Source organism: Physella acuta, unplaced genomic scaffold, assembly GCF_028476545.2.
Source record: "Physella acuta isolate Inbredline_101_S28 unplaced genomic scaffold, ASM2847654v3 ptg001487l, whole genome shotgun sequence".
Lineage (NCBI taxonomy): Eukaryota > Metazoa > Mollusca > Gastropoda > Physidae > Physella > Physella acuta.
The window spans coordinates 342,060-474,181 of NW_026733002.1; the positions used below are offsets into that span (position 1 = coordinate 342,060).

The following is a 132,122-nucleotide window of genomic DNA, read 5'->3' on the forward strand; positions in this document are numbered from 1 at the left end:
ATAATTTATTTTCTACTTTTTAGTGCATTATTACATAAAAGCTTGTTATTAAAACGTTTTTTATGATTTTTTTTTTCAGTACTTTACATGTTTTATTTACAATAGAGTTACATGACTAAAAACCATTGCGCGCCCACTGAACATCACGTTCAGTAGGCGCGCAATGGTTTTTGAACGCAGCCATTGAACGTGATGGCGCAGCTATTGAAGGTGATGACGCGTGTGGTGTGGTTGGCTAGACATGCCTACTAATTCGGTCCAAATTTTTATTAATTCATAAAAAATTAATTAGGCATCCAGTTAAGTCAAATTTAGTTTCAGATTGCATTGTCTTCATGTCTTGGCCCACGTGTCAAATGTGAATCGTATCGGTCAAGTAGAAGTTTCCGAATTTTCACTCCTGCGTTTCGATCTATACTATTCTAGACTGACGACAGACTGGCGACGACAGAGGAAGTGAGTTAAATAAAAGCTTGTAAAAATAGCATCAAGCTCATTTCGGGCCTTTAGTCATCCAGTTTCAAATGTTTTTATTATATTTTATCCCCGCTGAAAAATGTGATTTTCTTCACTAGCAAGTCTAAGGACGGGAGTTAGACGTGTGGAATGGTTTCTCGTGTTCGTAACATTTTTTAATTATTTATAGTGTAAATTTCGAATAAATTCATTTTCATTGTAAGTCTTATTTAAATAATAACTAAAAGAAGCAATGACTTTTTAATTAGCTCAGTACAAAATTATTTAAATGAGCTTTACGGACACATGTAATTATTTAAGGAAGGGTAATATGTCATGAAGTAGTGCGAACGTTTGCCGAACTTTCACGCTACAGTTCACGTAGTTTGCCTCTTCTGACATTGAGTGGTAGTGTAGAGCTATCACTGCTGTAGTAGATCTGTTGCTGCTTTTTACAAATCCTTACCAAAATGTAAGTAAACAAAATAATATCTTTGGTCAGATTTTTGGGCCCCCTAAACTAGCTGCCCCCTCTCCCCGCCCGCATTGCTGGGTCTGGTGGTATGGTAGTTACCCTATAATCCCAGAGTAGGTCGCTCATTTACCCCCCCCCCCCCCATTACCCTAGCTCTAGCCCCCCCCCCCCCCCCCATATTACAGCTATGAACCAAGACAGAAGATGTCAATGTTTGGCCCAGTGTACCACATCAGCACGGTATCGACCCCCCCCAGAAAATAAATAAATAAACCACTCCATTTAGAGCGAGAAGTTCATTTCCGTCTGGAGGTAGCGAGTAGAAAATGGAATGTTTATTTCAGGGGACTGTGAGTTAATCAAAGGCAAGCTGTCCCGCAGTGGTGCTGGGCGTCCGCTGATTGCTGCTTGAGATTGTCGAGTGCCTCGTTACTTTCCTCTTGTCTTCTCAACTCGTCTAGCTCACCCAGCTCATGCGAGTATCAAGGACATCATGCAAACGCTGTGACCTTCACAATACTGACCTTCACAACACTGTATGTCAGTCAGTCTGCCAGTCAGTCAGTCTGTCTGTCCGTCTGTCTGTCTGTCTGTCTGTCTGTCTGTCTGTCTGTCTGTCTGTCTGTCTGTCTTTCTGTCTGTCTGTCTGTCTGTCTGTCTGTCTGTCTGTCTGTCTGTCTGTCTGACTCTCTCTCTCTCTCTCTCTCTATATATATATATATATATATATATATATAAAGCAATGTCTGTGTGTGTGTGTGTGTATCTGTCTTTTATGCGTTAATACACCTTTTTCTTTATATACAGTATATAAAAATAAATGTCGATTGCGGTTTAACAACGTTCATCCGATCGCCATCAAACTTTGGGGAGCTGATAAGAACACTTTAGGTATGGTTTCTGTAGAAAAATCTTTTTTTTTTTAAAATTTCACAAGGGCGGTGCCTGGAGGATGCAATTCTTCTCTATATACGATATATTAAAAATTAAAAGAATGAAGGTCGGATGAATACTCTGGAGAAGGTTTCTGTGGGGCGGGGGGGGGGGGGGGTATTTTATTTCGCACGAGCGGCAGCCAGCAGGATGCGTTTGGTGCCCTGGTCTTTCCCGTGAGCGCTATGGCGACTACGTTCGTTCTAAACAGTGTGATAGACAATAGTTAAGATGGGGCGTTATAGTCGCTCACTTAATAGAATCAGATGTGTCCACCTGAGTCCTGGTAGACTGAAATTTGGCTGCGAACGAAAATTTCAGTTTCTGCCCCATAAGGCTCATATGGGCCGCTGAGGGCTCTGGAATACATTTTTTTAATAATCAGAAAAATTAACCACGGTTAGATTATTAACTGGGATGTTTCTATTTTTCCGTAAAAAAATCCAAACAGTTTTATCACTTTTCAAATTATGCCATTAGCATCTATTTTTAGACGATCCAATCAGAAATTGGGATCGAGCTTCTAATAATACACCATTAGTAACGCTAACAAATTGCATCAGCCACACTGATGTTTATAACACGTCAAACAATTTTTTTTCTACGTGTTGAAAAAAAAACCTGTTGATTTGTGTAACTTTAGCGAATGACGTAATCTGCATCATTGTTCGACACAATTTATCCGAGTGCAATAAAACTTGATGAATTCTCCCGAGAAGGGTGTCAGGATGCTAAGTGGCGCCTACGTTAGTTATAAGTAACCAGGGGCCTTTCGCTGCGCCTCTGCGATAGTGTAATCGGGGGCCTCCCGAGAGCGCCCCTCTACGTCCTTGATACATGGGCGGTCACCGAAATGTGTTCTACCACAATATTTCGGTGAGTGATTAATGTACACTCAAGGTTTTCATGCGGTAGTGTAGGTAAACCCGTGTCCCGATATTTATGATCCAAGCGCAGGCATTGTTTACATTTACATAACTCAGTTTTAGAAAACAAGGTCACGCGTCTAAGAATATATGATTGGTAATGCATTGATGAAACCCTTCTAATACATTTCGTCAGACTTTCTTCTATTCCCGCGGCAAAGCGCGGGTACGAGTACGCTTGTATATATATATATATATATATATATATATATATATATATATATATATATATATATATATATATATATATATATATATATATATATACATATATATATATATATATATATATATATAGAGAGAGAGAGAGAGATACATATTTATTTATTTATATTTATTTATTTATTTTCTACTGCAACAGACTGCTGTCACCTTTAGCAACTTTTAGCCTGTATTTTCTGGCCGAGCCTCGTTTCGAGTAATTTCATTACGGCGTTCACGCACGCGGCGACTTCCGGTCTGACAACTACCAGCCATTGGCTACACAAGTCACGTGCCCGATCGAAAAGTCGAAAAATTAAATCTAAACGCCAGGACAGAAAATCCTCCCCATAATTCCCGTTTCAAACAGCCAGACCTGACACGATGGCTTTTTTTTTATCAAACCATGAGGGGACGTCTTGGTCAGGTTTTTGTCGGTGTTGTGGCCAAGCTTTTATAGATGTTGTGGCTAAGTTTTGTCGGTGTTGTGGCCAAGTTTTGTCGGTGTTGTGGCCAAGTTTTTATAGATGTTGTGGCCAAGTTTTGTCGGTGTTGTGGCCAAGTTTTGTCGGTGTTGTGGCCAAGTTTTTATAGGTGTTGTGGCCAAGTTTTGTCGGTGTTGTGGCCAAGCTTTTATAGATGTTGTGGCCAAGTTTTGTCGGTGTTGTGGCCAAGTTTTGTCAGTGTTGTGGCCAAGTTTTTATAGGTATTGTGGCCAAGTTTTTATAGGTGTTGTGGCCAAGTTTTTATAGGTGTTGTGGCCAAGTTTTTATAGGTGTTGTGGCCAAGTTTTGTCGGTGTTGTGGCCAAGTTTTTATAGGTGTTGTGGCCACGTTTTGTCGGTGTTGTGGCCAAGCTTTTATAGGTGTTGTGGCCAAGTTTTGTCGGTGTTGTGGCCAAGCTTTTATAGATGTTGTGGCCAAGTTTTGTCGGTGTTGTGGCCAAGTTTCCTCGGTGATGCGGCCAAGTTTTATAGGTGTTGTGGCCAAGTTTTTATAGGTGTTGTGGCCAAGTTTTTATAGGTGTTGTCGCCAAGTTTTTGTCGGTGTTGTGACAAGGTTTTATAGGTGTTGTGGCCAAGTTTTTGTCGGTGTTGTGGCCATGTTTTTGTCGGTGTTGTGCCCAAGTTTTTATGGGTGTTGTGGCCAAGTTTTGTCAATGTGGTGGTCACGTTTTTATGAATATATTTAAACAGTTTGTGTGGATGTTTTTATCGGTTAGGTATATACACCTCTATCTTGTCATATTAGACTGGGTCATAAAAACTTGCGTCTTAAGCTGGTGACATTGAGGCGAGACAAATTGACAATGTAAACTTCAGAAAGGGAATGGTTCATTTTGTATGGTGTCTCATGATGTTTTCCAATATTGACTTATGTTGGATGATGTTGGATGATGTTGTATGATGTTGTCTGATGTTGTCTGATGTTGTTTGGAGTTTCCGACGACCGACAACACCAGTGTGTCTAGTCAAGCAAATGTATTTGGGCCAACCAAATAATTTCATGATGAAAAACTCGGACGAGCGAGGAAAAAATGAGTTATCACCCTTACGCGGAAAATTTGAGCGGTCGAACGTTCAAGCGGAACTTGGTGTGAAATTGGCACGTGCGCCCAACGAGGGGCATACATTGTAGCTTTAGCTAGGGGCATATATTGTAGTTTTAGCTAGGGGAATACATTGTAGCTTTAGCTAGGTGCATACACTCACACACATACACACACTTATACACTCAAAAACATACACTCACACAGTCAGTGCCCAATGTTGAGTGGAAAAACAAAATATCTCTGAATGACGTCATGGTTAAATATAAACAATCTTGATGACGTGTCACCCAATTTTGCCGTGGTGTGACAACTCCCTTGACCACCGGAGCTATGACGGCTGGAACAGTTCCTGACTGGTCCAAAGGTGAAGGTCTTTTGGGAAAGGGGTTAGAAAAAAGGTGCATCACCCTCCCCTAGGGGATAGAAAAAAGGTGCATCACCCTCCCCTAGGGGATAGAAAAAAGGTGCATCACCCCCCCTAGGGGTTATAGAAAAGGTGCATCACCCTCCCCAAGGGTTAGAGAAAAGGTGCATCACCCTCCCCTAGGGGTTAGACAAAAGGTGCATCACCCTCCCCAAGGGTTAGAGAAAAGGTGCATCACCCTCCCCAAGGGTTAGAGAAAAGGTGCATCACCCTCCCCTAGGGTTAGAGAAAAGGTGCATCACCCTCCCCAAGGGTTAGAGAAAAGGTGCATCACCCTCCCCAAGGGTTAGAGAAAAGGTGCATCACCCTCCCCTAGGGTTAGAGAAAAGGTGCATCACCCTCCCCTAGGGTTAGACAAAAGGTGCATCACCCTCCCCAAGGGTTAGACAAAAGGTGCATCACCCTCCCCTAGGGTTAGAGAAAAGGTGCATCACCCTCCCCAAGGGTTAGACAAAAGGTGCATCACCCCCCCCAAGGGTTAGAGAAAAGGTGCATCACCCTCCCCTAGGGTTAGAGAAAAGGTGCATCACCCCCCCCCCAAGGGGTTAGACAAAAGGTGCATCACCCTCCCCAAGGGGTTAGAGAAAAGGTGCACCACCCTCCCCAAGGGTTAGAGAAAAGGTGCATCACCCTCCCCTAGGGTTAGAGAAAAGGTGCACCACCCTCCCCAAGGGTTAGAGAAAAGGTGCATCACCCTCCCCAAGGGTTAGAGAAAAGGTGCATCACCCTCCCCTAGGGGTTAGAAGAAAGGTGCATCACCCTCCCCAAGGGTTAGAGAAAAGGTGCATCACCCTCCCCCCCAAGGGGTTAGACAAAAGGTGCACCACCCTCCCCTAGGGTTAGAAAAAAGGTGCATCACCCTCCCCAAGGGTTAGAGAAAAGGTGCATCACCCTCCCCCCCAAGGGGTTAGACAAAAGGTGCACCACCCTCCCCTAGGGTTAGAGAAAAGGTGCATCACCCCCCCCCCCTAGGGGTTAGAGAAAAGGTGCATCACCCTCCCCAAGGGTTAGAGAAAAGGTGCATCACCCCCCCCTAGGGGTTAGAGAAAAGGTGCATCACCCTCCCCAAGGGTTAGAAAAAAGGTGCATCACCCTCCCCTAGGGGTTAGAGAAAAGGTGCATCACCCCCCCCAAGGGTTAGAGAAAAGGTGCATCACCCTCCCCTAGGGTTAGACAAAAGGTGCATCACCCTCCCCAAGGGTTAGAGAAAAGGTGCATCACCCTCCCCCCCAAGGGGTTAGACAAAAGGTGCACCACCCTCCCCTAGGGTTAGAAAAAAGGTGCATCACCCTCCCCAAGGGTTAGAGAAAAGGTGCATCACCCTCCCCCCCAAGGGGTTAGACAAAAGGTGCACCACCCTCCCCTAGGGTTAGAAAAAAGGTGCATCACCCTCCCCAAGGGTTAGAGAAAAGGTGCATCACCCTCCCCAAGGGTTAGAGAAAAGGTGCATCACCCTCCCCAAGGGTTAGACAAAAGGTGCATCACCCCCCCCCCCCCCCCAAGGGTTAGACAAAAGGTGCATCACCCTCCCCAAGGGTTAGAGAAAAGGTGCATCACCCTACCCCCCAAGGGGTTAGACAAAAGGTGCATCACCCTCCCCAAGGGGTTAGACAAAAGGTGCATCACCCTCCCCAAGGGTTAGACAAAAGGTGCATCACCCTCCCCAAGGGTTAGAGAAAAGGTGCATCACCCTCCCCAAGGGTTAGAGAAAAGGTGCATCACCCTCCCCCCCAAGGGGTTAGACAAAAGGTGCATCACCCTCCCCAAGGGTTAGAGAAAAGGTGCATCACCCTCCCCAAGGGTTAGAGAAAAGGTGCACCACCCTCCCCAAGGGTTAGAGAAAAGGTGCATCACCCTCCCCAAGGGTTAGACAAAAGGTGCATCACCCCCCCAAGGGTTAGACAAAAGGTGCATCACCCTCCCCAAGGGTTAGAGAAAAGGTGCATCACCCTCCCCCCCCAAGGGGTTAGACAAAAGGTGCATCACCCTCCCCAAGGGTTAGAAAAAAGGTGCATCACCCTCCCCTAGGGGTTAGAGAAAAGGTGCATCACCCTCCCCAAGGGTTAGACAAAAGGTGCATCACCCTCCCCCCCAAGGGGTTAGACAAAAGGTGCATCACCCTCCCCTAGGGGTTAGAGAAAAGGTGCATCACCCTCCCCAAGGGTTAGACAAAAGGTGCATCACCCTCCCCCCAAGGGGTTAGACAAAATGTGCATCACCCTCCCCAAGGGTTAGAAAAAAGGTGCATCACCCTCCCCAAGGGGTTAGAAAAAAGGTGCATCACCCTCCCCAAGGGTTAGAGAAAAGGTGCATCACCCTCCCCAAGGGTTAGACAAAAGGTGCACCACCCTCCCCAAGGGTTAGAGAAAAGGTGCATCACCCTCCCCCCCAAGGGGTTAGACAAAAGGTGCACCACCCTCCCCAAGGGTTAGAGAAAAGGTGCATCACCCTCCCCAAAGGTTAGAGAAAAGGTGCACCACCCTCCCCCCCAAGGGGTTAGACAAAAGGTGCACCACCCTCCCCAAGGGTTAGAGAAAAGATGCATCCCCCTCCCCCCAAGGGTTAGAGAAAAGGTGCATCACCCTCCCCCCCAAGGGGTTAGACAAAAGGTGCATCACACCCCCCCCTCCAAAGGTTAGAAAAAAGGTGCATCACCCTCCCCCCCAAGGGTTAGACAAAAGGTGCACCACCCTCCCCAAGGGTTAGAGAAAAGGTGCATCACCCTCCCCTAGGGGTTAGAGAAAAGGTGCATCACCCTCCCCAAGGGTTAGACAAAAGGTGCATCACCCTCCCCCCCAAGGGGTTAGACAAAATGTGCATCACCCTCCCCAAGGGTTAGAAAAAAGGTGCATCACCCTCCCCCCCAAGGGGTTAGACAAAAGGTGCACCACCCTCCCCAAGGGGTTAGACAAAAGGTGCATCACCCTCCCCAAGGGTTAGAGAAAAGGTGCATCACCCTCCCCAAGGGTTAGAGAAAAGGTGCATCACCCTCCCCCCCAAGGGGTTAGACAAAAGGTGCATCACCCTCCCCAAGAGTTAGAGAAAAGGTGCATCACCCTCCCCAAGGGTTAGAGAAAAGGTGCATCACCCCCCCCTAGGGGTTAGACAAAAGGTGCATCACCCTCCCCAAGGGTTAGAGAAAAGGTGCATCACCCTCCCCAAGGGTTAGAGAAAAGGTGCATCACCCTCCCCTAGGGTTAGAGAAAAGGTGCATCACCCTCCCCTAGGGTTAGAGAAAAGGTGCATCACCCCCCCCTAGGGGTTAGACAAAAGGTGCATCACCCTCCCCAAGGGTTAGAGAAAAGGTGCATCACCCTCCCCAAGGGTTAGAGAAAAGGTGCATCACCCCCCCCTAGGGTTAGAGAAAAGGTGCATCACCCTCCCCAAGGGTTAGAGAAAAGGTGCATCACCCTCCCCAAGGGTTAGACAAAAGGTGCATCACCCTCCCCAAGGGTTAGACAAAAGGTGCATCACCCTCCCCTAGGGTTAGAGAAAAGGTGCATCACCCTCCCCTAGGGTTAGACAAAAGGTGCATCACCCTCCCCAAGGGTTAGACAAAAGGTGCATCACCCTCCCCAAGGGTTAGAGAAAAGGTGCATCACCCTCCCCTAGGGTTAGACAAAAGGTGCATCACCCTCCCCCCCCAAAGGGTTAGACAAAAGGTGCATCACCCCCCCCCCCTCCAAAGGTTAGAAAAAAGGTGCATCACCCTCCCCCCCAAGGGGTTAGACAAAAGGTGCACCACCCTCCCCCCCAAGGGGTTAGACAAAAGGTGCATCACCCTCCCCAAGGGTTAGAGAAAAGGTGCATCACCCTCCCCCCCAAGGGGTTAGACAAAAGGTGCATCACCCCCCCCCCCCCTTCCAAAGGTTAGACAAAAGGTGCACCACCCTCCCCAAAGGTTAGACAAAAGGTGCATCACCCCCCCCCTCCAAAGGTTAGACAAAAGGTGCACCACCCTCCCCAAAGGTTAGACAAAAGGTGCATCACCCTCCCCAAAGGTTAGACAAAAGGTGCACCACCCTCCCCAAAGGTTAGACAAAAGGTGCATCACCCTCCCCAAAGGTTAGACAAAAGGTGCACCACCCTCCCCAAAGGTTAGACAAAAGGTGCATCACCCTCCCCAAAGGTTAGACAAAAGGTGCATCACCCTCCCCTAGGGGTTAGACAAAAGGTGCATCACCCTCCCCTAGGGTTAGAGAAAAGGTGCATCACCCTCCCCTAGGGTTAGAGAAAAGGTGCATCACCCTCCCCTAGGGGTTAGACAAAAGGTGCATCACCCTCCCCAAGGGTTAGACAAAAGGTGCATCACCCTCCCCAAGGGTTAGACAAAAGGTGCATCACCCTCCCCAAGGGGTTAGAGAAAAGGTGCATCACCCTCCCCCCCAAGGGGTTAGACAAAAGGTGCATCACCCTCCCCCCCAAGGGGTTAGACAAAAGGTGCATCACCCTCACCCCCAAGGGGTTAGACAAAAGGTGCATCACCCTCCCCCCCCAAGGGGTTAGACAAAAGGTGCATCACCCTCCCCCCCTAGGGGTTAGACAAAAGGTGCACCACCCTCCCCAAGGGGTTAGAGAAAAGGTGCATCACCCTCCCCTAGGGTTAGACAAAAGGTGCACCACCCTCCCCAAGGGTTAGAAAAAAGGTGCATCACCCTCCCCAAGGGTTAGAGAAAAGGTGCATCACCCTCCCCCCCAAGGGGTTAGACAAAATGTGCATCACCCTCCCCAAGGGTTAGAAAAAAGGTGCATCACCCTCCCCAAGGGTTAGAGAAAAGGTGCACCACCCTCCCCAAGGGTTAGACAAAAAGTGGACCACCCTCCCCAAGGGGTTAGAGAAAAGGTGCATCACCCTCCCCCCCAAGGGGTTAGACAAAAGGTGCATCACCCTCCCCAAGGGGTTAGACAAAATGTGCATCACCCTCCCCAAGGGTTAGAAAAAAGGTGCATCACCCTCCCCAAGGGTTAGAGAAAAGGTGCACCACCCTCCCCAAGGGTTAGACAAAATGTGCATCACCCTCCCCAAGGGTTAGAAAAAAGGTGCATCACCCTCCCCAAGGGTTAGAGAAAAGGTGCACCACCCTCCCCAAGGGTTAGACAAAAGGTGCATCACCCTCCCCTAGGGGTTAGAGAAAAGGTGCATCACCCTCCCCAAGGGTTAGAGAAAAGGTGCACCACCCTCCCCAAGGGTTAGACAAAAGGTGCATCACCCTCCCCTAGGGGTTAGAGAAAAGGTGCACCACCCTCCCCAAGGGTTAGACAAAATGTGCATCACCCTCCCCAAGGGTTAGAAAAAAGGTGCATCACCCTCCCCAAGGGTTAGAGAAAAGGTGCACCACCCTCCCCAAGGGTTAGACAAAAGGTGCATCACCCTCCCCTAGGGGTTAGAGAAAAGGTGCATCACCCTCCCCAAGGGTTAGAGAAAAGGTGCACCACCCTCCCCAAGGGTTAGACAAAAGGTGCATCACCCTCCCCTAGGGGTTAGAGAAAAGGTGCACCACCCTCCCCAAGGGTTAGACAAAAGGTGCATCACCCTCCCCTAGGGGTTAGAGAAAAGGTGCATCACCCTCCCCTAGGGGTTAGAGAAAAAGTGCATCACCCTCCCCAAGGGTTAGAGAAAAGGTGCATCACCCTCCCCAAGGGTTAGAGAAAAGGTGCATCACCCTCCCCAAGGGTTAGAGAAAAGGTGCATCACCCCCCCCCCCCAAGGGTTAGACAAAAGGTGCATCACCCCCCCCCCAAGGGGTTAGACAAAAGGTGCATCACCCTCCCCAAGGGGTTAGACAAAAGGTGCATCACCCTCCCCAAGGGTTAGACAAAAGGTGCATCACCCTCCCCAAGGGTTAGAGAAAAGGTGCATCACCCTCCCCAAGGGTTAGACAAAAGGTGCATCACCCTCCCCCCCAAGGGGTTAGACAAAAGGTGCACCACCCTCCCCAAGGGGTTAGACAAAAGGTGCATCACCCTCCCCAAGGGTTAGAGAAAAGGTGCATCACCCTCCCCTAGGGTTAGAGAAAAGGTGCATCACCCTCCCCTAGGGTTAGAGAAAAGGTGCATCACCCTCCCCTAGGGTTAGAGAAAAGGTGCATCACCCTCCCCTAGGGTTAGAGAAAAGGTGCATCACCCTCCCCTAGGGTTAGAGAAAAGGTGCATCACCCTCCCCAAGGGTTAGACAAAAGGTGCATCACCCTCCCCAAGGGTTAGAGAAAAGGTGCATCACCCTCCCCTAGGGTTAGAGAAAAGGTGCATCACCCTCCCCTAGGGTTAGAGAAAAGGTGCATCACCCTCCCCTAGGGTTAGAGAAAAGGTGCATCACCCTCCCCTAGGGTTAGAGAAAAGGTGCATCACCCTCCCCTAGGGTTAGAGAAAAGGTGCATCACCCTCCCCAAGGGTTAGACAAAAGGTGCATCACCCTCCCCAAGGGTTAGACAAAAGGTGCATCACCCTCCCCTAGGGTTAGAGAAAAGGTGCATCACCCTCCCTTAGGGTTAGACAAAAGGTGCATCACCCTCCCCAAGGGTTAGACAAAAGGTGCATCACCCTCCCCAAGGGTTAGAGAAAAGGTGCATCACCCCCCCAAGGGTTAGACAAAAGGTGCATCACCCCCCCCAAGGGGTTAGACAAAAGGTGCATCACCCTCCCCAAGGGTTAGACAAAAGGTGCATCACCCTCCCCAAGGGTTAGAGAAAAGGTGCATCACCCTCCCCAAGGGTTAGACAAAAGGTGCATCACCCTCCCCCCCAAGGGGTTAGACAAAAGGTGCACCACCCTCCCCAAGGGGTTAGACAAAAGGTGCATCACCCTCCCCAAGGGTTAGAGAAAAGGTGCATCACCCTCCCCCCCAAGGGGTTAGACAAAATGTGCATCACCCTCCCCAAGGGTTAGAAAAAAGGTGCATCACCCTCCCCAAGGGTTAGAAAAAAGGTGCATCACCCTCCCCTAGGGTTAGAGAAAAGGTGCATCACCCTCCCCTAGGGTTAGAGAAAAGGTGCATCACCCTCCCCTAGGGTTAGAGAAAAGGTGCATCACCCTCCCCAAGGGTTAGACAAAAGGTGCATCACCCTCCCCTAGGGTTAGAGAAAAGGTGCATCACCCTCCCCAAGGGTTAGAGAAAAGGTGCATCACCCTCCCCAAGGGTTAGACAAAAGGTGCATCACCCTCCCCAAGGGTTAGACAAAAGGTGCATCACCCTCCCCTAGGGTTAGAGAAAAGGTGCATCACCCTCCCCTAGGGTTAGACAAAAGGTGCATCACCCTCCCCAAGGGTTAGACAAAAGGTGCATCACCCTCCCCAAGGGTTAGACAAAAGGTGGCGATGAAGTCTATTATTTTTCTTTTATTTCTTTGTAATCCGCTGTCCACTCGCGCGCACATACAAAATGTTAGATTTAGATTAATGACCCCATAGAGTCTACAAGAGATTAATGACCCCCATATTGTCTATAAAAGATTATTGACCCCATATAGTCTATAAAAGATCAATGACCCCCATATTGTCTACAAGAGATCAATGACCCCCCCCATAAAGTATACAAAAGATTAATGACCCCCATATTGTGTATAAAAGATCAATGACCCCATATTGTCTACAAAAGATTAATGACCCCCATATTGTCTATAAAAGATCAATGACCCCATATAGTCTACAAAAGATTAATGACCCCCATATAGTCTATAAAAGATTAATGACCCCATATAGTCTACAAAAGATTAATGACCCCCATATAGTCTATAAAAGATTAATGACCCCATATAGTCTATAAAAGATTAATGACCCCCATATAGTCTATAAAAGATCAATGACCCCCAATATTGTCTATAAAAGATTAATGACCCCATATAGTCTATAAAAGATTAATGACCCCCATATAGTCTATAAAAGATCAATGACCCCCATATTGTCTACAAGAGATCAATGACCCCCCCCATAAAGTATACAAAAGATTAATGACCCCCATATAGTCTATAAAAGATCAATGACCCCCATATAGTCTATAAAAGATCAATGACCCCCATATTGTCTACAAAAGATCAATGACCCCCACCCTGTCGCCTGCAGTAAAGACCCCCCTCATGATTGCGATGAGTTTCCATCAGGCCGACATTATCAAACAGTTTTCCACTCCGTTAGACATATGGTGGCCGACAGGACTGGCATAATCAGAGGCAGGTATCGATATTAGTTCAATAGTATCGATATTAGTTCAATAGTATCGATATTAGTTGAATAGTATCGATATTAGTTCAATAGTATCGATATTAGTTCAATAGTATCGATATTAGTTGAATAGTATCGATATTAGTTCAATAGTATCGATATTAGTTCAATAGTATCGATATTAGTTCAATAGTATCGATATTAGTTGAATAGTATCGATATTAGTTCAATAGTATCGATATTAGTTCAATAGTATCGATATTAGTTCAATAAGAGGTATCGATCTCATCCCGACAGAGACTAAAAAGACAAAATACCGTCAAGGAGATTCTAGCTATCCTACCCAAAAGGACATTCTTGCAGTGTCCTAAGAATAAGGACTTTTTTGTCATAAAGGACATATTAGTGACCAGCAGTATCAACAGCAAGTGACCAGTCAACAGGAAGTGACTAGTCAACAGGAAGTGACCAGTCAACAGGAAGTGACCAGTCAACAGGAAGTGACCAGTCAACAGGAAGTGACCAGTCAACAGGAAGTGACCAGTCAACAGGAAGTGACCAGTCAACAGGAAGTGACCAGCCAACAGGAAGTGACCAGTCAACAGGAAGTGACCAGTCAACAGTAATTGACCAGCCAACAGGAAGTGACCAGTCAACAGGAAGTGACCAGTCAACAGGAAGTGACCAGTCAACAGGAAGTGACCAGTCAACAGGAAGTGACCAGTCAACAGGAAGTGACCAGCCAACAGGAAGTGACCAGTCAACAGGAAGTGACCAGTCAACAGTAATTGACCAGCCAACAGGAAGTGACCAGTCAACAGGAAGTGACCAGCCAACAGGAAGTGACCAGTCAACAGGAAGTGACCAGTCAACAGGAAGTGACCAGTCAACAGGAAGTGACCAGTCAACAGGAAGTGACAAGTCAACAGGAAGTGACCAGCCAACAGGAAGTGACCAGTCAACAGGAAGTGACCAGTCAACAGGAAGTGACCAGTTAACAGGAATTGACCAGCAGTGTCAACAGGAAGTGACCAGTCAACAGGAAGTGACCAGTCAACAGGAAGTGACCAGTCAACAGGAAGTGACCAGTCAACAGGAAGTGACCAGTCAACAGGAAGTGACCAGTCAACAGGAAGTGACCAGTCAACAGGAAGTGACCAGTCAACAGGAAGTGACCAGTCAACAGGAAGTGACCAGTCAACAGGAAATGACCAGTCAACAGGAAGTGACCAGTCAACAGGAAGTGACCAGTCAACAGGAAGTGACCAGTCAACAGGAAGTGACCAGTCAACAGGGAGTGACCAGTTAACAGGAATTGACCAGCAGTGTCAACAGGAAGTGACCAGTCAACAGGAAGTGACCAGTCAACAGGAAGTGACCAGCGGTGTCAACAAGGAAATGACCAGTCAACAGGAAGTGACAAGTCAACAGGAAATGACCAGTCAACAGGAAGTGACCAGTCAACAGGAAGTGACCAGTCAACAGGAAGTGACCAGTCAACAGGAAGTGACCAGTCAACATGAAGTGACCAGTCAACAGGATGTGACCAGTCAACAGGAAGTGACCAGCCAACAGGAAGTGACCAGCGGTGTCAACAGAAATTGACAAGTCAACAGGAAGTGACCAGTCAACAGGAAGTGACCAGTCAACAGGAAGTGACCAGCGGTGTCAACAAGGAAATGACCAGTCAACAGGAAGTGACCAGTCAACAGGAAGTGACCAGTCAACAGGAAGTGACCAGTCAACAGGAAGTGACCAGTCAACAGGAAGTGACTAGCGGTGAACCTACAAGCAATTTGGGCGAGAAATCAAACATGAAAGCGAGAATGCCTGGTCTAAAAATACCTAATGGCCGATTAACGAGACCATACAACGTCAGCACAGGCCATTACAAAAATTTAGTCAAACCATCTTGGCCAATAGTTTGACTGGCCAACGTTACATGACACTGCTCTCTGATATCAGTGTTAAGGGTTATAAAAAAGACGAACTAATTTTTTTGGACAGAAATTGCGTTTCGCCATTTGCAGCTCGCCCTTCCGTGCCTCGTGTCGTGAGCGGCCACAGTCGCGCGTGTGTCCGCCGGCCACTCACTCGATGCACGCGCTCTCACGTGCTGGGATAATTCACGATACAACTTGTGAGTAGGATCTACCTCGTTTTAGGGTAGGTTTAGTAATAGGTTTGTTGATAGGTTTATTGATAGGTTTAGTGATAGGTTTAATTATAGGTTAAAGGTTAGGTTTAGTGATAGGTTTAGTGATAGGTTTAGTGATAGGTGTATTGATAGGTTTAGACTTCGGTTTAGTGATAGATTTAGTGATATGTTTAGTGATATGTGTATTGATAGGTTAAGAGTTAGGCTTAGTGATAGGTTTAGTGATAGGTTTAGTGATAGGTTTAGTGATAGCTAAGATCTGATTCTAATTAACCTCTTGTGTCAGTGTTAGGTTGTAAGGTTCAGGCCAATGCAAATACACACTGGATTTCTTTTGGACCATTCAATCAATTTATTGAAATCATAAATTAAAATATTAAGGGAAAATATTTTTATTTTAACTATATATACAAACAGACACACACACACACACACACACACACACACACATATATATATATATATATATATATATATATATATATATATATATATATATATATATATATATATATATATATATATATATATATATATATATGGTAATAATAATTTTCGATGGTGATAAAAAGTTAGCGTACTGGCTGTTTGAGAGAAATTAAAACTTTTGTAACAAGAAAATAAGACTTAAAGTTTACGTAAGAAATCAAATAAGATGTAGAGATAGCAGAGAAATCAAATAAGATGTAAAGATAGCAGAGGATTGGCCCTGCTGAGGTCATTAAAGAAGAGTAATGAGACATGGCAATGTGATGACGTTACAGGATTAAATTTTTTAAAGATTTAGTTAGGGACTTATTTCTGCTACAGCGTGTGTGTACTGAGTTGTTTTATCCAGCGGTAAATTCCACAAGTTACATCATCAGATGGCCCTCATGAGATAACAGTTTGAGCTGAGATATTTAACAAGGGATTAGTAAATCAGTAGTTGATTTGTGAACATTATTTTATTCACAAAAATTGCCTTCACGTGCGCTATCATTTAATGGATTAGAAAATGGATGAAAGAAACCAGAGGATTTGATGAGTCTGCCGGCTACCAGATTCTAGTGCTTGGAGTGGAACTGTTTATTTCTGAAGCTGACGCTCTAAGCTGCACCACCTATTTGATGCACGGCTCTACTGCTTCAACACGAGGCAAGGGTTTCTTTCATTCATTGACTGACTGAAATGTTTTCAGTTACAGTTCTTGATAAGGACAAGTGGGACAACTTTTCGCCAACAAAAACAAATGGTTTTATAATTAGCATCAAGGCGTGTTCCGTTATGTAACTGTAAGCATCAAGGTGTGTTCCGTTATGTAACTGTAAGCATCAGGGTGTGATCATTCGACACAGCAGGATTTAGTGCTGGACCGTCCCACACACGTCCCACACACGTCCCACACACGTCCCACACACGTCCCACACACGTCCCACACACGTCCCACACACGTCCCACACACAGCCCACACACAGCCCACACACGTCCCACACACCATGTCAAGCGGCTAAAAATAAAGATGTGTTCTGTCAGCCCAGCACGTGCCAACGAGTGAGCAAATCAATCGATCGCAGTCTAAGTGCTCACCTGTGCCAGACTAAGCAGGTGAGTTCATTTTTACCTGTCTCTGTCTCTGTCTCACAACATTTTTACCTGTCTCTGTCTCTGTCACACAACATTTTTACCTGTCTCTGTCTCACAACATTTTTACCTGTCTCTGTCTCACAACATTTTTACCTGTCTCTGTCACACAACATTTTTACCTGTCTCTGTCTCTTTCACACAACATTTTTACCTGTCTCTGTCACACATTTTTACCTGTCTCTGTCTCTGTCTCACAACATTTTTACCTGTCTCTGTCTCTGTCACACAACATTTTTACCTGTCTCTGTCACACCACATTTTTACCTGTCTCTGTCACACAACATTTTTACCTGTCTCTGTCACACAACATTTTTAACTGTCTCTGTCTCTGTCTCACAACATTTTTACCTGTCTCTGTCTTTGTCGCACATTTTTACCTGTCTCTGTCTCACAACATTTTTACCTGTCTCTGTCACACATTTTTACCTGTCTATGTCTCTTTCACACAAAATTTTTACCTGTCTCTGTCACACAACATATTTACCTGTCTCTGTCACACATTTTTACCTGTCTCTGTCTCTGTCACACAACATTTTTACCTGTCTCTGTCTCTGTCACACAACATTTTTACCTGTCTCTGTCTCACAACATTTTTACCTGTCTCTGTCTCACAACATTTTTACCTGTCTCTGTCACACAACATTTTTACCTGTCTCTGTCTCTTTCACACAACATTTTTACCTGTCTCTGTCACACATTTTTACCTGTCTCTGTCTCTGTCTCACAACATTTTTACCTGTCTCTGTCTCTGTCACGCAACATTTTTACCTGTCTCTGTCACACCACATTTTTACCTGTCTCTGTCACACAACATTTTTACCTGTCTCTGTCACACAACATTTTTAACTGTCTCTGTCTCTGTCTCACAACATTTTTACCTGTCTCTGTCTTTGTCGCACATTTTTACCTGTCTCTGTCTCACAACATTTTTACCTGTCTCTGTCACACATTTTTACCTGTCTATGTCTCTTTCACACAAAATTTTTACCTGTCTCTGTCACACAACATTTTTAACTGTCTCTGTCTCTGTCTCACAACATTTTTACCTGTCTCTGTCTTTGTCGCACATTTTTACCTGTCTCTGTCTCACAACATTTTTACCTGTCTCTGTCACACATTTTTACCTGTCTATGTCTCTTTCACACAAAATTTTTACCTGTCTCTGTCACACAACATATTTACCTGTCTCTGTCACACATTTTTACCTGTCTCTGTCTCTGTCACACAACATTTTTACCTGTCTCTGTCTCTGTCTCACAACATTTTTACCTGTCTCTGTCTTTCTCACACAACATTTTTACCTGTTTCTGTCTCTGTCACACTCTGGTGAGTCGGGGCATTCGTACCAGTAACCCTCGCCACCTCTCACTGCCCCCCTCCCACCTCACACTGCCCCAACTCCCACCTCTCACTGCCCCACCCCCCCTCTCACTGCCCCACCCCCCACCTCTCACTGCCCCCTACCTCTCACTGCCCCACCCCAACCTCTTACTGCCCCACCCCTACCTCTCACTTCCCCCCACTGCCCCACCCTCCACCTCTCACTGCCCCAACCCCCCCTCTCACTGCCCCACCCCCCACCTCTCACTGCCTCCTACCTCTCACTGCCCCACCCCAACCTCTTACTGCCCCACCCCTACCTCTCACTTCCCCCCACTGCCCCACCCTCCACCTCTCACTGCCCCACCCCCACCTCTCACTGCCCCACCCCAACCTCTTACTGGCCCACCCCCACCTCTCACTCCCCCACCTCTCACTGCCCCACCCCCCACCTATCACTGCCCCACCCCCCACCTCTCACTTCCCCCTACTGCCCCACCCCCCACCTACCACTGCCCCACCCCCCACCTCTCACTGCCCCACCCCCACCTCTCACTGCCCCACCCCAACCTCTTACTGGCCCACCCCCACCTCTCACTCCCCCACCTCTCACTGCCCCACCCCCCACCTATCACTGCCCCACCCCCCACCTCTCACTTCCCCCCACTGCCCCACCCCCCACCTACCACTGCCCCACCCCCCACCTATCACTGCCCCACCCCCCACCTCTCACTTCCCCCCACTGCCCCACCCCCCACCTATCACTGCCCCACCCCCCACCTCTCACTGCCCCACCCCCCTCTTCTCACTGCCCCACCCCCTCCTCTCACTCCCCCACCTCTCACTGCCCCACCCCCACCTCTCACTGCCCCACCTCCCACCTCTCACTGCCCCACCCCCCACCTCTCACTGCCCCACCCCCACCTCTCACTGCCCCACCCCCCACCTCTCACTGCCCCACCCCCACCTCCCAATGCCCCACCCCCCCCCCCACCCCACCTCTCACTGCCCCACCCTCCACCTCTCACTGCCCCACCCCCCACCTCTCACTGCCCCACCCCCCACCTCTCACTGCCCCACCCCCCACCTCTCACTGCCCCACCCCCCACCTCTCACTGCCCCCCACCTTTCACTGCCCCACCCCACCGTGGGTCCCAGCAGTCGACATCACCTTTTCCAATCGAGCGATCCAAGCTAGCAGTTCACAGAGCCGTCCCTGGAGCAAAGCCCTCTTATATTGGAGTAATGTCCCTTTGTCATAATATGCCCTTTGTAACATCATCATTTACATAGAGCGAGCGAGTTCGCGAGCGAGTTCGCGAGAGAGAGAGAGAGAGAGAGAGAGAGAGAGAGAGAGAGAGAGAGAGAGAGAGAGAGAGAGAGAGAGAGAGATGGATAGACATAAGTCTATTTTGAGTAGGCCTATCTGGAAATATGAACAGACTGTATTCAGAAGATAACAGACAGTAGACAGCAGACAACAGACAGTATTCAGAAGACAACAGACAGTAGACAACAGACAGTAGACAACAGACAGCAGACAACAGACAGTAGACAGCAGACAACATGTTGTATTGATTAGTGTGAGTCGTCTGCGTGTTGCTGACCTTGACACACATGACCTGACACGGTTGGGGGAGGTGGGGTGGGGGCGGCTGGTAGTCTTAGATTACTAACGTTGTATTGATAAATGACGTCATCGATTGTTTGGCGCAGAGAAAAAGAAAAAGATTGAATCTCACAGTAGCTATTTCTATGAATGAATTCTATTGGTCGAATCTATTTCATTTGATATAATCTATTTGTGTGATCTATTTCATTGATTTCATCTATTGAGGTGATCTATTTCATTGATTTCATCTATTGATTTGATCTATTTCATTGATTTCATCTATTAATGTGATCTATTTCATTGATTTCATCTATTGATGTGATCTATTTCACAACCAACCAGCCTTGACCCAGTGACCTAATATTTCACGCGCTGCTTTGAGAAAAAAAAATGTGTGATGACATCACTTCCGGTCATTAGTTTTTGTGGTGTCCAAGACTAGAGTATGCTGTAACACGTGTAGCGTTGCTCACATGTTTGTCAAGCTTGTCTGTCAAGTTTGTCTGTCAAGTTTGTCTGTCAAGTTTGTCTGTCAAGTTTGTCTGTCAAGTTTGTCTGTCAAGTTTGTCTGTCAAGTTTGTCTGTCAAGTTTGTCTGTCAAGTTTGTCTGTCAAGTTTGTCTGTCAAGTTTGTCTGTCAAGTTTGTCTGTCAAGTTTGTCTGTCAAGTTTGTCAAGTTTGTCTGTCAAGTTTGTCTGTCAAGTTTGTCAAGTTTATCTGTCAAGTTTGTCTGTCAAGTTTGTCTGTCAAGTTTGTCTGTCAAGTTTGTCTGTCAAGTTTGTCTGTCAAGTTTGTCTGTCACGTTTGTCTATTTTTTTCTGTCAAGTTTGTCTGTCAAGTTCGTTTGTCAAGTTTGTCTATTTTGTCTGTCAAATTTGTTCGTCAAGCGTGGCTGAGACCTTATTAGGTGTCAAAAGATGTACCATAGAGCCGTCCAATGAAATCACTCCAGACTTCACGTGACACACAAGTTGACTGACCAGACGTTGACTGACCACACGTTGACTGACAAGTTGACTGACAACAAGTTGACTGACCACACGTTGACTGACAAGTTGACTGACCACAAGTTGACTGACCACACGTTGACTGACCACACGTTGACTGACCACACGTTGACTGACCACACGTTGACTGACCACACGTTGACTGACCACACGTTGACTGACAAGTTGACTGACCAGACGTTGACTTACCACACGTTGACTGACAAGTTGACTGACCACAAGTTGACTGACCACACGTTTACTGACAAGTTGACTGACCACACGTTGACTGACCACACGTTGACTGACAAGTTGACTGACCACACGTTAACTAACCACACGTTGACTGACCACACGTTGAATGACAAGTTGACTGACCACACGTTGACTTACCACACGTTGACTGACCACACGTTGACTGACAAGTTGACTGATCACACGTTGACTGACAAGTTGACTGACCATAAGTTGACTGACCACACGTTGACTGACAAGTTGACTGACCACAAGTTGACTGACCACACGTTGACTGACCACACGTTGACTGACAAGTTGACTGACCACACGTTGACTGACCACACGTTGACTGACCACACGTTGACAGACAACAAGTTGACTGACCACACGTTGACTGACCACACGTTGACTGACCACACGTTGACAGACAACAAGTTGACTGACCACACGTTGACTGACCACACGTTGACTGACCACACGTTGACAGACAACAAGTTGACTGACCACACGTTGACTGACCACACGTTGACAGACAACAAGTTGACTGACCACACGTTGACTGACCACACGTTGACTGACAAGTTGACTGACCACAAGTTGACTGACCACACGTTGACTGACCACACGTTAACTGACAAGTTGACTGACCACACGTTGACTGACCACACGTTTACTGATAAGTGGACTGACCATACGTTGACTGACCACACGTTGACTGACCGCACGTTGACTGACAAGTTGACTGACCACACGTTGACTTACAATTAGACTGACCACACGTTGACTGACCACAAAATGACTGACCACATATTGACTGATCACACGTTGACTGACAAGTTGACTGACCACACGTTGCTTGACCAAAAGTTGACTGACCACAAGTTGACTTACCACACGTTGACTGACCACACGTTGACTAACCACATCTTGAATGTGCAGTAGTCAAAGATGACTGACAAAAGGGTTGCTATTAAAATGGCACCATGGTTGTTGTATCGTACTGCCCCCCTCCCCCCAGCCAGTTGCTAACAAGCTGGTTGTTGTATCATACTGCCCCCCTCCCCCCAGCCAGTTGCTAACAAACTGGTTGTCACTCGTCTGGCGGGCTAACAAATGGTTGCTATGGCAACCACAACAATGAATACGGTTTCTAGAATCAATAACAAGTATTAGGGTCATCTGCATTCCGACAACAATCACACAAGAATCACACAATCAATCACACAATCAATCACACAATCAATCACAAAATCAATCACACAAGAACCACACAATCAATCACACTACAATCATACAACAATTGCCTAATCAATCACTCAACAATCACACAATTAATCACACAATCAATCACACACAAAAACACATAAAAACACTAAACAAAACACAAAAACACACATAACAATCGCACAGCAATAACGAAGCAATCTCACAAACTGACATGTTACTACACTGACAACAACTGCCACTGACAACTGCCAGTGACAACAACTACCACTGACAACAACTGCCACTGACAACAACTACCACTGACAACAACTACCACTGACAACAACTAATACTGACAACAACTGCCAGTGACAACAACTGCCACTGACAACATCTGCAACTTTTTTTGGGACTGCTCGTGTAATTATAATGAGACAATAGCTAGTCAAATAATTTAAATTTTATTGTGAGGTGTGGGTTTGTATTTGGTGAGGTGATGGGTGGATGTTGTGAGGTGAGGGGTGGATGTTGTGAGGTGAGGGGTGGATGTTATGAGGTAAAGGGGTGGATGTTGTGGGGTGAGGGTTGGATGTTGTGAGGTGAGGGGTGGATGTTGTGGGGTGAGGGTTGGATGTTGTGAGGTGAGGGGTGGATGTTGTGCGGTGAGCGGTGGATGTTGTGAGGTGAGGGGTGGATGTTGTGAGGTAAGGGGTGGATGTTGTGGGGTGAGGGTTGGATGTTGTGAGGTGAGGGGTGGATGTTGTGGGGTGAGGGTTGGATGTTGTGAGGTGAGGGGTGGATGTTGTGAGGTGAGGGGTGGGGTGGATGTTGGGAGGTGATAGGTGGGGTGGATGTTGTGAGGTGAGGGGTGGATGTTGTGAGGTGGGGGTGGATGTTGTGAGGTGGGGGTGGATGTTGTGAGGTGAGGAGTGGATGTTGTGAGGTGAGGGGTGGATGTTGTGAGGTGGGGGTGGATGTTATGAGGTGAGGGGTGGATGTTGTGAGGTGAGGGGTGGATGTTGTGAGGTGGGGGTGGATGTTGTGAGGTGAGGGGTGGATGTTGTGAGGTGAGGTGGATGTTGTGAGGTGTGGGGTGGATGTTGTGAGGTGAGGGGTGGATGTTGTGAGGTGGGGGTGGATGTTGTGAGGTGAGGGGTGGATGTTGTGAGGTAAGGGGTGGATGTTGTGAGGTGAGGGGTGGATGTTGTGAGGTGAGGGGTGGATGTTGTGAGGTGAGGGGTTGGGTGGATGTTGTGAACGGTGGATGTTGTGAGCGGTGGATGTTGTGAGGTGTGGGGTGGGGTGGATGTTGGGAGGTTAGGGGTGGATGTTGTGAGGTGAGGAGTGCATGTTGTGAGGTGAGGGGTGGATGTTGTGAGGTGGGGGTGGATGTTGTGAGGTGAGGGGTGGATGTGAGGTGAGGGGTGGATGTTGTGAGGTGAGGAGTGGATGTTGTGAGGTGAGGAGTGGATGTTGTGAGTTGAGGGGTGGATGTTGTGAGGTGAAGGGTGGATGTTGTGATTTTGCGACTTCTAAACTGTTATTGATTAAAAATATTAATTAGTAAACAGCACGTGTTTACTAATTAATATTTGTAATCAATAACAGTTTAGAAGTCGCTCCTAATTGTCCTCCATGTTTACTTCTATTTTTCGGTTTGCGGACAAGCTGGGGTATTATATCGTTCACTAAATTGAATCAGGCGCGTCGCCAGCGACCCAGCAGGGTTCTATTTGGCATCCTGATCTATCAATTGAGCGATATGGTGCATACGTTCGTTTTAATGAGTGCGATTGGCTGTGAATAAAAAGGGATACTATAGTTGTTCACTAAATCAAATCCAGAGCTTCCTTTGACATCCCAGGTCTTCCCGTGCGCGATACGATCGGCTTACTGAGTGCAACAGGCTAAGGATAATATGGGGTATTTTGTCGTTTACTAATCTGTATCAGGCGGTTCCGCCCGCGCCCCGGCAGGGTAAGATTTGGCACCACGGGCTATAATGTGAGCAAAATAGGCCAGCGTTTATGCTTGCATTTAAATTTGTGTTTATGTTCTTCATTATAGTTTGCATTTAGGTTTGCATTGTATTTGTGTTTATATTTGCGTTTGAGTTTGTGTTTGCATTTTTGTTTGGATTGTGTTTTTGTTTATGTTTGAGTTTGGTTTGCTTTTGCGTTTGTGTTTGCTTTTTCGTTGCGTTAGAGTTTGCGTTTATGTTTGTGTTTACATTTCTGTTTGTTTCCTTTGTTTGTTTCCTTTCGTGTTTGCGTTTGTGTTTGCGTTTATGTTTGAATTTTTGTTTTTATTTTTGTTTGCTTTTGCTTTTGTGTTTGCGTTTGTGTTTGCAAATGTGGTTTTGTTTGGGTTTCTGTTTTAGTTTGCATTAGTGCTTGTGTTTGCGTTTGTATTTGTGTAAAGTTTGCTCTCGTTTTCGTTGTCGTGTTTGTGTTGTTGTTTTTTTTTTGGTTGGTTTTGGTTAGTGTTAAGTTTAAAGTTAGAGTTGGGTTTAGGGTTGTATTTAAAGATAGGTTTTCCACAATGGCCAGTGCAGGGCCTGGCCGGGACGGCTAGTATATATATATATATATATATATATATATATATATATATATATATATATATATATATATATATATATATATATATATATATATATATATATATATATATATATATATATATATATATATATATATATATATATATATATATATATATATATGAAAGTTAAACGGCCTTAACTCTGTCGGGCCTGTGAGCCGGTCCATTTGCTACCGACCCATGACGTGACATGAGAAACAGATCGGCCATTACTCCACGGGCTTGAGATTCTCAACCCTGCTCCTTTGTAAACAACACCCTCCCCCCCCCTCAATCACCGCGTCCTGCCCCCACCCCAATCACGGCGTCCTGCTATCGAAATGTCGGTAAAATTGGGCGACAAAATGTCTTCGCGTCTACTGTCGTCAATCTATGGGTTTCAAAGATCAGTTGAAAAGTTTCTAATTCATACGGCTGTCATCAGATGTCATCTCTAATGATTGTGGTGGTTCTCTGTCATCAGATGCCATCTCTAATGATTGTGGTGGTTCTCTGTCATTAGATGTCATATGTCATCTAATCTTCTGCCATTATACTTACACTGTCATTAAATTGTCTGTCATAAGCTGACAACTGTTATATGTCATCTGTGATTCCTCTGTAAGCAGATGTCAACTGTCATGTCATTTGTTCCCCTGACAGGGCAGCAGACGTCAAGATGGAACTGGTCCAAGAGGAGGACGAGGAACCTGAAGTTAAACCAAACCGGAAGCGGGTCAACTTTAGGAAAGAGATGCTGCGCTATCAGAGCCTGAGGTCAGTCTGTTTGTCTGTTGGTCAGTCTGTTTGTTGTCTGTTTGTCTGTTGGTCAGTCTGTTTGTTGTCTGTCTGTCTGTCTGTCTGTTGGTCAGTCTCTCGGTCTATCGTAGTGTCGGTCAGTCTATTGATCAGTCTCACGAGTTAAAGTTAATGAACGTACGATAATTTAATGACTCGTGACACACCCCGATTGCAGACGGTTTTTAAACTTGCATGAACCCTCACCACATGAACCCTCACCACATGAACCCTCACCACATGAACCCTCTCCACATGAACCCTCACCACATGAACCCTCACCACATGAACCCTCACCACATGAACCCTCACCACATGAACCTCACCACATGAACCCTCACCACATGAACCTCACCACATGAACCCTCACCACATGAACCCTCTCCACATGAACCCTCACCACATGAACCCTCACCACATGAACCCTCACCACATGAACCCTCACCACATGAACCCTCACCACATGAACCCTCACCACATGAACCCTCACCACACGGCACAAACATCAGCCGTACTTCATCGTGGGCGTGGAGATGTGGCGTCGTGTGGGGCGCCCGGTGTAAGGGCGCCCAGTGTAGGGGCGTCCAGTTTATGGGTGCCCAGTTTAGGGGTGCCCAATTTAGGGGTGCCCAGTTTAGGGGTGTATAATGGTGTCTAGTATAGTGCTACATGGGGGGGGGTGAGGCTTTGTAGATAAAATGCACCCCTTCACACAATACCCAGACGACGCCCCCCCCCCTCACCCAACACACACTCCCCACACACTAAACATCCCAAGCCGTAGACGAAAAATACAAAGAAAATACAGGACTTGAGTGGTATCCACGTTACATGCACGTTGTTGTTTGATTGGTTATTGGTTGAGGGTAGTGAGTGGTTTATTTGTTTGTAGCTTTCTGTGTGGTGGTTCACTCATTGGAATAGCGTCTGTTAGTTTAAAGTTTGCACCCCCACCCACCACAGAAACCTACATACAAACCCTACACGTTTATTTTTATGAAGCTTATACCCCCACCCCACATGAACCTCCACACATGACCCTCCCATACTTACCCCCACATCAACCCACACACATGACCTCCCACACTTACCCCCACATCAACCCACACACATGACCCTCTCACACTTACCCCCACATCAACCCACACACATGACCCTCTCACACTTACCCCCACATCAACCCTCCCACATGACCCTCCCACACTTTTCCCCACATCAACCCACACACATGTGTAACGTTTACCTATCTATCAGCCAGATAGATGGTGAACGTCCCCGGATTCTTTTTTCGGGGTTATATGCAAATGACTTAAAGCCTAAATGAATGAACACTAACTCAACAACACACTAGGTCTCGATCTCGATGTCTAGGGAAAACTAGTGATACTATTGAAGTTAACACTCATCCAATCTGCATACAACCTTTAATAAGCGAACACAGTTGTGGCAGAACTCTAGGTTAAACTAGATAAAATATTTAATTTATAAAATGACAAAACCCAACTTACAAATCGTAAGAAAAAACACTATCACAGATTTCAACACTGTATAAAAATAGCCGCAGGTCACACAACACTACTATAGCTTCAATAATCACTTGGCGACAAGTAATTTTATACTAGAAGACTAAATCAACTTAAGAAAGCATAGCACACACAGGACTTAAGTTCTCTCACGTTCAAATGGTCAGAATCTATTGCCGGACAATATGGACGGCTTGGTCGTAATGGACCGTTTGTTCAAGGTAGACTGCCACGTGTGGCGAGTGTGCGGTGCAGTTAAAGACTTCTGCAACAGGGGAAGTTATCCTCAACTCATGTAGCCATTGGTTGGGATGGTCATCTGATCAGAATCAATCAATCAGATCTTAATGGAAAATGTCTGGGTCCTAGACACCTTAATAAGACAGTGGAAAAACCCCAGGTAGTTGCACCATCATTCCATATAAGGTATTATACAATGTCAAAATAAAACATTACCCGACCTAAGTAGGTCACACATGACCCTCCCACACTTTTCCCCACATGAACCCCCACACATGAACCCCCACACATGACTCTCCCCCCACAGAAACCCCCACACATGAACCCCCACACATGACTCTCCCCCCACAGAAACCCCCACACATGAACCCCCACACATAAACCCCCACACATGACTCTCCCCCCACAGAAACCACATCAACGAGTCCCAGTTTCTGGCCGCTGAGGAGGACGATCTAGAGGACAAGGACACAAACATCTGGAGAAATTTCGTCTCACAGTGCTCGGCGACTTTCTTGGCTGTCTTTGCTGTCATTCCGTCCAGGTATGTGCTGTCATTCCGTCCAGGTATGTGCTGTCATTCCGTCCAGGTATGTGCTGTCATTCCGTCCAGGTATGTCCTGTCATTCCGTCCAGGTATGTGCTGTCATTCCGTCCAGGTATGTCCTGTCATTTCTCAAGGGTTGGTGCGACTTTAGACCTGATGATTAAAACAGGAAACACTTTTTGTTTAGGTTGGGTCGCATTAAATGTCCTCTAAAGAGCTTGAAAATGTCCTCTGAAGAGCTTGAAAATGTCCTCTGAAGAGCTTGAAAATGTCCTCTGAAGAGCTTGAAAATGTCCTCTGAAGAACTTGAAAATGTCCTCTGAAGAGCTTGAAAATGTCCTCTAAAAAGCTTGAAAATGTCCTCTGAAGAACTTGAAAATGTCCTCTGAAGAGCTTGAAAATGTCCTCTGAAGAACTTGAAAATGTCCTCTAAAGAGCTTGAAAATGTCCTCTGAAGAACTTGAAAATGTCCTCTGAAGAACTTGAAAATGTCCTCTGAAGGGCTTGAAAATGTCCTCTGCTTCAGATAGAAAAACAGCCTGATTTAATTGCCCATAAATATTTTCTGAATTTGATTGCTTTAATCCCGTTCATCTTTTTTATTTCTGATGGAGGCATCCATTTTTCTTAATAACATCACATTAGAATCAATTTTTTAAAACATTGGAATAGATTTTTTTAAACATTGGAATCGATTTAAAAAAAATTGGAATCGATTTTGCGGGTGACAGACTAGCCCGGAAGACATTTCTCGGATTAAAAACTGTCTAAAACATATTGGAGGAATTTTTCTAGACCTATCAGAAATATATTTTAAATTACTTTAACCAGTCTAAAATACGTTCATGAAATTATTTAAACTAGTCTAAATAATTCCCGTGAAATTTAGACTAGTCTTAAACTATTTCCATGAAATTGTTTGACCTTCAAATTGTCGAGAAAAAGTGCGGGAAGATTCAGACCAGAAGGTATTCGTGTTTTATTGAAATGCTATTGGGCGACATTTGACTGTCACGTGTCTGCTGTAGCTCCTCCTCTAATGTTTGACCTTTGACCCCCAGGAACCTCCAGACCAGCATCCACGCCCCGCGCCAACTGGGCAAGATCTCGCTCGTCTGCATGTACGTCTGCTACATCGTCGGCTGTCTCTTCACGGCCTTCATCCTCCGCAAGGTTAAGGCCAAGACCCTCCTCCTTGCCTCGCTGTTCTTCCACATCCTCTACTCCGTGTCCAACGTCATCCCGTCTGCCTACACCCTCCTCCCCTCCTCCTGCCTGGTCGGCCTGTGCCAGCCCGCCTTTTGGGCCGTGCAGGACATGCTCCTGCTCAACTACGGCCTCAAGTACTCAGCCAGCACGCGCATGACGCCGCAGAAGTCCCTGCGCCTCTTCCAGACGGTGACCATCATCACGATCCACTCGGCTCAGATCCTGGGCAACCTGCTGAGTTCAGGGCTCATCTCGGTCTCCCAGTTCCACTGCAGCGAGGACTGGATGATGCTCAACACCAGCCGGCTGCCGGACAGCCACCCGGACCGGTTCATGCGGGCCGACAAATGGACGTACACCCTCCCCTTCATCCCCATTCAGGCGCGACGCTCCACCGAGGCGTCCCCGCCCGTCAACTTCTACCAGCTGCTCACCCTCATCTACCTGTGCATGAGCGTGGTTGCCATGGGAGCCGTGCTCATCTTCTTTGAGAGCCCGGACACCGTGCTCCAGCGTCGCGTGCTGTCGTGGAGGGAGCGGGTCAAGGAGATCGGGCAGTGCTGCACCGACCCTCGCTGGCTGCTGGCATGGTTCTCTGCCGCTTATGTCGGCTTCGCGCAGGGCGTCATTATGTGCGACATTACCAAGGTAAGAGCATGTCCCCTGTGTCCTTCCCGTGTCCTACCCGTGTCCTACCCGTGTCCTACCAGTGTCCTACCTTTGCCCTTACACACAAGGTTAAAAAAATGTATGTGACGTCACATAGGAGCCACTGTACTGTCACCAAAATAAAATCCCGGCCCGGCCCCCTCCATCACTTCCACCCCTTCCACCACTTCCACCCACTCCACTCCATCCACCTTTCACTAACAAAAGATAATCTTCAGAAGCTTTACCCCCCCCCCCGCCCTGCACACAACATCCAACCTGCTCAGATCATCCCCACCTTCCCCACCATCCCCCACCCCTCCAGATAAGAAATCAACCAATCACAGCGCTGTCTTGGTTCAAACCACGTGACCTATCACAAGTTCTCACATCTACATCACGGTCGCCATGGCAACGAGTCTTCAAATTACTTAAAAATCGAGCTGTAATTAGAAAGGCTTTTAATGTAGGTCAAGGTCGTCAGATAGTGGTACTGGGTCTGTCATTATGTATGACAGTCTGTCATTATGTATGACAGTCTGTCATTATGTATGACAGTCTGTCATGAGTTGCGCCAGGCATTAACTAGTTCGTGTATTTCCTGACGAAGTTTATGTACTCGAATTTGGGACATCACTGATACAGTAGTATAGACACACACACATTGTCAGCCCCCCCCCCTCCCTATGCACACATAAACACTCAACCCCTCCCCCCTCCCCCACACATTCAAACACCCCTCCCCCCTCCCCCACACATTCAAACACCCCTCCCCCCTCCCCCACACATTCAAACACCCCTCCCCCTCCCCCACACATTCAAACACCCCTCCCCCCTCCCCCCCCCACACCCACATTCAAACACCCCCTCCCCCCCACACACACTCACACACATTCAAACACCCCTCCCCCTCCCCCACACATTCAAACACCCCTCCCCCCCCTCCCCCACACATTCAAACACCCCTCCCCCCCCTCCCCCCCACACACACACATTCAAACACCCCTCCCCCCCACACCCACACACATTCAAACACCCCTCCCCCCTCCCCCACACATTCAAACACCCCTCCCCCCTCCCCCACACATTCAAACACCCCTCCCCCCCACACACACATTCAAACACCCCTCCCCCCCACACACATTCAAACACCCCTCCCCCCACACACACACAGTCAACCTGTCACGGACTGTGTCATAGATTAATGACGTAAAAATTTGCACTAACCCCCCCCCCCCCGCCAACTGCTCTCTAAATGTCAGTCATGACATTGACATCACGTGCCAGTGTCCCACTTATCTCTGTCCCAGTGTCACCCAGACCCCCCCTCACCCCCCCCCCCCCACACACACATGTATAGGCAAGTGTTGTCTGTCCTGTGCTAGATAATTCCAGCAAAACTTCCCATTAAAAATTCCTGATTACCTTCAATGTCGTAGATTTTTTTCTTGGACAGCGCATGCGTGCTGGAGCGGACATGTCACGTGTCGTTCACCCCCACTTGTAGCTAGCCGCCATGTTAGCTAGCGTGAGTGCTGCTAGCGATGGCATACTTTAATAAACGCCTCACTCGTCAGCCAAAAACTCCCAGCGGCCCCTCGTTCATTAGATCCCCACAAAAACTCCCAGCGACCCCTCGTTCATTAGATCCCCACAAAAACTCCCAGCGACCCCTCGTTCATTAGATCCCCACAAAAACTCCCAGCGACCCCTCGTTCATTAGATCCCCACAAAAACTCCCAGCGACCCCTCGTTCATTAGATCCCCACAAAAACTCCCAGCGACCCCTCGTTCATTAGATCCCCACAAAAACTCCCAGCGACCCCTCGTTCATTAGATCCCCACAAAAACTCCCAGCGACCCCTCGTTCATTAGATCCCCACCAATTTCTCCTGCCCAGATATATGCCCTTGCCGCTGTCCTAGGTCGTCGGATAAAGATCGGTTGTTGTAGCCACGATATTTTGTGCCGTCGGTTCATGTTGTAGCCACGACATTTTGTGCCGTCGGTTCATGTTGTAGCCACGACATTTTGTGCCGTCGGTTGTTGTAGCCACGACATTTTGTGCCGTAAGTTCATGTTGTAACCACGACATTTTGTGCCATCGGTTCATGTTGTAGCCACGACATTTTGTGCCGTCGGTTGTTGTAGCCACGACAATTTGTGTCGTCGGTTGTTGTAGCCACGACATTTTGTGCCGTCGGTTGTTGTAGCCACGACATTTTGTGCCGTCGGTTGTTGTAGCCACGACAATTTGTGCCGTCGGTTGCTGTAGCCACGACATTTTGTGCCGTCGGTTGTTGTAGCCACGACATTTTGTGCCGTCGGTTCATGATGTAGCCACGACAATTTGTGCCGTCGGTTGTTGTAGCCAAGACAATTTGTGCCGTCGGTTGTTGTAGCCACGACATTTTGTGCCGTCGGTTGTTGTAGCCACGACATTTTGTGCCGTCGGTTGTTGTAGCCACGACATTTTGTGCCGTCGGTTCATGCCGAAATGACCAGTTTAGGGACATGTAGTGAACGATGTGGATCGGGGGGGGGGGGGGAGGATATATACGAGGAGCAGGGACGATAACTCAAGAAGAAAATATTTGAATACAGTCTCGTTCTCTAGTACACTCCTGACCTCTAGAGCTGACCTCTAGAGCTGACCTCTAGAGCTGACCTCTGGAGACCTTTGTCAAAGCAAGAATATTAAGTTAAAAAACAGACTAGGCCAGTTGTCTTAACAGACTAAATAATCCACCGGTCCAGTTAACAGACTGTACGATCCACCGGGCCAGTTAACAGACTGTACGATCCACCGGGCCAGTCAACAGACTAAATAATCCACCGGGCCAGTTAACAGACTGTACGATCCACCGGGCCAGTCAACAGACTAAATAATCCACCGGTCCAGTTAACAGACTGTACGATCCACCGGGCCAGTTAACAGACTGTACGATCCACCGGGCCAGTTAACAGACTGTACGATCCACCGGGCCAGTTAACAGACTAAATAATCCACCGGGCCAGTTAACAGACTGTACGATCCACCGGGCCAGTTAACAGACTGTACGATCCACCGGGCCAGTTAACAGACTAAATAATCCACCGGGCCAGTTAACAGACTGTACGATCCACCGGGCCAGTCAACAGACTAAATAATCCACCGGTCCAGTTAACAGACTGTACGATCCACCGGGCCAGTTAACAGACTAAATAATCCACCGGGCCAGTTAACAGACTGTACGATCCACCGGGCCAGTTAACAGACTGTACGATCCACCGGGCCAGTTAACAGACTGTACGATCCACCGGGCCAGTTAACAGACTAAATAATCCACCGGGCCAGTTAACAGACTGTACGATCCACCGGGCCAGTTAACAGACTAAATAATCCACCGGGCCAGTTAACAGACTAAATAATCCACCGGGCCAGTTAACGGACTGTACGATCCACCGGGCCGGCTAACTGACTGTACGATCCACCGGGCCAGTTAACAGACTGTACGATCCACCGGGCCAGTTAACAGACTGTACGATCCACCGGGCCAGTTAACAGACTAAATAATCCACCGGGCCAGTTAACAGACTGTACGATCCACCGGGCCAGTTAACAGACTAAATAATCCACCGGGCCAGTTAACAGACTGTACGATCCACCGGGCCAGTTAACAGACTGTACGATCCACCGGGCCAGTTAACAGACTGTACGATCCACCGGGCCAGTTAACAGACTGTAGGATCCACCGGGCCAGTTAACGAGCCAGACGGTGGAGCCAGCCATCAGGGGCGGCTATCAGACTAATGATGTCTAACTAGAGTGAGCTCCCCCGGGCCCCTACCAGGGCTGGGACATCCGATCGTTCCTCATCCGGCGTGGAGACCTCTCCTTGGGTGGCTTGATGGATGCTGTGGGGGTAGCTAGGTGGGGGGTGTTGGCTAATTGGGATGTGGGGTAAGGGTAATTTTTTTCTGGGTCCCAGAGTCTCAAGGTCACGTGGTTCTAGGTTCCCAAGGTCACAGGATCCTAGTGACTATATCCAGCAAGTCAAGTTTTATCCCAAATCTTTAAGACCTGACCACTAGCCACACAAGTGTCACGTGACCACTAGCCACACAAGTGTCACGTGACCACTAGCCACACAAGTTGTCACGTGACAACTAGCCACACATGTCTCACGTGACCACTAGCCACACAAGTGTCACGTGACATCACTACCATACTCTCTTTGCAATCTTTCCCGCCAGCTAATGGAGGGAGGGGAGGTAGATGGGAGGGGGAGATGGGAGGGGGAGAGGGGAGAGGAAAGTTTCATTTAGCGACACGGTTAGGGCACTCTGATGGCTGCGTCAACAGCAAGCAGGAAATTATCGTCCGTGGCTTGTTCTAATCGTGTTGACGGTTACCACGTGACTTCACGTCTGCTTTATAACTCGTCCTCTAGACCAGTGTCCTCTGGACGCTTGTCCTCTAGAATCTGTCCTCTAAACCCCTGTCCTCTAGACCCCTGTCCCCTAGACCCCTGTCCTCTAGACCCCTGTCCTCTAAACCCCTGTTCTCTAGACCCCTGTCCTCTAGACCCCTGTTCTCTAGACCCCTGTTCTCTAAACCCCTGTTCTCTAGACCCCTGTTCTCTAGACCCCTGTTCTCTAAACCCCTGTTCTCTAGACCCCTGTTCTCTAAACCCCTGTTCTCTAGACCCCTGTTCTCTAGACCCCTGTTCTCTAAACCCCTGTTCTCTAGACCCCTGTTCTCTAAACCCCTGTTCTCTAGACCCCTGTTCTCTAGACCCCTGTTCTCTAAACCCCTGTTCTCTAGACCCCTGTTCTCTAAACCCCTGTTCTCTAGACCTCTGTCCTCTAGACCCATGTCCCCTAGACCCATGTCCCCTAGACCCCTGTCCCCTAGACCCCTGTTCTCTAGACCCCTGTCCTCTAGAACCCTGTCCCCTAGAACCCTGTCCCCTAGACCCCTGTCCCCTAGACCCATGTCCCCTAGACCCATGTCCCCTAGACCCAGTCATGTCAACCCCAAGTGATCTGCTTCCTAATGTTCATGTGCATTCAACAATTTGCCCGACATTCTAACGCCCACACCCACCCTACTCTCCACCTATTTAATTTAGATTCTACCCCCCCCCCCTAAAACACCATAATTATTTCCCCCTAGAAATATCATGCTTGTGTTCGCCTGCTGAGATGTGCAAGAATTCGGTTGTCAACAACTCCTTATTGTTGGACACAGATATTTTCAGATATTTTCACAGACATTTTCACAGATATTTCCACAGATATTTTCTTCAACATTTGAACAGATATTTTTACAGACCATCACCTAAATACATTACCTATAGCTCCTATAACTGCCCCACACGCCACTACCCCACACAACTACGGACTAACCCTACAGTTAAAACACCACCTTTCCCCCTCTCCCCACACTGGTACCCCCCCCCCCCACCGCCTTGCCTGATCGGTCACGTCCTTCCATTTGATTGGCTCCGAACCCGGAAGTCTGTCCTTTACAACATCTAAGATGGTCGGATAAAAATAAACCCGTCGTCTGCCCACTAACGTCTGACGTCAGTTGAAATCAAACTTTGACGTCACGTCACATCACATCTGTCCACGTGATCTGGACGTGCAGGACGTCACAGGACGTCACAGGACGTCACAGGACGTCACATAAGTTCACCAGCATGACCTATCGATTTAATACTCACGTCATTATCCTGGGATGATCATGAGAGATTAGCCCCACCACTGGTCCGCCCCTAGAAGATTAGCCCCACCCCAGGCCCGTCCCTAGAAGTTTAGCCCCACCCCAGGCCCGTCCCTGGGAGATTAGTCCCACCCCAGGCCCGTCCATGGGAGATTAGCCCCACCCCAGGCCCGTCCCTGGGAGATTAGCCCCACCCCAGGCCCGTCCCTGGGAGATTAGCCCCACCCCAGGCCCGTCCCTAAAAGATTAGCCCCACCCCAGGCCCGTCCCTGGGAGATTAGCCCCACCCTTTGCCCATGGAGCGCATTAAAGCCGGGACGAAGAAAGCAAACAGAAAACTCATTTGTATCCGAATCTCCACCCCAGCCCCCCACCCCCACCCCCTACACACACACTTTTCTTGCATGGATTTTTTGGTTTGAAATATCTTTTCAATGAACTAGACCTGACTTTGTAATGTTGGTTGTGACACATTTTGTTGTGACAGAAAACAGACAACAGACAACAGACAACAGACATCAGACAACAGATAACAGACAACAGACAACAGACATCAGACATCAGATAACAGTCAACAGACAACAGACAACAGACATCACACATCAGATAACAGACAACAGACAACAGACATCAGACATCAGATAACAGACAGCAGACAAATGACAACAGACATCATACATCAGATAACAGACAACAGACATCATACATCAGATAACAGACAGCAGACAACAGACATCAGATAACAGACAACAGACAACAGACATCATACATCAGATAACAGACAGCAGACAACAGACAACAGACATCAGATAACAGACAACAGACAACAGACATCAGACATCAGATATCAGACATCATATATCACACATAAGACATCACACATCAGACATCACACATCAGACAAAAGACAACAGACATCAGACATCAGACAACAGACATCAGATAACAGAAAACAGACAACAGACATCACACATCAGATAACAGACAACAGACAACAGACATCAGACATAAGACATCACACATCACACATCACACACCAGACAACAGACATCAGATAACAGACAACAGACAACAGACAACAGACATCAGACATCAGATAACAGACAACAGACAACAGACATCAGACATAAGACATCACACATCAGACAACAGACAACAGACATCAGACAACAGACAACAGACAACAGACATCAGACATAAGACATCAGACAACGGACAACCGACATCAGACATCAGATATCAGATAACAGACAACAAACAACAAACAGACAACAGAAAACAGACATCAGACATCAGACAACAACTGGATGGTTCATGACTTATCTGTTCCATTGCTGTTGCGATTGGGTTGTTTAAGGAGTTGGGGAGGAGGGGGGATGGGGTCTGTCAATTCCAATACTGTGGAAACAGATTCATCTGGTAACGATTTTTGAAAGCTGGCTAGTCCAAGCAGCTGGCTGGAGGATGAGCTGACCACTTGATATGGCTGGAGTAGAGCTGACCACTTGATGTGGCTGGAGTAGAGCTGACCACTTGATGTGGCTGGAGTAGAGCTGACCACTTGATGTGGCTGGAGTAGAGCTGACCACTTGATGTGGCTGGAATGGCCTGCCTAGAGCTAACCACTTGATGTGGCTGGAGTAGAGCTGACCACTTGATGTGGCTGGAGTAGAGCTGACCACTTGATGTGGCTGGAATGGCCTGCCTAGAGCTAACCACTTGATGTGGCTGGAGTAGAGCTGACCACTTGATGTGGCTGGAGTAGAGCTGACCACTTGATGTGGCTGGAATGGCCTGCCTAGAGCTAACCACTTGATGTGGCTGGAGTAGAGCTGACCACTTGATGTGGCTGGAGGATGAGCTGACCACTTGATGTGGCTGGAGGATGAGCTGACCACTTGATGTGGCTGTAGTGGCTTGCCTAGAGCTGACCACTTGATGTGGCTGGAGTAGAGCTGACCACTTGGTGTGGCTGGAGTAGAGCTGACCACTTGATGTGGCTGGAGTAGAGCTGACCACTTGATGTGGCTGGAGTAGAGCTGACCACTTGATGTGGCTGGAGTAGAGCTGACCACTTGATGTGGCTGGAGTAGAGCTGACCACGATGTGGCTGGAGGATGAGCTGACCACTTGATGTGGCTGGAGGATGAGCTGACCACTTGATGTGGCTGTAGTGGCTTGCCTAGAGCTGACCACTTGATGTGGCTGGAGTAGAGCTGACCACTTGGTGTGGCTGGAGTAGAGCTGACCACTTGATGTGGCTGGAGTAGAGCTGACCACTTGATGTGGCTGGAGTAGAGCTGACCACTTGATGTGGCTGGAGTAGAGCTGACCACTTGATGTGGCTGGAGTAGAGCTGACCACGATGTGGCTGGAGTAGAGCTGACCACTTGATGTGGCTGGAGTAGAGCTGACCACTTGATGTGGCTGGAGTGGCTTGCCTAGAGCTGACCACTTGATGTGGCTGGAGGATGAGCTGACCACTTGATGTGGCTGGAGGATGAGCTGACCACTTGATGTGGCTGGAGTAGAGCTGACCACTTGATGTGGCTGGAGTAGAGCTGACCACTTGATGTGGCTGGAGTGGCTTGCCTAGAGCTGACCACTTGATGTGGCTGGAGTAGAGCTGACCACTTGATGTGGCTGGAGTAGAGCTGACCACTTGATGTGGCTGGAGTAGAGCTGACCACTTGATGTGGCTGGAGTGGCTTGCCTAGAGCTGACCACTTGATGTGGCTAGCCTAGAGCTGACCACTTGATGTGGCTGGAGTAGAGCTGACCACTTGATGTGGCTGGAGTGGCTTGCCTAGAGCTGACCACTTGATGTGGCTGGAGTAAAGCTGACCACTTGATGTGGCTGGAGTAGAGCTGACCACTTGATGTGGCTGGAGTAGAGCTGACCACTTGATGTGGCTGGAGTAGAGCTGACCACTTGATGTGGCTGGAGTAGAGCTGACCACTTGATGTGGCTGGAGTAGAGCTGACCACTTGATGTGGCTGGAGTGGCTTGCCTAGAGCTGACCACTTGATGTGGCTGGAGTAGAGCTGACCACTTGATGTGGCTGGAGTGGCTTGCCTAGAGCTGACCACTTGATGTGGCTGGAGTAAAGCTGACCACTTGATGTGGCTTGCCTAGAGCTGACAACTTGATTTGGCTCGAGTGGCTTGCCTAGAGCTGACCACTTGATGTGGCTGGAGTGGCTTGCCTAGAGCTGACCACTTGATGTGGCTGGAGTGGCTTGCCTAGAGCTGACCACTTGATGTGGCTGGAGTAAAGCTGACCACTTGATGTGGCTGGAGTGGCTTGCCTAGAGCTGACCACTTGATGTGGCTCGAGTGGCTTGCCTAGAGCTGACCACTTGATGTGGCTGGAGTGGCTTGCCTAGAGCTGACCACTTGATGTGGCTCGAGTGGCTTGCCTAGAGCTGACAACTTGATGTGGCTCGAGTGGCTTGCCTAGAGCTGACCACTTGATGTGGCTGGAGTGGCTTGCCTAGAGCTGACCACTTGATGTGGCTGGAGTAGAGCTGACCACTTGATGTGGCTGGAGTAGAGCTGACCACTTGATGTGACTGGAGTAGAGCTGACCACTTGATGTGGCTGGAGGATGAGCTGACCACTTGATGTGGCTGGAGTGGCTTGCCTAGAGCTGACCACTTGATGTGGCTGGAGTAGAGCTGACCACTTGATGTGGCTGGAATAGAGCTGACCACTTGATGTGGCTGGAGTGGCTTGCCTAGAGCTGACCACTTGATGTGGCTGGAGTAGAGCTGGCCACTTGATGTGGCTGGAGTAGAGCTGACCACTTGATGTGGCTGGAGTAGAGCTGACCACTTGATGTGGCTGGAGTAGAGCTGACCACTTGATGTGGCTGGAGTAGAGCTGACCACTTGATGTGGCTTGCCTAGAGCTGACCACTTGATGTGGTTGGAGTAGAGCTGACCACTTGATGTGGCTGGAGTAGAGCTGACCACTTGATGTGGCTTGCCTAGAGCTGACCACTTGATGTGGCTGGAGTAGAGCTAACCACTTGATGTGGCTTGCCTAGAGCTGACCACTTGATGTGGTTGGAGTAGAGCTGACCACTTGATGTGGCTGGAGTAGAGCTGACCACTTGATGTGGCTGGAGTGGCTTGCCTAGAGCTGACCACTTGATGTGGCTGGAGTGGCTTGCCTAGAGCTGACCACTTGATGTGGCTGGAGTGGCTTGCCTAGAGCTGACCACTTGATGTGGCTGGAGTGGCTTGCCTAGAGCTGACCACTTGATGTGGCTGGAGTAGAGCTGACCACTTGATGTGGCTGGAGTGGCTTGCCTAGAGCTGACCACTTGATGTGGCTGGAGTGGCTTGCCTAGAGCTGACCACTTGATGTGGCTGGAGTGGCTTGCCTAGAGCTGACCACTTGATGTGGCTGGAGTGGCTTGCCTAGAGCTGACCACTTGATGTGGCTGGAGTAGAGCTGACCACTTGATGTGGCTGGAGTAGAGCTGACCACTTGATGTGGCTGGAGTAGAGCTGACCACTTGATGTGGCTGGAGTAGAGCTGACCACTTGATGTGGCTGGAGTAGAGCTGACCACTTGATGTGGCTTGCCTAGAGCTGACCACTTGATGTGGCTGAAGTGGCCTGCCTAGAGCTGACCACTTGATGTGGCTGGAGTGGCTTGCCTAGAGCTGACCACTTGATGTGGCTGGAGTGGCTAGCCTAGAGCTGACCACTTGATGTGGCTGGAGTAGAGCTGACCACTTGATGTGGCTGGATTGGCTTGCCTAGAGCTGACCACTTGATGTGGCTGGAGTAGAGCTGACCACTTGATGTGGCTGGAGTAGAGCTGACCACTTGATGTGGCTGGAGTAGAGCTGACCACTTGATGTGGCTGGAGTAGAGCTGACCACTTGATGTGGCTGGAGTGGCTTGCCTAGAGCTGACCACTTGATGTGGCTGGAGTGGCCTGCCTAGAGCTGACCACTTGATGTGGCTGGAGTAGAGCTGACCACTTGATGTGGCTTGCCTAGAGCTGACCACTTGATGTGGCTGGAGTAGAGCTGACCACTTGATGTGGCTGGAGTGGCTTGCCTAGAGCTGACCACTTGATGTGGCTGGAGTGGCTTGCCTAGAGCTGACCACTTGATGTGGCTGGAGTAGAGCTGGCCACTTGATGTGGCTGGAGTAGAGCTGACCACTTGATGTGGCTGGAGTAGAGCTGACCACTTGATGTGGCTTGCCTAGAGCTGACCACTTGATGTGGCTTGAGTAGAGCTGACCACTTGATGTGGCTGGAGTAGAGCTGACCACTTGATGTGGCTGGAGTGGCTTGCCTAGAGCTGACCACTTGATGTGGCTGGAGTAGAGCTGGCCACTTGATGTGGCTGGAGTAGAGCTGACCACTTGATGTGGCTTGCCTAGAGCTGACCACTTGATGTGGCTTGAGTAGAGCTGACCACTTGATGTGGCTGGAGTAGAGCTGACCACTTGATGTGGCTGGAGTGGCTTGCCTAGAGCTGACCACTTGATGTGGCTGGAGTAGAGCTGACCACTTGATGTGGCTGGAGTAGAGCTGACCACTTGATGTGGCTGGAGTAGAGCTGACCACTTGATGTGGCTGGAGTAGAGCTGACCACTTGATGTGGCTGGAGTGGCTGGAGTAGAGCTGACCACTTGATGTGGCTGGAGTAGAGCTGACCACTTGATGTGGCTTGCCTAGAGCTGACCACTTGATGTGGCTGGAGTAGAGCTGACCACTTGATGTGGCTGGAGTGGCTTGCCTAGAGCTGACCACTTGATGTGGCTGGAGTAGAGCTGACCACTTGATGTGGCTGGAGTAGAGCTGACCACTTGATGTGGCTGTAGTGGCCTGCCTAGAGCTGACCACTGGTCATTATCCAGACTCTCTGTCTCGCCTCATTACCACACCTGCTTTTTTCTCGTATACCAAGCAGAAATTATGTATTGTAATCGTGCAAAAAAAAATCGTGCAATTTTCTCCGTATGTCTGTGTGTATGCCTGTATGTCTGTGAACATGATAATTTGAGCACCGTTACAGCTAGGTTGATGAAATTTCTGATATAAGTATAAGATCAAATTTGTAGTTCTCTATCAACTTTTCAGCGATTTCCGTTATCCGGAACTAGAGCTTATTCTTTTTTCGGTTTTTCAACAGTCTATAACTTGAATACTGTTTCAGATAGATAAACGAAATTTCACATATAAGTAAACAGTGTTTCTTCGAGGGGGAGGGGGGGGCGGAGTTAATGGAATTATATAGAAAATATATACCCGAAAATTTCAATTGTATCCCCGCCATCCCCGGAGAAAAACGTCTGGAAAAAGTAAAAGATCTCATTCTCTGTTTTCTGTCAAAGTGAGTAATTTCCTGTGACCATAAGTATACGAATTTATTTTAATTTGACTTCTCTGTGTAGCGTTCTACCGGACCGAGTTATTTTAAACTTTTCACGTTAAATAGATGATTAATCAACTCTTTCAGAATTAATTAAAAGTTTGTTTATAATGTACAAATTTTCCACACTATTATAAATACGTTGTATATATATATATATATATATATATATATATATATATATATATATATATATATATATATATATATATATATATATATATATATAGGCATATTTATATATATATATATATAATTATATATCTATCTATTTATATAAAAAGCAATGTATGTTTGTGTGTCTGTCTGTCTGTTAGTCCTTTATGCATTACTAAACCTCTCATCACATAGCCGTGAAACTTTGGGAAGTTGTTAAGAATATGCCTGGGGAGGTTTCTACGAAAAGAAAATTTCAAATTCGAAGGGGTGGCGCCCCGACAGGGCGCGATTTGTTTTTTTTTCTATATACGGTATATAAAAATAAAAGTCGATTTTGGTTTGGCATCGTTAATCCGATAGCCATGAGACTTTGCGGAGTTGTTTATACCACTCTAGGGAAGGGTTCTGTAAAAAAAAAATCATTTTTAATTCCGCAAGGGCGGCGCCACGGGAGAATCCGATTTTTCTCTATATACAGTATATAAAAATAATAAAAGTGAATTGCAGTGACACCGTTCATCCGATAGGCATGAAACTTTGGGGAGTTCATTATATAACTCTAGGGAAGGATTATGTAAGAATTTGATTTTTAATTTCACAAAGGCGGCGCCACGGGAGCGGTGCGATTTTTCTCTATATATCGTATATAAAAAAATAAAAGTGAATTTCCGTGATATCTCTATGAAACTTTGGAAAGATGTTGAGAATATTCCGGGGAAGGTTTCTGCGCTAAAAACATTTTCAAATTCGCAGGGGTGGCGCCCCGACAGTGCGCGATTTGTTTTTTCTCTATATACGGTATATAAAAATAATAAAAGTGAATTGCAGTGATACCGTTCACATGATCGCAATGAAACTTTGGGAAGATGTTGAGAATATTCCTGGGGAGGTTTCTGCGCAAAAATCGTTTTTAATTTCGCAAGGGCGGCGCCACGGGAGGGTGCTATTTTTCTATTTATATGGTATATAAAAATAATATAAGTGAATTGCAGTGACACCGTTCACACGAACGCCATGAAACTTTGGGAATATGTTGAGAATATTTCTTGGGTAGGTTTCTGCTTAAAATACATTTTCAAATCCGCAGGGGTGGCGTTCCGGCAGGGCGCGATTTGTTTTCTCTTTCTTTACGGTTTATAAAAATAAAAGTCGATAGCTGTTTTACACAGCATTCATCCGATCGCCATCAAACTTTGGTGAGTTTATTAGAACACTCTGGGGGAGGGTCCTGTAAAAAAATAATTTTAATTTCGCAAGGGCGGCGCCACGGGAGGGTGCGATTTTCCTCTATGTACGGTATATAAAAATAAAAGACGATTGCGGTTCGACGCAATTTATCCCGGTGCCATAAAACTAGGGAGTTGATGAATACTCCCGAGAAGGTATCTGGGGTGGGAGGGAAGGGGATTTAATTTTGCATGGGTGCCCCCCCCCCCCCCCGGCAGGATGCGATTTGGCGCCCTGGTCTTTCCTGTGAGCGCTATGGTGACTAGGTTTGGTCTAAACAGTATGATAGACAATGGATAGGATGGGGCGTTACAAACTAAATTGAAACAGGCGTGTCCGCCAGCACCCTGGTAGGGTGCCATTAGGCTGCAAATAAAAATATCTGTTTCGGCCCCCAAAGGCTCACATGGGCCGCTGAGGGCCATGTGATACGTTTTATTTTAATAACAAGAAAAATTAACCAAGGTAAGATTATTAACTGGGATGTTTCTTTTTGTCCGTAGAAAAATCCAGACAGTTTCGTCACTTTGCCAATGAAGCAATTTGCATCTATTTTTAGATAACCCAAACAGAAATTGAGATCGAGCATCTAAGAATAGACCATTAGTAACGCTAACATATTGCAGCAGTCACACTGATGGTTAAAACATCAAATAATTTTTTTACGTGTTAAATAACAAATCCTGTTTATTTGTGTCACTTTAGTGAATGACGCAATCTGCATCATTGTTAACAGGATGCTACTTGACACGATGGCGCCTGTTAGATTTAAGGAGCCAGGGGTCGTACTTGGCGCCTATGCGGTAGTGTAATCAGGGGGAAGTGGTGGCTCCTGAGAGCGCCCCTCTACGTCTCTGTCAAACAGTGTTTCTTCCAGACTTTTTTCTCCGGGGGTGCACTTGAAATTTTCGGGGGGGGGGGCGGTAGACTTTCTTCGGGGGGGGGGGGGGGGGCGGACACTGTTAAAAGTATATATTTTCTATATAAATTATACAAATTCCCTTTCGTTCAGGGGGGGGGGGGGGGCGGTAAAAAAAATTTCGGGGGGGGGGGGGGGGTCGAAGCCCCCCCCCCCCCGAAGAGATGTCTGGAAGAAACACTGCTGACAAATGGGCGGTCACCGAAATTTGTTCTACCTCATTATTTCTGTGAGTGCTTAATGTACGCTCAAGGTTTTCATGCGGTAGTGTAGGTAAACCCGTGTGCCGATATTTATGATTCAAGTGCAGGCATTGTTTACATTTAAATAACTCAGTTTTTTTAAAAAAGGTCACGTGTATAAAAACATAAGATTAGTAACGCCTTGGTGAAATCCTTCTAATATATTTCGTCAGACTTTCTTCTATCCCCGCGGCAACGCGCGGGGGACGGGTACGCTAGTATATATATATATATATATATATATATATATATATATATATATATATATATATATATATATATATATATATATATATATATATATATACATATGGTGACAGGACAAATGATCTCAGGACAAATGATCTCAGACAAAATATCTCAGACAAAATATCTCACGGACAAATGATCTCAGGACAAATGATCTCAGGACAAATGATCTCAAGGACAAATGATCTCACGGACAAAAGATACCAGGACAAAATATATCAGGACAAATGATACCATGGACAATTAATCTCAGACAAAATATCTCAGACAAAATATCTCACACCTAAATTTTAATAGATCTGAACAATTTTTATTAACTGTCGTATTGTTTTGTTTAATATGTTTAATATTGTTTATAGGCCCATATGATAATTGTAAGAAATGTTTGCCGTATAAATTTATCATATTGCACTTTTAAAATTGTATATTGCATTTTAAAATTAGGATTATTACTATAGAAGATTAAAGACATTGTTCGATAGACAGCGTAGGTGAGCTTGCCAAACATGAGACAATCCGACCATGTCAGGTGGACGAAACTAGATCAAAAAGGATGAAATAACAATAGAGAAACACCTTCGTATCAAGGTGGCAGTCCGCTTTGATGTCAGAGACATGCCTTAAGGGAAAGACATCCGCCCTCCATGAACAATATCTAAATTAAATAGTTATGCGTCGGTCACACCTTAGTGATCAGGTGACAAATGCTTATTTAAGACAAACAGCTGTCATCGCGGAGTTAGAACATGTCGAGCAAGAGTTCACACAATACATGATCACATTGTATTGGAGAGGTGTGATCATAACGATGTACTGTCAGCAAAGAAACGTAAAAGTTATGTTTGTGTTGATCATCCAATAAAAACAATAATTTTACGTTACGAACCTGGAGACCCATTAACATTTTTGAAAGATATTTCGCATGTTTTAAACATTATTGTTGTATAGCTACCGTTTCTTTGTTTTATACATTATCATTTATCATAACTTTCAGGCTAAAGGATAAAGTTTATTTTAATTTTTATTTTTTCAAATCAAAGGCCATTACAAAGATTAAGTTTAATAAATATTTTGATGGTTTGTTAAGTTTAACAAATTCATTTTATTCACAATTATGATGCGTAAAGAAAGTAAACAAAACCATATTGACAGTCAATTTAAAAAAAAGTTCAAATGAACTAAAATCATTGTACATACTATCAACATTTTGCTGTGAGATATTTTGTCTGAGATATTTTGTCTGAGATCATTTGTCCATGATATCATTTGTCCTGATATATTTTGTCCTGGTATCTTTTGTCCTTGAGATCATTTGTCCTTGAGATCATTGTCCTGAGATCATTTGTCCTGAGATCATTTGTCATGGAACCATACATATATATATATATATATATATATATATATATATATATATATATATATATATATATATATATATATATATATATATATAAATAAATAAATAAATAAATAAATATATATATTTATATATATATATATATATATATATATATATATATATATATATATATATATATATATATATATATATATGTGTGTGTGTGTGTGTATGTGACTGTGTCTGTGTGTGTCTGAATGTGTCTGTATATGAGCCTGTATATGTGTGTTTGTATATGTGTCTATATGTCTAATTTATATTTTGTCACTTGCTATCAGAAATTTTTCTGTGAAAAAAAAGTTGAATTTAAGATTTAAAAAACTTAAAGATTCGCATTGCTTAGTGCTAATCCTCCTAATCCTCCATTTTCTCTGCCGGTTAAAAGAATGGAAACAAAAGGCCGTGGACAAAACCCTCGCAAGAAAGGCCGATCTACACAAAAAAATCATATTTAATCAAAGGCAAGTTTTAAATTGAAAGGAAATCTTAGATGAATAGAAAACAGATGGCGTCAATAGAGAAAAGATGGCGTCAGTAGAAAACAGATGGCGTCAGTAGAAATCAGATGGCGTCAAGAGAAAACAGATGGCGTCAGTAGAAAACAGAGGGGAAAACAGATGGCGTCAGTAGAAAACAGATGGCGTCAGTAGAAAACAGATGGCGTCAGTAGAAATCAGATGGCGTCAAGAGAAAACAGATGGCGTCAGTAGAAAACAGATGGCGTCAAGAGAAAACAGATGGCGTCATTTGAAAACAGAGGGGAAAACAGATGGCGTCGGTAGAAAACAGATGGCGTCAGTAGAAAACAGATGGCGTCAGTAGAAAACAGAGGGGAAAACAGATGGCGTCAGTAGAAAACAGAGGGGAAAACAGATGGCGTCAGTAGAAAACAGATGGCGTCAGTAGCAAACAGGTGGCGTCAGTAGAAAACAGATAATGCAGTTAATGGCTGTCAGAACTTTTAGCTGCAGATGACGAGGAAAAACCCACTTTAAGGCCCACTTTAAGGCCCACTTTAAGGCCCACTTTAAGGCCCACCCCGAGGCCCACTTTAAGGCCCACTTTAAGGCCCACTTTAAGGCCACTTTAAGGCCCACTTTAAGGCCCACTTTAAGGCCCACTTTAAGGCCCACTTTAAGGCCCACTTTAAGGCCCACTTTAAGGCCCACTTTAAGGCCCATTTTAAGGCCCACTTTAAGGCCCACTTTAAGGCCCACTTTAAGGCCCACCCCTGAGGCCCACTTTAAGTCCCACTTTAAGGCCCACTTTAAGGCCCACTTTAAGGCCCACTTTAAGGCCCACTTTAAGGCCCACTTTAAGGCCCACCCCGAGGCCCACTTTAAGGCCCACTTTAAGGCCCACTTTAAGGCCCACTTTAAGGCCCACTTTAAGGCCCACCCCGAGGCCCACTTTAAGGCCCACCCCTGAGGCCCACTTTAAGGCCCACTTTAAGGCCCATTTTAAGGCCCACTTTAAGGCCCACTTTAAGGCCCATTTTAAGGCCCACTTTAAGGCCCACCCCGAGGCCCACTTTAAGGCCCACTTTAAGGCCCACTTTAAGGTCCACTTTAAGGCCCACTTTAAGGCCCACTTTAAAACCCACCCCTGAGGCCCACTTTAAGGCCCACTTTAAGGCCCACTTTAAGGCCCACCCCTGAGGCCCACTTTAAGGCTCACCTCTGAGGCCCACTTTAAGGCCCATTTTAAGGCCGACTTTAAGGCCCACTTTAAGGCCCACTTTAAGGCCCACTTTAAGGCCCACTTTAAGGCCCACTTTAAGGCCCACTTTAAGGCCCACTTTAAGGCCCACTTTAAGGCCCACTTTAAGGCCCACTTTAAGGCCCACCCCTGAGGCCCACTTTAAGGCCCACTTTAAGGCCCACTTTAAGGCCCACTTTAAGGCCCACCCCTGAGGCCCACTTTAAGGCCCACTTTAAGGCCCACTTTAAGGCCCACCCCTGAGGCCCACTTTAAGGCCCACTTTAAGGCCCACTTTAAGGCCCACTTTAAGGCCCACCCCGAGGCCCACTTTAAGGCCCACTTTAAGGCCCACTTTAAGGCCCACTTTAAGGCCCACTTTAAGGCCCACCCCTGAGGCCCACTTTAAGGCCCACTTTAAGGCCCACTTTAAGGCCCACCCCTGAGGCCCACTTTAAGGCCCACCCCGAGGCCCACTTTAAGGCCCACTTTAAGGCCCACTTTAAGGCCCACTTTAAGGCCCACTCTAAGGCCCACTTTAAGGCCCACCCCTAAGGCCCACTTTAAGGCCCACTTTAAGGCCCACCCCTGAGGCCCACTTTAAGGCCCACTTTAAGGCCCACTTTAAGGCCCACCCCTGAGGCCCACTTTAAGGCCCACTTTAAGGCCCACTTTAAGGCCCACTTTAAGGCCCACTTTAAGGCCCACTTTAAGGCCCACCCCTGAGGCCCACTTTAAGGCCCACTTTAAGGCCCACTTTAAGGCCCACTTTAAGGCCCACTTTAAGGCCCACTTTAAGGCCCACCCCTGAGGCCCACTTTAAGGCCCACTTTAAGGCCCACTTTAAGGCCCACTACTAAAGCCCAAACGTGGATCAAGGCGTGTTTACAAAATGTTTATCCTCTAAGTCCGGCAACCAATCAAAATACAGCTTAGGTTCCGTTATGGAAATAATCAATTACTCTTTCCGTTCTAGAACCGGTTAAATCGGAAGTCTAGAAAAGCTGAGACCGGCAGACCGGCAGACCGGCAGCGAAGTTTGAGGGGACGAGATGAGGCCGAATCTTGATTCTTCTCTCGCACAATTTTGATTGAATTACTGGGAGAGATGATGTGGGGGGTCAGCACAGCAGACGCATCACAACTTTATTTTAGAGCAGATGGTGTCACATTTAGATGGTGTCACATTTAGATGGTGTCACATTTAGATGGTGTCACAATCAGATGGTGTCACATTTAGATGGTGTCACATTTAGATGGTGTCACATTTAGATGGTGTCACATTTAGATGGTGTCACATTTAGATGGTGTCACATTTAGATGGTGTCACATTTAGATGGTGTCACATTTAGATGGTGTCACATTTAGATGGTGTCACATTTAGATGGTGTCACATTTAGATGGTGTCACATTTAGATGGTGTCACATTTAGATGGTGTCACATTTAGATGGTGTCACAATCAGATGGTGTCACATTTAGATGGTGTCACATTTAGATGGTGTCACAATCAGATGGTGTCACAAATAGATGGTGTCACATTTAGATGGTGACAGTAATAGATAATTAAAATTAAAATTGTGTCTGATGTGGTTTTAATGTCGGTGTCTTGCCGAGTTTTGGCCACCAGAACATGTCGAGCCCTAAATGGGAGAGGTTAATGTGCTAAGTCAGACATCTTGTATTGCTCGTTGCCATGGATACCCCCGGTGTCGTCTAGTTGTTGTAGTGACGTCATGGCATGCGGCCAACAATGACGAGCTGATTAATTACTGAGTGGTGAGCACATACACGTGCTAGATTACACATACACATACACATACACATGCTAGATGATACATACACACATACACATGAAAACAAGCACACACAACAAACAACAAGACGAACTCCATCAAACATTGAAGCTGCCGTCTGTCTGCCGTCTGTCTGCCGTCTGTCGGCCGTCTGTCGGCCGTCACGTCAAATGTTTACAAATTAATGCCATCCTTTCATTCCGTTCCAACATTTCCAAATGGCTTTGAATCCCCCGAGAAGACAAATAGAATTAAATTTTCATGATGTAAAAATTTGAGTTTTAATTCAATCTCGACTCGTTTAGTTGTAATATATATATATATATATATATATATATATATATATATATATATATATATATATATATATATATATATATATATATATATATATATATATATATATATATATATATATATTATATATAATATATATATATATATATATATATATATATATATATATATATATATATATATATATATATATATATATATATATGCTTATGTAGGAATGAGAAGAAAAGTTTATATCTATACCTAAAATATAGCCCTACATGTGGGGATATATATATATATATATATATATATATATATATATATATATATATATATATATATATATATATATATATATATATATTTTTTTTTTTTTTTATAAACCTTACTTTTGGAACACGGTACTGTTATATCCTGCCGATTGTCAAATTAACATTTCACGATGTGAATTTTCCAAGTTTGTAATCTATCATTTAAAGTGATATTTATTTTTAGTAAGGTATCAATGTAGCGTCCACCCCCCCCCCAACATAATTTCTGAGTTCCCCACCCCAGGTTGTTGATAAATTGGACCGTCACAGTCTCTAACTATCGTTCTGTACTCGAAAAGATCAGTTGTTATAATCGACTCCTCAGTTGTCATAATCGACTCCTCATTTCTGCTACTTGCCGCCGTGACAGTATGAAATCGATACCAAATTTTCTTCGCGATGCCGTTTTATTTTTAGTGAGACGTGAAGTTAAAGATCAGACCTTTACAGCTTGACAGACGACATACGACAGACGTAGGCCAGACGACAGACGTAGTACAGACGACAACATTTATACAAAGCTCTGAACAACTCAATCACATCTTTTGCGGAATTTTCAATTACCCAGCCCAGCACACAGTCTCACTTGGTTGCAAGACAAATTAGGATACAAACAATGTTTAGTTTACCCCCGTGTTTTTTCTCAATGACTGGCGCTAGTGCTTCATTCGTTATTTTCTTGTTACGTGGTTCATTCAGTGACTTGTATATATATATATATATATATATATATATATATATATATATATATATATATATATATAAAACATACGTTTACAAAGCATTGATTGACTCTATGAGAGCCAGCTAATAGCCTGTACAAGTCTACTTAAGGCGGGCAGCGAGCATCGATCAGCAGCAGAGTGGTGCCAGAACCGAGACAGTGCCGAGGGCCATGTCTTGTGATGGCTCTAAGATAAAATAATTAGAAAGCGCCATCTAAAGACGGGAGCCGGCTTTAATGGCGGACACCTAATCCCTGATAATCCCTCGCTCTTTCCTTTCTCTCATTTCCGCTTTCCCCCCCATCATCCCCCACCCCGGGCTCTACTCCAACGTTAGGACTAGTTGCTTCATGTCATGACCTACCACTAACCCTAATCTGGCCGCTAACCCTCGCGACTAACTCTACTTCTCCTGCTATTCCCAGCTGTATGGCACCGACACACTTGGCTGTTTTATCGTGGGATACATGATGGTGTCGTTTGGTACCGGAAACTTGGTCGCCATCTTGGCCATGGACAAACTCAAGCCCTGCTCGTCACATCCGCTTTTCTTGTCTCTAGGTAAGTGATCACGTGGTGTCCCTGTCTCACTGTCTCGTGGTCTCACTGTCTCGTGGTCTCACTGTCTCGTGGTGTCACTGTCTCGTGGTCTCACTGTCTCGTTGTCTCACTGTCTCGTTGTCTCACTGTCTCGTGGTCTCTCTGTCTCGTGGTCTCACTGTCTCGTGGTCTCAATGTCTCGTGGTCTCAATGTCTCGTGGTCTCAATGTCTCGTGGTCTCACTGTCTCACTGTCTCGTGGTCTCACTGTATCGTGGTCTCACTGTCTCGTGGTCTCACTGTCTCGTGGTCTCACTGTCTCGTGGTCTCACTGTCTCGTGGTCTCACTGTCTCGTGGTCTCACTGTATCGTGGTCTCACTGTCTCATTGTCTCATTGTCACGTGGTCTCACTGTCTCATTGTCTCATTGTCACGTGGTCTCATTGTCTCGTGGTCTCAATGTCTCGTGGTCTCACTGTCTCACTGTTTCGTGGTCTCACTGTATCGTGGTCTCACTGTCTCGTGGTCTCACTGTCTCGTGGTCTCACTGTCTCGTGGTCTCACTGTCTCGTGGTCTCAATGTCTCGTGGTCTCACTGTCTCACTGTCTTGTGATCTCACTGTATCGTGGTCTCACTGTCCCATTGTCTCACTGTATCGTGGTCTCACTGTTTCGTGGTCTCACTGTATCGTGGTATCACTGTCTCGTGGTCTCACTGTCTCGTGGTCTCACTGTATCGTGGTCTCACTGTCCCATTGTCTCACTGTATCGTGGTCTCACTGTTTCGTGGTCTCACTGTATCGTGGTATCACTGTCTCGTGGTCTCACTGTATCGTGGTCTCACTGTCCCATTGTCTCACTGTCTCGTGGTCTCATTGTCTCGTGGTCTCACTGTCTCGTGGTCTCATTGTCACGTGGCCTAATGTCTCGTGGTCTCACTGTATCGTGGTCTCACTGTTTCGTGGTCTCACTGTATCGTGGTCTCACTGTCTCGTGGTCTCACTGTATCGTGGTATCACTGTCTCGTGGTCTCACTGTATCGTGGTCTCACTGTCCCATTGTCTCACTGTCTCGTGGTCTCATTGTCTCGTGGTCTCACTGTCTCGTGGTCTCATTGTCACGTGGCCTAATGTCTCGTGGTCTCACTGTATCGTGGTCTTACTGTTTCGTGGTCTCACTGTATCGTGGTCTCACTGTCTCGTGGTCTCATTGTCTCGTGGTCTCACTGTCTCGTGGTCTCACTGTCTCGTGGTCTCACTGTCTCGTGGTCTCACTGTCTCGTGGTCTCACTGTCTCGTGGTCTCACTGTCTCGTGGTCTCACTGTCTCGTGGTCTCACTGTCTCGTGGTCTCACTGTCTCGTGGTCTCACTGTCTCGTGGTCTCACTGTCTCGTGGTCTCACTGTCTCGTGGTCTCACTGTCTCGTGGTCTCACTGTCTCATTGTCTCATTGTCACGTGGTCTCATTGTCTCGTGGTCTCACTGTCTCACTGTCTCGTGGTCTCACTGTCTCGTGGTCTCAATGTCTCGTGGTCTCACTGTCTCGTGGTCTCACTGTCTCGTGGTCTCACTGTCTCGTGGGCTCATTGTCACGTGGTCTCACTGTCACGTGGTCTCATTTTCTCGTGGTCTCACTGTCTTGTGATCTCACTGTATCGTGGTCTCACTGTCCCATTGTCTCACTGTATCGTGGTCTCACTGTTTCGTGGTCTCACTGTATCGTGGTATCACTGTCTCGTGGTCTCACTGTCTCGTGGTCTCACTGTATCGTGGTCTCACTGTCCCATTGTCTCACTGTATCGTGGTCTCACTGTTTCGTGGTCTCACTGTATCGTGGTATCACTGTCTCGTGGTCTCACTGTATCGTGGTCTCACTGTCCCATTGTCTCACTGTCTCGTGGTCTCATTGTCTCGTGGTCTCACTGTCTCGTGGTCTCATTGTCACGTGGCCTAATGTCTCGTGGTCTCACTGTATCGTGGTCTCACTGTTTCGTGGTCTCACTGTATCGTGGTCTCACTGTCTCGTGGTCTCATTGTCTCGTGGTCTCACTGTCTCGTGGTCTCACTGTCTCGTGGTCTCACTGTCTCGTGGTCTCACTGTCTCGTGGTCTCACTGTCTCATTGTCTCATTGTCACGTGGTCTCATTGTCTCGTGGTCTCACTGTCTCGTGGTCTCAATGTCTCGTGGTCTCACTGTCTCGTGGTCTCACTGTCTCGTGGTCTCACTGTCTCGTGGTCTCACTGTCTCGTGGGCTCATTGTCACGTGGTCTCACTGTCACGTGGTCTCATTTTCTCGTGGTCTCACTGTCTTGTGATCTCACTGTATCGTGGTCTCACTGTCCCATTGTCTCACTGTATCGTGGTCTCACTGTTTCGTGGTCTCACTGTATCGTGGTATCACTGTCTCGTGGTCTCACTGTCTCGTGGTCTCACTGTATCGTGGTCTCACTGTCCCATTGTCTCACTGTATCGTGGTCTCACTGTTTCGTGGTCTCACTGTATCGTGGTATCACTGTCTCGTGGTCTCACTGTCTCGTGGTCTCACTGTATCGTGGTCTCACTGTCCCATTGTCTCACTGTATCGTGGTCTCACTGTTTCGTGGTCTCACTGTATCGTGGTATCACTGTCTCGTGGTCTCACTGTATCGTGGTCTCACTGTCCCATTGTCTCACTGTCTCGTGGTCTCACTGTCTCGTGGTCTCACTGTCTCGTGGTCTCATTGTCACGTGGCCTAATGTCTCGTGGTCTCACTGTATCGTGGTCTCACTGTTTCGTGGTCTCACTGTATCGTGGTCTCACTGTCTCGTGGTCTCACTGTCTCGTGGTCTCACTGTCTCGTGGTCTCACTGTCTCGTGGTCTCACTGTCTCGTGGTCTCACTGTCTCGTGGTCTCACTGTCTCGTGGTCTCACTGTCTCATTGTCTCATTGTCACGTGGTCTCATTGTCTCGTGGTCTCACTGTCTCGTGGTCTCACTGTCTCGTGGTCTCACTGTATCGTGGTCTCACTGTCTCACTGTCTCGTGGTCTCACTGTCACGTGGTCTCATTTTCTCGTGGTCTCACTGTCTTGTGATCTCACTGTATCGTGGTCTCACTGTCCCATTGTCTCACTGTATCGTGGTCTCACTGTTTCGTGGTCTCACTGTATCGTGGTATCACTGTCTCGTGGTCTCACTGTCTCGTGGTCTCACTGTATCGTGGTCTCACTGTCCCATTGTCTCACTGTATCGTGGTCTCACTGTTTCGTGGTCTCACTGTATCGTGGTATCACTGTCTCGTGGTCTCACTGTCTCGTGGTCTCACTGTATCGTGGTCTCACTGTCCCATTGTCTCACTGTATCGTGGTCTCACTGTATCGTGGTCTCACTGTTTCGTGGTATCACTGTCTCGTGGTCTCATTGTCACGTGGCCTAATGTCACGTGGTCTCACTGTCTCTCTGTCTCGTGATCTCACTGTCTCGTGGTCTCACTGTCTCACTGTATCGTGGTCTCACTATATCGTGGTCTCACTGTCTCGTGGTCTCACTGTCTCGTGGTCTCACTGTCTCGTGGTCTCACTGTCTCGTGGTCTCACTGTCTCGTGGTCTCACTCTCTCGTGGGCTCATTGTCACGTGGTCTCACTGTCTCACTGTCTCATTGTCAAGTGGTCTCACTGTCTCGTGGTCTCACTGTCTCGTGGTCTCACTGTCTCGTGGTCTCACTGTCTCGTGGTCTCACTGTCTCGTGGTCTCGCAATCACGTGGTCTCACTGTCTCGTGGTCTCACAATCACGTTTACTGACGTGGTTGGATGATGACTGATGGTGTGTTTAGAGCTGGATGTTAAGATGTTGGTGGATGACCGTTGATGTAAACACCTTTCCCATGGAAAGTCACGTGACTAGGTAAAATGGCAGACACGTATGGAGAGTGGGCAGACATCAGCATACACCAGTGGGCAGACATCGGACAGACATCAGCCTACACCAGTGGGCAGACATCAGCCTACACCAGTGGACAGAGATCAGCCTACACCAGTGGGCAGACATTAGGCAGACATCAGAATATACCAGTGGGCAGACATCAGCCTACACCAGTGGGCAGACATCAGACAGACATCAGCCTACACCAGTGGGCAGACATCAGACAGACATCAGACAGACATCAGCCTACAACTAGATAAATCGAATGCAATATTTTGTTGGAATAAATTAAGGTGGGATGTTGCTCGAGCGCCTGTAAAAACGCGAGCGATGATTCAATAAATAAACCGGTTTATTCCGGCTTTTTTTTGTTTTTCAAACGAACAGTTTTTGAACGCCTGCATTTGGTTAGCGAGAAATTACGCACACGAGTCAAAACATCAATCCAAGTCTTTTCGCGAGGGACGACAGCGCCACCCCACCCCCCGGGGAGGTTAGATGGATGTTGGAGCTGGCGTCAGATACCCCGCACCCCCGGGGAGGGGAGATGGATGCTGGGATAGAGAAGGTGGAGCCATGATGGAGCACTTTGTGAACCGGCTCTGAGAAATTGGTTGGACTAAAGCCTAAACCCGGACATCCGTTTACGGGCTGATGGAACGTGTCACGTGGTACCACGTGACGCTGATCACGTGACGTGGTACCACGGGACCAGGTGACCAGGGTTTCTTTCAGACATTTTTCTCCGAGGTGGGGGAGGGGGTAAACACTATAAAGTATGAAAGACATGAGACTTAACACGTGAGACCTAAGACATAAGACCTAGGCCATGAGATTTGAGACCTAAGACATGAGATTTAAGACCTAAGACATCAGACCTACGACATGAAACCTAAGACACGAGACCTAAAACCTGAGACCTAAGACACGAGAACTTGATTTACGGCTGAAGAAAGTTGAGGCAAAAATTGATTTACGTCTGAAAAAAGTTGAGGCAAAAATTGATGGAGAAAGTTGAGGCTAAAATTGATTTACGTCTGAAGAACGTTGAAGCAAAAATTGATGAAGAAAGTTGAGGCAAAAATTGATTTACGTCTGAAGAACGTTGAGGCAAAAATTAATTTACGTCTGAAGAAAGTTGAGGCAAAGATTGATTTACGTCTGAAGAAAGTTGAGGCAAAGATTGATTTACGTCTGAAGAACGTTGAGGCAAAGATTGATTTACGTCTGAAGAAAGTTGAGGCGAAAATTGATTTACGTCTGAAGAAAGTTGAGGCAAAAATTGATTTACGTCTGAAGAAAGTTGAGGCAAAAATTGATGGAGAAAGTTGAGGCTAAAATTGATTTACGTCTGAAGAAAGTTGAGGCAAAAATTGATGAAGAAAGTTGAGGCAAAAATTGATTTACGTCTGAAGAACGTTGAGGCAAAAATTAATTTACGTCTGAAGAAAGTTGAGGCAAAGATTGATTTACGTCTGAAGAAAGTTGAGGCAAAAATTGATTTACGTCTGAAGAAAGTTGAGGCAAAAATTGATGAAGAAAGTTGAGGCAAAAATTGATTTACGTCTGAAGAAAGTTGAGGCAAAAATTGATGAAGAAAGTTGAGGCAAAAATTGATTTACGTCTGAAGAACGTTGAGGCAAAAATTAATTTACGTCTGAAGAAAGTTGAGGCAAAAATTGATTTACGTCTGAAGAAAGTTGAGGCAAAAATTGATTTACGTCTGAAGAAAGTTGAGGCGACGCGAGGGAGGATTAGGGTGGCTTACAATCGATTTTTTTAATTTACCAAGGGCTCAAGTAAGGTAACTGTAATGAAAAAAGTGAACTGTGTGGATCACTTTGGACATTAGCAGCATCACAGTAGCTCGTATTAATTTATAAAGATAAAAGGGCGGTGGTGAGATGGGTGGGGGAGGGGTTGAATGGAGGATTGTTTGTATGTGGAGAGGGTGGGGGAGGGGTTGAATGGAGGATTGTTTGTATGTGGAGAGATGTGAGAGGGGTTGAATGGAGGATTGTTTGTATGTGGAGGGGGTGGGGGAGGGGTTGAATGGAGGATTGTTTGTATGTGGAGAGGGTGGGGGAGGGGTTGAATGGAGGATTGTTTGTATGTGGAGAGGTGTGAAAGGGGTTGAATGGAGGATTGTTTGTATGTGGAGGGGGTGGGGGAGGGGTTGAATGGAGGATTGTTTGTATGTGGAGAGGGTGGGGGAGGGGTTGAATGGAGGATTGTTTGTATGTGGAGAGGGTGGGGGAGGGGTTGAATGGAGGATTGTTTGTATGTGGAGAGGGTGGGGGAGGGGTTGAATGGAGGATTGTTTGTATGTGGAGAGGTGTGGGGGGGGGGGTTGAATGGAGGATTGTTTGTATGTGGAGAGGGTGGGGGAGGGGTTGAATGGAGGATTGTTTGTATGTGGAGAGGGTGGGGGAGGGGTTGAATGGAGGATTGTTTGTATGTGGAGAGGGTGAGGGAGGGGTTGAATGGAGGATTGTTTGTATGTGGAGAGGGTGGGGGAGGGGTTGAATGGAGGATTGTTTGTATGTGGAGGGGGTGGGGGAGGGGTTGAATGGAGGATTGTTTGTATGTGGAGAGGGTGGGGGAGGGGTTGAATGGAGGATTGTTTGTATGTGGAGAGGGTGGGGGAGGGGTTGAATGGAGGATTGTTTGTATGTGGAGAGGGTGGGGGAGGGGTTGAATGGAGGATTGTTTGTATGTGGAGAGGGTGAGGGAGGGGTTGAATGGAGGATTGTTTGTATGTGGAGAGGGTGGGGGAGGGGTTGAATGGAGGATTGTTTGTATGTGGAGAGGGTGGGGGAGGCGTTGAATGGAGGATTGTTTGTATGTGGAGAGGGTGGGGGAGGGGTTGAATGGAGGATTGTTTGTATGTGGAGAGGGTGGGGGAGGCGTTGAATGGAGGATTGTTTGTATGTGGAGAGGGTGGGGGAGGGGTTGAATGGAGGATTGTTTGTATGAGGAGAGGGTGGGGGAAGGGTTGAATGGAGGATTGTTTGTATGTGGAGAGGGTGGGGGAGGGGTTGAATGGAGGATTGTTTGTATGTGGAGAGGGTGGGGGAAGGGTTGAATGGAGGATTGTTTGTATGTGGAGAGGTGTGGGAGGGGTTGAATGGAGGATTGTTTGTATGTGGAGAGGTGTGGGGGAGGGGTTGAATGGAGGATTGTTTGTATGTGGAGAGGTGTGGGAGGGGTTGAATGGAGGATAATTTGTATGTGGAGAGGGTGTGGGAGGGGTTGAATGGAGGATTGTTTGTATGTGGAGAGGTGGGGGAAGGGAGGATCGCATGATGGGGTGGATTGTGTGGATACAGAGGGTGTGCGAAGTGTTGTGTGTGTGAAGGGGAAAATGTGTGTGGGAGTGTTTTTTGTGGACATTGTTTTTGTATGTGTGGAGGGGGTGAATGTGTGTGTATGTGTGTGTGTGGTAGGGGGGGGGGGTGATGACGGCGTCTATTTGTGAATGTGTGTGTGGGGGGAGGGGAGTGAGCCGGGAAAAAGCCTCAGCATGAAACTTCTCAGTTTTTATAGGAAAAAAAGCCACCAAAAGAAAGTTAAATTATAACAAAGCCACCAAAAGAAAGTTAAATTATAACAAAGCCACCAAAAGATAGTTAAATTATAACAAAGCCACCAAAAGATAGTTAAATTATAACAAAGCCACCAAAAAAGTTATATTATAAAAAAGGCACCCAAAAAAAGTTAAATTCTAAAAAAGAAAGTTAAATAAATAAACCGGGAGTGATATCCCCTAAACTTTCTCGAATATTCTTATATAACACTACGTGGCATGGCAACTCGGAGTATAGACAAAGATTTTAAATCCATTTTTAATAACTTAAACTTTTTAAAATAGAATAGAATATAGTAGAAAAAAGAAAAAAAGTTTTTTAATTTTTTTATTTGTTATTGGGGAAAATCAGCATTATGTGTAGAGCTGTAAAATAGGATTTTTAGTGGTAAATATTGTTCTTTTTTAAACACGCTGTTAATTACAAACTAATTTAAAGCCGTTAATTAATTTATTAATATATTCATTGGTAGATTAACAACATTAATTATAAAAGTTTAGAACAATGAGTTTAGTAATAGTAAAAGATTTATTTTACTTTTTACAACAATGTTTTCAATTATTTTTTCTTAAGGCCTACATGTGAATGATAAGGTTGACTATCAGGACCTCGGGAGGCATAGGGCAGGTGAAGTAGAGTTCACCTGTTTCTATGTACTCAGCATATGAAGGGATAGTGTGGTCAGAGCCTTGCTTGGCCGGAATCGTTTTTTTTTTTTTAAATACAAACATGTCTGAGACTTGGCGGGGCACTGGGCAGGTGAAGTAGAGTTTAGTAGAGTTTTTAAAATATAAAAAACGTCTTTTTGAATGTGGGGTCTGGTTATTTTGGGATGAAAAGTGCTGGCAGACGTGATGTCATTTATGGATGACCCCCCGAAACCCACAGTTATCTAACTAGATAACGGGTAGTCTAGTGTATTGATAAAAGGCCTTCGCTAAACACTAATTCATTTCATGTTTGAAGCAAAGAGTTGTAACATTGATGTCACATTTTAATCATCTTGTTTTCATATTAATGTCATATTTAAGTCAAGTTGGCGTAACGCTGAAGTCACTTTATGGTCATGTTGATGTCATTTTAATATAATGTAGATGTCTTGTTAATATAATGTTATTTTGATGTCATATTAATATAATGATGAGGACAAGTTGAGGGCATGAGTTTGTTGAACTTTGATACATATTCCGTGTTCAAGAGAATCTAACCAAAATTTTAAAAATTGATCAAAAATTGATCTACATTGTTATCTGTGCCCGTCCTTGACATACAATGTTGTCTGTGTCCGACCTTGAACTACGATGTTGTCTGTACCCGACCTTGACCTACATTGTTGTCTGAACTCAGGTTTTCTAATGAACATCGGCGTTCTCATCCTGACGTCGCTATGGAAACCGACGAGCAGTGAGTCATCGGAGTTGTTGCTGTACACGGCCTTCTGGGGACTAGCAGATGGCACGCTACAGGCTCAGTCACAGGGTAGGTGGGGGGGGGGGGGGGGGGCTAGCAGATGGCACGCTACAGGCTCAGTCACAGGGTAGGTGGGGGGAGGGGGGCTAGCAGACGGCACGCTACAGGCTCAGTCACAGGGTAGGTGGGGGGGGGGGCTAGCAGATGGCACGCTACAGGCTCAGTCACAGGGTAGGTGGGGGGAGGGGGGCTAGCAGACGGCACGCTACAGGCTCAGTCACAGGGTAGGTGGGGGGGGGGGGGGCTAGCAGATGGCACGCTACAGGCTCAGTCACAGGGTAGGTGGGGGGGGGCTAGCAGATGGCATGCTACAGGCTCAGTCACAGGGTAGGTGGGGGGAGGGGGGCTAGCAGATGGCACGCTACAGGCTCAGTCACAGGGTAGGTGGGGGGGGGGGGCTAGCAGATGGCACGCTACAGGCTCAGTCACAGGGTAGGTGGGGGGGGGGGGGTAGCAGATGGCACGCTACAGGCTCAGTCACAGGGTAGGTGGGGGGAGGGGGGCTAGCAGATGGCACGCTACAGGCTCAGTCACAGGGTAGGTGGGGGGGGGGGGGCTAGCAGATGGCACGCTACAGGCTCAGTCACAGGGTAGGTGGGGGGGGGGGGGGCTAGCAGATGGCACGCTACAGGCTCAGTCACAGGGTAGGTGGGGGGGGGGGGGTAGCAGATGGCACGCTACAGGCTCAGTCACAGGGTAGGTGGGGGGGGGGGGGCTAGCAGATGGCACGCTACAGGCTCAGTCACAGGGTAGGTGGGGGGGGGGGGGCTAGCAGATGGCACGCTACAGGCTCAGTCACAGGGTAGGTGGGGGGGGGTAGCAGATGGCACGCTACAGGCTCATTCAGGCTATGTGACATTCAGGCTTGCTGACATTCAGGCTAGGTGACATTTAGGCTAGTTGACATTCATGCTAGCTGACATTCATGCTAGGTGACATTCAGGTTAGCTCACACTCAGGCTAGATGATATTCATGCTTGGTGACATTCAGGCTATGTGACACTCATGCTAGCTGATATTTAGGCTAGCTGACATTTAGGCTAGCTGACATTTAGGCTAGTTGACATTTAGGCTAGTTGACATTCATGCTAGCTGACATTCTCACCCACGGGCCGAGTCCCCCCCCCCACCCAACCCTTTCTCTCGGGCTTTTAAGATCAATCAGGGCCGTCTGCTAAGCTGTTGACATCAGACTCTAAAAGCCGCGCGCTTCACGGCTGGTCGATCTGCCGTGGTCTGCTGGTCACATGACACCATCAACAGGCGCAGCGGTCCAGTTAATTAATTAATTAATTAATTAATTAATTCATCGCTCGAGCGGCTGATACAACAACTGGCTGTGATGTGCGAGATAACGCGAGATAACACGAGATAACACGAGACAACACGAGATAACACGAGACAACACGAGATAACACGAGACAACACGAGACAACACGAGACAACACGAGATAACACGAGACAACACGAGACAACACGAGATAACGCGAGATAACACGAGACAACACGAGATAACGCGAGATAACACGAGATAACACGAGACAACACGAGATAACACGAGACAACACGAGATAACACGAGACAACATGAGATAACACGAGACAACACGAGATAACACGAGACAACACGAGACAACACGAGATAACGCGAGATAACACGAGACAACACGAGATAACACGAGATAACACGAGATAACACGAGAGGACAAGATTTGTGTGGGCATTGTATCGGGTTCAGGTTTTGTGTAAGCTTCGGGTTAGGATTAGAGTTAGGATTAGGATTAGAGTTAGGATTAGGATTAGAGTTAGGATTAGGATTAGAGTTAGGATTAGGATTAGAGTTAGGATTAAGATTAGAGTTAGGATTAGGATTAGAGTTAGGATTAGGATTAGAGTCAGGATTAGGATTAGAGTTAGGATTAGGATTAGAGTTAGGATTAAGATTAGAGTTAGGATTAGGATTAGAGTTAGGATTAGGATTAGAGTCAGGATTAGAGTTAGGATTAAGATTAAAGTTAGGATTAGGATTAGAGTTAGGATTAGGATTAGAGTTAGGATTAGGATTTAGGTTTGTAAAAATAATAAAATCTATTTTTATCAGAGCACAATGACATATTAAGAATTTATGTGCTAACCTACCCCAAAAAAACTCTAAATAAAAACTTACCGAGATCAACTAAAACTCTATCAATCATATCAAAGAAACTGCAGGCAATGATATAAATTATCTAAAACATAAATAAGTGGTAAATAAACAATAATACCTACAACATGCAAAATTGTGAAAATGTCATTACGTACACCTAATTAAAGAAGATTTCCATTATACTGGCTTGCTCCTAACTAACACTAAGATATTCTAATTAAAGATCTAGCATGTCCTAATAGTTCATCCAATTTTCATGCTATATTGACAACTATTTATTAAGATATGAATTTGTCTTCTTGCCCTACTAATCACAATTGATTCCTTCCTAACAAAATTACTGCAATAGATTATAGACGTGGGCCGGAGTAGTAGCATGCTTAAAAATTTATTTTTCTAGATCCTGGCCCTAAATTTATAATATATTAAACCCCATTTATTTATTTATTTATTGGTTAGAAAACTTCGATCTCTCCCTGCCAACGAGACTTGGATGTGAGAGAGAACGAGATTACAAGCTCCACTCCACATTGTTAGAGTTGATACGCGCATCATGAAGTTCCTTTGGTGCGCTACAGTTTTTAGTCCTGCTACCGTATTGCATTAAAAATTTTGGATTAAAAAAGCATTAAAAACATTATAGTAACATGCTTGTATACAGAAAAAAATAAAAGAAAAGATTTTCTTTAAATAACTACAAAGAAAAGCGTATGTATCCAATAGATCGAAATTTCGATCAGCAGTTTTGATCAATTATGAAGCACGATAAATAGACAGACAAATAGACAAATAGACAGACACATAGACAGAAGAAACAAGTTTTAAAAAGCATGTAAAAAACAAATGCAGAAAAATGTATTACTAACAAGCGTTTATGTAATAATGCACTAAGAAGTGAAAATAAATTATTGTCTTTAAATCTAAAATAATGGCTACAGGATATTACCCCCTGGATATTTCCCCCCCCCCGGACATTTCCCACCGTATTTACCCCCGGAGCAATTACCCCCCTGTCAATTACCACCCTGTCAATTACCCCCCCCCCCGGGGAATTACCCCCCCCCCCCCCCACTCTCAAGTTAAAATCCTAACTCTAACTAGAATTTTATCCCTATATACTACTTTAATCCAAACCTTAAGAAAAAGACCAAAACCTAAGCTTCCACCTTAGCCTAAAACTTCACACAAAACCAAAACCAAAGCTAGACACAACCCTAACCCTAAAACTAGCTCTAACCCTAACCCTAGCTCTAACCCTAACCCTAGCTCTAACCCTAACCCTAGCTCTAACCCTAACCCTAGCCCTAACCCTAACCCTAACCCTAACCCTAACCCTAACCCTAACCCTAACCCTAACCCTAACCCTAACCCTAACCCTAACCCTAACCCTAACCCTAACCCTAGCCCTAACCCTAACCCTAGCCCTAACTCTAACCCTGTCCGGGGGGGATAATGTCCTACTGGGCGGGGGGTAATTGACAGGGGGATAATTGACAGGGGGGGTAATTACTCTGGGGGGTAATGTCGGGGGGGGGGGGGAAATATCCGGGGGGTAATTGACAGGGGGGGGGGAATGCCCTGTTCCCAAAATAATACACTACCTTTTTAATACCTAGAAAGTGACCCCACTTAAGTGACCCCGACTAACGTGACCCCCACTAACCTGACCCCCACTAACCTGACCCCCACTAACCGGACCCAAACTAACCTGACCCCCACTAACGTGACCCCCACTAACGTGACCCCCACTGATGTGACCCCCACTAACCGGACCCAAACTAACCTGACCCCCACTAACCTGACCCCCACTAACCTGACCCCCACTAACATGACTCCCCACTGACGAGACCCCCACTAACGTGACCCCCACTAAAGTGACCCCTTTTAACCTGACCCCCACTAACATGACCCCCACTGACGTAACCCCCACTAACATGAACCCCACTAAGGTGACCCCCACTAACGTGACCCCCACTGACGTGACCCCCACTAATGTGACCCCACGAACATGACCCCCACTAACATGACCCCCACTAACCTGACCCCCACTAACGTGACCCCCACTAACATGACCCCCACTAATGTGACCCCACTAACCTGACCCCCACTAACATGACCCCCACTGATGTGACCCCCACTGACGTGACCCCCACTAACATGACCCCCACTAACCTGACCCCCACTAACGTGACTCTCTGTTGCAGCCATCGTGACGAGGTACGCCCGTGAGGAGAAGGACACGGCCATGACGGGGTTCAGGGTTTGCCAGGGTTTAGGGCTCATCGCCAGCTTCTTCACCTCTATCTTCACACAGAATCTGATGACGTCATTGTACGCTGCCCTTGTGCTCCACGTCATTGGTTTCCTTGGCCTCATTCTCGTGGCCAACGAAGTGGCCAACCGGGACAGACACGGAAGTGACGTCACTGACGAGTCACACGCCAACAGCGAGATTAACCCCAACATGGCGGAGGCCGGAATCGATAACGAGGCTGAAGTCACGTGACATATATCAAAACACAAATTCATTTTTTGACGGAAGACAATCTCCTTAATTCAACATCAGACCAGCATCACGTGGGCTGTGTTTATATAGCGGTGGGGGGGGGGGGGGTCGGGCGGGGGCGGGGGGTATCCTTATTTTAATGTTGTGATGATCTTAGATTCTTGTGTAGCGATGTGATTGTTATCGTTGTGTAGCGATGTGATTGTTATCGGTTGCACCCGATGCTATGACGCCATCTTTATTTTTATAACCTTTGGTGGCCAAAAAAACAAAATTTGAATAAATTAACATAATCGACGGCGTGAATTCTTCGCTAAGACAAAAATCTGCTTCAAGTAATTAACTGCTGCTGATTATTTTGTACGAGTTTCTCTCATAATTATTTTCTATTAATAATTTTGTAATTAGTGTTTAGTCATTTTGTTATAAATATTTTTTCACATTTTTGTAATTAATATTTTGTCAATAATATTTTGTCATTGATATTTTGTCATTAATATTTTTGTAACTAGTAATTTGTTACTAGTTATTTGTCACTAATATTTTGTCACTAATTTTTTTTGTCATACATATTTTGGACTTTAATATTTTTGTTATTAATATTTTATCAATTATATTTTTGTCTTTAATATTTTTGACATTAATATTAGTGTCTTGAATATTTTTGAGATTAATATTTTTGTCATCAATATTTTTGGCACTAATATTTTTGTCATTAATTTTTTTATCATTAATATTTTTATCATTAATATTTTTATCATTAATATTTTTTGTCATGAATATTTTTAGCATTAATGTTTTATCATTAATATTTTTGTCAATAATATTTTTGTCATTAATATTTTTGGCATTAATATTTTTGTCATTAATATTTTTGTCCATAATATTTTTGTCATTAATATTTTTGGAATTAATATTTTTGTCATTAATATTTTTGTCATTAATATTTTTGTCATCAATATTTTTGCCATAGCTGCAGTACACAACGACAAACTACGTCGGCATGACGTCGTCCTATTAACTGTGGTCACAAAATGTGGCCCCAGTGTCGATGGCCCCTGTGAATGTGGCCCTTGTGAATGTGGCCCCAGTTCGACTGTGTGCCAGTCATGTGCCAGACGCCGCCCACAAAGTTCATCCGGTGTAACAAGAGCTGTCACGTGATGCTGCACCGGATGTGACGTGTTATTAGCTCCCATGTGACACCCACTCTCCCCGCCCCTCTTTAGGAAAGAAACTAAAAAAGGCATTTTCGGCCCTCTAACCATTGGTTAGAAATGTTCAGGTTTTTTAAATCTCAATGCTAATGGTTGAGTTCATCAGTCGTAGAAATGTTCAGGTTTTTTTAATCTCAATGCTAATGGTTGAGTTCATCAGTCGTAGAAATGTTCAGGTTTTTTTAATCTCAATGCTAATGGTTGAGTTCATCAGTCGTAGAAATGTTCAGATTTTAGACTGTCCGTATGTCTAGACTGTCCGTGTGTCTAGACTGTCCGTCTGTCTAGTCTGTCCGTGTGTCTAGATTGTCCGGGTGTCTAGACTGTCCGTGTGTCTAGTCTGTCCGTGTGTCTAGATTGTCCGTTTGACTCGTCTGTCCGTGTGACTAGACTGTCCGTGTGTCTAGACTGTCTGTCTGTCTAGACTGTCCGTGTGTCTAGACTGTCCGTGTGTCTAGACTGTCCGTATGACTAGACTGTCCGTGTGTCTAGTTTGTCCGTGTGTCTAGACTGTCCGTGTGTCTAGACTGTCCGTATGACTAGACTGTCCGTGTGTCTAGTTTGTCCGTGTGTCTAGACTGTCCGTGTGTCTAGACTGTCCATATGACTAGACTGTCCGTGTGTCTAGTTTGTCCGTGTGTCTAGACTGTCCGTGTGTCTAGACTGTCCGTGTGTCTAGTTTGTCCGTGTGTCTAGACTGTCCGTGTGTCTAGACTGTCCGTATGACTAGACTGTCCGTATGACTAGACTGTCCGTGTGTCTAGACTGTCCGTGTGTCTAGACTGTCCGTATGACTAGACTGTCCGTATGACTAGACTGTCCGTGTGTCTAGACTGTCCGTGTGTCTAGACTGTCCGTATGACTAGACTGTCCGTGTGTCTAGACTGTCCGTATGACTAGACTGTCCGTGTGTCTAGACTGTCCGTATGACTAGACTGTCCGTGTGTCTAGTTTGTCCGTGTGTCTAGACTGTCCGTGTGTCTAGACTGTCCGTATGACTAGACTGTCCGTGTGTCTAGACTGTCCGTGTCTAGACTGTCCGTGTCTACACGAGAGGGTAGGGAGGTAAAAAGTAAGAGAGTTAGAGAGAGAGAGAGAGAGAGAGAGAGAGAGAGAGAGAGAGAGAGAGAGAGAGAGAGAGAAGGGAAGAAGCGTCTGTAATTATAAGGTAACGTAGATCAACAGAAAAGTTATCTCCCTATAATAGAGTTCATATGGACAGGGGAAGTAACCCGAGTTGATTAGAGACTGATGTGAGACGAAATAACAGCGCAATGGCTGGAAGATCTCTGCTTTAGGTTTTAGGTTTAGTGAGCTCTAAGTTTTGTTTTATTTGATCTCTCGAATCTTTAAATCCTCCCTCTAGCCCCCCCCCCCCCTCACGTATTAAATACTGAAGATTATTCCATCTGCGCCTGACACATGTGTCTGACACATCTGTGTGTCTGACACATCCATGTGTCTGGCAAAGAAACACAGACACGCTTGGGTGAGGAGATTAGGATGCGGTGACGTGACGTGCCGTGCCCTGACGTGCCGTGAGTGACGTGCCGTGCCGTGAGTGACGTGCCGTGACGTGACGTGACGTGCCGTGACGTGACGTATCCTGAAGTGACGCGTTGACCAACCAACCCAAGCACCAGCTCACCAATCGTACCTGGTTGTCATGGTAACGAGCGTCCCACCTTCTGGCAACAGGGTCGTGATGTCACATGACGCCCGTCAAGTTTTGATTTCAGATGTGAATAGAAAACGTAGCTTGAGGGTCGGGTGGTTGTGGGGTGGGGGTCGGGATGTGGGTCGGGGTGGGGGGAGGCGAGCGATCATTATCTACTGGTTGTGACTTGAAATCAATAAAATATTGAAACTCTTTAGGACTTAAGTTCTCTTTTGGCATACAAGTGGTGAGTGATTGGTTGGATTTTGAGTGGTTGGGTGAATAATGATTGGGTGAATATTGGTTGGGTGAATATTGAGTGATTGGGTAAACGGTGGCATAGTCGGGTGGTAGAGCGCTCGACCTCTAACCGACAAATCTCGAGTTCAGATCTCGGTGCGGACTTGAATCTGCAGGAAGTCCCAGAGTAGACTCAGCTCTAATGGGTACCTGACTCGTGTTAGGGAGAGTAGTGGCGGCCAGCCTTAGAGCTGACCACACCATCCATTCATACGCCAGAGCTATGAAACATTGGATCACATCTGTCACAGGAAGCTGTAGGTCTGTAAGGAGAACAACAGCTGACTTGACTACATCAGCACTATCGCGGTGTATATCATCAGCACTATCGCGGTGTATAACATCAGCACTATCGCGTTATATAACATCAGCACTATCGCGGTATATAACATCAGCACTATCGCGGTGTATAACATCAGCACTATCGCGGTGTATAACATCAGCACTATCGCGGTGTATAACATCAGCACTATCGCGGTGTATAACATCAGCACTATCGCGGTGTATAACATCAGCACTATCGCGGTGTATAACATCAGCACTGTCGCGGTGTATAACGCATTGAGTCGATAGATCTTCCTACGGTCGTCTGGTGTTTGTTTCTAGATTCTTCCCTGACCCAACCTCACTGGACATTGTGACACAGGTGAGGTAGATCAAGGTCAAGGTTAGCATATGATAACTAGATCAAGGTTAGCATGCGAAAAATTGGGTCAAGGTTAGCACGTGACAGTTCTGTATCTGTCTGGCTGTGTGTAATGTGGCTTTGTGTGATGTGGCTGTGGCTGTGTTTGGTGTGGTGTGGTGTGGCTATGTGTACTGTGACTGTGTGTGGTGTGGTGTGACTGTGTGTGGTGTGGTGTAGCTGTGTGTTGTGTGGTGTGGCTGTGTGTAGTGTGACTGTGTGTGGCTGTATGTGGTGTGGCTGTGTGATGTGTGGCGGTGTGGTTAAGCCACTCACAGGATCACATCATAACGTCCCATCACCAGGTAGGGGGCGTTAGAGGCAATAATTTTTGGATTGACTGACAGCATGACAGCTGAGATATTTATGGGTGACGTCCCCTGGACTGTGTAGGAAAGTTGTTTCCCTTAGTCAAGTAAGAAGCAAGTCTTTGGTAAGCAGAATCTACTGCATGTATACTTTATATACTTTAGTGCTGTAGAGAAGACACTAGGTACGTCTAGCAAAAAGTGCTATCGCCAGTCCGTAAAATATTTCACGTGAAAGTTTTAGCAGGTAACTAATTAAGTTTCTGGTAAATATTACATTTCAAGTAACTAATTAAGTTTCTGAGAAATATTACACATCACGTAACTAATTATGTTTCTGTCCACTAATTTTTTCCGTAACTACATTAGTTTTTACTAATTTTTGGTTAGGCCTACTAAATTAGTGGTTACAAAAAAAAGTTTTGTAAACAACTTAGGTTTTTGTAACTATATGCTAACGTTTTAGTACACTAATGAACTTCTGGAAACTAATTAAATTCGTTGCCCAGGGCTAATAAGTATCCTCATTATAACAAACCAAGAATAGCACATGACGTAACTTGGGTAATTACCGGACCAACCCACCTGTCGGCCTGCGGACAGTTAGAATGTTTCCTGTTTGTCCGTTATAAATGTGGCTGTTAGCTATAAACATGGTTGTTAGCTATAAACGTGGCTGTTAGCTATAAACGTGGCTGCTAGCTATAAACGTGGCTGCTAGCTATAAACGTGACTGTTAGCTATAAACGTGGCTGTTAGCTATAAACGTGGCTGCTAGCTATAAACGTGACTGTTAGCTATAAACGTGGCTGCTAGCTATAAACGTGACTGTTAGCTATAAACGTGGCTGCTAGCTTTAAACGTGGCTGTTAGCTATAAACGTGGCTGCTAGCTTTAAACGTGGCTGTTAGCTATAAACGTGGCTGCTAGCTATAAACGTGGTTGTTAGCTATAAACGTGGCTGCTAGCTATAAACGTGGTTGTTAGCTATAAACGTGGCTGCTAGCTATAAACGTGGCTGTTAGCTATAAACGTGGCTGCTAGCTATAAACGTGGCTGCTAGCTATAAACGTGGCTGTTAGCTATAAACGTGGCTGTTAGCTATAAACGTGGCTGCTAGCTATAAACGTGGCTGTTAGCTATAAACGTGGCTGCTAGCTATAAACGTGACTGTTAGCTATAAACGTGGCTGCTAGCTATAAACGTGACTGTTAGCTATAAACGTGGCTGTTAGCTATAAACGTGGCTGTTAACTATAAACGTGACTACTAGCTATAAACTTAGCTGTTAGCTATAAACGTGGCTGCTAGCTATAAACGTGGCTGTTAGCTATAAACGTGGCTGTTAGCTAAAAAACGTGGCTGTTAGCTATAAACGCGGCTGCTAGCTATAAACGTGGCTGTTTGATTGACAGGTGAGAGGAGGTGTCATGACGTCACTCTGTCAGCTGGTCACGCTCGGCTGGTTGCTGGGACAGGCAGGTGCAGGTGCAGGTGCAGGTGCAGGTGCAGGTGCAGGTGCAGGTATCAGGTGAGTACAGTGACGTCACATCCGATGGTTGCATGTGTGTTCAATCATGTGTTCAATATTGTGTTTTGTCATATGTTCAATGATGTGTTTAGTCATGTGTTTAGTGATATGTTCAATGTTGATTATAAAAAATTGACGTCAGAAGAAACTTGAGGGTTGTGGGGGGGGGGGGCGAGTTGAATGAAACACATCTGTTTTTATTCCGACACTGGAATCTGGGATCTAAATATAGAACTGGAAACTATAACAAATGTGCTCCAACTTCCTGGAGTGTGTGTGTGGGGGGGGGGGGGGGCTGTGTGTGACACGTCACTATGTCGGTCAGGTGACAACACGTGACATACCTGTTGCTAAAAATAGACTAGCAGCACTTACCTGGCCGGGGCACATCACATGACGTCACGCGTCTCGAGAATTAAGTCAAATATTGATCACCCATCACCCACCCGTCACCTCCCCCACCCGTCACCTCCCCCACCCTTCACCTCCCCCACCCTTCACCTCCCCCACCCTTCACCTCCCCCACCCGTCACCTCCCCCACCCGTCACCTCCCCCACCCTTCACCTCCCCCACCCGTCACCTCCCCCACCCGTCACCTCCCCCACCCGTCACCTCCCCCACCCGTCACCTCCCCCACCCGTCACCTCCCCCACCCGTCACCTCCCCCACCCGTCACCTCCCCCACCCGTCACCTCCCCCACCCGTCACCTCCCCCACCCGTCACCTCCCCCACCCGTCACCTCCCCCACCCGTCACCTCCCCCACCGCCGCATTGAGGACCTAAAGACCTCACAGTAGAGCCATTGTTGATTTCTTGCAGACCTTATGGCGACGATTCCCAGACTCAAATGTCAAGTTCGTTTAGTCGACGGTCAAGGCCACATCACTCCCTAGCCAATCAGAAGCCGAAAGAAAAAAGTTTCTCGCCAGCCGCTCTGCTGCAGGGAGTCTGGGCTAACGCCGGACCACTCGCCTCCACAAGTGACCCAGACACGGCGGCCTTCACCCTGCACAACATGGTGTCAAGGAAAATACAAAGTAGGTCATGTGTGTCAAAGTAGGTCATGTGTTCAACATCGCGACCATAAGAGTAGCACCACAACCATCATTGTGAGACCATCATCAGCATCACCACAACAGCAACATTATACCATCACCACAACAGCAACATAATACCATCACCACAACAGCAACATTATACCATCACCACAACAGCAACATAATACCATCACCACAACAGCAACATAATACCATCACCAAAACAGCAGCATAATACCATCACCACAACAGCAACATGACAATATCACCACAACAGCAACATAATACCATCACCACAACAGCAACATGACACCATCACCACAACAGCAACATGACAATATCACCACAACAGCGACATGATACCATCACCATCACCACAACAGCAACAATCTACCTTCACCATCACCACAACAGCAGTCAGTATCGTAGCGGGGGTGGGGGGGGTGGGTGGGTCGGGGAGGGACATATGTCCTTAGGGGGCGCCAAAATGGGTTGGAAAAATAAATTGAAAGGTTGAGGGGGGTGCAAATCGAAAGTTTGAGGGGAGGGTGAAAATTGAAAAGTTTGTCCCCGGTCGCCGGGAAGGGTCGCTACGCCTCTGACAGCGGTAGAACACCATGACCATACAAGCAGCCACGCAACCAATACATACAGCACGATCAAGTGAACTCTGACCACCTTTCATTGACTTTTGTCGTGACCATGACCTTGTTATCTGCAGACCCCGCCCTGTACACAGGGTCAAGGCTGCTGCTGGCCCTCATCAGGGAACAGTGCACGAGACTGGTGACGTCAGTAGCGGTGGATGACGTCAGAATCTTTTGTCTCCAGTTTAACGGCAGGCTGACGTAAGCAGCCCGGGTAATGACGTCAGCCAGGAGCTTTGATCTACACAAGTATTCAATGTCAAGGTCAGACACTTGGGCTCAAGGTCAATCGACTACAACTGGACTCACGGTCGTTTTACGCACGCATTAAGTCGTCATCGAGTGGTACGTGTCAAGGTTTCACTGACCTTGACTTGAGAGAGTCCGGCCGATGACCACAACCAATCAGACAGCCAGACGATGACCTACCCAGTCGTCTGCCATGTTGAGGTCTTTGTGGCAAAAGTCAAACGATGATTTCTTGACAATTTCCGTTTTTTTTTTTGTGGCAAAAGTCAAACGATGATTTCTTGACAATTTCCGTTTTTCTACTGACCTAAACTTTTCAACTGAAGTCGACTTTGCCCAACCCTGCGTTTTAGTTGCAAATCCTTTTTAGATGGTCAAAGGGACGGTACTGAGCATAAATACAACGTTCATTCCGTTTACTTGAATAGCTTCCCTTTCAACATAAAATACTTTAGTTTTTTTTTAAATTACATTGTTTACTGACCGGATGTGTATTTTGTGATTTTTTTTGTTTGAAGTAAAATAACCGCACTAGTCAAATCTGTTTTATTTTAATTTTTTTAACAGATATAATTCTAATCCTCACCCTAACCCAACGAAACAAAAACTGGTAATATTATTTTTTTTTTTTTTTTAATGTTTAAAAAAAAAACCAACTTTGGAAGACTGTATGGGAGAATGTATGATATAATGTGTCCCATGTTCGTCTATGTATTATATCATCCAAGCTGTTTATAATATTTAAATAGTATTCTCCTTGTATCCTAAATTTATTTCTAGCGATAGGCCGATACCCCACCCCCCCCCCTCCGAAAAACAAACCATTCAACCCACCCCGACAACCCACCCCATGAAAAGAGAAAATTTCCCTTTCAATTCCCTTTTAATTATTTTTTTTTTAAATTACATGTCCGGGCAATCAAGAGAAAACAATTTTGTTATGACAGATATACAACGAAACAAAAAATAAATAAAAACCGAATAATTTGTTATGACAAAATAAATCATGTTTAAAATCTCAAGTCAGAAAGAAATGCTGAATAACAAAGCTGTATGACGTCAAATAATGGCCACGTCTCTAATGACGTCAATTTTTAATTTGTGTCTGATGACGTCACGCGATGAATGTGTCCCTGATGACGTCACGCGATGAACGTGTCCCTGATGACGTCACATGATGAACGTGTCCCCCCTGATGACGTCACATGATGAACGTGTCCCTGATGACGTCACATGATGAACGTGGTCCTGATGACGTCACATGATGAACGTGGTCCTGATGACGTCACATGATGAACGTGGTCCTGATGACGTCACGCGATGAACGTGTCCCTGATGACGTCACATGATGAGCGTGGTCCTGATGACGTCACACGTTGAACCTTATCCTGATGACGTCACATGATGAACGTGGTCCTGATGACGTCACATGATGAGCGTGGTCCTGATGACGTCACATGATGAGCGTGGCCCTGATGACGTCACGCGATGAACGTGGTCCTGATGACGTCACATGATGAACGTGTCCCTGATGACGTCACATGATGAGCGTGGTCCTGATGACGTCACATGATGAACGTGTCCCTGATGACGTCACATGATGAGCGTGGTCCTGATGACGTCACATGATGAGCGTGGTCCTGATGACGTCACATGATGAGCGTGGTCCTGATGACGTCACATGATGAGCGTGGTCCTGATGACGTCACATGATGAGCGTGGTCCTGATGACGTCACATGATGAGCGTGGCCCTGATGAAGGCGCAGGTCGGGAAAGCCCTCTTATGCTCGTCTAGGGGCTTGTCACCAGCCACCCAGGACCTCAACCCACCCCCGCAGTGGAAGCACATCACGTGATCGCCCTGACCTGACGGGAGAAGCGTCGAAAAGTTGGGGTTAAAGGTCGGGGGTTAAAGGTTGGTTATAAGTCTCGATAAGTCTTGATATGTCTCAAATTAACTTGATACAAGTGTCACCTAAACTTGATACAAGTGTCACCTAAACTTGATACAAGTCTCACCTAAACTTGATACAAGTCTCACCTAAACTTGATACAAGTGTCACCTAAACATGATATGTCTCACCTAAACTTGATACAAGTCTCACCTAAACTTGATAAAGACTCACCTAAACTTGATACAAGTCTCACCTCAACTTGATACAAGTCTCACCTAAACTTGATACAAGTCTCACCTCAACTTGATACAAGTCTCACCTAAGTTTGATACAAGTCTCACCTAAACTTGATACAAATCTCACCTAAGCTTGACACAAGTCTCACCTAAACTTGATACAAGTCTCACCTAAATAAAAGAATCCAGCCACAGCCAGATCGTGCGGCCTGACAACCTCCCCACTGGGCCAGTCTCTGAAGCTTTCCAGGCGGTCGTTGAGCTCCTGCTGTCCTGGAAGTTTTGGTCCGTACAAGCTGGGCTGGGACATGCTGACTACACTCTCTCGGGTCGTGGGCTACACGGGTCGTGGGTCTCACGGGTCGTGGGTCTCAGGGGTCGTGGGTCTCACGGGTCACTCAGAACACGGGTCGTGGGTCTCACGGGTCACTCAGAACACGGGTCACACGTCTGAAAACGATCAAAGACAAAAACATTTTATGTTAGGCGATAAACACCCCACACACGGCCCACACAACTAACCCTCACATCAGGCCCACACAACTAACTCTCACATCAGGCCCACACAACTAACCCTCACATCAGGCCCACACAACTAACTCTCACATCAGGCCCACACAACTAACCCTCACACCCGGCCCACACAACTAACCCTCACACCCGGCCCACACAACTAACCCTCACATCAGGCCCACACAACTAACCCTCACATCAGGCCCACACAACTAACTCTCACATCAGGCCCACACAACTAACTCTCACATCAGGAATCTACTTACATTTCTAGCTACACTCACACAAGAAGAGAGTGAATCTACTTACATTTCTAGCTACACTCACACAAGAAGAGAGTGAATCTACTTACATTTCTAGCTACACTCACACAAGAAGAGAGTGAATCTACTTACATTTCTAGCTACACTCACACAAGATGAGATTGAATCTACTTACATTTCTAGCTGCTTGAAGTATTGTCTCGGGACCAGGTGGTCAGTAGCTGGTCATGACGTCATCAGATGCCCTCGACTGGATGTCCTGATGTCTGTAGCCCCGGCATGTGGGTGCCACGTCTTATACCGGCCTCTAGAAACTTTGGGAAATCCCGCAGATATTATTGGAAAAAAACAACCCGCTGGCTAAGACAAGAAACTATTTTCCAAACTTGCGGGTAAACCAAATTGAGGTGTCCCACTGCGTAGATTGTCGTCATCACGGTCAGCATTTTAAAACTTACGTCAAACTTTTCAATCACCAGAGGTTGAGTCACAGCCACACAAGTCATCCACGTGACAACCACGTGGGTTGTTACACCATTGTTAAACTTGGGGTGGAGGTTGTTGATTTTGTCCGCATTTCAAACTTGATTTGTATAGGAATCAACTTGGAGTGGTCCGGATTTTCCCGAATATTTTTGAGGGGATCAGTTTCTTCCAGGCATCACGGTCAGACCCCCCCCCCCCCCGAAGAAAGTCTACCGCCTTCCAAGAACGACATGGAATTTATACAGAAACCTTTTAATGTCGTTCGGGGAAGACGGTAGACTTTCTTCGGGGGTAAAACCAATACTTTTACAAGTCTCCGCCCCCCCCCCCAGGAAAATGTTAACCCCCCCCCCCCCCCCCGCCGAATATATCAAGTGCTCTCGGAGAAAAAAGTCTGGAAGAAACACTGTAGGGGATTTCCCGCTGTAAAGATGTGGTGGCAGCCAACATTGGAACGAAAATGTTTGGGAGCAGCGAGGTCTAGCAGACGTCAGGGGGGGGGGGGGGTCATTAAAACTCTCAGGTAAAGAGATGATAGAATCAAATTCTCAGGTAAAGTTGATAGAATCAAATTCTCAGGTAAAGTTGATAGAATCAAATTCTCAGGTAAAGTTGATAGAATCAAATTCTCAAGTAAAGAGTTGATAGATTCAAATTCTCAGGTAAAGAGTTGATAGATTCAAATTCTCAGGTAAAGAGTTGATAGAATCAAATTCTCAGGTAAAGAGTTGATAGATTCAAATTCTCAGGTAAAGAGTTGATAGAATTCAAATTCTCAGGTAAAGAGTTGATAGATTCAAATTCTCAGGTAAAGAGTTGATAGATTCAAATTCTCAGGTAAAGAGTTGATAGAATCAAATTCTCAGGTAAAGAGTTGATAGATTCAAATTCTCAGGTAAAGAGTTGATAGATTCAAATTCTCAGGTAAAGAGTTGATAGAATCGAATTCTCAGGTAAAGAGTTGATAGAATCAAATTCTCAGGTAAAGAGTTGATAGATTCAAATTCTCAGGTAAAGAGTTGATAGAATCAAATTCTCAGGTAAAGAGTTGATAGATTCAAATTCTCAGGTAAAGAGTTGATAGAATTCAAATTCTCAGGTAAAGAGTTGATAGATTCAAATTCTCAGGTAAAGAGTTGATAGATTCAAATTCTCAGGTAAAAAGTTGATAGAATCAAATTCTCAGGTAAAGAGTTGATAGATTCAAATTCTCAGGTAAAGAGTTGATAGATTCAAATTCTCAGGTAAAGAGTTGATAGAATCAAATTCTCAGGTAAAGAGTTGATAGAATCAAATTCTCAGGTAAAGAGTTGATAGATTCAAATTCTCAGGTAAAGAGTTGATAGATTCAAATTCTCAGGTAAAGAGTTGATAGATTCAAATTCTCAGGTAAAGAGTTGATAGATTCAAATTCTCAGCTAAAGAGTTGATAGAATCAAATTCTCAGGTAAAGAGTTGATAGATTCAAATTCTCAGGTAAAGAGTTGATAGAATCAAATTCTCAGGTAAAGAGTTGATAGATTCAAATTCTCATGTAAAGAGTTGATAGATTCAAATTCTCAGGTAAAGAGTTGATAGATTCAAATTCTCAGGTAAAGAGTTAATAGAATCAAATTCTCAGGTAAAGAGTTGATAGAATCAAATTCTCAGGTAAAGAGTTGATAGATTCAAATTCTCAGGTAAAGAGTTGATAGAATCAAATTCTCAGGTAAAGAGTTGATAGAATCAAATTCTCAGGTAAAGTTGATAGAATCAAATTCTCAGGTAAAGTTGATAGAATCAAATTCTCAGGTAAAGAGTTGATAGATTCAAATTCTCAGGTAAAGAGTTGATAGAATCAAATTCTCAGGTAAAGAGTTGATAGATTCAAATTCTCAGGTAAAGAGTTGATAGATTCAAATTCTCAGGTAAAGAGTTGATAGAATCAAATTCTCAGGTAAAGAGTTGATAGATTCAAATTCTCAGGTAAAGAGTTGATAGAATCAAATTCTCAGGTAAAGAGTTGATAGATTCAAATTCTCATGTAAAGAGTTGATAGATTCAAATTCTCAGGTAAAGAGTTGATAGATTCAAATTCTCAGGTAAAGAGTTGATAGAATCAAATTCTCAGGTAAAGAGTTGATAGAATCAAATTCTCAGGTAAAGAGTTGATAGATTCAAATTCTCAGGTAAAGAGTTGATAGAATCAAATTCTCAGGTAAAGAGTTGATAGAATCAAATTCTCAGGTAAAGTTGATAGAATCAAATTCTCAGGTAAAGTTGATAGAATCAAATTCTCAGGTAAAGAGTTGATAGATTCAAATTCTCAGGTAAAGAGTTGATAGAATCAAATTCTCAGGTAAAGAGTTGATAGATTCAAATTCTCAGGTAAAGAGTTGATAGATTCAAATTCTCAGGTAAAGAGTTGATAGAATCAAATTCTCAATGAAACAATTATGTGTCTTAGCCATGGTGTAATTTTATTTATGGTGTAATTTTATTTATGGTGTAATTTTATTTATGGTGTAATTTTATTTGTGGTGTAATTTTATTTATGGTGTAATTTTATTTATGGAGTAATTTTATTTATGGTGTAATTTTATTTATGGTGTAATTTTATATATGGTGTAATTTTATTTATGGTGTAATTTTATTTATGGTGTAGTTTTATTTATGGTGTAATTTTATTTATGGTGTAATTTTATTTATGGTGTAATTTTATTTATGGTGTAATTTTATTTATGGTGTAATTTTATTATGGTGTAATTTTATTTATGGTGTAATTTTTTTATGGTGTAATTTTATTTATGGTGTAATTTTATTTATGGTGTAATTTTATTTATGGTGTAATTTTATTTATGGTGTAATTTTATTTATGGTGTAATTTTATTTATGGTGTAATTTTATTTATGGTGTAATTTTATTTATGGTGTAATTTTATTTATGGTGTAATTTTATTTATGGTGTAATTTTATTTATGGTGTAATTTTATTTATGGTGTAATTTTATTTATGGTGTAATTTTATTTATGGTGTAATTTTATTTATGGTGTAATTTTATTTATGGAGTAATTTTAGTTATGGTGTAATTTTATGTATGGTGTAATTTTATTTATGGTGTAATTTTATTTATGGTGTAATTTTATTTATGGTGTAATTTTATTTATGGTGTAATTTTATTTATGGTGTAATTTTTTTTATGGTGTAATTTTATTTATGGTGTAATTTTATTTATGGAGTAATTTTATTTATGGTGTAATTTTATTTATGGTGTAATTTTATTTATGGTGTAATTTTATTTATGGTGTAATTTTATTTATGGTGTAATTTTATTTATGGTGTAATTTTATTTATGGTGTAATTTTATTTATGGTGTAATTTTATTTATGGTGTAATTTTATTTATGGTGTAATTTTATTTATGGTGTAATTTTATTTATGGTGTAATTTTATTTATGGTGTAATTTTATTTATGGTGTAATTTTATTTATGGTGTAATTTTATTTATGGTGTAATTTTATTTATGGTGTAATTTTATTTGTGGTGTAATTTTATTTATGGTGTAATTTTATTTATGGTGTTTTGTGTGTGAACCTGTGGGTGTGGGGGGAGGGTGTGTGGGTGTGTGTGTGGGGGGGGGGGGGGTTTGTGTGTGTGGTGGTGTGGGTGTGTGTGTGTGGGGGTGTGTGAATCAATGTGAGACTTCAGCTTTTATCTCACACAGGATGCGGCTGTTGATAAAATCCACAACAAGTTCCGTCAACTTTTGCCTTGACAAGTTATCACGTTGCCGTGAACCTGAACCATTTCACACAACAACAACAACAACAACAACAACAACAACAACAACAATAATAACAATAACAACAACAACAATAACAACAACAATAACTACAACAATAACAATAACAATAACAATAACAATAACAATAACAATAACAATAACAATAACAATAACAATAACAATAACAATAACAATAACAATAACAATAACAATAACAATAACAATAACAATAACAATAACAATAACAATAACAATAACAATAACAATAACAATAACAATAACAATAACAATAACAATAACAATAACAATAACAATAACAATAACAATAACAATAACAATAACAATAACAATAACAATAACAATAACAATAACAATAACAATAACAATAACAATAACAATAACAATAACAATAACAATAACAATAACAATAACAATAACAATAACAATAACAATAACAATAACAATAACAATAACAATAACAATAACAATAACAATAACAATAACAATAACAATAACAATAACAATAACAATAACAATAACAATAACAATAACAATAACAATAACAACAACAACAACAACAACAACAACAACAACAACAATAACAATAACAATAACAATAACAATAACAATAACAATAACAATAACAATAACAATAACAATAACAATAACAATAACAATAACAATAACAATAACAATAACAATAACAATAACAATAACAATAACAATAACAATAACAATAACAATAACAATAACAATAACAATAACAATAACAATAACAATAACAATAACAATAACAATAACAATAACAATAACAATAACAATAACAATAACAATAACAATAACAACAACAACAACAACAACAACAATAACAATAACAATAACAATAACAATAACAACAACAATAACAACAACAATAACAACAACAATAACAACAACAATAACAACAATAACAACAACAATAACAACAACAATAACAACAACAATAGCAACAACAATAACAAAAAACGATAACAACAACAACAACAAAAACAACAACAATAACAACAACAATAACAACAACATCGTGCCCGTTAGAAAGTCCAGCCCACGTGTTACCCACAGCCTAAAATAAGTTCAATCGGAAATTTCCGATACGAATCTTACAGTTGTTCTAAAATTAGACTTTTTTTTCTCCGTTTGTTTTGAAAATATTATACACAAATTTTCAATGTGTCGGGACACACACTGACTCAGCTATATCGAAATGGTCAGACACACATCGACTCGCAACATCCTGTCCAGTGTTTCTTCCAGACTTTTTTCTCCGGTGGGGGGGGGGGGCACTTGAAATTTGGGAGGGGGGCGGTAGACTTTCTTCGGGGGGGGGGGGGGGCGGACACTGTTAAGTGTATATATTTTCTATATAAATTCCATTTCCTTCGGGGTGGGGGGGGGGGCGGTAGACTTGCCCCCCCCCCCCCCCAGAAGAGATGCCTGGAAGAAACTGATCCTGTATCGCGACACATAAACTGAAGACACCATCGGCGCTAAAGAAATTGTTCTGATTTTTGTGACGTGACGTCAATTATTACTTTCTTCCAGCCAATCAAACTTCGTCTGACAGCTCGTGACGTGTGACACAAACCAGCTGGCACAAGCCCTGTCACTCACATGTCAGACCAGCCCCGCCCCCTAGACAGGCAGGGAGAGGTGTGTGTGTTGTGAGGGTGTGTGTGTGAGGGTGTGTTATGAGTGTGTGTGTTGTGAGGGTGGGTGTGTGAGGGTGGGTGTGTGAGGGTGGGTGTGTGAGGGTGGGTGTGTGAGGGTGTGTTGTGAGGGTGGGTGTGTGAGGGTGTGTGTGTGAGGGTGTGTTATGAGTGTGTGTGTTGTGAGGGTGGGTGTGTGAGGGTGTGTGGTGAGGGTGGGTGTGTGAGGGTGTGTTGTGAGGGTTAGTGTGTGAAGGTGTGTGTGTTGTGAGAGTAGGTTTGTTGTAAGGGTGGGTGTGTTGAGAGTGTGTATTGTGAGGGTGTGTGTGTGTTGTGAGGGTGGTGTGTTGTGGGGTGTCATTAGTGTATAAGGGTGGGTGTTTTGTGCGGGCTATGTGTGTAGTGTGTGGGGTCGGTGTGTTGTGAGGGGTCTCCCTAGGATGCGAGCCATCCCAGTTTAAAAATAGAAAGTTGACGTCAGTGTTGACTTGGCTATAAGAAAAGATAGATTCTATTTTTAGCTCGAGGAGCTGAACCAATCAATATAAGACGATACATGTATACGTCTGGTTATATGTGGGGAGGGTCGGAGGGGGTGAGGTGTGCTTGGTTTGGTGTGGGGATGCGTGGGTTGGTGTGGGGATGCGAGGGTTGGGTTGGGGGGTACTGTTTGCAAAAACACAAAGCAAGAAATTGTAAGCACATTGTGATGTTGGAACAATGCAATGGTTGAATTTGTCAATGAGCCTCAATAAATGCTATCACTGACGAGTGTCAGTATGTGGGCCATGATCCATATGGGGCCATGAGCCGGTATCTGGGCCATGAGCCAGTGCCTGGGCCATGAGCCCCTGTCAGGGCCATGAGCCCCTGTCTGGGCCATGAGCCAGTGTATGGGCCATGAGCCCCTGTCTGGGCCATGAGCCAGTGTATGGGCCATGAGCCACCAATGTAAGAGCCCTGTATGGGCCATGAGCCACCAATGTAAGAGCCCCTGTCTGGGCCATGAGCCACCAATGTAAGAGCCCCTGTCTGGGCCATGAGCCAGTGTCTGGGCCATGAGCCACCAATGTAAGAGCCCGTGTCTGGGCCATGAGCCACCACTGTAAGAGCCCCTGTCTGGGCCATGAGCCAGTGTCTGAGCCATGAGCCACCACTGTAAGAGCCCCTGTCTGGGCCATGAGCCACCAATGTAAGAGCCCCTGTCTTGCCATGAGCCAGTGTCTGGGCCATGAGCCACCACTGTAAGAGCCCCTGTCTGGGCCATGAGCCACCACTGTAAGAGCCCCTGTCTGGGCCATGAGCCACCAATGTAAGAGCCCCTGTCTGGGCCATGAGCCACCACTGTAAGAGCCCCTTTCTTGCCATGAGCCAGTGTCTGGGCCATGAGCCACCACTGTAAGAGCCCCTGTCTGGGCCATGAGCCACCACTGTAAGAGCCCCTGTCTTGCCATGAGCCAGCGTCTGGGCCATGAGCCACCACTGTAAGAGCCCCTGGCTGGGCCATGAGCCCTGTCTGGGCCATGAGCCACCAATGTAAGAGCCCCTGTCTGGGCCATGAGCCACTAATGTAAGAGCCCCTGTCTTGCCATGAGCCAGTGTCTGGGCCATGAGCCACCACTGTAAGAGCCCCTGTCTGGGCCATGAGCCACCAATCTAAGAGCCCCTGTCTCACATCAAGTCACCAGGTCTAATCGAATGCTGCCATCTGGCGGTGTGCTAAGTGCTATAAATAGCATCAGGTTTATTGATAAGTTTGACCTCAATCTTTGGTGGGCTGACAACGTGGGAGATGGGAGAAGTGTCCAGTTGAAATCGGACGGTTATATCATGCTGTCAGTCAACTGACACCTCGGTTATACCATGCTGTCAGTCAATTGACACCACGGTTATACCATGCTGTCAGTCAACTGACCCCCCCCCCCCCCCACACACGGTTATACCATGTAATCAGACAACTGACCATATGTGGGTGGACATGTTTTAAGAAACTAATAATAAACTGTTATTTAATTGAAATAGAAGTTAAAACGATGGGGCTGGTCTCTCCGGCCATTTGATGGTCCTCTGGGATGGCCCCCTCCCATGAACCTTTAGGGCTCATTGATTGGTGCTCACTAGCACACTCACACACACATACATACAAACACACACACATGCACATACAAACACACACATGCACATACAAACACACACATGCACATACAAACACACACACACACACACACATACATACAAACACACACATGCACATACAAACACACACATGCACATACAAACACACACACCCATGCAGATACACGTACACACATTAACCATAGACTGGGTCAAGAGTCATGCAGGAGCATGTCGTATGTCATGAGTTGATGGGAGCATGTCGTATGTCATGAGTTGATGATAGTCTGACACGAGGTCTGTCAGCTGACGACATTGTTGTATGCTGGGTCTGACAGACAACAACAGCTTTGGTGCTACATTATCTGTCCCATTTGATCGGATCCAGTTCTAGCATTAAGCGTGAGCGGGTTTATACATTAGCGTCCAGCGCTCGCTCAAGGTCGTTGACAAGGTCAATTTTAAAATCAATCACGAAATGATTGCATCGATGATTCAATCATTCTTTTGGTCAGGTGAACATATGACATGACATGCTGACCAAATGACATGACCACATGACCAAATGACATGACCACATGATCAGCTGACCAAATGACATGACCACATGAAATGACCAGATGACCAAATGACATGACCACATGACATGACCACATGACATGACCATATGACCACGTGATATGACTTGGTGTTTGGCCCGCCAGTGATCGTCTGCTAATCAAGTCCTACGTCATCTGGTTACGAGTGCCTGACGTCTACAACTTCTGCCACAGACTCCAAGTGTTATCTGTAAAGATATCGCGGTATATCTGCGGCTCGAGAGCCTCGTAGATCGCACGTCCTTTCATTGGTCTATCCAAGCGCGTGCATTGTAGACTAACTGGGGGTGGGGGTGGGTGGTGGTGATGGATGTGTTGTTTCTAGTGTGGTTAGTATGGTCTAGTGTTAGAGTTAGAGTTAGCGGCAAATTACCGAAGTATCGAATACACAGGGTCCAGCAATTGGTTTGGGGGGGGGGGGGGGAGAGATGGGTTGGTATCTCTGTGTCAATCACTTTGTGTGGGTGGGGGGGGGGAGGGGCACCAATCGTGTTAATTCAACAGAAGCAAACGTCCCGGGGCCAAGAGAAATCAATAACAGCCGAAGCTGAGAACTTTGATCTATTCGGGAACTAAAGTCTCAGGGAGATTCTACATGGGTGACGTCAGCACAGCTATCGACGCGAGCCTTTGCTGGACGGTCCGTCAGATGGTCGTGTCGGATGGTCGTGTTGGATGGTCGTGTTGGATGGTCGTGTTGGATGGTCGTGTTGGATGGTCGTGTTGGATGGTCGTGTTGGATGGTCGTGTTGGATGGTCGTGTTGGATGGTCGTGTTGGATGGTCGTGTTGGATGGCTGTGTTGGATGGTCGTGTTGGATGGCTGTGTTGGATGGTCGTGTTGGATGGTTGTGTTGGATGGTCGTGTTGGATGGTCGTGTTGGATGGCTGTGTTGGATGGTCATGTTGGATTGTGTTATAAAAAAACAACACAGAGATTATATAACATATCAAAAGAAAAAGAAAGTTGACTGAAATAGTCTTTTGCCGACTGAACTAATACCAAGTCAAAAAACCAAAGTCAATTAAATCAAATCATGACTCATGATTAAAACCTCTTTGATTAACTGAGCCAAATCCACCAATCTGTCATGCCATCAATCTGTCATTCTATCAATCTGTCACTCCATCAATCTGTCATTCGATCAATCTGTCATGCCATCTCTCGTTCTATTCATCTATCTATAAATCCAACATAAAATAAATTCATCAATCCATAAATCCAGCTTTCTGTTATTCTATCGATCATTCAAAGCTATATAATAAACAATCCATCAATCAAACAATCCATCAATCAAACCATCCCTCTTTCCTTCAGTCCACAAATCCCTAAATCCACCAATCCCTAAATCCACCAATCCCTAAATCCACCAATCCCTAAATCCACCAATCCCTAAATCCACCAATCCCTAAATCCACCCATCCCTAAATCCACCAATCCCTAAATCCACCAATCCCTAAATCCACCAATCCCTAAATCCACCAATCCCTAAATCCACCAATCCATTAGGCTGGTGAAGTCGTTGAGTGGTTAAACATCCTGAGATTTGTGGGATCACGTGATCAGCTGTACCCACCCCGACTCACCCGCGAATCGATGATGTCAGGTAGATCTAGGCGTGTGGTGGGTGTGGGCGTGTGGTGGGTGTGGTGGGTGTGGGCGTGTGGTGGATGTGGGCGTGTGGTGGGTGTAGGCGTGTGGTGGGTGTGGGCGCGTGGTGGGTGTGGTGGGTGTAGGCGTGTGGTGGGTGTGGGCGTGTGGTGGGTGTGGGCGTGTGGGCGTGTGGTGGGTGTGGGCGTGTGGTGGGTGTGGGCGTGTGGTGGGTGTAGGCGTGTGGTGGGTGTGGGCGTGTGGTGGGTGTGGGCGTGTGGTGGGTGTGGGCGTGTGGTGGGTGTAGGCGTGTGGTGGGTGTGGTGGGTGTGGGCGTGTGGTGGGTGTGGGCGTGTGGTGGGTGTGGGCGTGTGGTGGATGTAGGCGTGTGGTGGGTGTGGGCGTGTGGTGGGTGTGGGCGTGTGGTGGGTGTGGGCGTGTGGTGGGTGTAGGCGTGTGGTGGGTGTGGTGGGTGTGGGCGTGTGGTGGGTGTGGGCGTGTGGTGGATGTAGGCGTGTGATGGGTGTGGGCGTGTGGTGGATGTAGGCGTGTGGTGGGTGTGGGAGTGTGGTGGATGTGGGCGTGTGGTGGGTGTGGGCGTGTGATGAGTGTGGGTGTGTGGTGAGAGTGGGCGTGTGGTGGGTGTGGGCGTGTGGTGGGTGTGTGTGTGTGGTGAGTGTGGGCGTGTGGTGGGTGTAGGCGTGTGGTGGGTGTGGTGGGTGTGAGCGTGGGCGTGTGATGGGTGTAGGCGTGTGGTAGGCGTGGGCGTGTGGTGGGTGTGGGCGTGTGGTGGGTGTAGGCGTGTAGACGGTGTGGTAGTGTGGTGGATGTAGGCATGTGGTGGGTAAGGGCGTGTTGTGTGTGTGGACGTGTGGTGGGTGTGGGCGTGCGGTCGGTGTGTGCGTGTGGTAGGTGTGGGCGGGTGGTGGGTGTAGGCGTGTGGTGGGTGTGGGCGTGTTGTGTGTGTGGACGTGTGGTGGGTGTGGGCGTGTGGTGGGTGTGCGCGTGTGGTAGGTGTGGGCGGGTGGTGGATGTAGGCATGTGGTGGGTAAGGGCTTGTGGTGTGTGTGTGCGTGTGGTGAGTGTGGTGGATGTGGACGTGTGAAGGGTGTGGGATGTGATATCAAGAATTCCAATAATGACCATAACACATTATTTCAGCGTAATATTACACATTAGTGTTTTAACGCACATTGTATCAGTGTTATAGAATTGAAAATGAAGTAACAGAACAAGCGGATGACGTTACAGCTAAAAATAACGTTGACTGGTGAGTGCTTATTTCTTATTACCCCACCCCGCCCCCCACCACCACATGCCCCCACAACCCCCCTTTCCTATATTAAGTTTCTATTTCGCTTGGTTGGAGAGTATGATGAAATTGTGTGGTTAGTAATTGACGACTCCAATCAATTGCGTATTAAAATCTCGTTGGTCAAATGACCACAGCATGAAGTTGGTCAAATAACCACAGCATGAAGTTGGTCAAATATGTACAGCCTTATCTTTCAAACTCTCCTTGGATGTCAGCACCCCCCCCCCCCCTCATGTGGTGTAGATTTAATCTGTCACGCCCCCACCCCACCCGAACTAAATGGCTAGAGCCCCCTTCTCCCCCCGCCCATTCCGCTGAACTACCCCTGGGACTACTCACGTTTAATTAATTTCTATTGACATGATGCTGTCATGGTGAAATGGTGAAATGGTGAAATGGTGAAATGGTGAAAAGGTGAAATGGTGAAATGGTGAAATGGTGAAATGGTGAAATGGTGAAATGGTGAAATGGTGAAATGGTGAAATGGTGAAATGGTGAAATGGTGAAATGGTGAAATGGTGAAATGGTGAAATGGTGAAATGGTGAAATGGTGAAATGGTGAAATGGTGAAATGGTGAAATGGTGAAATGGTGAAATGGTGAAATGGTGAAATGGGAAAATGGTGAAATGGTGAAATGGTGAAATGGTGACATGGTGAAATGGTGAAATGGTGACATGGTGACATGGTGACAGCTATCGTGTGCTGCAGCACAGCTACACACTGACTAGGTCTGCACGTTTAGTCACCTAGTCATGACATGTACACGAATTTAGTCACCTAGTCATGACATCTACACCAATTTAGTCACCTAGTCATGACATCTACACCTATTAAGTCACCTACACATGACATCTACACCAATTTAGTCACCTAGTCATGAAATCTACACCAATTTAGTCACCTAGTCATGACATCTACGCTAATTTAGTCACCTAGTCATGACATCTACACGAATTTAGTCACCTTGTCATGACATCTACGCTAATTTAGTCACCTAGTCATGACATCTACGCTAATTTAGTCACCTAGCTCACCTGTGTAGACCCAGCCTTCTTCACCATCTCTATCCCATCCCCCCACTCTAACCCCACCCCTATCCCCACCCCACGTCACTAGAGTGAGCGCTACCAGCCAGTGTGCACGCGCACATGACGGATGAAGCTCACTGTGGGCGGTACAGTTTGTCGGGATACTCGGCCTCGTAGGGTGCTCAACGATGGCCGCTCATTCAGTGGACAATAATTAACTGACCAGTCCATTGAATGCATCACGTGACTACGTTAGTTTCTCCAGGTGAGTGTTTGATTCATGCCTGTCTCATACTGGCTAGCTAGGGGTCACGTTGTCTAGCTAGTGGTCACGTTGTCTAGCTAGGGGTCACGTTGGCTAGCTATGTGGTCACGTTGGCTAGCTATGTGGTCACGTTGTCTAGCTAGTGGTCACGTTGTCTAGCTAGTGGTCACGTTGGCTAGCTAGTGGTCACGTTGGGTCACGTTGTCTAGCTAGTAGTCACGTTGTCTAGCTAGTCGTCACGTTGTCTAGCTAGTGGTCACGTTGGCTATCTATGTGGTCACTTTGGCTAGCTATGTGGTCACGTTGGGTCACGTTGTCTAGCTAGTCGTCACGTTGGCTAGCTAGTGGTCACGTTGGGTCACGTTGTCTAGCTAGTCGTCACGTTGTCTAGCTAGTCGTCACGTTGGCTAGCTAGTGGTCACGTTGGCTAGCTATGTGGTCACTTTGGCTAGCTATGTGGTCACGTTGGGTCACGTTGTCTAGCTAGTCGTCACGTTGGCTAGCTAGAGGTCACGTTGTCTAGCTAGTGGTTACTTTGGGTCACGTTGTCTAGCTAGTGGTTACGTTGGGTCACGTTGTCTAGCTAGTGGTCACGTTGTCTAGCTAGTGGTCACGTTGTCTAGCTAGTGGTCACGTTGTCTAGCTAGTGGTCACGTTGTCTAGCTAGTGGTCACGTTGTCTAGCTAGTGGTCACGTTGGCTAGTTAGTGGTTTTCTTCCTTCAGCATAAGATGTGCCACGCGATGGCCTAACTATTTAAATATATTGCTTGTTTAATATAAGGGGGGGGGGGGGGGCATCTGGATATTCTTAATTAACTAAATCTTACTTTACGTAATGGCACATTTAAAAAGCTAGTGACGTCAGTGGTTAATTTGTAATTAAGTTGCGGCAGTGATGGTCAAAATCTAATGAGGTACACCTGTTCCATATCAGTTGTGTGGGCCAGACCCGTGTTGTGTGGGCCAGACGTGGGTTGTGTGGGCCAGACCCGTGTTGTGTGGGCCAGACCCGTGTTGTGTGGGCCAGACCCGTGTTGTGTGGGCCAGACGTGGGTTGTGTGGGCCAGACGTGGGTTGTGTGGGCCAGACCCGTGTTGTGTGGGCCAGACGTGGGTTGTGTGGGCCAGACCCGTGTTGTGTGGGCCAGACGTGGGTTGTGTGGGCCAGACGTGGGTTGTGTGGGCCAGACGTGGGTTGTGTGGGCCAGACCCGTGTTGTGTGGGCCAGACCCGTGTTGTGTGGGCCAGACGTGGGTTGTGTGGGCCAGACGTGGGTTGTGTGGGCCAGACGTGGGTTGTGTGGGCCAGACCCGTGTTGTGTGGGCCAGACGTGGGTTGTGTGGGCCAGACCCGTGTTGTGTGGGTCAGACCCGTGTTGTGTGGGCCAGACCCGTGTTGTGTGGGCCAGACGTGGGTTGTGTGGGCCACACCCGTGTTGTGTGGGCCAGACGTGGGTTGTGTGGGCCAGACCCGTGTTGTGTGGGCCAGACCCGTGTTGTGTGGGTCAGACCCGTGTTGTGTGGGCCAGACGTGGGTTGTGTGGGCCAGACCCGTGTTGTGTGGGCCAGACCCGTGTTGTGTGGGTCAGACCCGTGTTGTGTGGGCCAGACCCGTGTTGTGTGGGTCAGACCCGTGTTGTGTGGGTCAGACCCGTGTTGTGTGGGCCAGACCCGTGTTGTGTGGGCCAGACCCGTGTTGTGTGGGCCAGACCGGTGTTGTGTGGGCCAGAACCGTGTTGTGTGGGCCAGACGTGGGTTGTGTGGGCCAGACCCGTGTTGTGTGGGCCAGACCCGTGTTGTGTGGGCCAGACCCGTGTTGTGTGGGCCAGACGTGGGTTGTGTGGGCCAGACGTGGGTTGTGTGGGCCAGACGTGGGTTGTGTGGGCCACACCCGTGTTGTGTGGGTCAGACCCGTGTTGTGTGGGCCAGACGTGGGTTGTGTGGGCCAGACGTGGGTTGTGTGGGCCAGACCCGTGTTGTGTGGGTCAGACCCGTGTTGTGTGGGCCAGACCCGTGTTGTGTGGGCCAGACCCGTGTTGTGTGGGTCAGACCCGTGTTGTGTGGGCCAGACGTGGGTTGTGTGGGCCAGACGTGGGTTGTGTGGGCCAGACGTGGGTTGTGTGGGCCAGACCCGTGTTGTGTGGACCAGACCCGTGTTGTGTGGGCCAGACGTGGGTTGTGTGGGCCAGACGTGGGTTGTGTGGGCCAGACGTGGGTTGTGTGGGCCAGACCCGTGTTGTGTGGGCCAGACGTGGGTTGTGTGGGCCAGACCCGTGTTGTGTGGGCCAGACCCGTGTTGTGTGGGCCAGACCCGTGTTGTGTGGGCCAGACCCGTGTTGTGTGGGCCAGACCCGTGTTGTGTGGGCCAGACCCGTGTTGTGTGGGCCAGACCCGTGTTGTGTGGGCCAGACCCGTGTTGTGTGGGCCAGACGTGGGTTGTGTGGGCCAGACGTGGGTTGTGTGGGCCAGACGTGGGTTGTGTGGGCCAGACCCGTGTTGTGTGGGCCAGACCCGTGTTGTGTGGGCCAGACGTGGGTTGTGTGGGTCAGACGTGGGTTGTGTGGGCCAGACCCGTGTTGTGTGGGCCAGACCCGTGTTGTGTGGGCCAGACCCGTGTTGTGTGGGCCAGACGTGGGTTGTGTGGGCCAGACCCGTGTTGTGTGGGTCAGACGTGGGTTGTGTGGGCCAGACCCGTGTTGTGTGGGCCAGACCCGTGTTGTGTGGGCCAGACGTGGGTTGTGTGGGCCAGACGTGGGTTGTGTGGGCCAGACCCGTGTTGTGTGGGCCAGACGTGGGTTGTGTGGGCCAGACCCGTGTTGTGTGGGCCAGACGTGGGTTGTGTGAGGGCCAGACGTGGGTTGTGTGGGCCAGACCCGTGTTGTGTGGGCCAGACCCGTGTTGTGTGGGCCAGACGTGGGTTGTGTGGGTCTGACCCGTGTTGTGTGGGCCAGACCCGTGTTGTGTGGGCCAGACCCGTGTTGTGTGGGCAACACCCGTGATGTGTGGGCCAGACCCGTGTTGTGTGGGCCAGACGTGGGTTGTGTGGGCCAGATGTGGGTTGTGTGGGCCAGACCCGTGTTGTGTGGGCCAGACCCGTGTTGTGTGGGCCAGACCCATGTTGTGTGGGCCAGACGTGGGTTGTGTGGGCCAGACCCATGTTGTGTGGGCCAGACGTGGGTTGTGTGGGCCAGACCCGTGTTGTGTGGGCCAGACCCGTGTTGTGTGGGTCAGACCCGTGTTGTGTGGGTCAGACCCGTGTTGTGTGGGCCAGACCCATGTTGTGTGGGCGCCACCCGTGTTGTGTGGGCCACACCCGTGTTGTGTGGGTCAGACCCGTGTTGTGTGGGCCAGACCCGTGTTGTGTGGGCCAGACCCGTGTTGTGTGGGCCAGACGTGGGTTGTGTGGGCCAGACCCGTGTTGTGTGGGCCAGACGTGGGTTGTGTGGGCCAGACCCGTGTTGTGTGGGCCAGACGTGGGTTGTGTCGGCCAGAGCCGTGTTGTGTGGGCCAGACGTGGGTTGTGTGGGCCAGACCCGTGTTGTGTGGGCCAGACCCGTGTTGTGTGGGCCAGACGTGGGTTGTGTGGGCCAGACGTGGGTTGTGTGGGCCAGACGTGGGTTGTGTGGGCCAGACGTGGGTTGTGTGGGCCAGACGTGGGTTGTGTGGGCCAGACGTGGGTTGTGTGGGCCAGACCCGTGTTGTGTGGGCCAGACCCGTGTTGTGTGGGTCAGACCCGTGTTGTGTGGGCCAGACCCGTGTTGTGTGGGCCAGACCCGTGTTGTGTGGGCCAGACGTGGGTTGTGTGGGCCAGACCCGTGTTGTGTGGGCCAGACGTGGGTTGTGTGGGCCAGACCCGTGTTGTGTGGGCCAGACGTGGGTTGTGTGGGCCAGACCCGTGTTGTGTGGGCCAGACGTGGGTTGTGTGGGCCAGACCCGTGTTGTGTGGGCCAGACCCGTGTTGTGTGGGCCAGACGTGGGTTGTGTGGGCCAGACGTGGGTTGTGTGGGCCAGACGTGGGTTGTGTGGGCCAGACGTGGGTTGTGTGGGTCAGACGTGGGGAAGAACTGTACACAACCTTATATACAGATATGTTTGGCGTTTTTTGTGTATTTGGTTTTTTCTGTTTGCACCTTTTTCCGTTGCGTATATTTCTGGGAACTACCGGGTAGGGTTCAACTTGTTTTATTTGGGTTGATACTACCATAGCATTATATCTAAGCGTGGGTTAAAGGTCAGTCTCCACTATCCTATTTACCGAACAAGAGCACATTGCTTATTTCATCAACCATAATAAACACAGCGTGAAAGTGACGGCAGCTGGCGCGAGGGCTGCTATAAATAGCTAATCCGCGTGATTAGCCGAATGATTGAAAAGTGTACGTCTATTGTGTACGTCTATTGTGTACGTCTATTGTGTACCGGATTATTGAGTTGGTTTAATAGTTTGAGCGACCTTTGAGTGACCTTGGACTATAACTTTCTTTAACTACCACCAGTCCTTTGCCAGCTCGACTGCCCTTATGCCGGTCCGACTGCCCTATTCCTAGTTTCTAGGTCAATATGGCTGATCCCCCCCCCCTGGCTGATCCTCCCCGCCCCCTGGCTGATCCTCCCCCCCTGGCTGATCCTCCCCCCCCCGGCTGATCCTCCCCCCCCTGGCTGATCCTCCCCCCCTGGCTGATCCCCCACCCCCCTGGCTGATCCTCCCCCCCCCTGGCTGATCCTCCCCCCCCCCTGGCTGATCCTTTCCCCCCCCCCCACAGAATGATGCCACTGCCGTGTGTCATCAAGAAATCCCAACATGCCACAGCCAGACAGGAAATCAAATGACATTTGAGCAGGTCATCTTGACCTGACACGGCATGCTCATATTTTTAGTTTGGTGCGCATGTACACATCAATATTCACATATTTTTAGTTTGGTGCGCATGTACACATCAATATTCACATATTTTTAGTTTGGTGCGCATGTACACATCAATATTCACATATTTTTAGTTTGGTGCGCATGTACACATCAATATTCACATATTTTTAGTTTGGTGCGCATGTACACATCAATATTCACATATTTTTAGTTTGGTGCGCATGTACACATCAATATTCACATATTTTTAGTTTGGTGCGCATGTACACATCAATATTCACATATTTTTAGTTTGGTGCGCATGTACACATCAATATTCACATATTTTTAGTTTGGTGCGCATGTACACATCAATATTCACATATTTTTAGTTTGGTGCGCATGTACACATCAATATTCACATATTTTTAGTTTGGTGCGCATGTACACATCAATATTCACATATTTTTAGTTTGGTGCGCATGTACACATCAATATTCACATATTTTTAGTTTGGTGCGCATGTACACATCAATATTCACATATTTTTAGTTTGGTGCGCATGTACACATCAATATTCACATATTTTTAGTTTGGTGCGCATGTACACATCAATATTCACATATTTTTAGTTTGGTGCGCATGTACACATCAATATTCACATATTTTTAGTTTGGTGCGCATGTACACATCAATATTCACATATTTTTAGTTTGATGCGCATGTACACATCAATATTCACATATTTTTAGTTTGGTGCGCATGTACACATCAATATTCACATATTTTTAGTTTGGTGCGCATGTACACATCAATATTCACATATTTTTAGTTTGGTGCGCATGTACACATCAATATTCACATATTTTTAGTTTGGTGCGCATGTACACATCAATATTCACATATTTTTAGTTTGGTGCGCATGTACACATCAATATTCACATATTTTTAGTTTGGTGCGCATGTACACATCAATATTCACATATTATTAGTTTGGTGCGCATGTACACATCAATATTCACATATTTTTAGTTTGGTGCGCATGTACACATCAATATTCACATATTTTTAGTTTGGTGTGCATGTACACATCAATATTCACATATTTTTAGTTTGATGCGCATGTACACATCAATATTCACATATTTTTAGTTTGATGCGCATGTACACATCAATATTCACATATTTTTAGTTTGGTGCGCATGTACACATCAATATTCACATATTTTTAGTTTGATGTGCATGTACACATCAATATTCACATATTTTTAGTTTGGTGCGCATGTACACATCAATATTCACATATTTTTAGTTTGGTGCGCATGTACACATCAATATTCACATATTTTTAGTTTGGTGCGCATGTACACATCAATATTCACATATTTTTAGTTTGGTGCGCATGTACACATCAATATTTACATATTTTTAGTTTGGTGCGCATGTACACATCAATATTCACATATTTTTAGTTTGGTGCGCATGTACACATCAATATTCACATATTTTTAGTTTGGTGCGCATGTACACATCAATATTCACATATTTTTAGTTTGGTGCGCATGTACACATCAATATTCACATATTTTTAGTTTGGTGCGCATGTACACATCAATATTCACATATTTTTAGTTTGGTGCGCATGTACACATCAATATTCACATATTTTTAGTTTGGTGCGCATGTACACATCAATATTCACATATTTTTAGTTTGGTGCGCATGTACACATCAATATTCACATATTTTTAGTTTGATGTGCATGTACACATCAATATTCACATATTTTTAGTTTGGTGCGCATGTACACATCAATATTCACATATTTTTAGTTTGGTGCGCATGTACACATCAATATTCACATATTTTTAGTTTGGTGCGCATGTACACATCAATATTCACATATTTTTAGTTTGGTGCGCATGTACACATCAATATTCACATATTTTTAGTTTGGTGCGCATGTACACATCAATATTCACATATTTTTAGTTTGATGCGCATCTACACATCAATATTCACATATTTTTAGTTTGATGCGCATGTACACATCAATATTCACATATTTTTAGTTTGATGCGCATGTGCACATCAATATTCACATATTTTTAGTTTGGTGCGCATGTACACATCAATATTCACATATTTTTAGTTTGATGCGCATGTACACATCAATATTCACATATTTTTAGTTTGATGCGCATGTACACATCAATATTCACATATTTTTAGTTTGATGCGCATGTACACATCAATATTCACATATTTTTAGTTTGATGCGCATGTACACATCAATATTCACATATTTTTAGTTTGATGCGCATGTACACATCAATATTCACATATTTTTAGTTTGGTGCGCATGTACACATCAATATTCACATATTTTTAGTTTGATGCGCATGTACACATCAATATTCACATATTTTTAGTTTGCTGCGCATGTACACATCAATATTCACATATTTTTAGTTTGGTGCGCATGTACACATCAATATTCACATATTTTTAGTTTGAAGCGCATGTACACATCAATATTCACATATTTGTAGTTTGATGCGCATGTACACATCAATATTCACATATATCAAGACATCAGTTGTTGCTATGGCCAGTTGTTGCTATGGCCGGTTGTTGCTATGGTCAGTTGTTGCTATGGTCAGTTGTTGTTATGGTCAGTTGTTGCTATGGTCAGTTGTTGCTATGGTCAGTTGTTGCTATGGTCAGTTGTTGCTATGGTCAGTTGTTGCTATGGTCAGTTGTTGCTATGGTCAGTTGTTGCTATGGTCAGTTGTTGCTATGGCCAGTTGTTGCTATGGCCAGTTGTTGCTATGGCCGGTTGTTGCTATGGTCAGTTGTTGCTATGGTCAGTTGTTGCTATGGTCAATGCCAGCGTGTGGTGATGAAATACCAACCAAAGCGCGAGTTAGGGTTTGGGTTAAGATCCAGCTTGATTCATCCAACCATTACGTCACACATTACGTCACACATTACGTCAGACAGCTGTGACTTGGGCACCAAGGTTAACACCAAATAGTTGCTCATCTTTGGACAAATTCTGAATGCATGTACATGTCAATCAGTCCACACCACACCACACTACACCACACCACACCACACCACACTACACCACACCACACCACACCACACTACACCACACCACACCACACCACACCACACCACACTACACCACACCACACCACACCACACCACACTACACCACACCACACCACACCACACCACACCACACCACACTACACTACACCACACTACACCACACCACACCACACCACACTACACCACACCACACCACACCACACTACACCACACCACACCACACCACACCACACCACACCACACTACACCACACCACACCACACCACACCACACCACACCACACTACACTACACCACACTACACCACACCACACTACACCACACCACACCACACCACACCACACTACACCACACCACACTACACCACACCACACCACACCACACTACACCACACCACACCACACCACACCACACCACACTACACCACACTACACCACACCACACCACACTACACCACACCACACCACACCACACCACACCACACTACACTACACCACACTACACCACACCACACTACACCACACCACACCACACCACACCACACTACACCACACTACACCACACCACACCACACCACACCACACTACACTACACCACACCACACCACACCACTACAAACGGTCGGATGGATGATTGAGACAAACAAGCACTATGTTTCACCTACCTCCACTCACTATAGGTCTGTGGACTTACACACATATTTATCTAGGTCACTGGCTATGTAGGTCACTGATTGGCTACCTGACATCATTAGCTCTAAACATAACTGACATATGACATCGCTAATGACACTAACGATGTCAGCCTCTCATTAGACACGTTTGAAGGGGCCAGACCACATGACTAGTCAGCTGATTGTACAGCTTTAATTAGCTAAAACAAAAATCGATCACCCTTCGATTGGACCGGGGTCATGTTAAGTTGTAAACAGTCGGTTCATAGGGGGGAGGGGTGGGGGAGGGTGTGGAGGGATCGTGACGGGTGGTGAGGTGGGGCCAGGGGCGGATTTAGCTTGAGCGGGGCCCCCGGCTGAACTTTTTTGGGGGCCAATAAGTAAACAAATGCTAGTGATAATACGCTAGTATTTTAAAATAGGAAATAAATGTCAACTGATGGGGATTTAGCAAAATAATTTATTCAGGCTTAGCGTTTATATTAGGTGGCTCTCTCAGTATTATCTTAACGACTGAAGCTTGGATATCCGCATAAACATGTGAAAAATAGACTAGTTTAAATCCATCAGGAAACGAGGAAAAGACTAGATCTATTTGGCACATGAAATTAAAGTAGACGAAAAATAACTTTCAGAAAGGCTCTTCTACAGAATATAAAAGAAAACAAAAAATATATCAAACCACCCTACGTAAAACAATCATGAATATTTACAGGATATTTAAATACTAGCGCCATTTGGCTTGACTAACTAAAGTTCAATATAATTAGTCTAGCTAGGCTTTTGTCTAACATGTGTTGTGTGGGTCAGACCCGTGTTGTGTGGGTCAGACCCGTGTTGTGTGGGTCAGACCCGAGTTGTGTGGGCCAGACCCGTGTTGTGTGGGCCAGACGTGGGTTGTGTGGGCCAGACCCGTGTTGTGTGGGCCAGACCCGTGTTGTGTGGGCCAGACCCGTGTTGTGTGGGCCAGACCCGTGTTGTGTGGGCCAGACCCGTGTTGTGTGGGTCAGACCCGAGTTGTGTGGGCCAGACCCGTGTTGTGTGGGCCAGACCCGTGTTGTGTGGGCCAGACGTGGGTTGTGTGGGCCAGACCCGTGTTGTGTGGGCCAGACCCGTGTTGTGTGGGCCAGACCCGTGTTGTGTGGGCCAGACCCGTGTTGTGTGGGCCAGACCCGTGTTGTGTGGGCCAGACCCGTGTTGTGTGGGCCAGACCCGTGTTGTGTGGGCCAGACCCGTGTTGTGTGGGCCAGACCCGTGTTGTGTGGGCCAGACCCGTGTTGTGTGGGCCAGACCCGTGTTGTGTGGGCCAGACCCGTGTTGTGTGGGCCAGACCCGTGTTGTGTGGGCCACACCCGTGTTGTGTGGGTCAGACCCGTGTTGTGTGGGCTACACCCGTGTTGTGTGGGCCAGACCCGTGTTGTGTGGGCCAGACCCGTGTTGTGTGGGTCAGACCCGTGTTGTGTGGGCCAGACCCGAATTGTGTGGGTCAGACCCGTGTTGTGTGGGCTACACCCGTGTTGTGTGGGCCAGACCCGTGTTGTGTGGGCCAGACCCGTGTTGTGTGGGCCAGACCCGTGTTGTGTGGGCCAGACGTGGGTTGTGTGGGCCAGACCCGTGTTGTGTGGGCCAGACGTGGGTTGTGTGGGCCAGACCCGTGTTGTGTGGGCCAGACCCGTGTTGTGTGGGCCAGACCCGTGTTGTGTGGTTCAGACCCGTGTTGTGTGGGCCAGACCCGTGTTGTGTGGGCCAGACCCGTGTTGTGTGGGCCAGACCCGTGTTGTGTGGGCCAGACGTGGGTTGTGTGGGCCAGACCCGTGTTGTGTGGGTCAGACGTGGGTTGTGTGGGCCAGACCCGTGTTGTGTGGGTCAGACCCGTGTTGTGTGGGCCAGACGTGGGTTGTGTGGGCCAGACGTGGGTTGTGTGGGCCAGACGTGGGTTGTGTGGGCCAGACCCGTGTTGTGTGGGCCAGACGTGGGTTGTGTGGGCCAGACCCGTGTTGTGTGGGCCAGACGTGGGTTGTGTGGGCCAGACGTGGGTTGTGTGGGCCAAACCCGTGTTGTGTGGGCCACACCAGTGTTGTGTGGGCCAGACGTGGGTTGTGTGGGCCAGACCCGTGTTGTGTGGGCCAGACCCGTGTTGTGTGGGCCAGACGTGGGTTGTGTGGGCCAGACCCGTGTTGTGTGGGCCAGACCCGTGTTGTGTGGGCCAGATCCGTGTTGTGTGGGTCAGACCCGTGTTGTGTGGGCCAGACCCGTGTTGTGTGGGTCAGACCCGTGTTGTGTGGGCCAGACGTGGGTTGTGTGGGCCAGACCCGTGTTGTGTGGGCCAGACCCGTGTTGTGTGGGTCAGACCCGTGTTGTGTGGGCCAGACGTGGGTTGTGTGGGCCAGACCCGTGTTGTGTGGGTCAGACCCGTGTTGTGTGGGCCAGACCCGTGTTGTGTGGGTCAGACCCGTGTTGTGTGGGCCAGACGTGGGTTGTGTGGGCCAGACCCGTGTTGTGTGGGCCAGACCCGTGTTGTGTGGGTCAGACCCGTGTTGTGTGGGCCAGACGTGGGTTGTGTGGGCCAGACCCGTGTTGTGTGGGTCAGACCCGTGTTGTGTGGGCCAGACCCGTGTTGTGTGGGTCAGACCCGTGTTGTGTGGGCCAGACCCGTGTTGTGTGGGTCAGACCCGTGTTGTGTGGGCCAGACCCGTGTTGTGTGGGCCAGACGTGGGTTGTGTGGGCCAGACGTGGGTTGTGTGGGCCAGACCCGTGTTGTGTGTGCCAGACGTGGGTTGTGTGGGCCAGACCCGTGTTGTGTGGGCCAGACGTGGGTTGTGTGGGCCAGACCCGTGTTGTGTGGGTCAGACGTGGGTTGTGTGGGTCAGACCCGTGTTGTGTGGGTCAGACCCGTGTTGTGTGGGCCAGACCCGTGTTGTGTGGGCCAGACCCGTGTTGTGTGGGTCAGACCCGTGTTGTGTGGGCCAGACGTGGGTTGTGTGGGCCAGACGTGGGTTGTGTGGGCCAGACGTGGGTTGTGTGGGCCAGACCCGTGTTGTGTGGACCAGACCCGTGTTGTGTGGGCCAGACGTGGGTTGTGTGGGCCAGACGTGGGTTGTGTGGGCCAGACGTGGGTTGTGTGGGCCAGACCCGTGTTGTGTGGGCCAGACGTGGGTTGTGTGGGCCAGACGTGGGTTGTGTGGGTCAGACCCGTGTTGTGTGGGCCAGACGTGGGTTGTGTGGGCCAGACCCGTGTTGTGTGGGCCAGACCCGTGTTGTGTGGGTCAGACCCGTGTTGTGTGGGCCAGACCCGTGTTGTGTGGGTCAGACCCGTGTTGTGTGGGTCAGACCCGTGTTGTGTGGGTCAGACCCGTGTTGTGTGGGCCAGACGTGGGTTGTGTGGGCCAGACCCGTGTTGTGTGGGTCAGACCCGTGTTGTGTGGGCCAGACCCGTGTTGTGTGGGTCAGACCCGTGTTGTGTGGGCCAGACCCGTGTTGTGTGGGCCAGACCCGTGTTGTGTGGGTCAGACCCGTGTTGTGTGGGCCAGACCCGTGTTGTGTGGGTCAGACCCGTGTTGTGTGGGCCAGACGTGGGTTGTGTGGGCCAGACCCGTGTTGTGTGGGTCAGACGTGGGTTGTGTGGGCCAGACGTGGGTTGTGTGGGTCAGACCCGTGTTGTGTGGGTCAGACCCGTGTTGTGTGGGCCAGACCCGTGTTGTGTGGGCCAGACCCGTGTTGTGTGGGCCAGACCCGTGTTGTGTGGGCCAGACCCGTGTTGTGTGGGTCAGACCCGTGTTGTGTGGGCCAGACGTGGGTTGTGTGGGCCAGACCCGTGTTGTGTGGGCCAGACCCGTGTTGTGTGGGCCAGACGTGGGTTGTGTGGGTCAGACGTGGGTTGTGTGGGCCAGACCCGTGTTGTGTGGGCCAGACCCGTGTTGTGTGGGCCAGACCCGTGTTGTGTGGGTCAGACCCGTGTTGTGTGGGCCAGACCCGTGTTGTGTGGGCCAGACCCGTGTTGTGTGGGTCAGACCCGTGTTGTGTGGGTCAGACCTGTGTTGTGTGGGTCAGACCCGTGTTGTGTGGGTCAGACCTGTGTTGTGTGGGTCAGACCCGTGTTGACTAACTAAAGTTCAATTAGTCTAGCTAGGCTTTTGTCTAACAAGTTTAGGTAGGAGTGTGTTTAAAATTGTTTAATGAAAATAAAAACATACAGAATGCGAAATATACAGAAGAATAATATTCCATTACAACTTGTATTACTTGAGAAGTTAAAATTCAGGAAAAATGTGTTACAACCCTGGTATTACATCTACATTACTTTTAAAATCGTTCTTGATTATAACGTATCTTTTAAAATCGTAAATATACGAAAACTTGATTCAGATAAGAAAATTTGAAAACATGTATCCATACTCTCTTGAAATAAGTCTACTGCTACATACATGTTAGAGTCATCGTGCTGCTGGTCTAGACCCAATGGAGACACACTATGAGTATAATAATAGATATGTCACTTTATACTATTTTAGTATGTGTGATCAGTCCACTATACATTTGAAGACTGACAAAGTAATGACCTCTCTGACTTATTGAAACATTTCTCATTCGTCTATTATATTCTTATTTTATCTCCTCTTGTTTTATAACTATGTAATATTATTTCTTTATTCCACGTTTTTAGTGCAATGTTACTGCTTTGTCGTTACTATGCTATTGCTTTTTAAAATGCTGTTATTAAATTGTTGTTTTTATTTGTTTATTTTGCAAACGGCCCATGTGAAAAAAGGCCTCCGTGCCTACTAATGGTTCCGTCATTGATTAAATAAATAAATGTCTGGTCACGTATTTGATTTCTATTTCTGTAGGAACTTACAGAAACATTTGAAGGCCGTTCTTTGCTCTCCGTCAGCCTGTAGTGCTAGCTGACTGCATACTATTGGCTACAACTGGATTAGTGGATAACTTGGCTGATCCAGACATGGATTACCAAAACATTGGATGACGACACGACCGTTTTGTTGACGTCCTACAGTCACGTGGGTTTGTCCCCGGAAGTTCCGCCATTAAAGAAGATGAAGCAAACCTTGACCTTGCCGGCCCCGAGTGTCCCGAGTCAGCCAGGCGAGACGGACTCCCCCACACGACAGATGAGGTCAATGTCCGTGGCGGTGCCGTCCATCCCGTCCCCACTGGTTGCGGCCCCGACCCTGGGGCGAGCCCGCACCAACAGCCTGCCTAACCCAGCCTTTCTACTGGGCTTCAGGGGGTGCAGGGACCCTCGGACTTGCTGCGTCAGCGTCAGGTCAGTTGGTCAGCTTGTCAATGTCATGTCAGTTTCTTAGTGTCATGACAATTTGTTAGTGTTATGTCAGCTTGTCAGTTCAGTTTGTCAAAGTGTCAAGTCGGTCTGTCAGTGTCATGTCAGTCTGTATGTCTATATAGACATATATCTCACCTGCAGCTATATCTCACCTGCATCTACATTTAATCTGCAGCTATATCTCACCTGTAGCTATATCTTACCTGCAGCTATATCTGCAGCTATAGCTAACCTGCAGCTATATATCACCTGTAGCTATATCTTACCTGCAGCTATATCTCACCTGTAGCTATATCTCACCTGTAGCTATATCTTACCTGCAGCTATATATCACCTGTAGCTAAATCTTACCTGAACCTATACCGGCAGCTATAGCTAACCTGCAGCTATATCTCACCTGTAGCTATATCTCACCTGTAGCTATATCTCACCTGTAGCTATATCTTACCTGTAGCTATATCTCACCTGTAGCTATATATCACCTGTAGCTATATCTCACCTGTAGCTATATATCACCTGTAGCTATATCTCACCTGTAGCTACATCTTACCTGCAGCTATATCTTACCTGCAGCTATATCTCACCTGTAGCTATATCTTACCTGCAGCTATATATCACCTGTAGCTATATCTTACCTGTAGCTATATTTCACCTGTAGCTATATATCACCTGTAGCTATATCTCACCTGTAGCTATATATCACATGTAGCTATATCTCACCTGTAGCTATATCTCACCTGTAGCTATATCTTACCTGTAGCTATATCTCACCTGTAGCTATATCTCACCTGTAGCTATATATCACCTGTAGCTATATCTTACCTGTAGCTATATATCACCTGTAGCTATATCTCACCTGTAGCTATATCTCACCTCAGCTATATCTCACCTGTAGCTATATCTCACCTGTAGCTATATCTCACCTGTAGCTATATCTTACCTGTAGCTATATATCACCAGTAGCTATATCTTACCTGTAACTATATATCACCTGTAGCTATATCTTACCTGCAGCTATATCTTACCTGTAGCTATATCTCACCTGTAGCTATATCTCACCTGTAGCTATATCTCACCTGCAGCTATATCTCACCTGTAGCTATATCTCACCTGTAGCTATATCTTACCTGCAGCTATATCTCACCTGCAGCTATATCTCACCTGTAGCTATATCTTACCTGCAGCTATATATCACCTATAGCTATATCTTACCTGCAGCTATATATCACCTGTAGGTCGTTCACGACGACAGCCAAAGGCGTGATCAACGCAGGTGACATTGTCAGGAAGACAAGTGTTAACAGCCTCATGTCATCTGGCAGTGCCCTCATGTCATCTGGCAGTGCCCTCATGTCATCTGGCAGTGCCCGACATATGACTGACAGACGGAAGTCCAGTGTCCAATCGGCGCTATCAGATGGTAGGTTGTGGGCGTGGCGACGGTAGGTTGTGGGCGTGGCAATGGAAGGTTGTGGGCGTGGCAACGGTAGGGATAGTGGTGGTGTCATTGAGAGTGGTGTCTGACCACTACATTCCCTCCCCCCAGCCCCGCCCTCAGCAGCCAGCACCAGTGACCGCCAGAGGGCGCCAAGTCTTGCATCCAACGAGAGCTCGTCCAGTTCCGGCTCCCCACCCAGCTCCAGTCAAAGACCCGGCCCGTCACACAGTATGTCATTCTTCAGGTAAATGTCATATGTCATTCTTCAGGTAAATGTCATATGTCATTCTTCAGGTAAATGTCATATGTCATTCTTCAGGTAAATGTCATATGTCATTCTTCAGGTAAATGTCATGTCATTCTTCAGATAAATGTCATGTCATTCTTCAGGTAAATGTCATGTCATTCTTCAGGTAAATTTTAATGTCATTCTTCAGGTAAATGTCATAGGTCATTCTTCAGGTAAATGTCATATGTCATTCTTCAGGTAAATGTCATATGTCATTCTTCAGGTAAATGTCATATGTCATTCTTCAGGTAAATGTCATATGTCATTCTTCAGGTAAATTTTAATGTCATTCTTCAGGTAAATGTCATATGTCATTCTTCATGTAAATGCCATATGTCATTCTTCAGGTAAATGTCATGTCATTCTTCAGGTAAATTTTAATGTCATTCTTCAGGTAAATGTCATAGGTCATTCTTCAGGTAAATGTCATATGTCATTCTTCAGGTAAATGTCATGTCATTCTTCAGGTAAATGTCATGTCATTCTTCAGGTAAATTTTAATGTCATTCTTCAGGTAAATGTCATAGGTCATTCCTCAGGTAAATGTCATATGTCATTCTTCAGGTAAATGTCATATGTCATTCTTCAGGTAAATGTCATATGTCATTCTTCAGGTAAATGTCATATGTCATTCTTCAGGTAAATGTCATGTCGTTCTTCGGGTAAATTTCATGTCATTCTTCAGGTAAATGTCATGTTTAACTTGAGTAAAATGTGAGGTCCTGATATGTACATACGTTGTCATGTTTTACATTTGATACATATGACCTCACTCGTTAAATGTGACCTAAGACAATATGTACATGTCACTAATAATGTAAATGTCACTAATGGTGTAGATGTCACTAATGGTGTAGATGTCACTAATGGTGTAGATGTCACTAATGGTGTAGATGTCACTAATGGTATAGATGTCAATGGTCTCAGATGCTACTATTTAATGTTGTGCTAAGCTTTTGAAATAAAAAATGTACATAGGTAATGTCACTGTGGATTCAGGTTCAGTGTTTCTTCAAGACTTTTTTCTCCTTGGGTAGGGGGGGGGGGGGCACTGGATATTTTTGTGGGGGATGGTGAACACTGGTAAAAGTATATCTTTCTATATAAATTTCCAACCCCTCCCCTCCCCCATCCTCCCCTGGAAGAAACGCTGATCAGATTCTATCACCCACTGAAAAGGTTCTATTTATAGTCTCAAGAAAAGGATTCCTCAAATACGTTAATTTCAATGGAGCGTCTGTGTGTTAGATGGCGCGTGTGTGTGTGTGCGTGTGTTTGTCCAGTTGGTCTGTGAATCCTACGCGACTGACCTTCCCCCCGCTTATCCCCTCCCCACCCTCCTGCTCATTCCCTCCCCCTCATCCCCATCCTCCCCCTCATCCCCACCCTCCCCCTGAACCCCTCCCCACCCTCCCCCTCATCCCCACCCTCCCCTAATGTCGGACGTGTGAATTCTATTCTCGGCCTAGCGTCGTGTTACACTGATGAGCAGGTTGTACCGTAGATCAAAAAATCAATTGCTTACACATTACATGGCTCTCTCAACTGCTCAGTCCTGCCTTACACATTACATTGGGCATCCCCCTGTCCTCTAGCAAGTTCCCATGTCCCCTGTCTTCTAGCAAGTTCCAATGTCCCCCCTGTCCTCTAGCAAGTTCCCATGTCCCGCCTGTCCTCTAGCAAGTTCCCATGTCCCCTGTCTTCTAGCAAGTTCCAATGTCCCGCCTGTCCTCTGGCAAGTTCCAATGTCCCCCTGTCCTCTAGCAAGTTCCAATGTCCCCCCATACCCTCTAGCAAGTTCCAATGTCCCCCCTGTCCTCTAGCAAGTTCCCATGTCCCGCCTGTCCTCTAGCAAGTTCCAATGTCCCCCCGGTCCTTTAGCAAGTTCCAATGTCCCCCCATACCCTCTAGCAAGTTCCAATGTCCCCCCTGTCCTCTAGCAAGTTCCCATGTCCCGCCTGTCCTCTAGCAAGTTCTAATGTCCCCCCTGTGCTCTAGCAAGTTCCAATGTCCCCCCCTGTCCTCTAGCAAGTTCCAATGTCCCCCCATGTCCTCTAGCAAGTTCCAATGTCCCCCCCTGTCCTCTAGCAAGTTCCAATGTCCCCCCATGTCCTCTAGCAAGTTCCAATGTCCCCCCCTGTCCTCTAGCAAGTTCCAATGTCCCCCCCCTGTCCTCTAGCAAGTTCCCATGTCCCGCCTGTCCTCTAGCAAGTTCCAATGTCCCCCCATGTCCTCTAGCAAGTTCCAATGTCCCCCCCTGTCCTCTAGCAAGTTCCAATGTCCCCCCATGTCCTCTAGCAAGTTCCAATGTCCCCCCTGTCCTCTAGCAAGTTCCAATGTCCCCCCATGTCCTCTAGCAAGTTCCAATGTCCCCCCCTGTCCTCTAGCAAGTTCCAATGTCCCCCCATGTCCTCTAGCAAGTTCAAATGTCCCCCCTGTGCTCTAACAAGTTCCGGATTGTCAGGTTGACATCTACAGAAAGCCAGGACGTTGCCAGATCTCAAACACTTGGTCAAATACACACGTCAAAAGTTGACTGTCACAGGTCAAATGTTGACTGTCACACGTCACATATTGACTGTCACACGTCAAATGTTGACTGTCCCACATGACTTTCACAGTCAAATGTTGACTATTACACGTCACATATTGACTGTCACACGTCACATTGAGTTCTGCTTATTTAGTGTCTTGGTGCTCTCACGACTGGTTCTAATGATGACCTTGACCCACAGGGTCGTCATTCAGGGCGACGAAGGTGTCGGCAAAACAGCGCTCACGCGGCAGTTCAGCAGCTCGGAGTACCTGGGCACTTACGACAACCTGACGGCAGGTAAGTAGGTCAAGGTCAGCGTCTGGTCTATAACCTGTCTGTACCTTCAGGTTGGGTCATGTCCTGGGTCTGGTTGGGTCATGTCCTGGGTCTGGTTGTGTCATGTCCTGGGTCTGGTTGGGGTCGTGTCCTGGGTCTGGTTGGGTCATGTCCTGGGTCTGGTTGGGTCTGGTTGGGTCATGTCCTGGGTCTGGTTGGGTCATGTCCTGGGTCTGGTTGGGTCATGTCCTGGGTCTGGTTGGGTCATGTCCTGGGTCTGGTTGGGTCATGTCCTGGGTCTGGTTGGGTCATGTCCTGGGTCTGGTTGTGTCATGTCCTGGGTCTGGTTAGGTCATGTCCTGGGTCTGGTTGGGTCATGTCCTGGGTCTGGTTGGGTCATGTCCTGGGTCTGGTTGGGTCATGTCCTGGGTCTGGTTGGGTCATGTCCTGGGTCTGGTTAGGTCATGTCTTGGGTCTGGTGGGGTCATGTCCTGGGTCATGTCCTGGGTCTGGTTGGGTCATGTCTTGGGTCTGGTTGGGTCATGTCCTGGGTCTGGTTGGGTCATGTCCTGGGTCTGGTTGGGTCTGGTTGGGTCATGTCCTGGGTCTGGTTGGGTCATGTCCTGGGTCTGGTTGGGTCATGTCCTGGGTCTGGTTGGGTCATGTCCTGGATCTGGTTGTGTCATGTCCTGGGTCTGGTTAGGTCATGTCCTGGGTCTGGTTGGGTCATGTCCTGGGTCTGGTTGGGTCATGTCCTGGGTCTGGTTGGGTCATGTCCTGGGTCTGGTTGGGTCATGTCCTGGGTCTGGTTAGGTCATGTCCTGGGTCTGGTTGGGTCATGTCCTGGGTCTGGTTGTGTCATGTCCTGGGTCTGGTTAGGTCATGTCCTGGGTCTGGTTGGGTCATGTCCTGGGTCATGTCCTGGGTCTGGTTGGGTCATGTCCTGGGTCTGGTTGGGTCATGTCCTGGGTCTGGTTGGGTCATGTCCTGGGTCTGGTTGGGTCATGTCCTGGGTCTGGTTGGGTCATGTCCTGGGTCTGGTTGGGTCATGTCCTGGGTCTGGTTGGGTCATGTCCTGGGTCTGGTTGGGTCATGTCCTGGGTCTGGTTGGGTCATGTCCTGGGTCTGGTTAGGTCATGTCCTGGGTCTGGTTGGGTCATGTCCTGGGTCTGGTTGGGTCATGTCCTGGGTCTGGTTGGGTCATGTCCTGGGTCTGGTTGGGTCATGTCCTGGGTCTGGTTGGGTCATGTCCTGGGTCTGGTTGGGTCATGTCCTGGGTCTGGTTGGGTCATGTCCTGGGTCTGGTTGGGTCATGTCCTGGGTCTGGTTGGGTCATGTCTTGGGTCTGGTGGGGTCATGTCCTGGGTCATGTCCTGGGTCTGGTTGGGTCATGTCTTGGGTCTGGTTGGGTCATGTCCTGGGTCTGGTTGGGTCATGTCCTGGGTCTGGTTGGGTCTGGTTGGGTCATGTCCTGGGTCTGGTTGGGTCATGTCCTGGGTCTGGTTGGGTCATGTCCTGGGTCTGGTTGGGTCATGTCCTGGGTCTGGTTGGGTCATGTCCTGGGTCTGGTTGGGTCATGTCCTGGGTCTGGTTGGGTCTGGTTGGGTCATGTCCTGGGTCTGGTTGGGTCATGTCCTGGGTCTGGTTGGGGTCGTGTCCTGGGTCTGGTTGGGGTCATGTCCTGGGTCTGGTTGGGTCATGTCCTGGGTCTGGTTGGGTCATGTCCTGGGTCTGGTTGGGTCATGTCCTGGGTCTGGTTGGGGTCGTGTCCTGGGTCTGGTTGGGTCATGTCCTGGGTCTGGTTGGGTCATGTCCTGGGTCTGGTTGGGTCATGTCCTGGGTCTGGTTGGGTCATGTCCTGGGTCTGGTTGGGTCATGTCCTGGGTCTGGTTGGGTCATGTCCTGGGTCTGGTTGGGTCATGTCCTGGGTCTGGTTGGGTCATGTACTGGGTCATGTCCTGGGTCTGGTTGGGTCTGGTTGGGTCATGTCCTGGGTCTGGTTGGGTCATGTCCTGGGTCTGGTTGGGTCATGTCCTGGGTCTGGTTGGGTCATGTCCTGGGTCTGGTTGGGTCATGTCCTGGGTCTGGTTGGGTCATGTACTGGGTCATGTCCTGGGTCTGGTTGGGTCATGTCCTGGGTCTGGTTGGGGTCATGTCCTGGGTCTGGTTGGGTCATGTCCTGGGTCTGGTTGGGTCGTGTCCTGGGTCTGGTTGGGTCATGTACTGGGTCATGTCCTGGGTCTGGTTGGGTCATGTACTGGGTCATGTCCTGGGTCTGGTTGGGTCATGTCCTGGGTCTGGTTGGGTCTGGTTTGGTCATGTCCTGGGTCTGGTTGGGTCATGTCCTGGGTCTGGTTGGGTCATGTCCTGGGTCATGTCCTGGGTCTGGTTGGGTCATGTCCTGGGTCTGGTTGGGGTCGTGTCCTGGGTCTGGTTGGGTCATGTCCTGGGTCATGTCCTGGGTCTGGTTGGGTCATGTCCTGGGTCTGGTTGGGTCTGGTTGGGTCATGTCCTGGGTCTGGTTGGGTCATGTCCTGGGTCTGGTTGGTTCATGTCCTGGGTCATGTCCTGGGTCTGGTTGGGTCATGTCCTGGGTCTGGTTGGGTCATGTCCTGGGTCTGGTTGGGTCATGTCCTGGGTCATGTCCTGGGTCATGTCCTGGGTCTGGTTGGGTCATGTCCTGGGTCATGTCCTGGGTCATGTCCTGGGTCTGGTTGGGTCATGTCCTGGGTCTGGGTCTGGTTGGGTCATGTACTGGGTCATGTCCTGGGTCATGTCCTGGGTCATGTCCTGGGTCTGGTTGGGTCATATCCTGGGTCTGGTGGGGTCATGTCCTGGGTCATGTCCTGGGTCTGGTTGGGTCATGTCCTGGGTCTGGTTGGGTCATGTCCTGGGTCTGGTTGGGTCATGTCCTGGGTCTGGTTGGGTCATGTCCTGGGTCTGGTTGGGTCATGTCCTGGGTCTGGTTGGGTCATGTCCTGGGTCTGGTTGGGTCATGTCCTGGGTCTGGTTGGGTCATGTCCTGGGTCTGGTTGGGTCATGTCCTGGGTCTGGTTGGGTCATGTCCTGGGTCTGGTTGGGTCATGTCCTGGGTCTGGTTGGGTCATGTCCTGGGTCTGGTTGGGTCATGTCCTGGGTCTGGTTAGGTCATGTCCTGGGTCTGGTTGGGTCATGTCCTGGGTCTGGTTGGGTCATGTCCTGGGTCTGGTTGGGTCATGTCCTGGGTCTGGTTGGGTCATGTCCTGGGTCTGGTTGGGTCATGTCCTGGGTCTGGTTGGGTCATGTCCTGGGTCTGGTTGGGTCATGTCCTGGGTCTGGTTGGGTCATGTCCTGGGTCTGGTTGGGTCATGTCCTGGGTCTGGTTGGGTCATGTCCTGGGTCTGGTTGGGTCATGTCCTGGGTCTGGTTGGGTCATGTCCTGGGTCTGGTTGGGTCATGTCTTGGGTCTGGTGGGGTCATGTCCTGGGTCATGTCCTGGGTCTGGTTGGGTCATGTCTTGGGTCTGGTTGGGTCATGTCCTGGGTCTGGTTGGGTCATGTCCTGGGTCTGGTTGGGTCTGGTTGGGTCATGTCCTGGGTCTGGTTGGGTCATGTCCTGGGTCTGGTTGGGTCATGTCCTGGGTCTGGTTGGGTCATGTCCTGGATCTGGTTGTGTCATGTCCTGGGTCTGGTTAGGTCATGTCCTGGGTCTGGTTGGGTCATGTCCTGGGTCTGGTTGGGTCATGTCCTGGGTCTGGTTGGGTCATGTCCTGGGTCTGGTTGGGTCATGTCCTGGGTCTGGTTAGGTCATGTCCTGGGTCTGGTTGGGTCATGTCCTGGGTCTGGTTGTGTCATGTCCTGGGTCTGGTTAGGTCATGTCCTGGGTCTGGTTGGGTCATGTCCTGGGTCTGGTTGGGTCATGTCCTGGGTCTGGTTGGGTCATGTCCTGGGTCTGGTTGGGTCATGTCCTGGGTCTGGTTAGGTCATGTCCTGGGTCTGGTTGGGTCATGTCCTGGGTCTGGTTGGGTCATGTCCTGGGTCTGGTTGGGTCATGTCCTGGGTCTGGTTGGGTCATGTCCTGGGTCTGGTTGGGTCATGTCCTGGGTCTGGTTGGGTCATGTCCTGGGTCTGGTTGGGTCATGTCCTGGGTCTGGTTGGGTCATGTCCTGGGTCTGGTTGGGTCATGTCCTGGGTCTGGTTGGGTCATGTCCTGGGTCTGGTTGGGTCATGTCCTGGGTCTGGTTAGGTCATGTCCTGGGTCTGGTTGGGTCATGTCCTGGGTCTGGTTGGGTCATGTCCTGGGTCTGGTTGGGTCATGTCCTGGGTCTGGTTGGGTCATGTCCTGGGTCTGGTTGGGTCATGTCCTGGGTCTGGTTGGTCATGTCCTGGGTCTGGTTGGGTCATGTCCTGGGTCTGGTTGGGTCATGTCCTGGGTCTGGTTGGGTCATGTCCTGGGTCTGGTTGGGTCATGTCCTGGGTCTGGTTGGGTCATGTCCTGGGTCTGGTTGGGTCATGTCCTGGGTCTGGTTGGGTCTGGTTGGGTCATGTCCTGGGTCTGGTTGGGTCATGTCCTGGGTCTGGTTGGGTCATGTCCTGGGTCTGGTTGGGTCATGTCCTGGGTCATGTCCTGGGTCTGGTTGGGTCATGTCCTGGGTCTGGTTGGGTCATGTCCTGGGTCTGGTTGGGTCATGTCCTGGGTCTGGTTGGGTCATGTCCTGGGTCTGGTTGGGTCATGTCCTGGGTCTGGTTGGGTCATGTCCTGGGTCTGGTTGGGTCATGTCCTGGGTCTGGTTGGGTCATGTCCTGGGTCTGGTTGGGTCATGTCCTGGGTCTGGTTGGGTCATGTCCTGGGTCTGGTTGGGTCATGTCCTGGGTCTGGTTAGGTCATGTCCTGGGTCTGGTTGGGTCATGTCCTGGGTCTGGTTGGGTCATGTCCTGGGTCTGGTTGGGTCATGTCCTGGGTCTGGTTGGGTCATGTCCTGGGTCTGGTTGGGTCATGTCCTGGGTCTGGTTGGGTCATGTCCTGGGTCTGGTTGGGTCATGTCCTGGGTCTGGTTGGGTCATGTCCTGGGTCTGGTTGGGTCATGTCTTGGGTCTGGTGGGGTCATGTCCTGGGTCATGTCCTGGGTCTGGTTGGGTCATGTCTTGGGTCTGGTTGGGTCATGTCCTGGGTCTGGTTGGGTCATGTCCTGGGTCTGGTTGGGTCTGGTTGGGTCATGTCCTGGGTCTGGTTGGGTCATGTCCTGGGTCTGGTTGGGTCATGTCCTGGGTCTGGTTGGGTCATGTCCTGGGTCTGGTTGGGTCATGTCCTGGGTCTGGTTGGGTCATGTCCTGGGTCTGGTTGGGTCTGGTTGGGTCATGTCCTGGGTCTGGTTGGGTCATGTCCTGGGTCTGGTTGGGGTCGTGTCCTGGGTCTGGTTGGGGTCATGTCCTGGGTCTGGTTGGGTCATGTCCTGGGTCTGGTTGGGTCATGTCCTGGGTCTGGTTGGGTCATGTCCTGGGTCTGGTTGGGGTCGTGTCCTGGGTCTGGTTGGGTCATGTCCTGGGTCTGGTTGGGTCATGTCCTGGGTCTGGTTGGGTCATGTCCTGGGTCTGGTTGGGTTATGTCCTGGGTCTGGTTGGGTCATGTCCTGGGTCTGGTTGGGTCATGTCCTGGGTCTGGTTGGGTCATGTCCTGGGTCTGGTTGGGTCATGTACTGGGTCATGTCCTGGGTCTGGTTGGGTCTGGTTGGGTCATGTCCTGGGTCTGGTTGGGTCATGTCCTGGGTCTGGTTGGGTCATGTCCTGGGTCTGGTTGGGTCATGTCCTGGGTCTGGTTGGGTCATGTCCTGGGTCTGGTTGGGTCATGTACTGGGTCATGTCCTGGGTCTGGTTGGGTCATGTCCTGGGTCTGGTTGGGGTCATGTCCTGGGTCTGGTTGGGTCATGTCCTGGGTCTGGTTGGGTCGTGTCCTGGGTCTGGTTGGGTCATGTACTGGGTCATGTCCTGGGTCTGGTTGGGTCATGTACTGGGTCATGTCCTGGGTCTGGTTGGGTCATGTCCTGGGTCTGGTTGGGTCTGGTTGGGTCATGTCCTGGGTCTGGTTGGGTCATGTCCTGGGTCTGGTTGGGTCATGTCCTGGGTCTGGTTGGGTCATGTCCTGGGTCTGGTTGGGTCATGTCCTGGGTCATGTCCTGGGTCTGGTTGGGTCATGTCCTGGGTCTGGTTGGGGTCGTGTCCTGGGTCTGGTTGGGTCATGTCCTGGGTCATGTCCTGGGTCTGGTTGGGTCATGTCCTGGGTCTGGTTGGGTCTGGTTGGGTCATGTCCTGGGTCTGGTTGGGTCATGTCCTGGGTCTGGTTGGTTCATGTCCTGGGTCATGTCCTGGGTCTGGTTGGGTCATGTCCTGGGTCTGGTTGGGTCATGTCCTGGGTCTGGTTGGGTCATGTCCTGGGTCATGTCCTGGGTCATGTCCTGGGTCTGGTTGGGTCATGTCCTGGGTCATGTCCTGGGTCATGTCCTGGGTCTGGTTGGGTCATGTCCTGGGTCTGGGCCTGGGTCTGGTTGGGTCATGTACTGGGTCATGTCCTGGGTCATGTCCTGGGTCATGTCCTGGGTCTGGTTGGGTCATATCCTGGGTCTGGTGGGGTCATGTCCTGGGTCATGTCCTGGGTCTGGTTGGGTCATGTCCTGGGTCTGGTTGGGTCATGTCCTGGGTCTGGTTGGGTCATGTCCTGGGTCTGGTTGGGTCATGTCCTGGGTCTGGTTGGGTCATGTCCTGGGTCTGGTTGGGTCATGTCCTGGGTCTGGTTGGGTCATGTCCTGGGTCTGGTTGGGTCATGTCCTGGGTCTGGTTGGGTCATGTCCTGGGTCTGGTTGGGTCATGTCCTGGGTCTGGTTGGGTCATGTCCTGGGTCTGGTTGGGTCATGTGATGAAACAGACGCGCCAGATGTTTGTCCTGCAGGGTTAGAGTTCAGGAACCAGAAGATAATGACGTCATAACATGCAAACATTAACTTAACCAATGACGTCATAACATGCAAACATTAATATAACCGTTGATTTCTAGCGAAAAGCCAACCCCATATCCACAAAACCAACCCCAGAACCACAAAACCAACCCCACATCCACAAAACCAGCCCTCAGCCTGTATGTTTATGTGGGTGTGTGGTGTGTGGTGTGTCAACTAGCTGCACATGTTTACTTTCACAAACACCAAAAATTCTCTAATGAAGTTTCTACAGTGTTTTGATTTTCAGTTTTTAATTATTTTTCCTCCGTTGTCCCGTGGTGATTTAGCCATGTAATTACAACTGGCAGAGTTCCTCCCCTTAGTCTAGTGGGTTAACATGAGTTATCCCCCTCAACGCTGCGGCCTAACACGCAATTTGAACAAAGTATTTTCCCGTAAGCTATAAATGGCAAAAGCCGTAGAAAATAGACGCTGTTTTGCTGTCAAAAATAGACTGTTATTAAAGGCTATAAATAGAAACTAGAGACTTGTCTGCTAATTAAATTTTGATATATTTCTGCTCCAATTTTTAAAACAGCACTACTAGAGGGGATATGTTAAATGTCATGTTGTCAGATGTTAATGTCATATGTTAATGTCATCGGCCCTGTTGTATATCATGTCCTATATGTCCCCCATGTCCTATATGTCCCCCATGTCCTATATGTCCCCCATGTCCTATATGTCCCCCATGTCCTATATGTCCCCCATGTCCTATATGTCCCCTATGTCCTAATGGTCACAAAAAATTGTTGGGTTTAATTGGTGCTAGAGGGTACACTGGTCCCCTCCCCCCCCCCCCACTCCAAGTCTCACTACTTGCTGATTGGTGGGCTTTAGATCACGTGACTCTCCCTCTTGTCCACTCTGTCCCTAATGTACAGGACAGTCACTGACCTCTCCCTAACCCCCGAACCCAATTAAAGCACGTGATACATCGTCGCCTAGCAACCTACATAAACACAGGTTGCATAGGACCTTTCGACCTTACGACCGTATGACCTGACCAACTATAAATCATCTTGCTGACCTTTAGACGTTAACCTTGACACCGTGACTTTTGACCTCTGCAGCAGATGGCGAGCTGACGCAGACGACTGTTGTTCCAGTTCTGCTGGACGGGGAGGAGTCGGTCATGGCCTTCATCGACGGCGCAGACGTGAGTCCGTCGTCTGCGTGGTCCACACGTCAGACATATGTCACCTTTACAAAATGTCATGTATTCCACACATCCATCTAATGTCATGTATTCCACACATCCACCAAATGTCATGTATTCCACACATCCATCTAATGTCATGTATTCCCCACATTCACCAAATGTCATGTATTCACCACATCCACAAAATGTCATGTATTCCCAACATCCACCAAATGTCATGTATTCCCCATATCCACCAAATGTCATGTATTCCTCACACCCATCAAATGTCTTGTATTCCCAACATCCACCAAATGTCATGTATTTCCCATATCCACCAAATGTCATGTATTCCCTACATCCACCAAATGTCATGTATTCCCCATATCCACCAAATGTCATGTATTCCCCATATCCACCAAATGTCATGTATTCCCCACATTCACCAAATGTCATGTATTCCCCATATCCACCAAATGTCATGTATTCCCCAGGCGTACCAAATGGATGACATCAATGTGGACGCCTACATCGTCGTGTTCTCTATCGTGGACCGCAACTCCTTCATTGTGGCCCGCGACCTGGCCCGCCAGCTGAGGGTCAATGTGGGCACTGACCGGGCCATCATCCTAGTGGGCAACAAGGCGGACCTGGTCCGCAAGAGACAAGTGGCCATTGACGGTACCAGACAACATGCCATTTGAACCTGACATTTCAACCTGACATTTCAACCTGACATTTGAGCTTTTGCTCTATCAATGTGACACGTATCCGTTACATTGTGACTCTGTGACTCCTGTATGTGACTGTTATGTGACGCAAGTCTGTGACGCAAGTCTGTGACGCAAGTCTGTGACTGATACCCACATGTCACGTGACCCGCTAACCCCTTGTGTCAATCCACAGAGGCCAAGGACGTGTCCACGACCTTTGACCTCAAGTATCTCGAGACGTCCGCGGCCTTGAACCACCACATCGACGAGCTGGTGGCTGGGACCCTCAAGCAGATACGTCATCAGCTGCTCCCCCCCGGGGCCGCCCTCATGCCTCCACCAGCGAGCAAGTCCAGGAGCCGCACCCCGTCCCCAGTCTCGTTCTTCAACAAACTTTTCAAGAGGGCCGTCAAGACCTCGGCATCGTGTGAGGGAATCTTCATGAAGTGATGACGTCAGCCTGCTCAGTGGATGACGTCATCACACAGCTGGACCACTAGCCGACAGCTTAGACTAGCTCATGGCCAAATAGTTGGGCGATGTCCTAAACTAGTGGATTAACAGATGGCCCAACTCTTGTACTAGCAGATGGCCAAATAGTTGGACGATGGCCTAAACTAGTGGATTAGCAGATGGCCCAACTGTTTTACTAGCACTAGCAGATGGCCCCTGTACTAGCGATGGCCTAAACTAGTGGATTAGCAGATGGCCCCTCTACTAGCAGATGGCCAAATAGTTGGACGATGGCCTAAACTAGTGGATTAGCAGATGGCCCAACTCTTGTACTAGCAGATGGCCAAATAGTTGGGCGATGGCCTAAACTAGTAGATTAGCAGATGGCCCCTCTACTACAAGATGGCCAAATAGTTGGGCGATGGCCTAAACCAGTGGATTAGCAGATGGCCCCTGTACTAGCAGATGGCCCCTCTACTAGCAGATGGCCCAACTGTTTTACTACAAAATGGCCGCGACTACTAGAGACTAGCCAACACAGAAAGAGACTTTTGAAATATTTGTTGGATGGTCCATTCTTCTATCACTAGTCACGTGATAGGAACATTCACGTTTGTATCAACATTGACATGTTTCAACATTCACGTTTGTATCAACATTCACATGTTTCAACATTCACGTTTGTATCAACATTCACTTGTTTCAACATTCACGTTTGTATCAACATTGACATGTTTCAACATTCACGTTTGTATCAACATTCACATGTTTCAACATTCACGTTTGTATCAACATTCACATGTTTCAACATTCACGTTTGTATCAACATTGACATGTTTCAACATTCACGTTTGTATCAAAAGTTTCAACAGTCGTTAAATTAATCAACTCAGCATCAGCATTCAATCAATGATATGGACGGAAACTAATTAACAAGATGAGCTCACTAATTAGTTTGTTTTCTTCAGTGAAACACACAGCTGACGTTATGTGGTGCTACTCGGTGAAGCTCGTTTGTTGGGTGGCTATAGACTGAGGACATACCATCGTGTTTGTTTGGACATACCATCGTGTATGTTTGGACATACCATCCTGTGTGTTGAAACAACTGGACATACCATCCTGTATGTTGAAACAACTGGACATACCATCGTGTATGTTGAAACAACTGGACATACCATCGTGTATGAACATACCATCGTATATGTTGAAACAACTGGACATACCATCGTGTATGTTGAAACAACTGGACATACCATCGTGTATGTTGACAATTGTTGAAACAATTGAATCGGCGTATTTAGCGTCAAAATTTTAATGTCACAATGTCAAGACAAAAAAACCGACAGGGTACAAAGGCCGACACGATACAAAGGCCGACAATGAAAGAGCTATACACTGAAACGATGAAATTAGCCTGTGATTTTATTAACCAATCAAGTATTTTTATATTCAGAGAAATATTAAGCACAATTTAAAGTTGTTAAGTAAATATCTCAAGTTGTAATTTTAAAGTTTTGTTTCAACATGCTTTTGTCAGGCTTCCAGTCTCTCCTGTCCAACTAGTGTTTTCCTCAAACGGCAAGAAAACAAATCGATGCCAACTGTCTGTTGGTGGCCATAAACTCGAGGCTATTTTCGTCTCAACATCTTCTAGAACGTCTTCATAGTGGCCATTTCTGGTCGTTTTTTTTTTCTACTAGAAGCTATCCGTCAGGTATTTGCGTGGTGCTGGGTGCTAGCAAGATATAAAGTGCAATGGTGTGCTGGGTGCTATAAAGTACAATGGTGTGCTGGGTGCTAGCAGTATAAAGTAGAATGGTGTGCTGGGTGCTATAAAGTACAATGGTGTGCTGGGTGCTATAATGGAGAATTGTGTGCAGTATAAAGTAGAATGGTGTGTTGGGTGCTATAAAGTAGAATGGTGTGCTGGGTGCTATAAGGTAGAATGGTGTGCTGGGTACTATAAAGTAGAATGGTGTGTTGAGTGCTAGCAGTATGAAGTAGAATGGTGTGCTGAGTGCTATAAAGTAGAATGGTGTGCTGGGTGCTATAAAGTAGAATGATGTGCTGGGTACTATAAAGTAGAACGATGTGCTGGGTGCTGAGTGCTATAAAGTAGAATGGTGTGCTGGGTGCTATAAAATGGAATGGTGTGCTGGGTGCTATAAAGTAGAATGGTGTGCTGGATGCTGGGTGCTATAAAATAAAATGGTTTGCTAGGTGCTAGCAGTACAAAATAGAATGGTGTGCTGGGTGCTATCAAGTTGAAACATTTGAGGCGCAGAGATAAAAGTATTGATTTCTCACCGCTCTAGTAAGATGGGTGCCCGGCAAGGGAGGGTACTCGAAGTGGGGAATCTCTAGCAGATACCAGGGGAGGCTAGCAGATACCAGGGGAGGCTAGCAGATACCAGGGTAGGCTAGCATCAGGGGAGGGTAGCAGATACCAGGGGAGGCTAGCAGATACTAGGGGAGGCTAGCAGATATCAGGGGAGGCTAGCAGATACCAGGGGAGGCTAGCAGATACCAGGGGAGGCTAGCAGATACCAGGGGAGGCTAGCAGATACCAGGGGAGACTAGCAGATACCAATGGAGGCTAATATCAGGGGAGGTTAGCAGATACCAGGGGAGGCTAGCAGATACCAGGTGAAGCTAGCAGATACCAGGGGAGGCTAGCAGATATCAGGGGAGGCTAGCAGATACCAGGGGAGGCTAGCAGATACCAGGGGAGGCTAGCAGATACCAGGGGAGGCTAGCATCAGGGGAGGCTAGCAGATACCAGGGGAGGCTAGCAGATACCAGGGGAGAATAGCAGATACCAGGGGAGGCTAGCAGATACCAGGGGAGGCTAGCAGATACCATGGGAGGCTAGCAGATACCAGGGGAGGCTAGCAGATATCAGGGGAGGCTAGCAGATACCAGGGGAGGCTAGCATCAGGGGAGGCTAGCAGATACCAGGGGAGGCTAGCATCAGGGGAGGCTAGCAGATACCAGGAAATGAGCTAGTGGTTTCATGTGGTCAGTCATTAGTTAAGTCAGATTGACATGCTGACAGACAGACAGACAGACAGACAGACAGACAGACAGACAGACAGACAGACAGACAGACAGACAGACAGACAGACAGACAGACAGACAGACAGACAGACAGACAGACAGACAGACAGACAGACAGACAGACAGACAGACAGACAGACAGACAGACAGACAGACAGACAGACAGACAGACAGACAGACAGACAGACAGACAGACAGACAGACAGACAGACAGACAGACAGACAGACAGACAGACAGACAGACAGACAGACAGACAGACAGACAGACAGACAGACAGACAGACAGACAGACAGACAGACAGACAGACAGACAGACAGACAGACAGACAGACAGACAGACAGACAGACAGACAGACAGACAGACAGACAGACAGACAGACAGACAGACAGACAGACAGACAGACAGACAGACAGACAGACAGACAGACAGACAGACAGACAGACAGACAGACAGACAGACGTGTAGACAGACAGAAAGCGCTACATTTAGCCTTTGACCTTGTCACGGTTGTCTAAAGAGAGATCAGCTGACACAGCAGTGGATGGATCAGCCAATGAAACGCGGCGTTGTGAGCCAAAAATAGACCGGATGAACTTTTGTCTTGGCAGATTAGCCGGGCTTTCGTAATGCCTCATTTAATTGGTGATTTAGTCTAGTCGTTAGGCCTCATTTAATTGATGATTTAGTCTAGTCGTTAGGCCTCATTTATATGGCGATTTAGTCTAGTCGTTAGGCTTAATTTAATTGGTGATTTTTTAAATTATTGTCATAATACCACTGTTAATTATTTAAATCTATCTCTGAATCAGTATATATGTATAATTGTCGATGTATAATTAGAAAAGTCATCTAAAAACTGAAGCAATGTTCCCTCTGAGTTGGTTATTCCCCCCCCCCTCACAACCCCACCCCCTCCCACACACCTCACCACTTGAACGGGAGAGGCCGAAATTGTGTAGAGCGACATTAATGTCACACCTAGGTATACGCTGGGTAAGATAATAGATCTAAAGGGACCAGACAGTGGTTTATGAATGAAATGATCTGTTAAGTACATTTGGGAAAACGCGTAATGAGGTACCAAAGTACCATGCCGCCAGAATCATAGCTTTTGAAACAGGTAAAACTCTGTGAATATTGTTTTTGCAATTACCATTTTTTCTAGTAGATTGAAAGGCGTGGTTTTATACCATTCAAAAACTTTGATTATGCTGTAATATTTTAGCATTTATGATGACAATATACTTAATTGTAGACAACATATTTTTGTAAAAACGAATAGTATTAAGCTACACACACACACACACACACACACACACACATATATATATATATATATATATATATATATATATATATATATATATATATATATATATATATATATATATATATAATAAAGAAAGAAAGAAAGATATATATATATATATATATATATATATATATATATATATATATGTATGTATGTATGTATGTATATATATATATATATATATATATATATATATATATATATATATATATATATATATATATATATATATATATATATATATGTATGTATATATATATATATATATATATATATATATATATATATATATATATATAATGATGGAAAAAAATTGAACCCTCCCCCCCATGCCGTGAGACGATCCTGGCTAAGCCACTGATTTATAAACGGACATCACGTGATATGAGTGCAGCTTAAGAAAACTACGTGCTTGTGTGTACGGGGGGGGGGGGGGGGGGGAGGGGGGGTTTGGTGTATATGGTGTGTATGTGTGTTATATGTGGTGTGCGTGTGGTGTATGTAATATCTGGGTGATAAATGTGGTGTATTGTGTGTGGTTTGTGTGATGTAGTTATATCAAAGTATCACATTACTATTTTGACATCCATTATGACTATTTGACATTTACTGACATTTCACGACTTCACTTTCGTTCCATGATAGATGACATCGAGTTAGATGACATCATATTAGATGTCATCCTGTTAGTTGACATCATGATTTTCGTTGAGAGCAGATTGTATAATGACGTCATCTGGCCTTACATGTTGGTCTAGAATATTCGCTAGCTTCTTGCCTTAATGACGTCATGTATTCAGGAAGTTACAGTCACTGTGGCCCTATATGTGTATGTGGCTATATATGTGTATGTGGCCGTATGGGGTAGTGGCCATATACGGGTATATTTGTGGCCATTATTTAGTATTACATAGATGACATAGATGTAATATTACATTGTTATTGTTTAGTATAATTATTATTGTTATTATTATTGTAACTCGTATAGCAGTTATTCTCATTAGGACATGGGGTAAGGTATGGTAGTTTTATTTGATTTAACTAATTAGTGTGACAATAATAATGTTATTATAGTAACTAATTAAAAAGCAGCAATTACCGGCATAACTATAATATTGTAAGCTGTTACTGTAATAAATTATAATTAGTAATTACTGTTATTAATGATTTTGTCACTAATTTATTTGTGTTCGAGTGTATTTGTTTTTGTGTAAAGATCAACTTGCCCTGTATTAATGTGTGGGTATGGGGGGGGGGGGGGGAGGGGTGGAAGGGAGGCTTCAGTTAGTTAATTGTATTTCAAGACGATTGGAATAAGAATAATCAATACATAGATATTTGACAGATAGATCACAGACAGTTCAGACATAAGACAGCCAAACAGAACTATACAAATTATCTGTTTAACCATCACAATTGTTAAACCATAACAATTGTTAAACCATCACAATTGTTAAACCATCAAAATTGACAAAAACGATACACCTACCTGTGAATATACCCCTCCCCCACGTCGTGTACACAATCTGAGGGGAACCCGCCCAGTTACCTTAAGCCCAACCCGCCCAGTTACCTTAAGCCCAACCCGCCCAGTTAAGCCCAACCAGCCCAGTTAAGCCCAACCAGCCCAGTTACCTTAAGCCCAACCAACCCAGTTAAACCCAACCAACCCAGTTACCTTAAGCCCAACCCGCCCAGTTACCTTAAGCCCAACCAACCCAGTTACTTTAAGCCCAACCCGCCCAGTTACCTTAAGCCCAACCAGAAGAGTTAAGCCCAACCCGCCCAGTTACCTTAAGCCCAACCCGCCCAGTTACCTTAAGCCCAACCCGCCCAGTTAAACCCAACCCGCCCAGTTACCTTAAGCCCAACCCGCCCAGTTACCTTAAGCCCAACCAGCCCAGTTAAGCCCAACCCGCCCAGTTACCTTAAGCCCAACCCGCCCAGTTACCTTAAGCCCAACCCGCCCAGTTAAACCCAACCCGCCCAGTTACCTTAAGCCCAACCCGCCCAGTAACCTTAAACCCAACCCGCCCAGTTACCTTAAGCCCAAACCGCCCAGTTATCTTAAGCCCAACAGGCCCAGTTACCTTAAGCCCAACCCGCCCAGTTACCTTAAGCCCAACCCACCCAGTTACCTTAAGCCCAACCCGCCCAGTTACCTTAAGCCCAACCCGCCCAGTTACCTTAAGCCCAACCCGCCCAGTTACCTTAAGCCCAACAGGCCCAGTTACCTTAAGCCCAACCCGCCCAGTTACCTTAAGCCCAACCAGCCCAGTTAAGCCCAACCCGCCCAGTTACCTTAAGCCCAACCAACCCAGTTACCTTAAGCCCAACCAACCCAGTTACCTTAAGCCCAACCTGCCCAGTTACCTTAAGTCCAACCTGCCCAGTTAAGCTCAACCCGCCCAGTTACCTTAAGCCCAACCCGCTCAGTTACCTTAAGCCCAACAGGCCCAGTTACCTTAAGCCCAACCCGCCCTGTTACCTTAAGCCCAACCAGCCTAGTTAAGCCCAACCCGCCCAGTTACATTAAGCCCAACCCGCCCAGTTACCTTAAGCCCAACCCGCCCAGTTAAGCCCAACCCGCCCAGTTACCTTAAGCCCAACCCGCCCAGTTACCTTAAGCCCAACCCGCCCTGTTACTTTAAGCCCAACCAACCCAGTTACCTTAAGCCCAACCAACCCAGTTACCTTAAGCCCAACCCGCCCCGTTACCTTAAGCCCAACCAACCCACTTACCTTAAGCCGAACCCGCCCCGTTACCTTAAGCCCAACCCGCCCAGTTACCTTACGCCCAACAGTCCCAGTTACCTTAAGCCCAACCCGCCCAGTTACCTTAAGCCCAACCCGCCCAGTTACCTTAAGCCCAACCAGCCCAGTTAAACCCAACCCGCCCAGTTACCTTAAGCCCGACCCGCCCAGTTACCTTAAGTCCAACCAGCCCAGTTAAGCTCAACCTGCCCAGTTACCTTAAGCCCAACCCGCCCAGTTACCTTAAGCCCAACAGGCCCAGTTACCTTAAGCCCAACCCGCCCTGTTACCTTATGCCCAACCAGCCCAGTTAAGCCCAACCCGTGCAGTTACCTTAAGCCCAACCCGCCCAGTTACCTTAAGCCCAACCCGCCCAGTTACCTTAAGCCCAACCAACCCAGTTACCTTAAGCCCAACCTGCCCAGTTACCTTAAGCCCAACCAACCCACTTACCTTAAGCCGAACCCGCCCCGTTACCTTAAGCCCAACCCGCCCAGTTACCTTAAGCCCAACCCGCCCAGTTAAGCCCAACCCGCCCCGTTACCTTAAGCCCAACCCACCCAGTTACCTTAAGCCCAACCAGCCCACTTACCTTAAGCCCAACCCGCCCAGTTAAGCCCAACCCATCCAGTTACCTTAAGCCCAACCCGCCCAGTTACCTTAAGCCCAACCCGCCCAGTTAAGCCCAACCCGCCCCGTTACCTTAAGCCCAACCAGCCCACTTACCTTAAGCCCAACCCGCCCAGTTAAGCCCAACCCATCCAGTTACCTTAAGCCCAACCCACCCAGTTACCTTTAGCCCAACCAGCCCAGTTACCTTAAACCCAACCCGCCCAGTTAAGCCCAACCCGCCCAGTTACCTTTAGCCCAACCCGCCCAGTTACCTTAAGCCCAACCCGCCCAGTTACCTTAAGCCCAACCCGCCCAGTTAAGCCTAACCCACCCAGTTACCTTTAGCCCAACCCGCCCAGTTACCTTAAGCCCAACCCGCCCCGTTACCTTAAGCCTAACCCACCCAGTTACCTTAAGCCCAACCCGCCCAGTTAAGCCCAACCCACCCAGTTACCTTAAGCCCAACCCGCCGAATTACCTTAAACCTCCACTACAAGAATAACCATAATCCGGGGAAGTATCACAACTGATCCAAAGTTAGTTCCATTGTTAACCAGGAAGTGACGTCATTTAACCAGGAAGTGACGTCATTTACGGCATCAGCTAGAATGTTATTGCACGCGACAAGCGCTACAAAGATCCTAAACCAATTTCCTTCTGACGTCATCTACCGTCGCTTCCAGTTAGGGGCGGTGCCAGACTCGGGCGGTGGGGAGGGGAAGGGGGAGGAGACACACGAGGGTTGGGTAAAAAACCTGGATGGGTGGGTGGGGTGGGGGGGGGGGGGTGATTGATGAAATGATAGTTGGTAGTTTCAGTTCGGCAGTTCGTGGTCTTTGATGTGTTTGTTAAGACGGCAAATGGTCGAACATTGTGTCGGCTTTCTGTTTTGATCCTATGCTTTGCTATATATTGAGCGTGATAAATGTGGGTAGTACAGGTGGTTGAACTATTGTGGGCAGCAAGTCACAGTAACTACCACTTTATGCCATTTCACGCTGCTTTAAAGCCCATAGCTGACCATAATACATTTTTTATAGTTAAAAAAAACATTTCGTGCATTTTTGACTTGACGGTAAAAGCTTTTGTAAATAACAAACATATCTGCTACAGTAGTGATGTTATACAGTAGCTAACACATGCTGTTGCGTAAAAAATATATATGCCTGAGCTGTAGTGTGAAAGATAGGCAAACGTTCAAAACACTTCCATGACTTATTTCCCTTTTTTAAATAGTTAAAAAAGGGTGCTCATAAGCTACTTTTAATATATTTATACTAATAAAATTAAAAAGCAATTACTCTCTTAATTATTATTTTAAAAAAATACAAACTAAAGACTGATATAGTATAAAAAGGAAATATATTTAAAACAAATAATATAAATACAAAAAAAAAAAAACATAAAAAATAAACATAACACGAGAAACCATTACACATACAAAGCTTTTACGTTTTATATTCTTTTGACCGGTTGAAAACTTGAGGGTCGACTCTATTACAGCAAAAATATTGAATAAACTTGTTCTAAATCTACAAAAAAAAAAAAAAAAAAAAAAAAAAAAAAATTACAAATGCGCTCACACACATGACATGTTGTAATTTGTTTAAATTGAAAAAAAGACAGTTTTTCTTCAAATCCCGATCGGGTCAGAATGAGTATCCAATGCTTGTGTTCTGTGTTAATATATATATATATATATATATATATATATATATATATATATATATATATATATATATATATATATATATATATATATATATATATATATATATATATATATATATATATATATATATATATATATATATATATATATATATGGGTCTACGACAAATTCACGAAAGACACTTGCCCGAATGCCGTTTGCCCGAAGGCCGATTTCCCGAATGGACACTTGCCCGAATGCGACAAATGCCCGAATGGACACTTGCCCGAATGGGACAAATGCCCGAATGGACACTTGCCCGAATGCGACAAATGCCTGAATGCCACTTGCATATGAAGGGGCCCAGAATTTTTCTTTTGCGGGGTGGCCCTTTTTTTCTAGTTCCGCCACTGAAAGTATTTTTTTTCAACCAAGAAGCTTGGAACAGGGTATAGGGGAGCAGGATGTAGGGGAGCAGGATGTAGGGGAGCAGGGTGTAGGGGAGCAGGGTGGGGCTTGGTGTGGTTTAGTGTGGGGCTTGGTGTGGTTTAGTGTGGGGCTTGGTGAGGTTTAGTGTGGGGCTTGGTGTTGTTTAGTGTGGGGCTTGGTGTGGTTTAGTGTGGGGCTTGGTGTGGTTTAGTGTGGGGCTTGGTGAGGTTTAGTGTGGGGCTTGGTGAGGTTTAGTGTGGGGCTTGGTGTGGTTTAGTGTGGGGCTTGGTGTGGTTTAGTGTGGGGCTTGGTGAGGTTTAGTGTGGGGCTTGGTGAGGTTTAGTGTGGGGGTTGGTGAGGTTTAGTGTGGGGCTTGGTGTTGTTTAGTGTGGGGCTTGGTGTGGTTTAGTGTGGGACTTGGTGAGGTTTAGTGTGGGTAAGTGTGAGGCTTGGTGCGGTTTAGTGTGGGGCTTGGTGCGGTTTAGTGTGGGTCTTGGTGTGGTTTAGTGTGGGGCTTGGTGAGGTTTAGTGTGGGTAAGTGTGGGGCTTGGTGTGGTTTAGTGTGGGGCTTGGTGCGGTTTAGTGTGGGGCTTGGTAAGGTTTAGTGAGGGGCTTGGTGAGGTTTAGTGTGGGGCTTGGTGTGGTTTAGTGTGGGTAAGTGTGGGGCTTGGTGCGGTTTAGTGTGGGGCTTGGTGTGGTTTAGTGTGGGGCTTGGTGAGGTTTAGTGTGGGGCTTGGTGTGGTTTAGTGTGGGTAAGTGTCTGAGATAAAATAAAGGGGAGGCTATCCGTTTTTTCTTTAACATGTTGGAGTTGTCTCGATTACCTCCCTGCTCAAATAAGTAGGTGTAGAGGTGGTGGTGGCGGGGGGGGGGGGGGGGGGGGCGCTGGTTGATGAAGCTGTTGGGGGGGGCGTGGATGTATGGGTCCTGTGTATGGGTCAATAGGGGTCGGGTGGTATTATTGGCTTCTGATGTTAAGGTGTCTCGGTGGAGTGGCGTGGGTAAGGAGCGTAGGTGGAGGGTGGGTGGGTGGGGCGGGGGGTGGGGTTAAACCTATTGTCTCACAAACTTACGAATGTTTAGCATTATCAGAACACACCCTTTTTTATCAGAGCATACAACTTTTCTAGCAGAACATCCAGCATTTAGAACAGGCCATACAACATTCCACCTACCACTTCAGTATCTGGCCGTGGACTGTGTGCAATAATAAGAATTGAATTTCAGGAGTTTCATATACATAATGTATACATATAACATATATTTATTTACCACATGTATTCCCAAATAAAGGTACACAGGTAAAACTTGAATGACAGCTTTCAAGCGACTGAATAGGACTGACAACAATAAACGTCAGCTGTAAGCTCATGTAAAAATGTTGGAAGAATAGTGGGGTGGGTTTTTTTTTTTGGGGGGGGGGGGGGAGGGATGGATGGTTGTAACACCATACCCCATTGTGTCTAAGCCACTGTATGCGACCACTTGTTAGAAGTGTCTGATACGTGTCTGCTGTTTGAAGGCCTGTGTGTAAACAATGTTATTGTTATCTATGAACAACTTTAAATACTTATGTCACGTGATCACAGACGTGTGTACACACCTTTTGATGACGTCATTTCAAGATTCAACACTAAAATGTAAGACTGGCTTGATTTTACTGTGAAGTGGCAGAGAGATGGGCATCATCCAGGGGCAGAGAGATGGGCAGCATCCAGGGGCAGAGAGATGGGCATCATCCAGGGGCAGAGAGATGGGCAGCATCCAGGGGCAGAGAGATGGGCAGCATGCAGGGGCAGAGAGATGGGCAGCATCTAGGGGCAGAGAGATGGGCAGCATCCAGGGGCAGAGAGATGGGCAGCATCCAGGGGCAGAGAGATGGGCAGCATCTAGGGGCAGAGAGATGGGCAGCATCCAGGGGCAGAGAGATGGGCAGCATCCAGGGGCAGAGAGATGGGCATCATCCAAGGGCAGAGAGATGGGCAGCATGCAGGGGCAAAGCGTGGGGTCTATTACAGTTCTGTCGAGATTACACGATATCAAATAAGTGGATCACAAATGTGTTTCAAATTGGTGAGCGGAACAAAGTCACAGAAAATAAGTAACAAAACAAAAAGTCACAGAAAATAAGTAGCAAAACAAAAAGTCACAGAAAAAAAGTCACAGAAAATAAGTAACAAAACAAAAAGTCATAGAAAATAAGTAACAAAAAAAAAGTCATAGAAAATAGTCACTGGCAAATTTTTATCGGAAAAAAAGTCACAGAAAAAGTGACAAGGGAAAATGTTTTAAGAAATATTTTGATTTACTTGTTGGTAATTTTATAATGTTTGTTTATTAATAATATTAAAGCATCAATGGTTTAAAGTTAAAAGAATAAAGTAAAAATAACATCATTTATTCGGCAGCATTTGTTGCATTGCCCTATTTATTTAAATAGAACAATTAATTGTTAAGAACTTTGTTAATGAAAATACAGTTTTGCAATTTTTGTTCAGTGAGTTTTCCCCCAACAATCGTGTGTACCACAGTACCGTGTGGATGTACCACAGTACCGTGTGTATGTACCACAGTACGGTGTGGATGTACCACACTACGGTGTGGATGTACCACACTACGGTGTGGATGTACCACACTACGGTGTGGATGTACCACACTACGGTGTGGATGTACCACAATACGGTGTGGATGTACCACAATACGGTGTGGATGTACCACAATACGGTGTGGATGTACCACAATACGGTGTGGATGTACCACAGTACAGTGTGGATGTACCACAGTACCGTGTGGATGTACCACAGTACCGTGTGGATGTACCACAGTACGGTGTGGATGTACCACAATACGGTGTGGATGTACCACAATACGGTGTGGATGTACCACAATACGGTGTGGATGTACCACAATACGGTGTGGATGTACCACAATACGGTGTGGATGTACCACAATACGGTGTGTATGTACCACAATACGGTGTGGATGTACCACAATACGGTATGGATGTACCACAATACGGTGTGGATGTACCACAATACGGTGTGGATGTACCACAGTACGGTGTGGATGTACCACAGTACCGTGTGGATGTACCACAGTACCGTGTGGATGTACCACAGTACGGTGTGGATGTACCACAATACGGTGTGGATGTACCACAATACGGTGTGGATGTACCACAATACGGTGTGGATGTACCACAATACGGTGTGGATATACCACAATACGGTGTGGATGTACCACAATACGGTGTGGATGTACCACAATACGGTGTGGATGTACCACAGTACCGTGTGGATGTACCACAGTACCGTGTGGATGTACCACTGTACCGTGTGGATGTACCACAGTACCGTGTGGATGTACCACAGTACGGTGTGGATGTACCACAGTACGGTGTGGATGTACCACAATACGGTGTGGATGTACCACAGTACCGTGTGGATGTACCACAGTACCGTGTGGATGTACCACAGTACCATGTGGATGTACCACAGTACCGTGTGGATGTACAACAGTACGGTGTGGATGTACCACAGTAGCTTGTGGATGTACCACAGTACGGTGTGGATGTACCACAGTACCGTGTGGATGTACCACAGTACGGTGTGGATGTACCACAGTACGGTGTGGATGTACCACAGTACGGTGTGGATGTACCACAGTACCGTGTGGATGTACCACAGTACGGTGTGGATGTACCACAGTACCGTGTGGATGTACCACAGTACCGTGTGGATGTACCGCAGTACGGTGTGGATGTACCACAGTACGGTGTGGATGTACCACAGTACCGTGTGGATGTACCACAGTACGGTGTGGATGTACAACAGTACGGTGTGGATGTACCACAGTACCGTGTGGATGTACCGCAGTACGGTGTGGATGTACCACAGTACCGTGTGGATATCGAATGACTGCCACAGTTACTGTTCGACCTCCAGCCATTTAGCACATCAGAGCGTGAAGTGGCGGCTATTATGTAGCTTTCTGCTAGCTACTTAACGGAGCTGGGATTCAGGTGTGTGTGTGTGTGTGTGTGTGTATGGGTGTGTGGTGGGGGTGATAAAAGTAGGTCACCGCAGGTACACGGGTCGCAGTAAGTGAACACGGTCGTCACCTGGTACCAGACGTTAAGCTGACATCCCAGTCTACAGGACCTACATCCCAGTCTATAGGACCTACATCCCAGTCTACAGGACCTACATCCCAGTCTACAGGAGCTACATCCCAGTCTATAGGAGCTACATCCCAGTCTATAGGACCTACATCCTAGTCTATAGGACCTACATCCCAGTCTACAGGACCTACATCCCAGTCTACAGGACCTTAGACAGGTAGGACCGTGGTGTTTAGGCAGGTAGGCTGATCACACATTGCTAGCTGATGTCAATTTAAATACCGCATGTTTTTAACTGCTGTCACACGTATTTAAAGTGTCAGTGATATTTTAGTCAGATGTCAGTTATCTGACCACTGTCACATGACCCCCCCCCCCCTCCTCACCCTGTGTTAAAAAGTGTGTAAGTTTAAGTACAAGTAATCAGTGAATCTTGTCGTAGAGCAGTGTGATAGTTCCATTTTCTCCCGAGACTTTCTGGGGTTAAATGTCGAGTGTCAACACAATCTAGGGTTTTATGTGGCGAGTGTGTCAAAAAACTGCAGCAATAAATAGATCTTGCCGCCATGTAGACCTGCAGCCCCGTGTTGCCGGTGGTGTGTTGCTGTGTCACGTGAACGCCATTGTGTGTTTAAATGGCCCGATAGTGTGTTGGGATCGGGAATTTGCCGTCTGCATAACGTCAGGTACTTTAGTGACCTAAAATAGCCGGTTTGTTGTGAGTGGGCGCGTGGCTTATTTACACGTGACTGGAAAGTGGGTGTGGTCATCACGTGACATCAGCACTGGCCACCACCCGGGCCACTGGAAGATTTCCCCGACTTGAAACTCCCTCCACGCTGTTACCCCCACACCCCCTCCCCGTGTTGTTTGCCCACACTGGCCCCGCCCAGGGAAAGATTGTCGCGGTGTGTGGTGTAACCACAACAAACATGACCTAGTGACCCAGTTCATCCTGAGCGCCTTCACATTCTGTTGGTTGTTGGCGGTGTAACACACGCACTAAGTGAGTAGATCTAAACTTTGTTGTATGTGAGTAGATCTAAACTTTGTTGTATGTGAGTACATCTAAACTTTGTTGTATGTGAGTACATCTAAACTTTGTTGTATGTGAGTACATCTAAACTTTGTTGTATGTGAGTACATCTAAACTTTATGTGAGTAAACCTAAACTTTGTTGTATGTGAGTAGATCTAAACTTTGTGTGAGTAGATCTAAACTTTGTGTGAGTGGATCTAAACTTTGTTGTATTTGTTTATGATTGGTTGAAGTCTAGCTGTAGGTAGTAGTATTAGGCTGCAGCTAGTAGAGTACAGTTGTAGTTAGCTGTTTATTAGCTTCAGCTAAAGGCGCTTGTTTAGGTAGCCCCACCCACACCACCACTCCACATCCACATCCACACCACCACTCCACATCCACACCACCACTCCACACCACACCACTCCACACCACCACACCACACCACCACTCCACACCCACACCACCACTCCACATCCACTCCACACCACCACCCACATCCACACCACCACTCCACATCCACACCCACACCACCACTCCACACCCACACCACCACCCACACCACCACCCACACCCTCACTACCACTCCACACCCACACCACCACTCCACACCCACCCACCACCACTCTACACCCACACCACCACTCCACACCCACACCCACACCACCACTCCACTCCACATCCACACCACCACTCCACATCCACACCACCACTGCACACCCACAACACCACTCCACACCCACACCACCACTCCACACCCACACCACCACTCCACCCACACCACACCACCACTCCACATCCACACCACCACTCCACACCCACACCACCACTCCACATCCACACCACCACTCCACACCCACACCACCACTCCACACCCCTCACTACCACTCCACACCCACACCACCACTCCACACCCACACCACCACTCCACATCCACACCACCACTCCACAC

At 47.0% G+C, this 132,122-nt stretch overlaps 4 protein-coding genes and 1 long non-coding RNA gene across 6 annotated transcripts; 3 read left to right on the forward strand and 2 right to left on the reverse strand.

Moving 5' to 3' along the window:
• The first annotated feature begins 15,153 nt into the window (after positions 1-15,153).
• On the forward strand, positions 15,154-65,150 carry LOC131928340 (protein unc-93 homolog A). 2 transcript variants are annotated; one of them, XM_059284342.1, is made up of 8 exons: positions 15,154-15,263; positions 16,797-16,868; positions 25,514-25,627; positions 27,821-27,955; positions 29,020-29,815; positions 51,353-51,488; positions 60,304-60,435; positions 64,776-65,150. In XM_059284342.1, exons 3-8 carry the CDS (start codon positions 25,530-25,532, stop codon positions 65,075-65,077), a joined length of 1,599 nt encoding a protein of 532 aa, XP_059140325.1. In that variant the 5' UTR covers positions 15,154-15,263; positions 16,797-16,868; positions 25,514-25,529; the 3' UTR covers positions 65,078-65,150. The 2 variants fall into 2 exon arrangements, with proteins under 2 accessions (XP_059140325.1, XP_059140324.1); XM_059284341.1 differs by lacking the exon at positions 15,154-15,263 and having other exon boundaries at positions 16,124-16,868.
• Positions 20,673-22,501, reverse strand: LOC131928344 (keratin-associated protein 4-1-like). The gene is made up of 5 exons (XM_059284346.1): positions 22,496-22,501; positions 21,406-21,515; positions 21,218-21,254; positions 20,861-20,927; positions 20,673-20,704 (listed from the first exon to the last, which is right to left on the reverse strand). Exons 1-5 carry the CDS (start codon positions 22,499-22,501, stop codon positions 20,673-20,675), a joined length of 252 nt encoding a protein of 83 aa, XP_059140329.1.
• Positions 65,151-70,673: 5,523 nt separating the features above from the next.
• On the forward strand, positions 70,674-73,185 carry LOC131928338 (uncharacterized). Its single transcript, XM_059284340.1, has 3 exons — positions 70,674-70,774; positions 71,596-71,813; positions 72,535-73,185. The coding sequence occupies exons 1-3, from the start codon at positions 70,674-70,676 to the stop codon at positions 72,663-72,665; spliced, it is 450 nt and encodes a 149-aa protein (XP_059140323.1). The 3' UTR covers positions 72,666-73,185.
• A 499-nt stretch (positions 73,186-73,684) lies between these two features.
• LOC131928351 (uncharacterized) lies at positions 73,685-75,958 on the reverse strand. Its single transcript, XR_009383764.1, has 3 exons — positions 75,793-75,958; positions 75,013-75,291; positions 73,685-74,576 (listed from the first exon to the last, which is right to left on the reverse strand). It is a non-coding gene; the product is annotated as an uncharacterized LOC131928351 (long non-coding RNA).
• Positions 75,959-88,318: 12,360 nt separating this feature from the next.
• LOC131928350 (GTP-binding protein REM 1) lies at positions 88,319-116,600 on the forward strand. The gene is made up of 8 exons (XM_059284352.1): positions 88,319-88,462; positions 101,944-102,380; positions 103,634-103,818; positions 103,945-104,080; positions 106,861-106,958; positions 114,981-115,066; positions 115,543-115,729; positions 115,955-116,600. Exons 2-8 carry the CDS (start codon positions 102,151-102,153, stop codon positions 116,209-116,211), a joined length of 1,179 nt encoding a protein of 392 aa, XP_059140335.1. The 5' UTR covers positions 88,319-88,462; positions 101,944-102,150; the 3' UTR covers positions 116,212-116,600.
• The last annotated feature ends 15,522 nt before the right edge of the window (positions 116,601-132,122 follow it).

Coding starts and splice junctions, on each gene's coding strand:
- LOC131928344 (XM_059284346.1), bottom strand. Junction 20,928..21,217: donor GTGTGGTCAGTCAACGTGTG/GTAAGTCAACGT, acceptor ACGTGTGGTCAG/TCAACGTGTGGTCAGTCAAC. Junction 20,705..20,860: donor GTGTGGTCAGTCAACTTGTT/GTCAGTCAACTT, acceptor CAAATTTGACAG/ACAAAATAGACAAACTTGAC.
- LOC131928340 (XM_059284342.1), top strand. CDS start 25,530: ATGGAACTGGTCCAAGAGGAGGACGAGGAACCTGAAGTTAAACCAAAC. Junction 25,628..27,820: donor CTGCGCTATCAGAGCCTGAG/GTCAGTCTGTTT, acceptor CTCCCCCCACAG/AAACCACATCAACGAGTCCC. Junction 60,436..64,775: donor GCTACAGGCTCAGTCACAGG/GTAGGTGGGGGG, acceptor TCTCTGTTGCAG/CCATCGTGACGAGGTACGCC.
- LOC131928338 (XM_059284340.1), top strand. CDS start 70,674: ATGACGTCACTCTGTCAGCTGGTCACGCTCGGCTGGTTGCTGGGACAG. Junction 70,775..71,595: donor GGTGCAGGTGCAGGTATCAG/GTGAGTACAGTG, acceptor GATTTCTTGCAG/ACCTTATGGCGACGATTCCC. Junction 71,814..72,534: donor GGTGTCAAGGAAAATACAAA/GTAGGTCATGTG, acceptor TGTTATCTGCAG/ACCCCGCCCTGTACACAGGG.
- LOC131928350 (XM_059284352.1), top strand. CDS start 102,151: ATGAAGCAAACCTTGACCTTGCCGGCCCCGAGTGTCCCGAGTCAGCCA. Junction 104,081..106,860: donor CACAGTATGTCATTCTTCAG/GTAAATGTCATA, acceptor CTTGACCCACAG/GGTCGTCATTCAGGGCGACG. Junction 106,959..114,980: donor TTACGACAACCTGACGGCAG/GTAAGTAGGTCA, acceptor TGACCTCTGCAG/CAGATGGCGAGCTGACGCAG.